Here is a 144,179-nt window from a genome sequence, read left to right as displayed (position 1 = left end):
CTCAGAAAGTTGTTTCAGTGGTGAAGGAGCAAGATCTCATTATAAAGGAGACTTGCTCGGATGCAATCCTCTCAAATAACGTATAACACTATAATCAACCTGTTTGTAAATACTAATATTGCATTACACGCCTTATACTGTATATAGGGGAAGCATTTCTATGTGTATTACTAACCAGTAACCCGAGTGTCATTAAAATTGCCGCTAAAACGCGGGATTCTTACTGTGCATGCGTCTACTGCATCTACGTAGTATGACGTTTTCTATGCTTGGAGGGAAAACTTTGCAGCTGCGCAATAGCTTCTAAAATGGCCACTTAAAACTCACATGTTAATGTGCATGGTTTGCTTAAACTAAACCTTATAAGTTCTACTAAATTGCTAATGCGAAAGATATATTTAAGTAAATTGAATTGGAGTAGTGGTAAGTGGTATACAGTGAATTCATTTATTTTCGTTTTCTAACATGTCTTTTTCTGACTTTATTATTAGTTCGTATTTGGGCCTCGGAGGGTGATTGAAATCCCTACCCCACCTGACCTATGCGCAAGCACACTCAAACCTGCCCGGAACTATGATGACATCGTTGAAACTCAGCCAAGGTCGCACTGGCAAGAATCTCTTGGGAACTTAACCCATCGACCCGGACAGAGGAAGAAAAGGATATGCAAAATATATGCAATTTATTGATCATAATGTGAAATGCGGGTGGGAATAAAGCTTGAGAAATTAAATTAAGGGGTGGGAACATTGAATAATGAACCGAAAGTAAATTATTACATTTAAGATGGTGTGAGGACCCTTTTGCCTTGCCTTGCCCAATCAGAAGTAGGGGTTTTCACGATATTGAAACATTTGGGGGTGGTACATAAACATAGAATAGTATAACTGAGGAAGTTTAGTTAGATAGATGTTACAGACCCTACGCAGACTGCAGATGCCAGAGACCCTGCTCTAAAGACCGAAATACTGATCGAAGAATCTAATCATCTAGAAGGGGATCGCGGCAGAACACATCAAGGAGGCACATACAAGAAGGGATTTGCAGAAGAATAATCGAGGAGAGTAGTGCCAGAGAGGGGTGCGAAGCAGGCGTTGCACTTAGAAGAGGTCACCTACCCAGTCCTGAACCTGTCCTGATCCTTTATCTTCCGACCTGTTCTGGAGAACTTCACCTGACTCCTTGGCCAGGGGTTTGGTCTTCACACCATAGGTAATTATAATTCTGTGTAGTATGTCCTTGTGCTGCTCTCTGTTTTCTCCCTCTTCAGGTACTATCATCATGATATTCTAAATTGAGACTTATATTGAACCTGACTTGATTTCTTCCTGAAAGAAAACGGTGTAACATGTATTTGATCTTTAACTCACAAAATTATTGATTAGATAAAACTCTTAAAACTCTTTGAGACTGTACTTATTTACAAATTAAACTTTAATGTCATTTCTACTTAATATAACTTAGCAACTAGATTCATTGACCAGAGGAAATTTATTATCAAGGAGGTCGAGTTGGTAAGAATTTGTTAAAGGTAAACAATCTCGCAGGTAGATCAAAATTGACCCCAGCGGTACTACTAGCTTATTGTATGAATGTTTATGGTAACACAAGCTGGTAACTCGCTGGATCAGTGGGACTTTCATATTTAGAAATGTATTGTGATAGACATGTTTTTTTATAAAAAAGAATTCTGTTTTAGCCAAAATATATTTTGATGTTTTGAGCCATGCAGATGATGAGAGAGCTTCTATGGTGTGCCAGGTCTGTGCCATCATTGTGCGGGCAAACAACCTAAATAGGTACATTTTATTTTGTTTCACTTCGGCTGCTGGATCACCTAGATATCCCAGCAAGTCATTACATTGATCAGGCAATATTTGTTTTTTTTTATATTTTGCCTAATTGTTTGAGTATAACTATCCAGTTGTATTCCAACTCTGTAGATGATCAGAATGTGAGTGCCCAAACCCCAATTCCTGCTAAGTGCCTGTCCGTTGGATTGTCTATCTGTAAATGTTTGCGATTAGCACAATTAGTAGAAACTGAGTATCCAGATCAGATAAAATAACACATTAAAAAGCTGGGATAACTTGTGCCATGTAATAATGTTAGAAATAGGTTAGTGTCCATCCTCCATCTTCCAACTTAGCACAAAGTTTGATCCTGTCGAAATTAGAGCTATTCCTGCACAAAATACCTACTGATTGGAGTTCAATTGCAAAACAAATCCTATCAAGAAAACAAGGGAGGGACTGAAACAGAAACAGAAATAAGCTCTGGGCAAGTATATTCATTTTATTTTCATGTGCCCCACAAAGGGCAATGAGGCTGTGTCCCAGTGCTGTATGTCCACTTTCTGACTGTTTGAATCCATTATGTTGCTCAGATCCCTAATTATCTGACACGCTCGTGAGTTAAGACATTATCGCTGGTCTAAATCAGATTTTTGTACTCTTATTAGTATTTATACATTAACAAGATAATATAGCAAATTCCACAATAAGTTTGAATGTAACATGGATGTTTTATTAATTGCATTGTTTATATTGATTAGGTGCTCAGTAAAAAGCCATATTATCTGCATACAGCAGAGCTCTCTGGCAAGCTAGAGCTAAGGTAGATAGCTTTTCCTAATTGATGCAGCAAGAGGAACCTCAACAAGACAAACAGCTGTGCTGGTAACAGGCAGCCTGGATGAGTGCCACTTTCTATGGGTACAGAACCTGATGGTGCCATATTGACAAATAGTTCTATGGAAGTCCTCTAATGAAGATGCAGTATCAATCTGGTGAAAGGATGCAGGGCACTTATTGCAACTAATGCTGCTTGTAAAAATTTTAAGTTCACTGGAACAGAAGCGTTTTTTACTTCAAGCTGTTACAACTGCTCTGCACCCGATCATGTATGCAGATGGGATGGAGCAAACCTAGCATAAATGCAACCATCATGGGTGGAAGAGCGCTTCTCATTCAAGCTCAGGTGAGAACTGCAGATTGGAAGCCCACGTTTACTTTCCGCCTGGGCGAGATGGAAAAACACCAGAAAACTCTGGCAGATTTAGACTATATGATAGGGAACTTGCAAAATTTAACCCAAGCTCTTTCACTTAGACACTTTACACCAAGGCTCTATATCTGATACTACAGCAGGAGTTATTATGGGGCGACTGGCAATTTGTTCTCTCCTGCTCCTTCCTCATCTAGTGCAAGTCATCTTGTATCTTATATAACCATTCCTTCCCCTTTGCCTTTAGCTCCTCCTGAACGGTTTATGGGAGATCCTTCCAAATTTGCTACATTCATAAATCAGTGTCAGTTGCATTTCATGTGCAAGGACTCATGCTTTCGTACTTAACAAGCTAAAGTACCCTTTTTTGTCGTATCTAGGCAGAACTCCTACCACTTGGTCTATTCCATTAGTAGAACTTAAAGACCCTTTACTTTACAACTATGCTGATTTCACAGATGAGCTACGTTGATTGCTGGATAGACAATCCTTTATGCAATCTGTTGATACTGAGCTCTTGAATTTCAGACAAGGTACTATGGATTCATTGACCTATATGTACAGTTTCAGTAGATTATTGGCAGAGGCAAGGGTAGCCTGAGGCAAAGCGTATATCTCTCTTTTATAAAGGACTCAAAATGAGTTAAAAGACATATTAGCCGAGGTAGTGGATCGTCCAGAATTGTGCAATGCACTTATTGACATTGTAGTCAAATTAGACCATTGATTACATGAGAGGCATCAAGAAAAAGCGCACCTTGACACTGTAATTGTGATGTACAAAGACAAAAGTAGAGTCTGAAAGATCTGCAGAAGAACCTGAGCCTATAGAAATAGAAAGTATTGGGGCGCTCTTAGGGAAGAAGAGAGACAACGGCACAGAGATAAGCTATGTCTCTACTGTGGACAACAAGGTGTTTTCTTTTGGGATTGACTAGTAAAACCTCAGAGATGTAGTGCGTCAGGCAACTACTGAGCCCAAAGTCTATGGAGACTAGTACTTCGGTAGATCAGGATTAAGTTTCTCCCAAATCATAGCTCAGAACAATTCCCTGTCCTCTCACCATCATTTCTTTGTAAAGACCCAGCATCAATAGGGAAATCAGTCAATCGAAGTTCAAATAATTATAGATTCTGGCGCTAAAGGGAATTTCATGGACATTCAAACAGAGCTCCATTTAGTGCCTAAAACAATTATAGACAAGGTCAAATCCATTGACGGGAGCAATATAAAATCTGGCCCTACAACTCCTGCTACTGATGAACTGTATCTCATGATACACGATCGAACATAAGGAAACTGTGCAGTTTGATCTCATTCAACACTCCAGTTCCAAGCTAGTTTGGGCCTGCCTTGATTAGTTCAACACAATCTGGACTTAGATTGGAAAAAACATTCCTTGTCATTTCAGTCTGAGTTTTGTAGGACCCATTGCATTCCAGAACAGGGAATTCAGAAAGAAATAGCGGTGGTCACAGATTCCATTATACCTGAATTGCCCCACTGTTGCCATGATTTGGTGGATGTTTTTAATAAAAAAAGGCTTATACCCTCCCGCCACATAGACCCTACAACTACCATATTGATTTAATTAGAGGAGCACAAATACCCTGTAGTAGAATCTATGCATTAACTGAAAAGGAAAACATTTATCTGAGAGTATATTTGGCCGAAATGCTCCATGTTGGGTATATCAGACCTTCTCGTTCACCGGCTTCTGCTATTCTTTTCTTTATCTCAAAATGGGAGGGAGGTCTCAGATGCTGCATTGATTATAGCTCTCTCAATGATATCATTTAAAAAAAATTGTACCCTGTATTGTTTATTTTTTACGGAGTTTTATATAGCGCGAACTTGACCTGGTATCGGGTATCAGAGCGCTTTCCATTGCACTAGTTGCGTTACATGAGAACACATTCATTTTTGTTAGGCACGGGGAGATTAAGTGAATTTCCCAGAATCACAGGATGTTCAGTGCCATTGCCGATACTTGAAGCCGGTTCCCCAGATTCGAGGTCGACCGCCCTAGTCGTTAGGCCAACTTCTCTCCCCTAATGTAATCCTTGCTTGATCAGGTTAGGAATTAAAGAAAATTCACTAAGCTTGACATGAGAGGGTCGTATCATTTGGTGAGGGTTCAAGAATGCAATGAATGGAAAACTTTCATAAATTAAGCCTTGAGAGACATGCTGGACATATATGCTTTCATATATAGATTACATTCTGGTTTACTCCTCTTCTACAGCAGAGCATATTGGACATGTGAGGGCTGTTTTGGACAGATTAGGAGAGAACCAACTATACATAAAAATAGAGAAATGTGAGTTCAACATGTCAAAAGTCACCTTTTTGGGGTTTGTGTTATTCCAGGACAGGGTGTGCATGGATCCTCAAAAAATAAATGCGATAAGATGTTGGAAGTCACCTCATTCAGTAAAAGTAGTACTGAGTTTTTTAGGATTTTTCAATTTTTGCAGACGTTTCATTGATAACTTCTCAGTCTTGGCATTTCCCATCACTAAATTGTTTTAAAAAAAGGTTACATGCTGTTGGACTTCAGCTGCTGGAGAAGCATTTATGAAACTGAAAGACGCTTTTGTCACTGTCCGCATATTAAAGCATCATGACTCATCCCAACCCTTCACAGTCTTCGCTAATGCATTCCAAGGAGCTTTTGGGGCAGTTTTATCCCGATATTTGCATCCTGTTGCCTTTTATTCTCATAAATTGAATCCCACAAAACAAAAACTATTCTGTTGGAGATAGAGAACTCCTTGCAATAAAGCATGTATTTGAAATATGGCGCCAGTATCTGTTGGGTGCTCTACATAACGTCACAGTCCTTACAGATCATAGTAACTCACAACTTTTAAAATCAGCCCAAGCTCCGTCCATGAGACAATTGCGCTGGACCTAATTCTTCAGTGTTTTTGATTTTGTGATACAATTCCAAGCAGTTAAAAAGCATGGGAAATCTGATGCCTTATCTCAATTTGGCTATGACGAGGTGGAAACAAGTATTGATCATCCTCCTATTATAGCCAGATAACCTATATTGGGAGCCTTATGTTCTGAAGACAACTTTATTAATGAGTTGTTAAAAGCACATCACTTTCAGAAGGTAAAGAACTAGAACAGAAACATAATGGTGTGAAAGTATGAAGTCTTTATACATAGGGGGGTTTAGTTATCCCCACACCACCTTTACAACAAAAGCTTCAGAATGGTGCCACACACACACACTCGCTGGGCATCCATGCCACAAGAAACCTTAGAAATGCTTAAAAGATCTTTTTAGTGGCCTACCATGGCTGATGACACAACATGGTACATTCAAAGATGTCACAGTTGTACTTAAAGTAAAACCTACCACCAAGCTTCAGCTAGTCAATTAACTCCAATCCAACCCCCTAGCCCATGGCATTCTATTTCTGTGGATTTTATTGTAGAGCTACCAAAGACCACCCAAGGTTCCTCAGTAATTTTAGTCATGGAAGACATGTTAACTAAGATGCCACATTTCCTTCCCATGAAAGCTATACCTACTTCGAAAGACTTAGCCGCTGTATTCTTTCAACTTGTAGTGAGATTGCATGGAATCCATTTTTTGATTGTTTCAGATCGAGGTCCCCAGTTTGTATCCAAATTTTATAGGGGGTTGGGTACCTTGTTACAGATTGATGTTTGTCTTTCATCTGGCCATCATCCCCTGACAGATGGTCAGGGTGAGAGAGTGAACCAATGACTAGAGTAATACTTACGGTGCCAATTGCTACAGTCATCCTCAGATTGGGACAGTGCTTTTTCTTTTTAAAGGAAAAGCACTCTTAATACACACATGCTAATAAATTCTATTAACTAAATTACAAATATGTATTCGTAGGAGGTAGGTGGAAATACCTTTGGTGACACACTTTTATCGCATTTCACCTCCAGTGAGTCCTGAACCTCATAATCTCAATGTCCCTCTACCTATACCTGATGCAACATCACACTGCAAGGGCTGTAATTTTAAATAAGGCAGGCCTACTGGCTTTCTCAGGGATTCAGTACATTAATAAAACAGTAATCACATGTTATGTCTCACTATCAAAGCCAACAGAAACAATAAGCATATTCAAATGCATACATTATTAACACAATCATCACAATGTTCATTATTAATCATTGTTATTAAAGAGTTTGCATTCAAAACAACCACATCCATGTGTAAGACTCTTTCTTTTACTCTCTTCAGGCCACATAATGTATCCATTAGACCAACCTCAAGAGTTCCCTCCATTTTAGAGCGTAAAAACAAAAGCACCACCTCTGAGAGTGCTTTAAAATGAATGAAACCCTGTATAAGGGGGCACTTGCCCTTTTGTTGCCCCCCCAAACAATTTATGGTAAATGCGGTGGGTTCCTTGCACCTTTTGGGGCACAATGAGGAACAAAATATGCAATTTACAGCTCTCGTGTGACATTATGGGGTGTTCCAGGCTTGATTTTATGAATACACAATCAGATGCTTTGCCTGCTCTCAAGGCATCATGCATATGTCTTTCTTTTTTTTAAAACAAACTTTATTGAGCTTTTGTGGTACGTTGCAGTTAGAGCCTGTTGCATATATTTCAGATACAATACATTGCAGGGTAGTACCCATATATCCAAACAACAATACATCTTGTGAACATACAGACTAGCCAAAAACTTGCACAAACTACATAGTGTTCCCCCATGCAAGAAGTATCTGCTAGGCGTGTGTATGCGGCCAGGATGTCTCGCCTTGTGATTATGTATCATAGCACTGACGATATTGCCAGACTATGGAGAGTTCGGAGATGAAAGGGGGGCAGATCAATCCCTCTGTATGTCGCCCAGCGAGACCATACCTTCCCATGTTTTTGCGGACAACCTCGTGCCCAATATATGGGCCACTTCTGCCGCCATGCAGTCATCCATGGCCCTCTTCCACCAACTTATTGGCAGCGGGGGCGTCACCTTCCAAGATTGGGAAATATCCTGCTTAGCCAATGTGGGGCCCCAGAATAATAACTGCTGCTTATAATGATTCCTCCTGACCCCTTCTGTGCTGTTAGAAGGAATAACTTGGGTTCATGTGCCAACTTCCAGGACAAGACTCGCTCTAGACAGGAGGATACCTAACTTCAGAGCAGCTGCAGTGCCCCGCAGCTCCAGACTGTGTGCAAGAAGGTCCCATCTGTATCGCCATATCTCAAACAGGTGGGGAATGGAATGACACCCATTGCCGTAGGCAGGAGCGTGTATAATACGCCTATCGTAGGAATTTAAATTGGATGAGGTGGTATCGTGTGGCAATGGTGGCCCCCTGGGGACTGGCTAAAGCCTCGGTCCAATCGTCATCGGTGAGATCTGGGATATCGGCTTCACATGCAGCACATGTGGTATGTAGTGTAGTTTGGTTGTGGGTGATAGATTTGCCGGGTTTTGTGGGCACCGAGGTCCCACATCAGTACGCATCCCTCGAGAGGGTGACATTCTGGAAAGCTCTCCAGCGAGTGAATCAAGGGGGTCAAAGCGTGTCTTAGCTGAATATATATATGGAATTGTGTACGATGAAGACTATGTTCCGTTTGCAATTGTCGAAGGATTTGTGTCAACCCATGCATTAGGTCACCTAAAGTTCAGAACAACGATTTGCGGAGGGGGGGAGGTGTTGCATTTAAAATCCATCACCTTCCCTATTGTCCGTACAGACTGGAGTTGGAATAGTAAATTATACTATTCCAACATCCAGCAAGTCATTGTACCGACTTGTGGAGTAATGGTATGCGGAATTACAATGCGGTCATTGTAACGACCGTGTTGTGATTCCCTGCGGGGAAAAACACTGTGGGATAAGAACGTACATTCATCCCATGCCCAGTAACCTGGGAGAAACCGCAACTGGTCGTAGATACGTTCCCTGCCACAGAGGCGTTGTCTGAGTCAGGTGACCCTAAGAAGCCATCCTCTTTATTGTGTGGTGCCAAAGTTGTATGACGGTTCTATAGGCTAGGGGTAGATGTTTAAGGTTGGAGTGGCTATAAAGAAATCCCAGGAGGGAGGTATTGCCCATCGTAAGTCTTTCTACTGTGTACGCTGGATCTGAATGTGAGCCGTACCACCACTAGCTTATATTCAGCAGGTGGGATGCAGCATAATACGCATATATATCAGCTGCTGCTATCCCGCCACAATATGTCGATTTAGGAGAAGTTCTAATGTGACTCGAACTGCCCCTCCCCCATAGGAACCCATTCATGAGTGTGTTTATCTAGGTAAACCAAGTCCATGGGATGGCGTATGGAAAATTTGGTGCCCATACAGAACACGTGGAAGGGAGACCATTTTAAAAATTGCTGACCGCCCAAACTGAGACAGCGGCAGGGGCGACCATCCCCTGTCTCTTCCTGTTACCGGGACAGGAGAGGGCTGATATTCCTTGACCAGGATTTCGTTGGATGAGGTGAGATGTAAACCCCTAGATATTGGAAGCCCTCATTTGCATGGGACAGTTGTGATGCCCATTTTGCATGCCCCTGATTGCCGCCCACTGGGTTAGCTCCAAGGCCCGAGCTTTCCCCAAATACGTGGAGTATCTGAAGTATTTGTGGGCCAGAAAATCCTGGGTCCATCAAGAAGTAGAGCACACCATCCTTGTATAAAGCGATCCTGTCGGATGTGTCTGCTGACCAGTCAAATCCCCTTATCAAAAGGTCACGCCTCACCCATGCCGCCAGGGGCTCTATTGTCAGCACAAGTAATAGTGGGGAAAGTGGACACTCCTGCTTTATTATTTTACCCTTCTTTCTGAACAGGTCACCAATAACCAGCACATCAAACACTTCTATTTGTGCATTTTTAGAAGAACTTTTAATGTTTTTATTGTCTTTATGTTGCATAATATTCTATTAGTTATTTAGATGGTAAAGTTTTATATATTGGTAAAGATGGGACTGAGACGTGTTTTCTTTCCATTTACTTGGGTGCTTCAGCTCAAGATGAGGTGCAGTTATTTCACTTGTTTTTAAAGATAAATTGCCTCATGTTACTTTTTAAACTTTAAACTACCCAGATACACCTCTGTGTTTTCTTTTTGCCAACATCTCAGTTTTTCTGGTTGTGTTATGGTATTTATTTGGTCAATTTTTAAAAAGAACTGTTGAGAAAATGCCTTTGAAATGTTGTTAATAGGTTTTCATTTTTTCAAAAGTATTGAAATTGATCCAAAGTTACATGTGTATTTGTGACAGCCGTCCTTTGCAGTATTAAGTTGTCATCGCTGGCAACCTTGGTACATCATTTCAGGAGTTGTACTAACTAGCTAAAAATATAATAAGACATATTGCATTTCGTTCATTTCCAGCCACAGCAGTAGCAAATGTATCTGTGGTTGATCGTGTCAATGCTGAAGAGGTTACAGAAAGAAACCCTTTTTACCCGATTGTGAGGAAACTACTTTCCCACTGAGCTAGTCTATTTCACCCTATACATGAATGAACTGTAGAGTGCAGATTTCTTTGTTATATGGAGCAGAGGCATGTGATGACCTCTCATGGAGAGGAGACCTCTCTGGCTTTCTCAGGTACATGGATGCGGTCGCTCTAAACCCTTCATCAGTGGATCTTAGCAAGTACCAATACTGTCCCGGATATGCACCAACCAAGATCAAACCTGCAAAGCGTGATGTACCCCTGAGAAATGTATCAATAATCACCACCAGTGGAGCAATGCTAATCGTCATTATCAATTTGTGGTGACATTGGCCTGCTGGCAAAAGTCTCCATCTATCTCTACTAGGTGGGTTACTGTCAATACAAGATAAGTGGGTTACCCAAAAAGCAGACCAGAGAGTGAGGAGACGCATCAAGTTTATTCCATATATCTCAGCGACATCCTACCAACCACCAATTCTGGAGCGTGTAGGCTCCTCACTCTACATTCTAGAACTTTGTGACCAAAAGGCTCCACTGTTATAGTTAATTCTATAATGTTCTTGTATTTTCTACAGAGCAATCAACAAGGGTGATGGACAAATAACACAGTTATGTACTTGGATTTAATATCCAACTATTTCTGCTATCTGTCGGGTAAAAAATGCTGAAAGGTTCTGTAATGTGTACCATGACTTAGAATTACAATTTGGTTTTCGACCTAACAAAGTCCAATGCGTGTCACTCTTTGGAGACTGTCTACTTCTGTACTTTGCCACATTATTGTGTAGGAATATTTATATAATGGAGTAAATACATATGGTGGCTAAATATTATAGTATCCTCTGCATGCACAAGATGTTTACATTACTTGTTGGCCACATTAATACAGAATTGATTCATTCTTCTTATTTTATTTCAGCAAGAACTTCTGATCATAGTTTGAAAAACAGTGGAAAGTTTTGTGGGAGCAATGCTATTTAAACTTAGACCTTTAACCTAGGGACTATAGAAGACATGGTTGCATGTCAGAGGCGGTGGGAGCTTTGAAGCTTACCTCCTCGATGTGACATTTCACGAGCCAGCCTGTCAGGGAGGAAGATAACACCTTCAGCCCAGGCCGGCCCTTGTTTCTGGCTACTGGGGGTATCCACACCTCCTGGCAAGGGGTCAGATTCATGTCTTGGAGGCAGCAGCTGCAGGCTGAGAGCCAGTGCACAGGAAAGGCTGGGGCAACCAGGTGGACATCCATTAAGGTTGCCACTTGGCTGCGTGTCACATTAAGTCTGACTTTGATTTAGATGAGACATGTTGTTTGATACCAAACATGACAGTTTTCAGAAGGACCATAATGGAGCCGGCAACCTCGGGGTGCCTGGATGCCAGTCCATGTTATCCGTTATCCCCCTGAACAATTACAGTAGCCCCTAATAGAAGGAGACTGCTATGGAAACATTTTTGTTTGCACGCATATGTCCACACCTTTAATAAAATACACCCTGTCTTTTGGGCTCAGGTGACTTATCTTTGGGGTGACTGAAAAACATTGAAAATAGTGCTGTGAAATTGCCACTCATGGTGAGGGAAAGTCTAGTTTGAGCAGTTTGCACTGCTCCTGCAGTCTGGTATGGCAGGCATGCTGTCATTTCTTTACGTGGGTTACTCAGGGTGGCATAATCAGTGCTGCAGGCCCTGGCGACCCCTTTAACTCCCATGCCCTGGGCATCACTGATGCCACTTACCAGGGACTTATAAGGGGGTTAAAGTCCTTGACAATTGGGATTATCAATTAACATACATCATATTTCAGCGGAGAGAGCACTGGCACCGGTGCCTGGTCAGCAGACTCCAGTGCACTTTTAGAGTCAAACCTATCAACATTGGAGAAAAAAGTGTGGGGGTGACCATAAAAAAAAGTCACTTTCCTAAATGTTGCTTGAAGAGATAGATCTTTAATAGTTTTGCCAGTGACGAAGAGATGATTCCAGCTGGATATAGACGGGGATGGAGCACTGTACTCTTGGAGCATATTGAGAGAAGGAATGACATCTACCCTTCTCCTTCCTGCATATCCTGGTTTCCAATCTGACAGTGATGTTGCTGTGTGTCCTGTATATGCCCCAAGTAGTAGCAATCTTAGTTGGAATGCAGCATGATGTGATAATGTGTGCTGCTTTGTAGAAAATGTAGCAGATTTTGAAGATGAGGAAGGTGGGAAGGAGGAGCCAGCAGCATTCTTTGATGCCTGGAGTTAATCTAACATGTTTTTGAAGAACATTTAAAGCCACAGTCATTGGGTAGACACAGGTTGGCTGAAACATGTTGACCCACGAGGGCGCGGCCCTATAACGTTTGTGGACGCGCTCCCCTCATAATTTCTGCTGTTTTTAGTTTGGTGTCATTGGATACAGAATAAAATTTATTTTCCAATGATGATCAATTTTAAACCACTTTTCTATTCCACACACTGCATCTAGATTCACCACACTTATGACAGTCTTCCTCATTCTGAGATAATCCGTCCTCCCAACCACAGGAATCAAAACATCCCTGAGCTCCTCCTTGTTATAGTAATCGAAGGAGTCGTAGCTCTATAACTACACCAGGTGTAGTTATGGGAGGTCCCAGATGATGAAGCATGCCACCTCGGTGGGTGATGGGACTTGGCCCTCTTTATGAGGACTTCTTTCGTGTTTGAACGTGCTGACATGTCGCTTCTTTTCTTTTGAGAGATTGGTTTAGACCCGCAGACTCTACTTGTTGTGTTTGTTCAGGATCTTAAATAGACAAAATTTCAATCTTACCTCCCTGGTGCATCTGTCCAGGGCTTCCAGGAGCTATGCCCATTCGTCCTCCTCATAGGAAACCGATAGTTGGGCGGGAAACCGATAGCCGGGAAGGAAACCGATAGTCAGGCAATGCAGTCTTAAAGAATTTAAACTCACTGATTTTGGACATGTCACCTGGTGACTTGAGCTGCTGGCTTTGGTAAATATAGAAACAGGGTTCTATAATTTGGGGCAAATCACTTAATCTCCCTGTGCCTAAAAAAAGTGTAACATTTTCTGGTTCTTTAGAGCTAGAATCAGATACTGGTGAACCTTTATATAGCCAGACTGCCATCGATACTAGATTCAGCACTAGTATACATCCATCTATGCCCTATCATCAAATATACCACTTCAGGCCATTGAAAACTTTCTGTCACTACTGGAGAACTTAAGGCAGATGCAGATGAGTTAGATGGAGGTGTTACAATGAAAGAAATAAGAGCTGCCATCCATAGTATATGGCTGGGTCTAAACTGGGGTGGTATGGTGAGCAAAAGAACGATGGATTTAGCACCATCCATAGTATATCATGGAGTAAAGTCCTAGGAGCTGACGGCCTACCTATGGAGATCTTTGCCACATATAGCGACTCCTTGGCTCTGAAATTTGTAGAAGTTTACTCTGCAGCCCGAACACCTGGCCATCTTCCTGTATCCACATGGGAAGCTTTTCTTATCCCATTATTGAAAAAAGGTTACAATCCCATGGAGGTCAGAGCTTATTGGCCTTTGCCCATGCTTAATTTGGATTTTAAAATTCTTAGTAGAATCCTAGCTACCCATCTCCTGCCCCACATGCCCACTTTAATTCACATAGATCAAATGGGATTTATTCTGGGATGCAAAACTGAGCTTATTATCCGTAGACTCCTTTCACTCATGAATGAAGATTTCTTAAATAAACAGACAGAAGCTATTATGGTGATAGATATAGAGCAGGCCTTTGACAGTCTGAATCGGGTAATGGGTCATATGGGGTTGGGTCCTGGGTTTATACGCTGCAGCAGAATTCGCTACACAGATCCCATGGTGCAGGTTTGCTATGGCAGAAATGTATCTGATCCATGTGACGTGGGACAAGGAACTAGGCAAGTGTGTCCACTCTACCCCTTATTATTTGCCATTGCAATGGAGCTGTTGGCCAGCAGCAGTGGCAGAGGGGAATTTTACCATGGGTTAGAGGTTTGTGGGCAAAATCATTATGCAGCATTATATGCTGATGATCTACTGCTGTTTTTCCAAGATGTGGGAGTGGACTTACTTGGTTCAAGACATTTATTGAAGCCCTTTGGTGCAATCTCGGGCCTACACACTAATTGGTAGAAATCCCATCTGTTTCCTTTATGTGGGGATACTGCCCATCCTCAGATCTGGCATGGACTTGCCTGGAACCCTGTATGAAATATTTGGGAGCTAACATATATCATAGCCACCAAGATTGATTAAATGGTAATGTTGGGACGGCAGATGGAGCGCTTTAAACTAGTGTGAACTTTTGGACGACTTTGCCATTATCTGTGGCTGGTAGATAGCGGTGGCTAAGATGGTGGTGATTCTGAGATTGCTTTATTTTTTCTCTACTCTGCCAATTTTGGTGCCTTGCTGGCTGTACCAAACCTGGAATCACTACTGGTGGAACTGATCTGGGGGACTAGTAGTCGTAGGGTGTTGCTAGCTAAGTTGCAGCATCCTGTGACGGAAGGCAGGTTGGCTGCTCCAGACTTTGAGTCTTATTGCTTATCGGCACAGCTGCAATGGTTCAACCAGTGGATGTATTGTAGGTTGCATCCTGAGGAGGGTTTTAGTGGTTTGCCTTCTGACTTGAGGGACTTATCACAGGTCCTCTTGGTTCTCTGGAGGCAACTACATGCTGTCTCTCAGGAGCTTCTCATGATACAGCAGTGATGTTGCCTTTGTCTGCAGTGAACTCACTTCTCCGAGCTCTATTTGCCAGACCTGCCATTAAGGTAGTTGAAGATGGTGGGCCACAAAGGGGCATTGGGGGGAATTGCGGGGTGGCATCCACAGGGATACATCGCGTAGGAGCTCTGTATCATGATGGAGAATTGTGCTTATTTGAAGACTTGGTGAAGGATTTCAGTATTCCTGGCGGCCACTTCTTGTTGCACTGGGCAATGGTAGTCACAATTAGGAATCATTGGGGAAATGGTGACTTGGAACCTGCAAGGCACAAAGTCTGTCAACTTCTCTGTACATTGACGGGTTGTGTTAAAAAAGGGTCTCATGTCACGCATGTCATACATGCTAACATTCTAATTACTCTCCCAGATTTGAAAGTGAACTGGGAGACGGATTTAGAGCTACAGATAACTGATATGGAAAGGGAGATGATCCTAGCATACATACCCACTGTCTCTCATAATGCCAGATTCAAATTGATTAATTTCTATTTTCTGCAAAGTGCTTACCTCACACATGTTAGGATCAATATATTCTATGCGAGTGCTACTGCAACATATCCAAAATGCGGAGAATTTGGGATAGAAATGTTTCACATGGTATGATCCTGTCCCTCTTTAGCGGGGTACTGAGAGGCGGTAGTGGACAGTGTTAATGATGTCACACAACAGGTGATCCCTTGTACGCCCCTGGCTTGCCTCATTGGGGATTACACATGCCCTAAACAGTGAAAAAAACTACTACTAGATTTATTGATTTGTTATTGATGCTTGCAAAACGTAAATTGACAATACATTGGAAATCTGCTGGGGGACCACGATTTCTTAAATGGTGAAATGAGCTGATTACATGGGCAGGACTTGAGAGTGTTGTATTGTTTTGTGAATTGAAGAGAGGGCAGGGAACAATTGAAGGGCTCGAGCATGGTAACATTTAGTAGATAAACTACGGGCTCCTGAAGTTGGCTCAGATACATCTGACAGCTCTCATATTTTACTGACGGATTCCGAGGATGGAAGTAATTGATTTCACCAGGAAGGATTTGGGTGGGATTTGGAACTACAGTGGTGAGCTGAACTTGGTAGGGCATTATTGAACTCTATATCTGACAGCTTAGTAAGGCATAACTAAAAGTGGGGTTTTGAGTGTTGTTATTTGTTAGTAGCTAGCTGAAGAGGTTAAATGGCATGTTTTAATATGCTATGCACTCGGGACGCTCGAGTTTGAAAGACGTTCATATCTTTAACCTGTTTTCCTCTGTACAACTAAGTATAGATCATTGTCTGTTTCTGATGTGCTATGCCCTGGACCTGTGTTGCTCTGTACTACCACAGTGCATAGATCATTGTCTCTTTCTCATGTGCTAAGTCCTAGGACCTTATGTCTTTTGTTTTTTTATATTAAAATATCATTTTTTTAAAAATAAATAAGTGTTCATGTTCCATTGTGCCTAGTTAGCGTTAAAAAAGCTGCAAAAAATAATAATAATCATTTGTGAGGTCATCAGGCTCCCTTCAACAAAAAGTAAAGATAAGAACATGCGGTCTTAAGGAAGAATTCGAATTTACAAATTGAAATATTGGATATTAATCGAAGACACAGGGGCATATTTATGAGAATTGTCATGAAGTGCAGAGAATGACATGGAAAGGGAAGAAAGGTGTCATATTTAAAAGAATATGGTGCATTCCTGCCTTTTACCTGGTCCTGGCACCATTTTGGCTGCCTAGAGCCAACACAGGCACCGTTGCATCATGGCTCAAGGGTGCTTGTGTTACATGCTGGATTGATTTTGTGTAGGAAGTAACGAGGCAAAATGAAGATATTGCTCCCCGTTACGCCTCACCTGAGAAGGCCTATCTTTTTGGCGCATTCCCAGGTTTACCAGTTCTGGTAAATCTGGGAATTTGTCAAAAACCATGGGAGTTGTGTTGGAACAGCCGCGCAATGCCCATGGAATGCCTTCCTAGCACAGAGTAAGGCAACAAAGCGATTTGCACTTCATTTCTTTACTCGAGATTTATGAAGTCACTCAGGGACACATAAAGTGGCCTTGCGTGGTTTCATAAATCTCATTTTTCAGTTGCGTTGCACATGTACTACATTTCTTGGTGCAAGCGCGACACAACTGGGACCATAAATATGGGTGAAAAAGAGAGAATACACTAACGTGTGCAAATTGTCATCCTGGTGTGGAGAAACCGGAACAGCGAAGCTGTGAAGAATGCTACAGGATGGACTGATAGTGTGTAAGGTGAAAAAGTTGGGTATTAATGATGGCTGTCAGAAGCTGCAGAACACCTTCTACTTGAAATCGAACCCAGAGTTATGTTGCATGGAACAGAAACTAATAGATCATTTAAAAGTATTACCATTCATGTGTTATCTTGATATGACATTTTTTTTACTTCATATAGCATGGTGATCGAGGAAATATGCACAAACAGTGAGTGCAATAGAAGTAAGCATTGACAGTGAGAACAAACAAAGGTTGAGGGATGCATAATGCGTAATGGATGCATAGAAAAAAAAGATAATATTTAAAGAATGTACTGGGTTGATTCCCCTGACATGCATAAAATGCAAAGTAAAAATAGGTTATTTGAAAAAGTAGTAATACTTTATAAAGACCGGCCTCTCCAAACAGATGTAAAAGATTACACAAATACATCGGAGTTCTGCTGCCAATGGGGGTGCCAGTTAGGAAGCACCAAACAATGCGATGTCTAATATCCTACTGTGTATAAAGATAATTAAAGAGCAATTTGTGCATTTTTTAACTCGTTGTACCCCTGCCAAGTGCAATAATAAAAATAAGGCCAGCCCTCGGATTTAATTATCTATATGTTTATTCATTTAAAGGTGTCAATGTTCATTCCGAGGACCGGGAATGCAACAAATAAAATGAGAACTCACAACTTCAGCTGTGGAAACAGTGACAACTTTTCACACCCAAAATTAAAAACAAAACCCAGCAAATGACCCTTGATAATCATTTCTGCAGCTAAACTTGCCTCATTAGGAAGTGGAACTGTGGTGGCTGACATATTAATTTATATCTAATCAACCATGTGCTCCTTGATTAAGTCAGCTAATTACCCAATAAAGTCATTATGTTTCCTAATCTTCAAGCACAATATAATTACGATCATTATAATTAATGCAACAACATTTTTTTCTAATCTTCGCGTATTGCAAGTCTCACTGCTGAAGACAGGTGTGCAGTAAGTAGTACGGCCCCTAATTTCTGATAATGTCCGCCCTCGTGTTGTAAGCACAGTTACTGGCGGTGCTAAACTATCTTGATTGGCAAGCACTTGAAATTGAATTTTTTCAGAAGTAAGCATAGTAACTGCGTATACATACCATTACTGTCAAGAGAGCACCCCCATACCTGCAATGGAAAATGCCTGTCTCAAAATGATAAGTATCTCTGAGCATAATGATACACATCCTTTTTGACAACAGTGAGCATTTTCCCTCTCACTGGACATGTTATCTTATGTTATATGGATTCGTAGTGCTCACATATCATCCCAGGGGGGTACCTTGGCACCATGGAGGAAGAAGGTGCTAATCCCAACCAGAAGAGAGTCTCTTGGAAAAAGCAGGTCTACAGCCTTTTCTGGACCTTAAGAAGGGAGTAGGCGGGTCTAATGTTGGGGGGGGGGGATGATTCCAAGTTTTGGGGGCGGTGTAAGGGAAGGTGGGCCGCCATCTTTGGTTCAATTGATGCAAGCTGTCAACTGGATATTGCTCCGTTTAATTGTGAAGGTGTCTACAAATAAACATAAAATATTAAAACAGTAGAATTATCAGCTAGGTGTAAGGTGACATTTAAAAAGACAAAATGTTTATGAAAACTGAAACAGAATTACTAGAATTTGGGTGGGTACACCTGCCATCTACTGCCATCTTCAAAAGTTAGGAACTTGTTTTCCAAAGTAAAGAAATCTTTACTTTCTTCTATTGCCAAAAGAATGAGTTCATTTGAAATGAACAGAGATGTTGCGAGAGTAATGAAGAAGAGGAAGCCCAATATAAGGAAAATAGACAATTTGAAATTATGTTGGATAATATAATGACGTAATATTAGCATTGGCTTATGTAAAAAAGAACACTTGCAAGAACATGGCTACTTTGAGCTAAAAGAGAGGTGCTGTTTAAGATTCAAGCAAACTCAAAGAGATGATGGATGGAGCACTAAATTGTTCAGACACTCACCCCCATGTCACAGATCTGGGTTGAATCCATCATCGTTCTTTAGCTCAATTCGCCACCCCAGTTCAGACTCAGCTATATACAAAGCAGTATTAACCCTGTTCCTTATGGGAACAGTCCAACCTGAACTGCCAAGCCAGGTCATCCCTGGACTGGAAACAAACATCCTGGGACTGGTTTCGGGGTATCACCCCTGATCAGCCAGGCTAGCTTGAATCCAGTGGAAAAGTGAGCAAGGGACCCACGTCAGGGCATACCCTGCCAATTTAGGATGAACAGAGCAAACACAAAATGATTGACGGAGGGTTGAAATTTTTCAGACCCTCACTCCCAGTCACAGATCTGGGTTGAATCCATCATCGTTCTTTCGCTCATTTCACTACCCCAGTTCAGACCCAGCCATATGTAAATCAGTCTTGACCCTATTCCTTACGGGAACAGTCCAGCCTGAACTGCTAAGCTAGATCATCCCTGGACCAGAAACAAACATCCTGGGATGCTCTCCATGTCTCTGGAGTCAAGCTATCCTGGCTGATGAGGGGTGAAACCCTGAAACTGGTTCTAGGATGCTAGTTTCCAGTCCAGGGAGGACCTGGCCTGGCAGTTCGGACTGGACTGTTCCCATTGGGTGCAGGGTCAAGACTGATTTGCATATGGCTGAGTTCAAACTGGAATGGCATGGGTAGCAAAAAAACAATGGATTTAGGCCCAGATCTCTGTACTGGGGTGAATGTATGACATTGTTCTGCATTCTGTCATTCAATTGTTCTTTTTGCATTTAAGATTCAAGGAAAACAATCTATCAAGAATTCTACGAAGGATAAATCGAATAGGAAATTCAGGAAGAGTTTTCACAAGCCTTTCGAGTAGATGTTTGTTTAATTTGGCATGCCCCATCAGCTTAAACTCTCACCTTATAGCTGTTTAATTGGTATTTTGGGGAAATCTAAGGACCAACAACTCCCTGCTTTACCTAGATTGGAGTATTCAAGTTACTAACCAGGCAGAATAACATTTTTTGAAACATGATGGGAAATTTGCAACTATAGGTTTTTTTAGCAACCATATTTACTCAACGATTTGTAAGTGAATACATTTTTTTCTAAAGCTAATTGCAATTTTTCCATTTACATTTTAAGAACTATTCCAACATGTTGGACTTGGCCCTTTTTGCAGGGTGCGCTGTAGGTAAAAGGTAGGACATGTGCCTTTACTGTGCGGCATGTCCTGGTAGTGACAAACAGCTATTTTGGTTTCTTACTACTGTCAGGCTGCCCTCTCATAAGAATGCATTGGGGATTCCCTGATATGTGTTTCAGTGGTAATTCCTGACATGAGAGGAGTAGCGTGATCAAGTTTGATATGTTTGGAATAGTGGTAATAAATGCTGAGTAATGGTGTTCGCAGATATATTATTACTATTTTAGAAATGCCACTTTTAGAAGTGGGCATTTCTGTGTGCATTGTGTCTTTGTGCCTGCCTTGTTTTGTATTGCATGTCAGGCTCTGGAGTAACAGAAACTGGGGAGGTCAAGTGGCTTGAAAGGGGCTGGGTGAGTCAGCGCTAGGCTGAATAGGCCAATCTGCATTTGGAGTAGTGGGAGGAGTAGCACCTGGGCCTGAATAGGACTGTGCCTGCCTTCCACAATGTTAGCGCCGCCCCCTGTGGTGTGTCTGGGGCCAGAGCCTACACTAACAAAGGAGGCTGTTGTGCACTGTTAATAGAATGTTTAAGTGCCCCCCAGAACTGGTTTGGACTGGGCACAGAGCCCTATGCCAGGGGGAGAACAAAGACTTGAGGTGGTATAAGTATTGGGGCTGTGACCCCATGAAAGGTAGTACCTGCTGGGAGCTGTGCTGCTGACGGACTGGTGGGCACCAGGAGGAACCACCACAATGGAACTCCCCTCTGCTGGAGGGCCCTGTGAGCTGGCCTGTCTGGGCCCAGCTCTGCCCTGTGGGACTTTGGGAACTGAGCATGTGTGAGTGCTTAAATTTCCCTAGCGAGCCATCAGCGCGCTGGAAGTGCCCTGCTGTCCTTTGCAAGCAGAGTGTGGTGAGCTCAGTGCATCCAGTCGCCGAAGGAACCGTTTGACCACTTATTTTCCCCACAGCAGGGAGGGGCCTGGCCAATGCTGTTCTAGGAGCCTGAGAAGTGGGCTCAACATTCCTAGATGCCGCGGGCGCAGTGAGTGTTCACGCCGTGAGGAGATCGCATGGTCTTCCCCTTGATTTGTGCCCGGAGCAGTGTGTGGCCATGCTGTGGGCATGGGGCTGCGTTCCACAAACCAAGAAGTGGAGGCTGCGCTCCGTATTCGGAGGCAGAGGAAGTGCGCCGCCAGGATGGGACACGGAGACGGGATGGGAAGCCAGGCCAAGGAGGAGGAGAGCCCCGCGGGTCTGCTGAAATTGTTGGAGGCGGGGCCGGAAGGTGGTTCACAGCCTCTGGGGATGACGACAACTGGAGCTACAGCGAGCTCCAAACCCTGAGTGCCCCCGACGTGTGGAGGAGTCCCAGGGGGTGAGACTCAGCAGGAGCCGTGCTGGTCACAGATACAGCCGTGACCGCAGGTGAGTGCCTTGGGGACTGGAATTTCCCTGGTCCAGTGCCGTGCTGTCCTTTTCCGGCCATCAGGGCCAATAGCAAATCTCACAAGGGTGCATAGAGAGCACTGAGGTTATTCCTGCATTTGCTCCCTTAAGTGCAGCTGTGCCGCAGGGTCGCAGGCAACTGCTCATTTCTGAGGTATCAGGTCCAACTTGATCTTTGGTGGCATTGTGGGGCAAGCCCAGGAAGTGGGCTCGAGGACCACGTGAGACTGCCGGACGTTCACCTATATGCCCGAGGTGGGCATAATGAAATTGTGTGATGAGGTGTACCCAATAAGTGTGGTATTACTGTGCCCGGCTGGCAAGGTACAGGCTTAAGGGGGGCCTGATGTGATTATTATGTTCTGCATAACATGCTGTCCTGGGTAATGCTGTGATATACGCCTAAAATGTTCATGTGAGATTACCTCTACCAGTAGTTACTGGTTGTTCTTACGATACCCTGGTGTGTTGGTGATATGTATCATATTATGCCATTTGATCCCAAAGGGGGGGAGGGGCATTATAGGCTTATGAAATATGAAATATGCAGTGATACTGATAGGGTGCACTGCTCATGATTTATGTGTAATATGTTTATGCTACCTACAGTGCCCTATTTCCAGTAGTTACTAGTTGTTTCCGCTAAGTGTGATATGTTGGTTATGACAGTGGCCCGATTGGCCCTGTAGTGTATATAATCCCCTGTAAGTAATACCTAGTGCCAGGTGCCACAGTGTGTATATGTGATTACGTTCTAATGTGTTTTATCTATAATACAAAGGCTATTTGTTACATAACCATGTGTGGTTTATTTTGTGGTGTGCCTAGTGTGTCACTGCTGTGTGTGAGTGTGTTGCACAAACGCTTTATACATTGCCTCTGGGATGAGGCTGACTGCTCTGCCAAGCTACCAAGGGGGTGAGCAGGGATTATCTTCAGCGTGTAACTCCCTTGCCCTGACTGGAGTGGTGGTTTCTGCCTGGGTTAGGCGCATGCCCTAGCCAATCCGAAATCCCATTTCTAACACAACGGTTTGCAAAAATCACAGACTATTTTTAAGGCAAACACTAAGGGACATATTTACAAGCCCTCAGTGCCAACAGAGCATCACTTTTGTCATATTCCAGTGGCACAGCGCCATTTTCCATATTTACAAGGTGGCACTAAGCCACTTTGCGCAACTTAATGCCACCTTGCATATATGCCCCTTTCCACCGCAGTCCTCTGCAATGGGTGTTGCTGTTTGTGTTCCACTGCAACACCTATTGGTTTTTGATGCTGCCCGAGATTTATAAGGCTGAGGTAACACCAAAAACGAACGCCATGGAATACCTGGCATTAGAATGGCACAACAAGGAGAAATTATTAATTTCTCCTTATTTTTTGCTCTTTCCATGTGAGCTGCATTCTGCAACACACATAGAAGGTGAAAATCACCATTATTGAGTAATTATGTGCAGGAAGGTGACCCTTCTTGCACATAGACAATCATCCCTGCAGCACAGGAGTCCTTGCAACGTGGCAGCAGGGTGCCTGCACTGGCGCTAGGTAGCTTTTCTTGCACCAGTGCCCGGTGAAACACAGGGTTGCACCATATTCTTGTGACTGTGGCACATTCCTGCATGTTCAAAAAGGTTGCAACGTGGCACTGCCAAATATGGCGGAACTTCGTGCTCTGACATTTTCTTGTGAAGATGTCCCTAAGACTGCTCTCCACAAGTTGATAACAATTACCTGAACAGCTGTCTGTAGGGTGCCTCCATATTTGCTCACTGACTTTCCATGATTTATGGAGACTTTCTTTAAATCATGAAAAAACTAACAGCAATACACATGAAAGCTAAAGTTACACATTTGTTGGTGCCATTTAGCAAACTGCATTTCAAAACCTACTGGAAGGCACGATGTTACAGCTATAAGTTACAGTCTAGTTCAATTAGAATATTTACTTTTATTAGTGGTGGCTGGAACATTGTGTAAATGGTGAGCTGTAATACTTGCCTTGAGTTACAGAAGCAAGTCTCACTTCTTCTAATGGGGTTCGTGGGGCTTTAACTCACAGAAGAAATTTGATAAAAATGGTGACAAATGGTGCATTTTAAAGAACAATTTTCACATAAATTTGCTTAAATGCATTAGACTCTGAAAGTTAACAAACAAGTGATGAATTACTTTCAGTCACAGGTAATTACTCTGGCTGCATCTCAGTCCACCATTATTTTGTACACCATGCCACCTCAGTGTGTACCCAAACATATGCAAGTCAGTCTTGACTCTGCACAAATAGCATCACCAGACTCTTTATTTTGGTAAATTACCATAAAAGAGATACAAAGTAAATAAAACATTAAACATAGAATCATAAAATCTTTAAAAAAAACATTCAATGTCTAAAACAGACCTAAACATAGGCATGAATCTTGAGTAAAAGAAAATGTCACAACATCTTGAATCTAATGCAATAAAATACCAGCTAATTTTTCTTTCCATAACTATAGAGTCATACATTTTAAGTCATAAATATGTTTTAGCTGTTATTATCTGTTGAAATAGAAACCATCTTATTCCTAATAAGCCAAGAGGTCAATAAATATCTTGAAGCAGCAAAAACCAAATGTGGGGCTGGATCTGTTTATAAGATTCCACGTGCCAACTCGCTCTTAGTGGTGCCAAGGTTCCTGCATATAGGAATCAATAATTTTAACCTTACCCTCCTATACGCATGGCAAAAAAACAACATGTAGGCAACTGTCTCCTTCTCATGTTCACATAATGGACAGTCCAACTCAATAGGAATTGAGGATCCCACTCAAACTGAAGTGAATGCACGAAGTGGCAGTGTTCCATATCTAAACTGTACATACAGTTTCTTTGCCAAGCTAGGTAAATTTCATTTAAGAAAGATTTATCATAAGTATTCTTGACCATTAAAAAAGAAGTTGTGAAAGTGCCCTGTGGATATGTTTTTAAGAGAATGTTTAGCTCATAGGAATTGCACTGATGTTTTATGTCCTTCACATTAATACCTGGGCAAGACCCCCCAGGGTTGTACCACAGATTGGCTAGACCCAGGGGTTTTTAAGTATTTCCTCCGAACCACTGCAATAGAGTGACAGTTCATGTGTGGCCTGGAGTCTCTTCCCAAAAATTAGGGGTTGAACTCCTATTTTTGCCAAGATCGGTCTATTCCCTATGTCCAAAATCAAGGGAGTCAGAGGAGTGCTGACTGGGAGGCACAAAAATTGTCCCAAAAAACGATTCTCAACCAATGCCATGGTTTTTGGATTTAAGTGCCCCTAGATCTCTGCACCATATAGAGCTGCTCTCAATGCCTCTGAAGAATACGACCAGAGGACCGGAGAAATACATTTGCAGTGAGACTCCTTTTGTAACTTCTGGAGCCCCTCAGGATGCAGTTCCAATTTAAGTCTCCATCAAGTATGAATCCCAAATAATCGAATAAGTGAACTTTATCAAACAGGATACCATCCAATGTGGGTTTTGGGTGTGTTGTGTGACATGGGTTAGCAACCATATACTTGGATTTGCTAATATTAATTTCTACCCCTCTTCATGCAGAAAACCAGCTAAATCGGTCCGATATTTTCTGGATCTTCTTCGAAGATTTTGCTAACAGAAGAATATCATCAGCAAACATGAGGACTAGAACCCTAATTTTTGCTAATTTGGGGGGCATCATTTTCACAACCAGTGAGGTATTCAACCAAATCATTATAAAGCAAAAAGGGTCAGGGGTAACTCACAGCCCTGTCTTACATTTTTTCTCACAGGATGGGGTTCTGTCACTTCTCCCAATTTCCCACTCCGGACTTGTGCATTTTTATTTTCATGTAGTTTCTATGATCCTGCACAGGTATACTGGTACACCCATCTCTACAAGCGCCTGCCACAGTAAGGTTCTTGGGACCAAATCAAAAGCTGCTCAGTCTAAGGTCCTCAAAAATGGTGAATAGCTTTCCCTTTTGAATAGTGACATGTTTCCTATATATCCTGTGAAGCCTGAATACCTAGTCCACCATTGAGGTATTGGAACGAACACTTGCTTGCATATGACAGAGTGCAACATACTGATTTAGCTATTACTGAAGCCTTGTAAAAATGACCCTGATAAGAAACTGTTGGGTGGTATCAATCAGGCTGATGGGCCTGTAATTGGTAGCCCTTCTTGTATACTCAAAATATGTTGGCCCCTGCTCAAGATGGAGGAATGCTTAGCCCATTTAGAATGGCATTGAACTCCATGGTAAGATAGGGACCCCAGATACCAATCTCAGCTAGAATTAAATTACCTGGGATCTTATCAATGCCTGGAGCATTATCTGGTACAATCTTCCCAATGGCCTGTTCCACTTTTGCACATGTTATGACATGAAAATTTCTAGTGATCCCATCCAAATTTTACATAGATAAGGTCCAAGGGCGATTCCTTTCCTGACGATTATGAAGAATGATTGGAAAAGTGTGGTATCCGTGCCTCAGCTGCTACTTTATTTTCAATCTTAGCAGCGCCCTCAGTATTCCTTGTTGCTATTAAGTTCAAAAAGAGAATTTTATTGTTATGCCTAGCGGCCTCAAGCAAGAGCTCCCAGTTCTTGTTATCTCATTTCCTTTAAAGCCTTATTGAGGGTACATGTATAGACAGCTCTTCTAATTTCGATCTTGCCCCTTACATTGTTCTTAAAAAACCCTATCATCATTCAATAACCTGATCAATCAATCAATCAAAACATTTATATAGCGCACTACTCACCTGGAGGGTCTCAAGGCGCTGGGGATGGGGGGTCCGCTACTGTTAGAACAGCCAGGTCTTGAGCTGCTTCCTGAAGGCGAGGTGGTCCTGGGTCAGGCGGAGGTGGGTCGGGAGGGAATTCCAAGTCTTGGCGGCCAGGCAGGAGAAGGACCTTCCTCCTGTTGTGGCTCTTTGGATGCGGGGGACGGTGGCGAGGGCGTGGCTGGTCGACCGAAGCTGGCGGATGGGAGAGTAGAAGTTGAGGCGGCTGTTGAGGTATCTTGGGCCTTGGTTGTGTAGGGCTTTGTGAGCGTGGGTGAGGAGACGGAAGGTGATTCTCTTGTTGACCGGGAGCCAGTGCAGGTCTCTCAAGTGTCCGGAGATATGGCTGTGTCGGGTGATGTCGAGGATGAGTCTTGCTGAGGCGTTCTGGATCCGCTGGAGTCTCTTCTGGAGCTTGGCGGTGGTTCCGGCGTAGAGGGCGTTGCCGTAGTCAAGTCGGCTGGTGACGAGGGCCTGGGTGACTGTCTTCCTGGTCTTGGTGGGGATCCACCGGAAGATCTTACGTAGCATGCGCAGGATATTGAAGCAAGACGAGGAGACGGCGTTGACTTGTCTGGTCATGGAGAGGGAGGAGTCCAGGATGAAGCCCAGGTTGCGTGCGAGGTCTGTTGGTTTGGGTGCGCTGCCCAGGGCGGGGGGCCACCAGGAGTCGTCCCAGGCGGAGGGTGAGGAGCCCAGGATGAGAACTTCCATCTTGTCTGAGTTCAGTTTCAAGCGGCTGGTCGTCATCCACTCGGCTACGTCTGTCATCCCTTCGTGTAGGTTGGCTCTGGCGGTGGCGGGGTCCTTGGTGAGGGAGAGGATCAGCTGAGTGTCGACGGCGTAGGAGATGATGTTGAGGTTGTGTTGGCGTGCGATGGCCGCGAGGGGGCTCATGTAGACATTGAAGAGGGTGGGGCTGAGCGAGGAGCCCTGAGGAACGCCGCAGATGACTTCGGTGGCTTCTGATCTGAACGGGGGTAGGCGGACTCTCTGTGTCCTCCCGGCGAGGAAGGAGATGATCCAATCCAGTGCCTTCTCCTGGATTCCGACGTTGCTGAGACGCTGCACTAGGGTGCGGTGGCAGACAGTGTCGAATGCCGCGGAGAGGTCCAGGAGGATGGTTATAGAATGGCAATCTTCCCTCACACATGACAGGTTGAGGACTGGCAGCAGTAGCAGAAGTGTTAGAAATTGGATTGCTGGTTAAGGGGGAGTTAACCCTCCTCAAGCAGTAGCTGCAATCCCTGTCAGGGGGAACCACAAACAGTCATTAAATTTACCTGTGCCTAACCCTCTGGTAGCTTTGCACAAAATCAGTCAGGCTTACCTTCCAGGCAATGAGTAAACTATACATGCAGTACTCAAACAGCAGTAAAGTGAAAACACAACAGAGGAAAAAATCCCACACCAATTTAGACAAACTGAGTAACATTTAATAAATGATATGACACCAAAATGGCAAAAATCAAATCAGTAGAACCCGAGATTGGCAAATTTAAAGATTTTAGGTTTGTATAGAACATAAAAGCCCGAAGAGCCACCTGCTGTTATCTGGTTATGCGAGACTGGGTGAAAGTCACAAGTTCAGGGTGACCGTGATAGACATACAGGAACCAGGTTAGTCCCACTCAAAGAGTTACCTTCTAAAGTCTAGAACGAAGAGTCCAGTTCACAGTAGAGGAGGCTGGAAGGAGCAGTGAGAGCGTTGCAAATGATCATTACTGTAGCACAAAGACCAGGCCAGGTGTCCCAGATGGTCATCTCAGTGTAGCGCAAAGATCCTGTCAGGTATCACGGCAGTCGTTTCTGGAGATCTGCATTGGTGGTCTCTGTGGGCTGTCAATGATATAGTGCAAAGTGCAGATCTCGTGTTGCCAGTCGTTGTAACATGAAGAGTCAGGTTCACCGGGGCTTTGCGTTGGTGGTTGGCGCGAGTCACAAAACCTTGTCATGAACAATCATGCACACGGTCACAAAGAGGACGAAAATTAGGATTTCTCTTTTTTTGAAGGAGGAACTCAACTAATGCCAGACCAAATTTCGAGGACCTCAGGGGCATCTCTTGGGGATCAGGGCATCACTCCAGCAGAGGCCAGCAGGGCTCAGGCAGTTTCAGTAGCAGGCACAGTTGTAGGTACAGGCAGCAAGTCAGCTGGCGGATGCAGGGAGGCTTCTGGAGCTTGTTATGTCCATGTAGCTCAAAACAGGAGATCAGTCAGCTGACTCTTGGAGTCACTTCAGCCTGGGATAAAGAGAACAGGTCCAGTCTTCCTTCTCAGCAAGCAGGGTAAGCTTCAAGCAGCAGGGCAGATGAGTGTCCTTCTTCTGTAGTATCCACAGGCCCAGGGGGGTACTGAAGAACAGATCTAAGAGTCCCTTTTTTATACCTGGTGCCCACATTAAAGTGAGAGAAGCTTCTGGAGTGTATCCATAAGGAGTTGTCTGGAATTTCCTGCCTCTCTGTGCTGGTCCCAGTCTGTGGAGGCACAAAAAGCAAGAGTAAAGTCCTTTGTGTGTCAGCTGAACCAATGTTTTTGAAGTGCAAGTGTGATGGGTGAAAGCTACGTACCCCATCCTGCCAGAGATGGCTTATCCTGCCAACCTCAAGACCCTCCATTGTGATGCTGTCTGGGAGGAATACACAAAGGCCCGATGCCAATTACACCTAGTCATGTGACCCAGAAACAGTCTGCAGCCAGGACAAGAAACAGCCAACGTTTTAAAAGTGGAGGTTTCAGAAATGTGACTTAAAATTCATCTTTACCAGTAATGAGAATTTTAAATTACAATTCCTCAGACACCAAGCATGACTTTGCTATCAGCTCCAATTAAAAAGTTATCACTTATTAAATGTAATAAGATAACCCAATGTTATCCTATGGGGAGGTAGGCCTTGTAGAAGTGAGGGATGAATTATGAGTTTTTTACTACCGGGACATGTAAAATAAAAAATTACATGTCCAACTTTTCAATGCACCCTGCCCAATGGCTGTTTAGGGACTTCCCTAGATGCAACTTATATGTATTAAAAAGAAAGATTTGGATCTGGCAAAAAGCTTTATTTTGACATTGCGAAATGTCAATTTAAAACTCCAAACCCAGGCTGAAATGCTAGGCCTGAGGCATGTTCAAAAAGTCTACTCAAGTGGGTGGCCAAATGAGTGCTTCACACCAACTAATAACATTTAAGTTACAGGCCCTAGATACCTGTAGTATTACTTCACTATGGACTTGCAAGCAAAGTAATGTGCCAAATGAGTGTAAGCCAATTTCACTATGTTTAAAAGAGAGTGGACAAGCATGTTAGCAGTGGTTATCAGCCGCAAAGTGCTCAGAGTTCTAAAACCAATGAAAACAAATTCAGCAATCAAGTAGTGAAGGCAAAAGCTTTGGGGGAAGACCACACCAAGAAGGTCATTTTCTATCATTTGGAAGAAATTATCTTGAGGAGACTTGGGTTTAGGTCTCCACAGTGCAAGTTGCCACAGCATGAGGGTGTTATCAGACCCAAGTCTAAATAAGGACAGTAACACCAACCCCCTCACACACATACACACACACACACACACCCACACACACAATCTATACTATACATGTGCAAATATCCCCCTATGTACAGACAATACAGAAATAAGATGGGAATAGAAAGGGTAGCTGAAGCACAATCTTTCCCCCCCCACACACACACACACTGGTGCACAGGCATAAAACCACATGCAATCAAATCATCACAGATAGCAACACTGTGGAATTTGACAACACTCACAAAACTGATATAGCACAGACATCAGCAATACATGTTTCTGCTACAAACCATAGCATGAGGCAAAGCACAAGCTTAAGTGTTTCAAAAATAATGATGTCATCAAATTTTATTCCAGAAATAGTGAGAGGATAAATGGTCATGATTTCTGGCTACTTCCTCACTGTAAGTAATTATTACTCATGGAGCAGACGAACTTGGAATAACGTCTGTTGTCTGTATCCTTTTTTGTTTAGTCACTTGAGCACACAAGCAGCAGCATCAATATAGGTCCTGATGAAAGCCTCGCCCAAACGAAAGGGCTTGTTGACTGAAACATGTTGACCATCGCTTTCCACTACACCTAAGCAGTTTAAATCCATTCCGCTGGTGCACTGTTTTTTAATCCTGACAGTGGGTGTACCAGAATTAATAATACTTTTTACGCTCACTAGCCAGTTTTAGTCTCACCTTCCTCACATTACATTTTTTTCTTTGCGCTGTGCCCTCACTCACACTATTTCTCTTCATATGTGGATTTAGAATATCCTATCAGAGTAGATACCTAAAACATCCCTGAGCTCCTCCCTCTCAGAGAGGGGGTTGTAGCCCTCAAAGTAACTAAGGGGTTCCTTTGGGAGGAGAATCCCATATGATGAAGCATGTCCCTTTGGTGAGTGAGGGATTTCGTCCTGTAAAGGGAATTGCCCACAGTTAGGTCTGTGCGCTATAGCCATTGGTTCTGTGTTGATTTATCTCAGTAACTATATAGTAGTGGCTTGCCACGCATATTTTCTTTTTACCTGAACTCAGTTTAGACCCAAGGATTTCAGATTGGGGATATAATCCTGTGCAGGTCTTTAAATTTCCCTAGGACCCTCCTGCCATTAACTTGTTTGTTAGTAAGCTGCAGTGATGCAAACTGGAGCTGGCCCGAATGGAGAGGATCGGAACAGCCGCCTGCCCAACCCTCATTCTCTTTTCTCATGGCTGCTTCCTCCTCCTCTACTGCTGGGGTGAGGGTGAATGGCCCAGCGGTGTCTATGACCTGGCTGCCTCACCCACCGTTAGGTCAAGGCTGGAGACTCAGTGTTCCCCATGGACCACTGTGAAAGGGTAGGGCTAAGAGCCCAGTAGAGGAAACAATATTCAGGTGAGCTGGCTCTGAACTGACACAGACTGCCACTTGTGTTCTGCCAGTCATCACCTCCCTAGCTTGTCTGCAGATGGACACTGCACTGCATCCTGCATTATCTGCTACCTCATCCTTCACCTCGTCTTTGAACTCTGGCAGTGTCACAAGAAGAGCTGATCTGCACGGACCACACTAACTCTGGAGCCATTCCCTCTTGATGAGGCCAGCCGGAGTCACCAACTAGTTTCACCCTCATGTACCAGGAGTCATACCTGCACTGGAAGCTCTTGATGTTCACCTGCATCCACTTATGTGCGGGTCTTGTCTGCCCTCTCTCACCCTAGAGTGCCCCCTCATAAATGGGCACATACTCACCTCTCAGTGTCCTGGCAGTGGGAGCTTGCTGCCTGTAGTCTATCCTGCGACCAAAGGAAAATTCATAGTGGTTCCCTCCCTCATCCCAGCCTCACCTCCACAGTCATGCATGTTGAACAGTCTTCCACCTACCCTCCAGCTACTTTCTTCTCAGGCCGTGCACCACCCTCAACAGATGCTAAACATGTCTTACTCAATGTCTCCTGTAGCAGATATGGAGCTACTCCTCAAGTAAATAATGTCTATAGTGGCCATCCTTGCCACAATGGACACAAAGATGACTGATCTGACCTTGGAGGCCAAATCCATCCAGCAGGATATGTCAGCCATACATGCCCAGTTGGATAAAGTGGACCAACGACTCAACATGGTTAAGACCTAATATGACTGTCTACCAGACTGAGGATGTGATATTGAGTTTCTGCTCTGGAAAGACAAAGACCTAGAAGACAGGGCATGAAGGGTCAATTTTATGGTGTACAGAGTTTGAGAGGGGGCAGAGAAGTCAGACATGATCCCCTACTCGACATCCCTGCTCCATCTTCAACTTCTGGAGCTGCTGGAACTTCATAGAGTGCATGGAGTCTGGACGTTCCCTGCAACAGATACCAATACTTCTCACCCTTTCATAGTGTGAACGCCATGCCACCACCACACAAGGGCCATCCTGCAGGCTGTTTGGAAGGTGGCATCTCCTCTCCTCATCGAAGGCAACCTGATTACCTTCTGATTTCTCTACAAATTTGAAGCTAGAAGATGGAGGTTCCTGGCACTCCACCTCTGGATTAAACACAGAGACATTTAATGTGGTTTTCTGTAACAAGCCAGGACGATGGTGACAGTTGACAGTCGGACCAGGGAATTCACAGACCCAGGTGATCTGAAAAAGGTCCTGGGCTCACTTGGGGACCCCAATGGAGATGACCTCTCTGGCCTCCAGTGACCATACCAACTGGATGATTCCCAGTCCCCTTGCAATTCCCCAAGGTATCATCCTAGACATTGATGGCAGGATGGGGACCCCTTGTGAGAATGAGAGTGAGCCAGTCAGCATCAGGTATTGGAGGTTATGTACAAATACAAGAAGAGAAACAAGACTCGCTCCTCACAGAAACAGCAGTTTGGGGCAGCTGTAGAGAATGCCGGGGACTGATCATACTCTTTACGTATGATTGTTGTTGATGTGTGTTCAATATTTCCTGCACTTTACCTAGTGTGTGTAGCTGTTCCCTGACATATTCACTATTACCATCCTCTTATTAGCTCCATTAGGGTATTCTTCCCATGTTCATCTGTCCTGCAATCTATGGATGCGGCAAGGGACTGCTAGCAAACTTTTCTGCCCTCACACACAAGTCCTATGGCCTGTTTCCTCCATTAGCCCACTTGGATCTCTCGTACTCTGTATGACCAGTTGGTTGGGGTTATGGCACAGCGCTACTCTGCACAGGTTGTAGCTTGAGACTCAGAGTCTAACAGTTTGGTTTATTCCCCTCCTCCTTGTCCCTTGAGCACATTGGGGTGTTTCCTTCCTCACTCCCTTCCCTTTCTCCTTTACTTCACCGGGCTGCATTTCCTGCCTGCTGTGGACCCCCCTTCAGTAGGGATGCTTCCTTCAAGGTGTTCTGTCACTATGAGAACATCGTACTCCTCCTATTACTCCTAGGGTTGTTCATGCCCTTGATGATAGTGCCCCTGAATGTCGATGGATTGGCTTACTATGTTAAGTGCAAGTAGATTTTTATTACCTTGAGACAAAACACATTGATATGGCATTACTTCAGCAGACGCACCTATCCTCAACAGAGTAATCCAAACTTAGGCAGGAATGGATGGGCATAGTTAGCAGCAGCAGGTCTTTTGCAGATTCCGGTGAGCCTTCAAGTTCACACATTTCAGTGGTGATCCTGATTGGGAAGCGGTTGCCATGCAGAGTCCTTAAGACTTGGATGGAGAAGGAGGGCAGCTGGGTGTTAGCAAAATTAAACATGCAGGAGAGGTACATAGTAGTGGGGTCCGTATATGCTCTCACCACAGACAAAACCGCTTTTATAGCCCACTTGTCGAGACTGCTGTCTTTGTTCAAGAAGAAGCCAGTCCAGATGGGGATGCTTGGAATCTGACACCAAACTCAACTCTAGACAGACCTAGTTGAGTGAATTCCCTTTATTGTGTTGATAGAGCCCTGCAACAGGATCTATTGGATGATCATCCTCTCCATGATATCTGGTGCTTGCTCCATCCATCGGACAGGGACTTTAATTTCTTCTCTTGTGGTCACGGGACACAGTTCTGTATTGACTACGTTCTGGTTCATGGAGGCGTACTCCATCACATTATTCACTGCAACATCCTGGAGAGAGGCATTGCTGATCATTGCCCAGTCAGGCCTGGTTTGGACCTGAGAGTGATCATCCCGCCCCCTTATCGGTGTTGAATGAGGGTATACCTACAAGTTGGAGGATCAAGTTCCATAACTTGTGTCCTGCCCTGCCCCTACATTGCTTTGGATCCAAAAATGTAGCCAGATCCATCTTGTTCCCTCGCATCAGCTTGCCCTTTTATGTGATAATTCTGCCCTGCCCGACACAACTTTTTTTATGAACGCCGAAGGCTGACAATCTCGATGGCCTCTGCCAAGTTATGCATCCTCCTACATTAGTGACAGCCAACAGTACCCAAGCTCATTTTTCTTTTAACAAAGGCATTGGTTTTCACATTCTCCTCTAATTTTGCAGTCAGAGAAATAAACATAAAGTGAATTTTGTGACAATCTTGCTGGGCTACAGGTAAAGTGAAAAGAAAGGTTGTAGGATGTCATTTTTTGTATCACACAGCAAAATGTAATTATCTTTAAATGAACTGTCTACATTCAGCACTTAGGAAAGCAAACATGAAGCACATTTTTTGTAATTCTGGAGTGTGATGGAAACAACGATTTTAATAACATCAACACTAAAGGTGCCGATTACGATCCGGTAAAAACCGGGTACGAACCGTCGGTCGGAGCGTATTCTCCGTCCGACTCGTACCCGGTTGTAAAACATTACAAACATGGAATTACGATTCGCACGGAAACACCATTTCCGTACGAATCGTAAAAAACACCGACCGACGAAAAAATGCATACGAATGTGATCCGGGAATGCTGCGACGTGACGTCGGGACGCTTCTAGGCAGCGTTTCACGACCCAGGAATTACGATTCGAACCGACAGCAGTCCGGACGGCAATATTTTCACGGCACCCAAAAAGTGCCGCAAATGCGAAGTACGGCGCGAAACGACCAGAGTAGGTGGCCCGGTAAGCGCCGTACCCCCCCCCCAGCCCCCGCATGTACGCGCCGTACCCCCCCCCAGCCCCCGCATGTACGTGTCGAACCCCCCCGTGTATGTACACCCGAGTACGTGTCGAACCCCCCGTGTATGTACACCCGAGTACGTGTCGAACCCCCCGTGTATGTGGGGGTACGACTCGAACGTACTCGGGTGTACATACACGGGGGTTCGACACGTACTCGGGTGTACATACACGGGGGGGTTCGACACGTACTCGGGTGTACATACACGGGGGTTCAACACGTACTCGGGTGTACATACACGGGTGGGGGTACGACTCGAACGTACTCGGGTATACATACACGGGTGGGGGTACGACTCGAACATACTCGGGTGTACATACACGGGGGTTCGACACGTACTCAGGTGTACATACACGGGGTTGTTCGACACGTACTCGGGTGTACATACACGGGGGGTTCGACACGTACTCGGGTGTACATACACGGGTGGGGGTACGACTCGAACGTACTCGGGTATACATACACGGGTGGGGGTACGACTCGAACGTACTCGGGTGTACATACACGGGGGGGTTCGACACGTAGTCGGGTGTACATACACGGGGGGGTTCAACACGTACTCGGGTGTACATACACGGGGGGTTCGACATGTACATGCGGGGGCTGGGGGGTACGGTGCGTACATGCGGGGGCTGGCGGGGGTACGGCGCGTACATGCGGGGGGGGTACGGCACGTACATGCGGGGGCTGGGGGGGTACGGCACGTACCGGGCACCTGTTTGGACGTCTCCATGGTTGTTATAGGAGTTCGGTCTTTTAACCATACGGTTGTACATTCGGACGCCCGGGGCGGATCGTGATTCCCCGGTCGGACTTCGCTTTTCACGTTTGTACGGTAAATCGTACGAGGACGTGTCGGACACTTTTTCCGACCCGAGGACGTGTGGGGAATTATTCCCAATGCGATTCGTATGGTCTTTTTCCCATGCGAATCGTGATTGCCAGTTCGTACGGCACTTGTACGATTCGTACGGTAAAAAGACCGGATACGAGTCGCACGGGGAATTTTTTTACCGGATCGTGATCGGCACCAAAGCGAGACACTTTACTTGGTGATGTACAAATGATACATTTTCACTGAAACCCGATTTTGACACATTATAATACGTGTGCAAAATAGTTTTATCAGTAAAAATGTAAATCTGTGCAAATTTAGTGCCCAATTCAATGGAAAATGTGTTGTCTGCAAATGACAGTACATTACCGCACAAAGCTTTAATACATTAAAAAATCGCCCATTACAGCTAGGTAGGCCATGAAAGACTGTTGCTTTAAAAATTAGAACATGATTCTAAAAGGTTTGGAAAGCACTTATCCAAATTCACTCTTCGGGACAGTGGCGGCTGGAAGATTAATACTAATAAATGCAATGTCAGCATGTGCCATCACCTGAGTCCACACAACTGTGCTGATACCAACAGTAACTGGTCTCTTGGAAGTCCACTTCCAAGAGACCAGGACTGGAGTAGCACTATGTGGCAGGGTAGACTCTCAGATGTTACAGTGTAGGTGCAGGCACAAGGTTGAAGAAAGACTATTGTGTTCCTGAAGCTTCAGATGAAGAGGTCAATCAACTAGCCTTTGGAGTCACTCTAGGGTTCTGGGTTCAAAAGATGTAGGTACAATGCTTTTCACAAGGACAGAGGGCAGCATGCAGCAGGTCAGCACAATAGGGAAGTAGTCGTTCAGAGGAGAAATCCAGTAGAGTGGCAGTCTTTTCACAAGCACAGCAGTCCTTCTTCCTGGCAGAGTAACCACGGGTTCAGAAGCATGCTGAAGAGTTAGGTGGTGACTGAGGTCCAGTATTTATCCCCAGTTGTGCCTTTGAAGAGGGAAGAAGCCCCTAGAGGCATGCCTTTGAAGTGCACAGATGCCCTAACGTCCTGCCTCTAGCTCCAGACTAACCACAGGGGGTATGCAGCCCTTCATGTGGAGGCAGGACACAGTCTATTCAAGTGTAAGTTGGGCTGGGCCCAGCTACTCCCGCCCATCCTGCCAGTGATGGCCCACCCAGTCATACCTAAGCTCCCTATAGTGTGTGGCTGTCTAGGAGGAAATCCAATCAATATACAAAGCCTAACTGTCAACTACACCCAGTCATGTGGCCTAGAGACAGGCTGCAGTCACCAAAAGGCTAGGTCAAGAAAGTGTCAACTATCTAAAAGTGAGAACAAAGAAGGCTTGTGTCCTAAAACCTCCTGGACTGGACCACTGTAAATACAAGAGAAAAGAGTGTGTCCAGAAGGACTAGTTTGCATACTTTAAAGAGAAATCCCTAGACCATCAATTCTAGGGTTCTTATTGCTTTATTTAGCTTATTTTAAATTATTTTGATTAGCGAAGCAAATAAATATTTTTCATGTCTTAGAAAAGAAATCTTCCATTTACAGAACACCACATTTACAAAAACACATTGATACACAATGTTATATTCCACTTAAAAACAAAAAAATTCAAAGACAAAAATGACAAGTGAAACAAACTTAGACAATCATGTGAAATAACATTAACATTGAAAGTACAACACCAGTCCTAGTATTTACATAAGGCACCAAGCGGACGTTAGATTCTTAACTAGACGTTGTTAATTGTTCTGCCTAGGCCAAGAGACCGGGGGTTATATCTTCAAACCAATGTTGCCTACACAAGAGGAAAAAATTATTACTACATTCCTTAAGGCACAATATATACACAATCCCCCGGGCTCACAAGAGCCAACGTGTTTTGAATCCACACAATTCATGGATTCTCCTCAGGACTTGGGCAAGGTTGATATCTTAAAAGCGGTGCAATGTGCGTCCGCCTTGTGTGTAGAGGAATAGTTGAAAGCTCTTGTAAGTGCCTGACGGTTCAATTTGCCATGAGATGTGACGAAAAATCTTTAGTTAGAAATCCCAGTTGTCACAGAGACTTTACAAAGTTGTACTGATGGCTTGACCGTAGTCAGTAATTGGCGCCTCACTGCCAGGGGAATCAAGTTCACTCCATGAGGCTGCTCAGGCGACGCCCATCCCAATTCCACACTTCTTTAAACTTAGTCTGGATTGAATTGTTTTAGAATATTCTCCACACACCCGCTGTCTGCCACAATTCAGCAACTGAAATGTTACTTCCACTCCAGTTTATGCAACAGTAGTGAAAGTGTAGGCTTTCATAGCTGTTAAATATACTAAAGCCACCCCAGTATTTGAATCAGCAACTGCTGAATTGAAGCAGACATCAGGTGTGTGGAGAATGTTCTAAAACAATTCAATCCAGACTAAGTTTAAAGAAGTGTGGAATCGGGATGGGCATTTTTTCGTTTTTTAGTGGAATATAACATTGTGTATAAATGTGTTTTTGTAAATGTGGTGTTCTGTAAATGGAAGGTTTCTTTTCTAAGACATGAAAACATATTTATTTGCTTTGCTAATCTAAATAATTTAAAATAAGCTTAATAAAGCAATAAGAACCCTAGAATTGATGGTCTAGGGTATTCTCTTTAAACTATCTAAAAGTGGCATTTTCAAAATTGTAATTTAGAATGTGACTTCACCATAAGTTAGGATTTTTCATTACAGTTCCAAAGTCACCAAACATGAACTGGTGAACTGTTCTCATTTGGAAATGATACTTATTAAATGTAATAGTGTAAGTCTAATATTGTCCTATGGGAGAGGTAGACCTTGGAAAAGTGAAAAACTAATTTGAGAGTTTTTCACCACCCGGATATGTAATACTTAAAAGTACATGTCCAACTTTTTAAATACACTGCGCCCTGCCATCTGGGCTGTTTGGAGACTTCCATAGGGGGGATTTATGTCTATGAAAAAGGAAGGTTTAGGCCTGGCGAAAAGGTTTTGCCAGGTTGACATGGCAGTTTAAAACTGCACACACAGACCCAATGGCAGGCCTGAGGCATGTTTAAAGTGCTACTTAAGTGGGTGGCACTATCAGTGCTGCAGGATCACTAATAGCATTTAATTTACAGGTCCTGGTTTCAGATAGTGCCACTTTACTGGGGACTTACAATGAAGTTAAATATGCCAGTTGGGCATAAGCCATTCTTACCATGTTTTAAGGAGAGAGCACAAGACCTTTAGCACTAGATAGCAGTGGTAAATGGGCAGAGTCCTAAAGCCAGAAAAAATTAAGTTAGCAAAACAGGAGGTCTCAAGGCAAAAAGCTAGATGGAAAACCATGTCATGTATATCAGGACTAGCAGTGAGTGTGAAAGAGAGTGTGGAAGAGACAAATAGTGAAGTAGAAAGAATGAGGAAAGAGTGAAAGAGAAAGTGAAATACTGGGATGGTGTGTGAGTGCTCATGGATGTGTGAGAAGGTGGGAGTGAGAGGTTTTAGACTGTGAATGCGATAGAGAGTGAAAATGACAGAGGCAGATAGTGGGAACAACAGACAGACAACAAGGGAGTAATTATGAGGGAATAACTGAGCTAAAGATTTGGAGTGAGAGCAACAGGGTGATTGAGAAAGTGAGTATGATAAAGTGACAGGTGTATAGGGTATGAGTGAGTACTTGGCAGAGTAACAAAGAATGTATGTAGCGGAGTGCGAGCAAGAATGAATAGAGTGTGACTCACTGGGATAAAGACTGATTAGGTGAATGTTTAAGTTTCACTAAGAGTATGTTAGTACAATATGTGTTAAGGAAGTCAGAGAAGGACGAATAGAAGAAATAGAGAGAGCTGGAAAGAGAAGGGGACATGGGGACAGAGGGTGGAAGACATGGAGAAGCAGAAAAGGAGGAGACACAATACAGGCAGTTCTTGGTATAGTTAGTCATCAATAGGTAATATGCACACAAACTGATGTCCGTGTGCAAGAAACATCTGTGATACACCTATAAAGTAAAGCACACTTTACTATCTTGCCATTTCCAGTCACAGAAGTGCAGACATTAATTTGCACAGTAATTGTTGCAACCATTATCTGGAAAAGAAGTGAATTGGCCAGCAAAGTAACTGCTATGCATAGTCTTTAGGGTTGACATTCTGGTGCCGGTCAGTTATGATGGACATACTCTCCTCCCACATGTATTCTGGTTGGTATTTGGGGGCTTATTTATTTGCTACTTTGTGTCACTCTTGCCCCACTCAGGGTGGTACAAGGGTGGCGCATACCTTACATGTGATTTATGAAGCCACACAAGGCTCCTTTTTCGTGACCCTGAGTGGCTCCATAAATCTGGAGAAAGGCAATGGAGTGCAAATCTCTGTGTTGCCTTACTCTGCCCTGAGAAGGTGTTCCATGGGAATTGCATGGGTGTTCCCACACAACTCCTATGGTTTTTGACACATTCCAAGATATTCCAGAAATGATAGACCTGGGAATGTGCCAATAAGATACACCTTCTCAGGTAGGCTAGTTTACAACCAACAGTCTTCTCAACAATGCACTCTGAAATCTGTGCCCACGAAGGTGATGCAGAAGGAAGTATTTCAAAAGCTCGGCAAGGGTACGGTGTGCTATGTATCATTGACACAATAGCAAAAACAAAGAATTGAGATAATGAAATATTGTGTCAAAAATATTAATTGCAAGGATATGTTCCCTGGTAAGCTTGTGAGCTTGTTGGTTCAAGGGAGCCTTTTAAACACACAGGGAAAGGGAGCACACTGCATCTCATCCAAATACACTTCACCACATTACATTCTGGTAAATGCAGTATGCTTACTTCAAAATTGTTGTCGTTTTTCACCAAAGTTGGTGCAGGTAGTGCTGTTATCTCTAGACACATGTTTCTGGGTTTAGCCCTTCATCAGTGGAGAACAGAAGTAGTAGAGAGCAGCGAAATGTCATCTGGCATTACTGAAATGCTGCCCATGTCCTCACAGTTTACAGTAACACTTCACAGGCACAAAGGGACAATCTCAGGTGAGCTTGTCAGCTCGTTGGTTCAAGGGAGCATTTTAAGCACACGGGGGAAGGAGCACACTGCCTCTCATCCAAGAACAGTTCATCACATTGCATTCTGGCAAATGCAGTATGTTTACTTCAAAGTTGCGGTAGTTTTTCACCAAATTTGGTGCAGGTGGTGCTGTTATCTCTGGGCCCTTGTTTCTGGGTTTAGCCCTTCATCAGTAGAGAAGAGAAGTAGTAAAGAGCAGAGGAAATAAATCTGGGGTTGCTGAAATGCTGTGCAAGTCTTCACAGGTCACTATATCACTCCACGTGCACACAGGTGCATCACATGTGAGCTCATCAGCTCATTGGATCAAGGGAGCCTTTCAAACAGAGGAAGGGAGGCAGTACACTGCCTCTGATCCCATCACAGTTCACCCCATTGCATTCTAGTAAATGCAGTACACTTACTCTTCAAGGATGGTGCAGACAATGGTGTTTTTTCTAGACACGTGTTTCTGGGTATAGCCCTTCATCAGTAGAGAGCAGAAGTAGTAGAGAGCACAGAAAAGTCATATGGGTTTGCTGGATATGCTGCCCAAGTATATACAAACAAATAATATATAATTAAACAATTAATAATAACAGATATATTTGAACAATATTTAGAAGACTAAAAGTCTGAAATTTATAGAAATACTACTTCCACTCCAGTTTATGCAACAGTAGTGAAAGTGTAGGCTTTCATAGGTGGTAAATATACTAAAGCCACCCCAGTATTTGAATCAGTTGGGAAAGCATTCGATTTCAGAGAGGTAAGATTTACTAATCCCACTCCAGTCTGTGCAACAGTAGGGAAAGCGTTGGACTATGGAGGGGTCAAATTTGCTTTTACCACTCCATCAGTGTAACAGTAGGACAAGCATTTGATTTTGGAGGGATTACATTTATTGTTCCTACTCCAGTCTGTTCAACAGCAGAGTAAGCATTGGACGTCAGAGGATTTTAATTTACTATACCCATTCTAGTCTGTGGAACAGTAGGAAAATTGTTAGACTATAGAGGGGTAAAGTTTACTATTCCCACTCCAGTCTGTGCACCAGTAGGTAACGTGTTGGACATCGGATGGGTTAAATTTACTATTCCCACTCCAGTCTGTGCAACAGTAGGGAAAGCGTTAGTCTTCAGAGAGTGATATTTACTATTCCCACTTGAGTCTGTGCAGCAGTAGGTAAATTATTGGACTTCGGAGGAGTTGCATTTACTATTTGCACTCCAGTCTGTGCAACAGTAGGGAAAGTGTTGGACTTAGGAGGGATTACATTTACTACTCCCAGTCCAGTCTGTGCACCAGTAGGGAAAACATTGGACTTCGGAAGGGGTAACATTTCCTATTCCCACACCATTGTGTGTGACAGTAGGGATAGCATTGGACTTTAGAGGGATTAAATATACAATTCCCACTACAGTATGTGCAAGGAGGAAAAGCGTTGGACTTTGGAGAGGTTACATTTACTGTTCCCACTCCAGTCTGTGCAACAACTGGGAAAGCGTTAGACTTTCGGAGGGGTAATATTTGCTATTCCCACTCCAGTCTGTGCAGCAGTAGGGAAAGTATTGGACTTCGAAGGAGTTAAACTTACTATTCCTACTCCATTCCGTGCAACAGTAGAGAAAGTACTTCACTTCAAACATATAACATAATGGATTAACCCTATTAATACAACAAACATAAAACTCTTAATATGAACATTATTAATTAACCACACCAAAAATATATATGTATATATTTATTATCTACTGGCTGTCGCCAGTAGATAGTTATAGTTAGGACCGTGTTTCCATAGGAAATCCGCAACATTCTATTTGGAATAACTTTGGCGCCGGTTGACGAATACTCGCAAAATTTTCAAAATAGGTGGGGTGCTCCGCTCCGCTCCTACCCTGAAAGTCTCGGGGTGATTCGTCAAGCGGGGGCCGAGAAAAAAGGGGGGTCCCAAACACGTTTTCCCCATGCATTTTTCCATAGGACCTTTAGTCGAAGGTATAGCTCGAACGGCTGAAAAGAATTACTTGAAATTTGGCAGAGAGGTAGTCCTCAGGTCAGGGAAGTGCCTTTTGCAGGTCTGGTGTCAATCTGTTCAGTAGTTCCTGAGAAAATCAAAAGTAAAATCATAAATATATGTGGGCGGAGCCTAACTACACATCTCATCCTGAGATCTGATTGGCTGTCAGCACTCCATCCAAGAAGTGTTGGCAGCCATTTTGGGACCAATATACATGATAGCACCTCATTAAAAAGCATTGCAGTTAATAGAAGGTTTTAAGACTTTAGTTACATTATAAATCATTTGTTGATGGTACCATACTCATTTTAGGAATTGTGGTATGTTCTAAGGTGATTTCACCATGTGAAAAAGCCTTCTGCTGGGATATCATGATTGAGAGAAAAATATTTTCTCATGATTTTCCCACAGAGGTTTGGAAGGTGATCTATAAGCTAAACTGAGAGCTTATTTTCTGTAAATTCACATTATCTTTCTCAGTCATGTGAGAATGAAGTCTGACATTCTCAGTAAAACATGTACATCTAACAAGGGCAGAGACTGTCAGTTGATTCCTTTGTGTTCTACTGCAGCTTCCCAGAGTGTTCCAAAGAATAACTAGAGCGCTAACAGTCCTACTTATGATAAACGTATGGCACACCTGAAGCCATCTTGCTTGGATTAAAGTGGTAACTCTTAAAACATTTAATTTAAAAAGGAACAGAATGAGGGGGTTCATTTTTCCATAAAAAGTATGATTAGTGCTGCAGAAAGAAAAATTATGGCACATTTTGAGTGACTTCTCAAATCCTCTTCTATTTCATTAAAAAATTCTGACATGCAGACTGAAACATGCACTTTCAAAACCAGCAGCAGTTTTCCCTGGTGAGCAGTAGCTTTACTACAGTGATCTAATGAGCAAAAAGAGTGCTAACATTCTGAATTTATGGCAAATGTGTGACACATCTGAATGCCTTCTTGATGGAATCAAAGTAAAAAACTGAAAGTATTTCCTACTGAGGAGACTGCAGTAAATGAGGAAATTAGGAAACTTCATAACAAATAAGTCTCCCAAGATGGCCACCAGAGACAAAACAGCCCAAATGTAGCCCAAATATCACCCAGATGTAGCCCAAGTATAGCCCAATGACAGAATGTCCCAGAGTGTTCTTAAAAACAACTAGAGCGCTTACTGTCTTCATCATGACAAAAGTATGGCACACCTGAAGCCATCTTGATTGGAATAAACTGGTAACACTTAAAACATTTAATTTAAAAAGGAACACAATGAGGGGGTTCATTTTGCCATAGAAATTATGATTAATGCTGAAGAAAGAAAATGAGGGCACATTTTGAGTGACTTCTCAAATCCTTTTCTATTTCATTAAAAAATTCCGACATGCAGACTGAAACATGCACTTTTAATACCAGGAGCAGACTTCCATGGTGAACAGTGGTTTTACTACAGTGATCTAATGAGCAACTAGAGTGCTAACATTCAGAATTTATGGCAAATGTGTGACATATCTGAATACCTTCATGATGGAATCAAAGTAAAAAACTGAAAGCATTTCCTACTGAGGAGACTGCAGTACATGAGGAAATTAGGAATCTTCATAACAAATAAATCTCCCAAGATGGCCACCGGGGACAAAAGAGCCCAAATGTAGCCCAAAATCACCCAGATGTAGCCCAAATATAGCCCAATGACAGAAGTGTGCAAAACATCGTGCCGGAGGCCACGCCCCCTCCTTGCAGCACTCTGCAAACGCGCCCCCTGGAGAGTTGTAAGTTGGGGAATTAATTCCTCTTCAATACTGAGGGTCCCTGAGGGCCAACTAGCCCAACAGGCATATCCAGTATGCGCCAGAGAGCTGCGCTGCAGACAGGTGTTCTGAGGCCAAGCCCCTTTTTACACCTCTCTGCAACGCAGCTCTGTGGCGATTACTGGAGGTACCTAGTGGTCTAGTTTGCCCCTAGGGACCCTTAGGATTCAAGGGGACTTAATCTCTCAACTTAGAACAGCCACAGGGCGCGTTTACACAGTTGTGAAGGGAGGGGACGGGGCCTGAGGTGACGTGTGCAAACACGCACTATGGCACATTTTAAATTGGGGATATAATTTCCCTTCAATACTGAGGGCCACTGGGGGCTAACTAGCCCACCAAGTGCTTCCAGTAAGCGCCACTGAGCTGCATTGCAGAGAGGTGGTCCAGGCCGTGCCACTTTTTACACCTCTCTGCAACGCAGCTCTGTGGCACTTACTGGAGGAACCTAGTGGGCTAGTTGGACCCTAGGGACCCTCAGGATTCAAATGAACTTAATCTCCCAACTAAAAATGGACACAGGGCGTGTTTACACAGTGGTGAAGGGAGGGGACGGGGCCTGAGTTAACGTGTGCAAAAACGCCCTGTGGCCTGTTTTAAGAGGTAGTTTTAATCCCCCTATCCTATTATATACTAGGGGCTTACAGAGGAGGTCATGCTAATCACAGGGGGACCCCAACGCATAATGTTCCCTAGTGTATGTAGGTGTTTTCACTGTATTCTGAGTGTCTTTTAACATAGCACTGGCTCTAGGACTGGTTAGTCAGACTCAGTTACCACCAGTATCCGTCTGAAAAAGTTGAGGGTACAGGATGATTTTGCAACAAGGCTTCTTTCTGCTCTTCTTTTTGTTCTTTCTGCACGTTATCCTTCTTCCTGCACTTTTCTTCGTCTTTGAGGACTTCTGTTGCTTCTTTCTGCACTTCTTTTTTTTCTTTCTGTGCATTTTTTCTTCTTTCTTCACATGTCCTATCTTTATAAGCATAGTTAGAAATTAGCATTTAAAAAAACCTTTGAAATTCACAGAAAAAACCATAGGTTTCAGGCACGTTATAGTTAGGAATTAGCATTTAAAAAACCTCAGAAATTCACTGAAAAAACCATAGGTTTCAGGGGTGTTATAGTTAGCTGGACTTTTCACTTGTACAAAACCATTGAAATCCCCCCGTTATAGTTAGTTCAGCTAACTATAACTTGCGCGCCCGCAATGCACTGCCGATGACGTCACATATTACATCACTCATGACATGGTCAGTGACATCACTCATGACATCACTGATGACATCTCAAATGACATCACTGATGACATCATCCTTGTGATAGAGTGGCAGACCTCCTCTCACCCTAATATAACCTTTGATACACACATTCAAAAATAGAGACTAAAATTTTCAAAACAATGGACATACCAATACCAGTTACAACAACCTCTTCAGTAATTCTAAGATCCACATACACATCCACTCATTCACCAACAGTCCTATACAGTCACTCATACATGTACTCACTCATCATATGTACTCAAACACCTATACATCCTGTTACACAATGCCACTCATCCATAGAGTTACTCACACACATAGTCACTCATGCTAATAAAGAATCAAACATACATTTACTTGCATATACAGTTATACACACACCACCACACTTACTTCTACGGAAACTTACACATACTTAGTCTTTTAAACAATCACTTATAGAAACACATACTTATTCATACAGGAACTCTTTCAATCTCTCACTCTCACATAGACTCACTTATATACACCAATAGTCACATATACTAGTTTAAAACATATGTAGTTACTCATAAAGACACTATTGAGACAGTCATTCACTCACTAACACACCCATACACACACTCATCCACCCATACAGTCCTGCACACATGCTGTCTTCAACACATACAAACAGTGAGTCACTCATTCATGCACCTATGCACTACGTAATACCCCCCACCGAACCATGCAGACACTCAGACTGATACTCAAAAAAACAACTAATAACCTATATAGACACCCATGTAGCTACTCACCAACCCATGCAGCCACTTATATACAAAGTGAGAGACTGATACAGATATTTACATATTTAAACATTACTCACTAAGCCATGTATTCACTATGATACACTTAATCAGTCAGTTACACAATCAATTTTTCAAAAACAAATCATCCATTTAGACACTTATATACCCATTTATTCTTCCATCGACCTTGAGATATACATATATAAAACATATTTAATTTTCAGAAAAACACACATTCACTGGATGATGTCATCAGTGATGTCATTTGAGATGTCATCAGTGATGTCATGAGTGATGTCACTGATCATGTCATGAGTGATGTAATATGTGACGTCATCAGCAGTGCATTGCGTGCGCGCGAGTTATAGTTAGCTGAACTAACTATAACGGGGGAATTTCAATGGTTTTGTACAAGTGAAAAGTCCAGCTAACTATAACACCCCTGAAACCTATGTTTTTTTCAGTGAATATATATATATTTATAAATTGTAAACCATTAAACAATTTATATGATTATTAAACATTTTAATAATCAATTATTATTAAAATAAATGGTATTTATTTATTGCTTAATTAACTTCCCACACTATACCCCCACAAACCTAGTGGCCCACACTTAAATTATAACTAAAATAAATATGTATAACACAATTAATCTAATTAATAATCAAATAAAGAAAGTATTAATAATTGATTGTTAAATTATTATTACTTAATTACCTTCCCAACCCCACAAACCCAGCTGCTTACAATTAATATGTAACTAAAACTTAAAATTATTACACAATTTACATAATTAATAATCAAATTATTAACTAGTTATGTTAATTAAATGTTGCTTAATTACCTTCCCCCCACATTTCCCTACAATCCCAGAAATCCGCTATGACACAATAAATTACTATTAGCAAGTAAATTAAAAATTATAAATCACACAAAATAACAAACTGTATTGAAAATTATTTTTAACAATTCTATAAACAATAACAGATATAATTAATACATGAACTAAGATACATAAAGATAATTAAAAAACAATAGTTTTTAAAAGTATATACTTGAAAAATATATGACCAGCAATGATATTTTTGACAACAATATCACTTACCTGAAAAACATTTATATTCTTGGCAACGATTTTTCTGCATCATAATATTATTGTATTATGATATATTTTTCTGATATTTTGGTAACTCGATATTTAAAACTCGATATTTTGTCCAAATACTGTGGTTTCTACGAATTATAGGCTACAATATAATTCACCTGGTTCATTGATGAAGCACAGCTTAATGTTTTGGGTGAACTTTCAAGAACTCTGACAATTTTATTAGAAACACAAACAAACATTATAAGCTCTCATTAAATCCTGAGGTTGGTATCAGTCATAGTTTTAATAGTATTGTATTTCAGTGATATTCTTTCATCCTTTTGTGCCTCAACTCATCTTCTCTCACTTACCTAGAGCAGCAGGAAGAGGCAGACCCTTTCTTACAATGTATTGTTTAGCACAACAGTAGGAAGATCTCTTGTAATAAGTTTCAGCAGAAGCATGGACATGCGGTCAAGTTCTCACCACAATGACAGGCCTTTTTCAGGTATCACCACAGACAGCTTTAGAAGCCTAGAAAGATCCTGATATCACTATTATACTCAACTTTAACAACACAGACTAAACAACATACTATAAAATGCAAAAGTCATAATGCTTTCTGCTACAAATTCATCTGTTTGGATTATAACTGCCTAGAATGCCAGCTTAAGCTGGTTTTCAAGTCTGTTTTTATCATATTGATACTGGAAAATTGTGTGCTGCTTGGCTTGGCAAAGCCACTAAGAGGTCCATTATGGTGCCATCCGGAAAGGCTCCGAATGGGATTCGGTATCTCAGAATCCGATTCAGAACCCTTGTTTCCGACTGAATTGTACACATTTCCCAATGACTGATTACGATGCCCGGAAACCATTTGGGTTGTCCGAATCGGTTCCGAAAGGCATTCGGACAGGCCGAGTTATTCGGAGCTGAATTGTACAGCTCTATGGACACGGTTTACGAGCGAGCAATTACGATGACCGATTCGGACACCAGGTCCGATTTGGTCTGCCTGACATGAACTGGCTGTCGGAATATGTCTTTGACGGGCACGTTGCCGGACCCCCTTCACACTGAGGCGTCCGGTTGTGGCCCATGGGGGTACCCAACGGACCCCTATTTCCAACCATGGACAATGTGGTAGGCACCATGGGGTGCCCGCCACAGGGTACAAGGTTTTCCCCAACCACCTCTTTTTTTCAATGGGAGCCTGTGTTCTCATTCAGAAAAGAGGCTCCCTTTGAAGTCAATGCAAGTCCAACCAATCCTATCCGGAAGCATTCGGATGCATTGTAATCGGTCGTTCGTACTCGCAGAACCCGATTAGTTCGGAAACGATTCCGAATCTGATTCGGTCGGAAGGGTTTCCTAACAAGATCATAATCAGCTTTAAGTTTGCTCATAACTGAATCTGTAAGCCAGACCTTTTAGTGTGCCAATGTTTGTTTAATTAGTGCCGACATTAATTCCAAAATTGTCTATTGCAGTAGCCTTTCAGTGCAGTGTTCTTCACTTTGGTGGGGTAGGGATGGGGAGGGGCGTCCTGGACCGCTAAACTGTATTCCGTGGTTCAAGGCTCTTACAAGTTACAACCATGAGGACTAAATGTGCTTTACTCATTTCACAAATGCCTAATACCAAAATTGTTTTCTTAAATGCACTTTGCAACCTGTGCGTGTAATTGGTAAAACAGAACATGATTGTACTGCGATGTTTGATATTTTAAATATTAAGCGATAAAAGAATGGCAGAAAAGAACAAGAGTGTACTATTATTTCCTATGACTGCCCATCCACTAAAGCCACTCAAATATAACGCTTCTCTTGCTTGCTATCAATTTAATTTTATGAACTCTGATTTTGTGAGTTAAAAAGCAGCACACTTTATATATAATCTTGCCACTTTTCTTATAAGACATGTTCTTATTAAGAAATAGGGGAACACTGCCCCAAGCTCCATTACAATGTTTGGCTTGTTTGCAGCAGTTGTGAGAAATTACTAATTCTGCTCTACTTAGGAGTTGACCTCTATATGATTTCACAAGAGGTACAGGGGTGAAAACATCTGAATATGATCATTCAAGTGAGTCTTCTGCTAGCACCAATATTCAATGGCAGAAAATGTGGACATTGGGTTGGTGGGGTAGCCTGGGAAATAGAAAACATGCCTCCACCAGGTAGTGATTGTTGCCCTTGTTGAAGTTCAAGAGTAGCATAAAGTTTAAAATGGCTGTATAACCCACACACCGTAAAAGCAGTGTTTCTTCAGTTTATCAGAGGTTCATCAACAAATATCTCAGCTGGGGCATTTTCAGCAAAGCCTTACTCTTTTAACAGCTTATAAATTCAATTTAACATTGATCAGGAAAATATATTTTTGGACCCAGACATTTGTCAACTGGGCCAATCTCACTCTAGATCTCACAGGCAATAGGATGTAACCCAAGTGATGTTCAGGAAAGAGCTCAAGTTTATTCGGTCTGCCAAGTTCAACAAAGTGTTGTCAATCTGTGGAATTACCTTTGTTTGTGGTTCAGTTTTTAGTAGTAGTGTGTCCTGGACTCGAAGATGCTCTGCAGATGTACCTACGCTCTGAAAGATTCACTAACTCACTTATAGTCACATATGTTTGGGAAGAATTGCATAGGAAAATTGGGGAGAAATGTTGGCTTATGAATTCAGATGAGTAAAGCAGAAGCAGGCATGGTGCTATGAGTGAAGTAACTAAAGAAAGAAAACAATTCTACTCGATTGGAGAAAACGATCACACAAGACAGCATTCTTCTCCTGTTGAGAGACAGCATGTGTGATTTTAGATCATTCTTTTAACCAAACCTTCACAGTATGTCTCCTCACAAATGTGAGGTCACACACTGCACTATCTTTAGTATGAGCTTCCTAAATAGTACAATGACAAGAGGTGGAGGTGAAGTAAATAAATGCACTTTAAGAGCAATTCAGAAGTGAGCCACTTGATACATCTCACTAGTGTCCACATAGCAAGAGTTGCACTTTTTTCTCAGTAGCAGGTGCTGAATGTGTATACACTCATGCACTTGTACATCTATGAATAAACATACACACACACATGCGCACACACCCAAAGAGACACACACACACACATATATATACCGACACCACAGACAAACACTTTCTCTCTGCCACTGGCCAATTCAAGGGCTATGAAAGACACCATTTCTCACACATCTGCATTAGAAAACTAAGAGTTGCTGGAAAATCACATCAATTCATTCCTCTTTCAGAGCCTCTGTTCCATAATGCATTGAAGAACCATACAAACCTTATTTATCACTCTCCTAGAGTTTAGACATTTGAACTGGTTTGATCTTCCACTTCTTGCTCCTCCAGCCGCATGAACAAATCAGATAGATGCTGGACACTGAGTCAGATTATTAACCTCAACCAAAGTTGGACATCTCAATTGTGTCTCAGACTTGTCTAGGGTTGCATCGTCAACTTCTATTATCACACCTGTAAATCATATGCCTAACATTATGATACATGATGGTATAGTCAGTCTTTCTACAGTTATGACAGGCAGAGAAGAGGTATAGGCAAAGATGTATCATGTATGCAAATGGGTCAATTCTTAGAATTGGCCCATTTTCGAATGCAAAAAATGGTTTTGGCATGAATCAAACCCTAATTTGCGATTTGGTAACCTGTTACTAAATGGAAAAATGGGTTTGCGATTCGCTATTTGGAATGGGTGTGTTTAGAGTCGTCCCTTCCAAATAGAGAATTGTAATGGTATGCATGAATGGTTTGTGACCGTGAATATGATTGCAAAGCATTCACATTTTAACACTTACTGCAAGTAGGCAGTGACCCTTTCACAAATGGGAAGGGGACTCCAAAGGACCCCTTTCCCTTTGGGAATGGCAGCCCAAAAAACATTTCAGAGCAGGCAGTGGTCCCACGGACCACTGCCTGCTCTTAGAAAATTAAAAGAAAACTTTTCACTTTTCTTTTTTAAATGCAACCTGCTTTCCTTTAAGGAAAATGGGCTCCATTTGAAAAAATGTTTGCTTTGTTTAAAAGCAATCATGGACATGGTGGTCTGCTGACCCCAGCAGGCCACCATCCCCGTGATCTTAGTGATTCCTAGGGGAGGGGTAGCAAATTGTGACCTACCTCATTAATAGTCACAAGGTAGGTCATTTGTGACACCCTAGGAATCGCAGAAAGTGTTTGACACACGTTCATAAATTCCGTTTTGCGATTTCCTAAAGGAGTCGCAATTAGGGAATCACAAAATGGTTCCTACATACATCTGGCCAATTATTGCTCTTTATGGATCATTCCTGTCTTTGCAGACAGCCTCTTTTCCTTTTACAGTCATATCTGCTTGAGAAACTTCGCAGTGGCTCGTGTGGAGCCTTGTAGTAAGGTTGTAAGTAGAAACATTTAAGGCATTAGTACCAGAACTACAGGGTGTTGGTACCCTCACATACTGAAGAAAATCCTGGCACATTGAATATAATTATGGTACTTTGAATTACACACTTGAACATGGACAAGTGGCAGATAAACTGAGGATTTCAATAATATATTGACCAGTACACTCCCGCAAGAAACAAAACTTTCACCTTGGATGCCACCATGCAGTACTAAATTGATCCCTGGCATATTTAACAAATATTGAGGGATACATTACTGCACACTGGTTGATTAATCTTTATCTTGGCACTTCTGATCAATATCCTGAAGTGTTGCTCATATGGTTATATTGAGCAGTAGTCTATTGGTACTGTCAGCTCCATGTAATAATGAACAGCATAGAGCTCTGCATGATACCAAGCAACTTCCTTGCATTTGGTGTAGAACATTGACATATTGAGTGGCAGCAAAGTCCATTGATCAGCACCCTTTCATATTGAACAGCACCCTGATATTACACACATCATCAAAGGCATATTGAGAAATGTCTTGGCAAATTCAACAACATTCTAACATACTGAGCTGACATAACCGAATATTATACAGCACAATTGATAATTAGCAATGCCCTGGTATATAGAGAAGCTCTTAGTGATGTTAAACTGAAGGCTGTCAGAATAAGACACAGATGACTCTATTGAGCAATATCCTGTTAATTTGAGGAGCAACTTTATGAAAGTTTTTATGACTATTGCAGCTAATGTAAATGATCTCTTAATAATCAGTTTTCTCAGCTGTGTGAGGCTATTCACATTCTCTGATGTTATTTGATCCACATTAGTAATTTCCATCCTACAAGTGCCTTGAACTTCTTGAGGTGTTACAGTGCAACAATGCATGATCTATCTCATAGACTAACTGCTCTTTCTTTGCTCTTTTCTTAGCATAGCAATCTCTTCACATGCCTCACGCCTTTCTCTTCCTTTACTCTCGCTCATTTTGCCACTTCATTGAGGGCATTGCCAACTAAAATACACTTGGTCACCTTTCCCATCTTGAAATCTATTGAATGTCCAATTGGAGTTTCTGAAAGCTGTGTCTTAAAAGGGGTGAGCTGTAGTAATCTCCTTTGCAAAGAAAATACAATAGTTAATAAAAGGGGGAAAAAGTGCAGAAGATTAAAGGATGTGCTCCCACCCACTAAGAACACTTATCATTTTCTTTCTTTATTCTTCCCCTGTCTGGCTTAATCTATGTTTGGTTAATTCATCAAACTCTGGGATTCCGTTGGTTCCAGTATTCTAATGAAATGTCCTTTGAGAAGAACATTTTATCTTGAAGTTCTGAATATCGGTGGCATTTACCCTATCCTAGTAGACTTTTGATGGCAATTTACAAAGCTCTATCGAGCAATATGCATTTTCATGAGGAACATATTGGTAGACCTGAGAGAAAAACACTATTGGTTTGCTAAAAACTTTTTTTAATTTGCTTTAATCAATATTTTTTCTGAATGTGAAATTCCTGGAAAAGACTGATACTGTCAGATAGTGAGGTTCTAATTTTGGCAGAAGTTTTTTGGGTTTAATGTACTTTATTTGAGATATTTTCTTCAGATTCAATCTCCGATAGGCTTTTGCATAATAATGTGGGTATAACTGCTAGAACAGGACAAACTAATGTGTCTACTACTTCTTGTAGTCCTTCGAATGTAAGGATGATTTTATATGAGTGGTTCTCTAAATCTTTGCCTTTATGCTTTGCCATTGTTAATGGTCTCTAAAATCATACAGCTTACTCTCCAGTGTGCATGTTACACACGGTGTTCCGGAGGTGCAAAGGGCACGAGTATCTGTTTTCTCCACACCTTTGGCACTTTTGTAATACAGAAAGGGCCAGAAACCCTTATGCAGCATCTTCTGTCATATTGCTAATGCCATCACACACATAGTGCCAGTGCTGTTCTTATTTGTCATTCCTTAATTTGCGTGAGGGTGTGGCCTAATGCAAATGATGGAAATACTTTGCCTCTGTGGCTGTGATGTATTATGAATGTGGGCACAGACGTAAAGAGGTTGTCTGGTGGTGCACTGACTTTAAGCCACAAAATGGCAGCCCTCTAGAAGTGGCAAGTTGTAGTCATTTACTGCCCCTGCCTGCAGACAATTCTCTGTCCTCCCTTTGAAGTGCAGGAAGGTGTTTTTTTTCATTGAAAAAAACAAAGGTTGAAGTAACGTTCTAGTTAGGTCTGATACCTATAATTTAGGTAACACTTTTTATAAACCCAAAAATTCCCTTATTAAAAAAAAAAAGTAAAGTGTCATTACAATTAGGCCTCAACATTACGTAAAAACGATTGTTTTAAAACAAAAATACTGTGAAATTCACCAGTTATAATTTACAGAGCTAACTATAACTTGTCCCCCGCCATGCACTGCTTCTTACCTCACATAATACATCACTCATGACATTGTTAAATGACATAATTTATGATATTACTGATGAAATTTCCAATGACACAACAGGATAGTCCACCTACACCAAACACATTGTAAGGTGAGACTTTCTGTTTGGAGCTCATGGGTTCAGTGTTTTGGGGCTTGCAAATGCCTACCTTGATAAAAAAAAAATTGTGTTTCCAGAAATGCTCACTGCAATTGATAAAAGCACCCTAGACATCACCTAATAGAGTAATATTAGTAGTAGCTCATGTGCTTACAGAAATGTAAATGCTGGTTTTCAGTATCATAGGTCAAGGGGCTTATAACAATGCATAAGCATGCCTCATGAATGGGATGGCCAAACGCTGCCTGCACTTCGGCCTATGAGCTGATAACAAGGTAACCAGGTTGTTGACTTTGGCCATTCATTGCAGGGGTTGAGTCCAACCTGCCACATGCTAACAACCCCTGCTGCCCTTGGTCCTCAGCCGTACACAGCGAAGGTTGCTCAAAGAGCCTGGTGAACATCCAGGACAGCAGTGTAGCTTAGAAGGTGCGATTTTTAGGGCTGGATCTCAAACTTTCCACCTAAGAAAGAAGTGGCTGAAAGTTGGAGGGGTGCAATGACAAAGGATTGGAATCGACAGTGTGCATGAGTAACGTGCTCACCGCTGATTTGCATTAGGTGAGCCTCAGTCTAGATTAGCACAGTGGGGAAAAAAGGATGCATTGGATTGCTACCTCGAGCGATTGCCACTGGTTAGACTATTTTCAAGCACTCATCCTAGCACCTTTTGTGAGTTTGATTTCCAGTAGTAAGCCTGGAATCTGAGATTGAAGCAGATCTCTAATGTTGTAAAATCTAAAAAGTAGTCAATTTTCACCCAATAAAGGTGATGATTGACTTTTTTATTGGTATAGCAGGCTCATATATTTAAGCTCCCCATCCAAAAAATGAACAAGTTAAGACCTCTTAGTGAAATGAGAACAAGAATAAAAACTTCCACAGACATGGCAGACACGATTCAGAACCCCAAGATCTAACTACCAAGCCAAAAATGCATTTTAAGAGAGTAACACCACAAATAGCCCTGCTGAAGTTACGCTCCGGCTCGTCACACCTGGACCAAGTAGTTCTCACTGGAAACTCATGGCCACGGCTACATACAATACAAAGGCCTACAGTCTCTGCCCTGGGATCACTTATTTAAACGTCTCTGCGACAACAAACCTTTATGGTAGAGTTGTCAAATTGGTGCGTGTGGGCAGTTTTCTGTGTTGCTAGTCCTTGCCATTTACAAATTATTTAATCAAGTAACTGACGACCCCATGTACTAAGCCTAAATCACAAATAGAGGAGGGTGCTCAGGCTAATTATTCGGTTGAATTGAGCCAGAGCTTGTCCCTAATAATCTGTGCACAAGCTTAACTATGAAAACGTTTGGTACATATATTGTGTGACAATCATAATATAAAAATATGAAACAATCTCTTAAAAATTAAAAAAGTGCATTTCTTTAACATTCAGAAGTGTTTAGCCTTAGTAATTCAGATTTATTTTTAGAAACACTAATTTCTAGCCCCCAACTGCAGTGTTATTAGTGAACTCAAAGGCAAGTCAGTAGCCATGTTAACCCTAAATGTAGCATAGGGTCACATGTATCAATATTTGTAATAGTGATTACCTAATTGCGAATTTCTGCGAATTGCAATTAAGTAATAGCTGTTCCAAATGTATGAAATGCATAGAGTTTCATTTAGTGATTCCAAGAGGGTCGCAAATTGTGCTACTTCGTTACTAATTATGAGGTAGATCGCAATTTGCGACTCTCTGGGAATCACTAAAATCATGGACCAAATCAAGGGACCCCCTAAACACGCCCATTCCAAATACCGACTCTCAAACCTATTTTGCAATTTGGTAACAAGTTACTGAATTGCAAAATAGGATTTGATCCATGGGAAAAACCTTTTTTGCATTTGCAAATGGGCCAATTCAGTGAATAATTCTGTTTGCGAATACAAAATAGCTACATACATGTGGCCCATAGATTCTTTTTACAAATGGAGCAATGTCAGTCTGGTTTCTTATATATAGGAGGTCTCCCCACAGTGCACATCCTGAAATCAAGTATCTAAAAGTGCGCTGATATGTGATAATGAAAATAAAGGGCTCTGTGAAATCATATATCTGTCTAGGATCCAGGGGTGGCTCCTCCACTAGGGCGGAGGAGCGCTGCCCCACTGCTTTCTCGCAGTGTGAGTAGCAGAAACATAAAATGGTAAAACTACCATTTATGTTTCTGCGTTTGGTTGGGGGGTTGGTAGGTGGGGCTGACCTAGGGCAGGGGAGTAGAGGCTTGCCCACTGCTGAGTGTGCGGACAGTTTGGTCAGCCCTCTGGGGCCGACTAAACCAGTCATGCACACTCTTCCTTTTATCTGCAGCCTACATGGAGAAAATGGCCTGTCCATAGGCGCCTGGCTGGTCGGCCTCCTGACCAATCACAATGCTGCCATTGCAGCATTGTGATTGGCTTAGGGGAGGGAAGGGAGGCTTCCTGCTTCCAGGAGAGGAGCAGGCATGAATCGGGACCAGGCCGGCGAAGGTAAGTTAACTTTTTAATTTTAAATTAACACCCTCCCGTGTGACACCGTCCCTGCGTGGCCTCCCCCCCCTACCTCCTCACCCAGAGAGATGCAGGCCGTGACTGCTAGGAACATGCAATTTGGACAAGGAGGGAAGCTGGTACTGATTCCAGGTTATCCTGTTTCAAACTTTGAAATTCAGTCACCAGATGGGCATTGCAGTCTCACTTACTCTCTCATGTTTACATCAAAGGTCACTGTTATGTTTTTCATTCTTAGCTCATGATGAGAACAACTGACACAGAGATAGCAGACCCGACTCAGTGTCCCGAGAACTATCTACAAAGTCAAGAATACATTTACTTGGGGGATGTCACACTTCAAACCCCCTCACTGTCCCCCACTATGCCTCTAGGCCAGGACCAGGATACAGCCAACCACAGGTAACCAATCCTTAGGAAGATGGGTAGGGCCACTGAGTTGTGTGAGTTCATGGGTCAAGATGTGAGTTGTTTGGGGTTCAAGCCCAAACTGGGCTCTTAAACTCAGTTTGCAAATCTGATTGTTTCAGATTGCATTTGATTTGTGTTCCCTCCCCCTTACCTGGCCCTATGTATGTTTTTCAGGACACAGGGACCAAGCCTTGTATCCTGTAATGGCAGCTTGTTGTAGCCACCAAATCAGAAAGCGCAGGTATTGTGAGCCTGTTTTTTTTGCAGGAACCTATATTGAAGCACGGGTAAAAATGTTTACTCATGCAATCGAAATTAATTTTGTTATGTTTGGGTTCATGGACAGTTAATGAGCTGAGTTCACATACTGTCCATGAATGAAAAAACTCTACATATTAAAAGAAAAATCCCAGATAACCGCTTATAGACCACTACACGTTTTTATAATTCGAATATCTTACAAACTATTGAACGAGTATACACAACACAAAAGAAAGACTCACCCCTGAGTAAATTTCTAGGTTCATGCCAAGTCTGGTGTAATTCGATTCAGTACATTTTGCTGTACCAAAGAACAGCTTTTCTTATGGAAGTTAGCATTGAAAATTGAAAAATGTTTACATCCAAACTCATGTCTTCCATAGAGGATCTGTTCAAACCTTCACACGCTTAAACTTTGTGATTTACACTATTCGAATGGATAGGTTTGTGCAGATTCACCAAGCAATATCAAAGTTATAAGAAAATCAACATAACCACAGAAAGAAACGATACCCAATTCATAGTGATGTTATCCATAATGTCCATGATAATGCGATTTGGAATGCCACTGGTGATAGCATCAAAAGCACTTGTCATTTCATCTGTCATATCATGTATGAGGTCTTGAGCAGTAAATTAGATGGGCTTCAGTCATCTGTGCAAAAATCAGTTCACCATTTTGTCTAAGGCCATTATCAAGATGCTTTGTAAATAAAGCAGTGGTATTTGAGTACCGGTAATTGATAAACAAGCATTTGCAATGCAATCAGTCTCGCCTTTGGGACCTTATATGTATTTAGCTATGCAGCACATTAGCCTGGGTGCTGAAACATCTACTGTTCTTTAACATGGAGGGAAAGTAAGCACCAAACTGCGTGACACGCCAGGTATGAGAACACATGGAGAGAAATATTGCCTTTCAGCGGGAAATGGTATAGTCCAAAGCTCTGTTTTTAATATAAAATCAGGGCCCTTGGTGATCATATGACTGAAAATACAAGATTTGAAAAAAATATTATTGTCTACAGGTGCTCGTGGAAGACAAGTTTCTATGGCCTGGAATCTAGAGAATGCTAAAATGATTCTGGTATTTTACTGACCTCTGCTGGTCGTTTTCTATAAAGAAAGTTAAATAGAGGCAGCTGCCAGAAAAATAAAAAAAGAAAGTCCCTAAGCAGAAAGCAATTCTGGTACTTTACTGACCTCTACTGGTCGTTTTCTATCAAGAAAGTTAAATAGAGGTAGTTGCCAGAATTTTTCTTTGTTTTTTTAAGGTCTCTGAGCAGAAAGCAATTCTGGTAATTTACTGACCTACACTGGTCGTTTTCTATCAAGACAGTTAAATAGAGGCAATTGAACTGAAAAAAAAGTCCCTAATGGCAGCAGACAAGTCCTAGGGCTGATCTCCAGAGCCTACAAAGTACATACACATATAAGTATATACTAAAGTATTTACAAGAGGTCTCAAATGCTTGACCTAAAAAGATTCATACATTTCAACATCAGCTACTTTCTGCAAAATATCGTTTACATCCTTTTAAAATCGCAGCAGTTATAAAGCATAAAAGCGTCCATAAAATTCATATTAGCTAGTTGGTCACTGGTCATTTCTAAGCAAACAGCCCAAAGTTAATGCACGTTATCGTTACTGTACAAGTGAGAGATGCAGCATAGGGTGTTACCAAGGCACCTTCTTCCATCTGGGGCTGGCTGAAGGCCTCCCTACAGGAGCTGTCCACGCCCACTTCTTGAGTAGATTCCAACTGGGGAAGGGACCTGAGCTCGACTACTCTCCTAGCTTGGAGGACCACAGACCTGTGCTGGCTCCTGGCTCTTGGCTCTTGTGTGGGTAAAACTCTGTTAGTCAAAGGTAGGGTTGGTAAATTAACCTTCATTAAGTGCACACAAACTGCAGTGGGTTTGGCTACTGCAGATCATACGTGCTAAGTCCAGATACTGTGCCAAGAAATTCATATGGACTGTGTCAGACTGGATGTATATGAAAAGAGATGGGCTCTGTCCCCTTCAACTCCGTGAATTTTCAAACATGTTACCAGCGCTGAATATCTGCAAAATAACTCGAATAATTCGAACTTAATCATCTGCACTCCAACACCCCTTTGATAGGCCTCAGACACGGGGGTGGGAGCAGATTTGGCTGTTTAATCGCCTCGCACTTCGTGGCGCTCAAGATAAATGACACCCACTGTCTGAAATTTACATTCTTGCTTCTGATGCAAAACTGTAATTAATTTTGTGCAGTGTTTCAGAATTGATCGCGGTCACTTGAATTTCTAATTTTTCACTCACTTCAAAGGCCTGCCGCCTTTGAAGGATGTGCTCCGAGGGCCGGTGCTAGTGCACTAAATGACTGCTTTACGCCTCCTTTTCAATGAGGTGAAGCAGAGGTCAAGGCGCGAGACTCGTGTTTTTCCCTGTCGGAGCCCGCTTCCGGATATATATTCCGACTTGTAGGAAATACTCGGGGTCTATTAAATCTATTAAATGGCGGCTAATGAGCTAAGACGCAGTCGACTCCCTCCTGTGTATTGTAGCAATGCGGGGAAGGCTTCATTTGCACACCCTATTCAGTATAAAACAATTAAGCACAATTTAAGCTATAATTAGCCTAATTAACTGCACTGTAATGTTTGTATTCAGGATCAAAGAAACATTGTACCAGTTATCTAATTCAAGAAAGAATCCTCGCAGGTTGATCGCTGTTCGACGCCTCTCTTTGTTTAGTGTGTTTGGCTGTAAAAACACTTGTCAGCGAAAGATTGAACAATATGAACGATTTTGATTATGCCATTGTCAAAGTCCCTCATACATCACAATTTCCCATTTTTAATCACTACCGTAAACCTCATAGCCGGAGGGCATGGTTTTAATTTGGGGCCTTCCTAATGAAAAGAGAAAAATAATTGTTTTGCCAGGATTTAATACTGAGTAATAAAATCAGCCAACCAGATTTTACCTCTGCATTCAATCTCTTTTTTATTATAAAACATTTTTGTGCGTTTTTTTTTAGATTACAGGCGCAGATAGCGAGCATTTTACTAATAAATATTTCAGTTTGCTTATGAAGGCTAATGCTGTCATCTGAATCTGGAATTATATTTCTTTCATGCTTCATTATCATTTCATGGTAGTAATGACAGAGAGGCGATGGAATATTTACAGGCTTTTCAGAATGCATTTATCCAATACATTTCCCTGAAGGGCACCGAGACTTAAAGATACATTATCCCTTTTTACGGAAAGCTGTCCATAATCCGAATATTTGAGCCACCCAACCAGATCTCCTCCAGCAAGGCTTACATCGCCTGTTGAAGTCTGAATTCTGATTATTTTTTATTTTCAAAATGTATCAACCCTTCTTTTTATGAATCCCACTTGCATGACAAATAATTATCAGCCCTTACCTTATACCAAATATTACTACTGTCCATCATACATGGCGTTCAACATCACGATCCGATGGGACGTATTACCGCGTTCAAGGGTCAACGCTGCAGAAAGGTAGGCGGCACGCGCTATTCACCGCTAGACTGGACATATCTATGTGATGTGCATGTTTATAATTTATAGCATCAATAACACGGTGAGTGCACAGGCCACAGAGCAGCTCTGGACAAAGATTGTATTTGCATCGCAGTTCTTAGTAATAAACGCCACGGGGACATGCACAGAGACGCGTCTGACGCAACACCTGGCTGTAGGGCCCTCCACCGGGCGCCCGGCCTGTAAAGGAATCCATTTAGCATCCCTACCTGCGATTTACATAAACTGAAGTCACTTAACCAGAGAAGGACAAATGACACAAGCATTTCGCTCCTTTGCTATATACCGGTTGGCCGTGATCCGAAAATTACATTATTGCATTTTTTTCAAGGTAAGCAAAACAACTGAAGAAAAAATAACGAGTTTCAAAATAAAATGGAAGAAGCAAAACCATCTCACGGAGACAAAATGTAAGCCGGTGATAGAAATGATAACGTTAATACACTTAAAAATGTCAAACAGCAATGAACGTTATTTGCATTTGTTTACATGCATTATGCTTAACCATAAAACATTTCTATTCATTTACTGGCACATGTCCAAATACGGGCAGTTCCTCTGTTTTCAAAAAGCTAAAAAGCATTCTATCTGCAGAGTCCCAAAGCACAAACTCTTAAGGTTTCTCAAGGAGAAATGACTCCCCTTCGGATCCCAATAAGGAAAATATTTCCATACAAAACAAAATAAGCAAAACGACACTACTAGAAAAGTATAAAGTAAGATAGATCTATGTTATAGGTACCCGGGGCAACCACAGCATCATTTGACCTCCATAACTCAATCGGTTCTCAATCCAGGCCCAAAAGGTTTCCAAATGTGCAAAAAGAACAAAGAGTCAAACCCTTCAAATTCATCATGGACAAAACTGTTCTTTTAATATTAAAAATCCACATTCAAATGATGCTGGGAAAGTAAATCTAACAAAGTCGGATGTGGATTGTGGAGCACAAAGATAAAGAAAAAAAGGTTCGGAAGAATTAGTATTGAAAAGCAGTAGGACAGTGACCCTCTTTTCTACAGCAGGGGAGGCAAGAAAGAGAGAGGATTGGGTAATCATGTAAGAATTGATGACCATACTGCTTATATCCTGAATCTGTGGTTGAAATCGAATTATAGAAGTGTAGGTACACACTGTCCGAAAGTAGCCGCGCATTAGTGAGAAAGTGCTGGTGCTCTCTCATTAAAAGTATCAAACCCCTCGGAGAAGTGCAGGCACTTTCGTTTTCAAATTAATAAGTGCAGGTACTCAGAACTTGTGAGTACCTGCCAATTTAAAGTACGGCCCTAAATGGTGTGAGTGCCTCAGCCAGTCCTAGAAACAATGTCGCACTTGTAAGTTTTTTTTGTGGAAAACTAGAAGTATCAGAAGGCAGATAAGGATAAGGTGGGAGTGAGCAATTAATGAGTTACATGGGGCAAACTTAGCAGTGCAAGTACTTCCTGCATTGGGAATGGGTGGAAACCAATAGCATTACCAGGGCGTTTCATCCCCTCAGGGTCCTGTTACCCATGATAGATTGCATGGACCCAGCAGCTTCATCTAAAGGCAGACAGTGTGCATTCACATTATAGTTAGTTGCACACCCCAGCTGCTAATACTGTGTTACTAATGGGTTGTTTACCCTGTCTTTCGCAGTATTTGTTTTAACGTTACGTTATATTTATTGTTACTTGCTTAGCCCACAGCTGCCATTAAAAAGTGGTCCAGATGTGTTAAGGGTGTACCGTGCATTGATCTGAAATTAATCATCTTATTACCATCCGCCAGCCTGACGTCAGGCATAGAAATTGGAAAATGGCATTCTAGGAAGCCTCTTTGCTGCGCTTGCTAGGGGCTACCAGACAGACACATGTAGGATGTTGGGTAGGTTATTGCACAGGAACAGGAAATAAAAGAGAAATTAAACATGTTCTTGTGCATATTGCAGGGATTAAGGATGGCAAAATTTGGCATGCGCACCTGGAAAACATGGACATTCAATTAAATAGCTTGCTTCTTAACTCGCCATTCAAAGGTCACTCAGCTGCAAATGTTAACTCCAGACTTTTCCCCATTAATCCGTCCCCATCACTCTGGTTGGTGAGTACCTGCACATATTTTTACCTATTTAATGCAAAAATTGTGTAATATTTACTACATCCTTTTCAGGTGAAGCAAAATCTACCAATACATTCAAAGCAGTATTGTTTAAATTTCAATTTGGAACAGACTGTCATTGTAATATTCTTTCCAACAAAAGTGATGTGTCAGAGAGTTGTATTTTAAAGTATAGTTAAGTGTGAAATGTAATCCCTTCCAAAACGGATATCACTTAACATCAGGAATTGTCAAACTACCCTTGACATCTTGAGCTTTAAGCTCTTTTCTCTTGGGCCACTAGGGTTATAATAGATTTTAATTTAATCTCTGAAGCACTAATGGACAAAAGCACTAATCTGCTATATAGGAACACGATGGACAGGGAAAAACGCATGCATTTCTTTTGTCTTGTAGTTCCTATAGTACCCATACAGAACCTGTGCGTTTGGATAACATAAACTGTGGGATTGGTGGCAGACTGGTTCCGTGCACCCCCACCGAGAATGTTAGCCTGTTTGCATTAGCTAGATCACAGTGCCACTAGTGTCTCCTCTTATCGGGGAGAGAATAGTTTCTGGCAACCTCAGAACATGACAACACTGATCTCTCAGGATCGTGGAAACAATGTGCTACTTTTCGCTTAGTCACTCGTGCTTACTTAGTTTGTCTCAGAGATACACAGAATAAACAGTCTGGGCGATTCAATAAGGATTTAGTGAACAGTTATTATTCCAGTGTAGAATAAATGAGCTGCAACAACCACTAGACAGTAGCAGAGATATATGATTAGCAGTACAGTGAATATCAAAGGATAGCACAGTTCTACCATCTTCCAATAAGCATGAATAAATACATGAATATAAAATGCAGGATAAAAGTGCACATACTCCTACAATGCCTATCTAGATGTACCTAAGTGTACTTAGCATGTGAGTAGGTGTGAAGCCAAGAATCCCTCTAGGATTTAGTCGAACCCCATTACCTGAAGTGTGAGAATGTAGGAGCCCGTCCTGGTCTCGAGTTGGACACCCAGCGAGGGATGTTCAGACCACTGTCAGCTGGAGCGTCTGCATGCAGGAGCCTCAGCGTCTCTGGTCAGTGTGTCGGCCTGAAATCTCGGTTCCCTCTGCCTAATTCTGGCAAGATGTGCTGTATTTATGCAGAAAGTATCTAGGGCTCCTTTGTCCCATGTCTCATGTATTAGCCATTGTTGGATTTGTGGATGACATATGGGATGAGCCTTATGCGAAGATATGGTGGGGTAGGTGGTGTAGTCCCTGCCTGGTTTCCAAGAACCCTTATGAATATTAATTCATACTGTGTGAGTGTATTGATGAAGTTATAGGACTCTATTGTTCAGGAGAAACCGTCCTTCTGCATCCAGGACTGCAACTAGGTAAAGGTTCAATCCTAAAGGCTTGTTACTGTGTAGTATAAGGGGGATAATGTAGGTGACGGTGTATGATATTACCCGGGCCTATATTAGGGTACCTATATGACACATAACACTTTAAAACACTAAATTGGGCAGTGCTTCATGAGTGCCTGTTCAGCCACTAGTAAACCTAGGGATACATTTAGTAACAGTCCATCACCTCAAGAATCTCACTGCTATGTCCTTCACCTTTTACTCAAATACTCACAAGTAATACATTAGACTTGAATTGCTTTTCTCAGACAGAACAGTTTCTCAAACATGTATTAGTGTGAGAATTAACAACAAGTTCTTTCGGATCATGCCCCTATGGAATTACTGTTTACCACTTCATCCCCTAGTAAAAGATAATCTATTGGGAGACTGACGCCTTATATTTTCGAAAATAAAGAGGTTGAACTTAAAATAAGAACTAAAAATTGTAAACTCCATTGTCCATAAAATATTGAGATTTCCTTCGTAACATCAACTTTGGAAAAGTCTAAAGTACTGTATGAGTGATCTATTTACCACAGAAATGTCTAAGATCAAAAATCTAGGCATTAGCAAAAAAAACGTAAGGTACCTAAGCGAAAATAAAATAACTACTGAACTAAGGAAAAAAGTAGAAGCAATTTAGCCTGAAATAAATAAAATATATACCATAGGATCAGAACTTGTATTACTCAGAGCAAGCAGAAATATTGGGAAGGGAGATAATGAAGTGGGAAACATTTGCTTCCTTCTTCATATTACTATTACCTTTCCTTTTATGTTTCCTCTTGCACATGCTATCCCTTGTCTGCTATTTGTCAGGATACTGTTTTGACTTAACTTTTGCTCTGAAAACCCTCACACTTTGGCCCTTTTCAGTTCCACTGTCAAGCCACAGAATCTTATTACCAAAATCTGGTCAGTTCTCTTTCTCCTCACCCACAATGCCTCTTTCCTCCTGTTAATCATCAAGTTGCATCCCCCTACTTGATCTTTCTTTCCAGTCATCTCTCGCTTCTTCTAAAATTACAAATCATTTCTCTTCAAAAATCAATCTTCTACAAGTCATCTTATCTTCTGTTCTGTTGCCCTGTTTTAGTACCCATGGAAACAAATCCCTTGTTATCTCCTATTTCTCTACATTTCTGACTGAGAACCCCATTTATTTCTCAAATGAGGCAGCCCAACAATGGCCACTTCTGACCTTTTACCTGCCTTTCTTATCTCCCAGCTCTATACTGTTTTTTGCATTTTTTTTTGCTTTCCAAAATTTCTTTCCTATGTGATTACAGTTCACTCTTTCCTTCAAACATGTAGGTAACTTAACTCTTTGAAAAAAATCACTCTCAATCCTTTGGTTTCCTTCACAGTTTTGTCCTATAGCCCTTCTCCTTCTACATTCTAAATTACATAAATGCACTGTATACCACCAACTCTCATTTTCATCTTATTTCAGGTTTCATTCTAACCCACCAAAAAAACTGTGCTTCTCACTATCTCAAATTGTTAGAATAGAAAAATGTTTATGCATTATACTATGTATGTTAGCATTTGCGGCGCCATTTTCTTTTGTTGACGCCATTTTGAGTTACAATCAAAATGTATTCTTTGATATTTCCGAGAAAAAGCCTTTCTTGAGTTATGTTTCTCCAAGGCAAAGTTTTGCTTCACTAATGAATAGACTGTTCTTATTAACGGATACCTTTCCCTCTAAATAAAGGCCTTCTCCCCCTTGTCTAGTGGCACGGGCACGGGCAGAATGGCCTTGACTGATAGATAGTGTGTGCCTGGCTGCAGAATCGAAACTTATTTTTTGTATTCCACTGTTCTGCTGCATCTGCTTGGAAAATTCCAATGTGGGCGCGCCTTCATTGGTTCTGAAATGTACATAATGCATCTCTTTGCTTGCTGATGCCAGTCCGTCTGCAGCACTCCTAAGTGACTGGGCAGACTGGGCTCCATTCTGAGTGTACCTGAAAACACAGATATTGGTTTGTATTCTCTACTGTCTGACTGACTCTTCATTTGGTATGGAAGGCTGAGAGGTGGTCGTGAGCGACCCGGGTGACCCTAATCGGGTCACTTCCTTCAAAATCACCTTCACTCTGCTCACAACTTATAATAGCTTACATTTCTATAGTTGTACATCTGTCTGCTGCTAGTACACATGATGACTGAATGCTAGACCATTGTATGAATGACACGGTCAAAAGTTGTCAAAAGCAATAATAGGTGGCACAGGGAATGAGTGTGCTCACAAGTCAGGTTCACCCTTCAGCATGTAGATGTTGTTTCTTGATACATCCCTCTTTTGATCACTGTTGAATGGAAAAGTGGTCTTCTTTGCTTGTGTATTTGAACTCTTTTGGACTGACACGCAAGAAGGTCTATCAGTAACAGATGGGCAGGCTAAGAACCTCAGCAGGACCTAGAAGAATTTTTCTATCAAAAACAAAATTGGAAATATAGTTCCACATTCTGGAAGAATGACAAGACGTGCCAAACAGGTGTGTTCCATGTTGGTATTCTTTTCCTAGCTGCACTGGAGCTCCAACTTAAATGTCATGTCCCTGCTAGTTGGACAGCAGCCCACTGACAATCCATGCCAGTGCATCTCTATATTTCATAAATTCAATCAACCACGATGAGATAGGATTTCCATCCATAGAGGGGTTTCTTAGAGGGGCACACTTTGCTCTTCTCCCAGAATTCACTGTAGTGGTCAGTGCCTATAGGCCACTGGTGATGTTTAATATAAAGGGGCTGTGTATGAAAAGACTGTCTTTGCTTCTCTTTGAGGACAACCCATGCTCATCTTCCCTTTTGCATGCACTGTTTCATACCCAAAGTATGTTTGCAATAACCAAAGATAGCTTTGTTGACAGATGCATCAAAGACAAACACAAACTCTCCTCAGTGCACACATACTGAAGGGTTGATAGGCCATATTGCAAATCCTACACAAGAAAACCGGTTCTGTAGGAAACTTCAATCAACCCCCATATTATCTTCTCACTTATTTTACCATGAAGAGCTTACTTAAAGGACTGTATCAGCATGACCAGCATTATTGCGGTTGGCAATTTGGAGCAATGAGGAAGCCTGTCTGTCAAGAGATATCATTTTGGATTGCTTTGCATGTGATAGAGGTCACCGTGTTACTTTGTTAGCATATGTCAAATCCTCATATTTAAAGATTTGCTTGTAGTGCGCTTTTATGGACCCAGGAACTAGTAATAATTTAAAAAAAAAACAAGTCAAACAAGCATTATATGACTGTGAGAATTCCCTAAGATTTATCAAGGAAGCTGCTTATCTGAGGTTGACTCTTCTAAATTGCCCCATTAATTATCTTTGGTCCACACAGGAGTGTTGCCATTGCTCCTTATTATTTTGCTTTAGAGCAGACACAGTAAAATACCTGTTATGTTTCCCGTTGGGCTTTACAAAGACTTTAGATGTTAGCTCATGCCCCTGTGATAGCAAATCTGGGCAATCTTTGTTGCACGTTGCATTTTGTTTGTAAATTGTATGTAAAGTATACCACGAAGTTTGTAATCACACTTTTAAGAAAGAGATGCCATAATATCAGGCAATTCAGGCTAGCTTTTATTTTTTAGGTCGAGCCTAGCATCTCCGAGAATGCTGTCGTAGAGGATGGGAGAGAAGCAGCACCAACTCTCCTCCCATATTTTTCATTGGCTCGTGTAATTGTCTTTCAAAAATGCTGTCTTCGGATTCGTTAATAGGCTTGTTAGTCCCTCCTTAGTATGGTCTTGTCTTCATTTGTACACTCCCATGGCGACTGGCCCCTCTGGCCTTACTTCAGTTGTTTCACGGGATCTGTTATTCAGTCTGTAAGCACTATTTACTTTATTGAGTTTCTCTAACTGCAGGTGCGCTGCTGCAGCTGAAACCGCTTGTATTTTTTTAAGTTGCACAACCGCCCCGTAACACTGGTGCCTGCTTTCAATCACTTTAACCCAGTATTATCTTGTGTCCATTTCAACCCCCAAGCAAAATGGATTTAGACATGATTAGCGAATTAAGTCATGTGAATACCAGGTAGCACATAATCATGTGCTAATGGGCTAAAGCTGACAACAGCACATCTGTGTTACATGCCATCTGTACTAAAGCCACCTGACAGGTTGTTTTCAAAAGCCTGTTTTTCTAACAACACCACCACCAATACCACGACCACCACCAATGCCACCACCAACAATACCACCACCACCAATGGCACCAATACCACCAGCAATACCACCATCAATACCACCACCAACACCACCACCACCAATTCCACCACCACCAATACCACCACCACCACCAATACCAACTACCACCAATACCACTACCACCACCACCAATACCACCAATATCACCACCACCAATATCACCACCACCAATACCACCACCACCAATATCACTACCACCAATACCACCACCACCAATACCACCACCAATACCACCACCACCACCAATGCCACCACCAACAATACCACCACCACCAATGTCACCACCTCCAATACCACCAGCAATTCCACCACCACCACCATCAATACCACCACCAACACCACCACCACCAATACCACCACCACGAATACCACCACCATCACCAATACCACCTACCACCAATACCACTACCACCACCACCAATACCACCACTAAAACCAATATCACCACCACCAATATCACCATCACCAATAACACCACCACCAATATCACTACCACCAATACCACCACCACCAATACCACCACCACCACCAATACCTCCACCATCATCAATACCACCACCTCCTCCACCACCAATACCACCACAAATACCACTACCAATACCACCAGCATCAATATCACCACCACCAATACCACCACCAATACCACCACCACTACCAATCGCACCACCACCAATATCACCACCAATACCAACACCAATACCAACACCACCAATGCCAATACCACCACCACCAATACTGCCACCAATACCACCACCACCAATACCACCACCACCACCACCACCAATACCACCATCACCACCAATACCACCACCACTGATACCACCAATACCACCACCACCACCAATATCACCACCACCAATACCACCACCACCAATACCACTAATACCACCATCTTCAAAACCACCACCACCACTACTACCACCACCAATACCTCCACCACCGATACCACCATGAATAACACCACCACTGATACCACCACCAAAACCACCACCACCAATACCGCCACCACCATCAATACCACCAATACCACCACCACCAATACCACCACCACCATCAATACCACCACCACCTATACTACCATTAACAATACCCCACCACCAATACCATCACCACCAATACCACCATTACCACCACCACCAATACCACCACCACCAATACCAATATCACCCCTACGGCACCTCTCTTTCGCTAGTAATAGCAAGGACACTGTAGAAGGTCAGAGCTGCAGTCAAGACCATCCCTCCCTCCTTCCATGCCTGCCATAAATCACAGCCCGCCCTGCACCAGGAGATGAAGCCAGGGCCCTACTACAGCTTGAGTGTTTTTTTTAGGCCAAAGATAGCAATGACATTACGCAATGCCCCACTGCACACTCAAATCATAGAGAGGGTAGGAAAAAGCTGCCCCTCCCGCTCTTCCTCCTGAGCCGCGACAGTGTAGTCACAGAGTGAAAGGTGTTGGAGCACTTTGTTAGTGTTTATAGCTCAGATCATATGTAACTCACTTCACACTTTGTGTCCCTGTAATTGACAACATTTACACTTTTTCTTCACTGCACTATTTATCATTATTTTGAAGACGTCGCAGGCCGGTTTCTTCCTCTGATATTTACAATCTAACAAGCGGTAGAGAAGGCCCTTTATTGCAATGCAATAGGTCTTGCATTTGCGAGAGTTTAAGCTATTAGTATTGTAAATGACAATGCCTTTTATTTATGTTTTAAAAACCAAAACATAAATAAAATCCTTTGTCATTTACAATGCCAATACCTCAAACTCACGTGAATGCGAGACCTATTGCATTTAAATGCTTGTTTATTACAACTGCCAGATGATGAAACGGTATTGCACCTTGGCTCCTTTTTTAGATCTGCTGTGAGAGCTCATAGTAATATTCTCCCATAACCATGCTGCTATTATTGCTTCATTGTGTGAATGTAACCCAATTGCTGCTATATGTATCACTTTGATTCATCTAGCTGCTTTTATGTCATGTGATTTTAATTGTTTAGGAATTGTTGTGTTACTTTTATGCATGTTCATTACATCTGAATAAAAGTTTTCTGATTCTGATTCCTATGCATGCAATGTTCATGAACATATACATTAATTAACATAAAAATAAGCATGTAGCTGCCCTGCTTGCACTACTTGCCTGAAACCACCAGATTTAATTCTGAAGGGAATTCCACTAGGCATCATTACTGAATGCCTGTGTGGCCTTGTACCTGGACTTGTGTAGAAGTCGATGGCGGTTCTACTCCAAAGCCTAAAGGGTGGAAAAACCAACAAAGAGCCCTACCCTCTCAGGGCCAATAGTGTCCCAGTGTAGCCTCAGATCTTTGGTTTGAGGTGTCCCTTATGATAAAGGTCTTCTTAAACTACATCAAAAAATAGGAAAATGCCAGGGAACTGCAGGATAAAGGAACAAAATTGCAGGGGTTGAAGATCTTGTTTGGTATGAAAAGGTGTGGTATCCTGTGCCAGCTAACCTTTTCTGGAATGCCTATTATGTATCCTCCATGAAAAGCAGTAAATCTAATATGGTGCACTATATTTTTCATGTTTCAATAGCAGATGTCAAAGCTATGCTTGTCTAAGGTGCACACAAGCAATGTATCTTTCCACTGAAGTGAGTAGCTTCTTCAACATCAATTGAGACTATAATGAGGTTAATTGTTGCTAACAGCTGTATGTACAGCTATACTGTTTCACCTGTACCATGTGTAGTAATGAGGATTATGCAAAGTCCCTCGTAAAACCAACTCATTCTCCAAAACTGGGTTTCTTCACTGAGATCTTAGGGCAGTTGATAATTGTGCACATAATGCATTCTATATGCTTTGTGTAGGTCTGTTCTATGTTGATGTTCTCCCCTTCAATGTCAAAGTAAATGCTAACAAAATGGAGGTTCATTCTCCAAATGACCTCCCCCAGCTGACCTGTCATCTAACTGTGCAAATATAGAAACTTACTTTTACTCAAACCACATTATACAGCTTAGACAAATAACTGAAAATAACTTAATTTGCTACTTCAGGCAATTTGGGACCTATGTATAAACTGTACAATGATACTACTCAAAAATGATAAAATTCTATTCACTAACCTACATATGAAGGACTATGAATCCACATATTCTACCATTTCTATGTGGAGATCTCTGGGACTTCCGTGGATATCTCTACACATGTACACCTACACATTAGTACATCCAAGTAAGTGGAAGGGGATTCATGAGGAGTTAGGAGGGGTTAAGGGAAATTAAGGGAGGAGTTTAGGGAGGGCCATGCATCCACCTATGAACTCTTTTGTACAGCGAAAACTTACATAAACAGTTGTAAATGTACTCCATTTCAGACCTTGAATAGTCCAGCACTGCACATGGCCACTCACAGGTATTCCAACACCCCATAGGGATTTATAATAATACCAGCCAGGAAATAAGGTTAAAGTAAATTAATCCATCTCAAACCATTAAAAGTATGCATGAATTTTTCAATGCTAAAAATAGTATACAATTAAAACATATTTATGTCCTTATAAAATATTGTAAAACATTTTAAATTTGAAAATTAATGTAACTCAAATTTTAACTAATTAAAATAAATTCTGTACATAACTTTTAGTAATTTTTATGCATGACAAATAACTATAAACAGTTCAATTTAGATTTTTTTTATAATTCTTTACAATAATTTACATTATATTTCATATATAATATATTTGTGAATTACATATTAATTTCAAAATTATATTAGTGCAGTAACATTTTCATTTTGTTATTAATTAAAATGCATATTTAAAATGAACTAAAATTAATATTTATCATAAAATAGTTTTACTAATCTTTCCTAAAGTTTAATATTTTTTTAAACATTTCTCTATATATTAAAATAGACAGACAAGAGACCAACAAAAACATTCTAGTAATAGACTGTGAATCCGCATTTTGCACACAGTCCAATCAAATACAAAAGATCATACTCAAATACTGGCACTGAATCAACATGGTAAATTTCAAATAGAAAAACCTATGATTGCCTTTAAAATGGGTCCATTTTTATGAGATATGCTCAATAGTGTTTACTTTGATTCCCCAACGTCCACCCACTTTGAGCCAACAGTTTAGATTTATTCACAACATTGGTCATACTCTGCTTTAAACATAACTTGCATGACAAAATCTTTTGTTCTAAATGATCAGATATGGCATATCAAACATTCCTTGTAAGTGGATGACTAAAAATGTAATCCATTGTATTGAGTGCCACTGCGGTCTATCCCCTGGCAGCATATTTTGTCCTTGTTGTTTGCATATACCATTAACAAGACAGTGCACTCTTTTTAACTTTTACTCCTCCACATTGCATCTAACTAATTGCTTCATTCCTCCGTTTTTGTATATCCTCTTATTTGATCCATTGTGTACACCTTCCAAAATGGCTGTCTCCAATCCCTTCGGTTTACGTTCCCTTGACAGCATATTCCTGATTGCTGGCCAAGCACTGCATAATGAAGCCCCTGCTTGCCTCCCCAAGCATTCACTGCCCAACTTACCGCCGACTTAACTGCAGTTCCTTTTTTAGGTTTCGCCTGCAAAGCTCTTGCGGTGTGCTTGTGAAATCTCTTGGATTTAATATATCTTAAAAGGGGGCTCTTATCAGCTCCTAATGCCAAATTATTGTGTTCATTTGCTTCTGTGTGGAACTGTTTTTTTTTGCTAACTTCCCCTGGCTGCATGCATTTACGATACTTCTAATAAAGCGATTCACACTGTTTAAGCTCCATTCATTGTCAAGATAAGATCTCTTCCCATGGAAAAGGCAGACAGATTCTAACAGTATGCTGGAATGCTTGCTTTTTATTGCTTCGCTGTGTAAAGCAGATGCTTTAGCCTTAGAAAGTTTGTGGCATTTCTTATTCATGCCTCAGTACCTTTACTGCACTTTGTAGGCATTATCGGATTGTTTTTTTCAACTTAATCTATTTGATCATTAAGATCAAATTCTAAATGTTGTAGTACACATTGCACTTTAAAAACAAAGTTAATATACAAGAGCTATGCTATATTTTACTACTAAACAGGCAGACACAGGTGCAGTTATCTTGCAGACGACAGGGTCATAATTTGAATAGTGCAGCAGGTGCAGTAGCACAGGGCCCAACAGTTGTCAGAACTCCCCTAAATACCTAATATTGCTATATTTGACTTCTAAACACTCAGTCACAATTTCAGTTACCTTGCAGACAACAGGGTCATGATTTGAATGGTGTAGCAGGTGCAGTGGATTCGGGCCCAAAAGTTATCAGAACTCCGCAAAACACCACATATTGCTATATTTTACTACTATACAGGTAGTTACAATTGCAGTTATCTTGCAGTTGAAAGGGGCTTGATTTAAATGGTGTAGCAGGTGCAGTGGCACCGGGGCCAAAAGTTGTCATAACTCCACTAAACAGCAAATATTGCTATATTTTACCACGGATCATGCAGTCACAAGTGCAGTTATCTTGCAGGCAACAGGGTCATTATTTGAATGGTGCAGCAGGTGCAGTAGCACAGGGCCCAAAAGTTGTCAGAACCCCTCTAAACACATAATATTGCTATATTTGACTGCTAAAAAAGCAGTCACAATTGCAGTTATCTTGCAGTTAAAAAGGACGTGATTTAAATGGTGAAGCCAAACGTTCTAGGGACCTCACTAAACCCAGCTTATTGTTAAATTTGACTTCTAAACAAGACAGTTACAAGTGAATTTATCTAGCAGGCAATAGGGTCATGATTTGAATGGTGTAATATGTGCAGTAGCACCAGGACCAAAAGCTCCACCTACCCCACTAAACACCTTATATTGCTATCATTTAGTACTAAACACGCAGTCACAAGTTCAGTTACCTTGCGGTCAACAGGGTCATGATTTGAATGGTGCAGGAGATGCAGTGGCACTGGACCCAAAATTTGTCATGACTTCTTCAAATCACTTCACAGTGCTATATTGTTCTGCTCTACAGGCAGACACAATTGCAGTTATCTTGCAGTTAAAAGGGGCTTGATTTGTATGGTGCAGCAGATGCAGTGGCACTGGGGTGAAAATATCTAGGGACCCCAATAAAGGCATAATATTGCTAAACTTTACTACTAAACAGGCAGTCACAAGTGCAGTTATCTGGCAGGCACTAGGCCATGATTTCAATAGTACTGCAAGCGCAGTGGCGTCAGGGCCAAAAGTTGTCAGAAATCCTCTAAACACCAAATATTGCTATATTTAACTACTAAGTAAGCAGTCACAAGTGTTGTTACCTTGCAGGCACTAGGGTCATGATTTCAATAGTGAAGCAGGTGCAGTGAAATCGGGGCCAAAGCTCCAGGAACCCCTCTAAACAGCAAATATTGCAACCGTTTACTACTAAACGGGCAGGAACAAGTGCATCTACCTTACAGGCAATAGGGTCATGATTTGAATGGTGCAGCAGGTGTAGTGGCAACAGGCCCAAAAGTTGTCAGAACTCCTCTAAACACATCATATTGCTGATACATCAATTAATTGTAATATTTTCCTCTTTCATATAATTTTCTAAACTTTGCTATTACTTACCCGCACTATACCGCTAATAACAGCACAATATATTGCCTTTTTGTACATAAACAAGACATAACACTTTAACAGACTTTCTGTATCTTATATTGTACAACTACTCATCAAGCTACAACTTACAACAAAAAACTACTTATTATTAATCACATAGGTGAAAACTAATGCATTTACCATTGCTTGTTTTTCCTGGTAATACTTTGCTGTTAGCACATTGCTGCTATTGTTTTTCACTGATGGATGGATGTTACTTTTAATATATTCTTTTCACCCTGTAAGAGAGTTTCGTTGTTTTGTGTTTGAATGCGTAATTAGTGCCTTTTGTTTCTTGGTCTACCTGACTCTTGTTGGCTTTGGGACTAGTCTACAGTATTAACATTTACCCTAGTTCACAGTGTTTGTGTGTCCTGAATTGGTTTTTGATGTTTAATAACCAGCCATTTGTCCTTTTCATTATTTTATGTAATTATTTTTTCTTACAGTACAATTGCTTAATTTTATTTTTATTCAGACACTGGCGTTGGCTATTTTGTTTGTTTCTGTTCATTCAATGCGGAGGATGGGCTCACCTATTCACTAAATCATAGACTTAAACGTTGATGCACTCTTTTACATCTTGCTAAACAAACTAAGGAGTGCCAGCAACTATCGCTGCTATTTTTTAGCCCATATGAAAACTAAACTCATCAAGAGCTTATGTAACTATGCATGTTTTTAAGACAATATCCATTTTTGCTGCTGGACATGGGTGTGCTGATGCTAGTATATGAACCCTATTTGTTCATACATATTAAAGTAACATATTAAAACTTCCACAAAACGATAATTGCTCATGCGCCAATCAAAATATTTACTGATTCAGTCTACATTCAAAGTTTATACATGTTTGCATAAGTATTTGGTTGTTTGAATCTTCATTTATTGAGCGAGGTTGGGTGATATATCACTCTACATCTTAATTCAATTTCCTATTTAAAAAACATGTTAAGCATTCAGATTTCTTTGAGTGCACTTCGTTTGTTACTGACAAATGAAGGCAGGGATCTGCCAACAACTTTGCAAAGTTACTCATCATTACTGCACTTTGCGTGACAAGATGAACATAATTTTCCATGCCAACTGGTTGTTCAGAATCTCTATCTATATAGGTTGCAGGATGGCATGATAAATAGCTAGCAGGAGTATCTGATCAAGGTATGTACACTACTGAGTACCTGTTTTTTGGAAGAGCCCATTTGACTATTATCAGCCATATAAATACAAGAAAAGTCATTGTAACACCACTTTATGGCTCGAGATTCTCTATCTCCATTAGAAAGTAATTTTTATCTGGTGCTGTCAGTGCTCTTCTCACAATTGCAACAGGGCCCTATTGGTCTTTTGGAAACTCTTGCCAAACACACCACCCAAACCCACTGGGTGGATGCCTACCCCTAGATCAGTAGCAGCTTTCATATCAAAATGCCTCATCATGGTCTTTTGCAAAATGGTGGATTTCATAATTTAAAACTATTTTTCATGTTCCTTGAACCAATTCCACTTGAACCTTGTCTTATAAAGTTGCAAAGAATATTAGGGTGGTCACCTTATTTATGTATCACCCTCAAAAGTCCTCCATTCCTAAGAAACTGTGCACTTCTGTCACACTTTGTGGTGATGTAGCACATCCGATGCCTTCCAATTTTAATGGCTAATGTTTTGGCAGGAGTACATGTATCAGAAGACGTTTATACACTCTTTTAAAAATACATGTTTAACCTAGCGGAGGATGAGACTTGTCTGAGCTATTCACTGCAGCTTGGCTTTAAATTATTAATGATGCAGGGGGCATGGCTTGGGGCATCAAGATGGAGGTCACACTATAAGAGTGCTCCGGACCCCTCTGTCATCTGCCGTCATTCTCCTTTCATTTGAAGCATTCCCTGCAGTTACGGCTGGCTAGCCAAAAGCCCATAATCATCCTCTCATGAATGATGTGCCAGGAGTCCATTGGACGCTCTTGGGAGAGCCACACCAGCAGGTCTGCCACAACCAGGCTCAAAATGGTGACCATGTGTGAGCGGCTTCTCCGAGGTTTGCCCTCAACCACTGCAGACTCGGTGAAGTGAATGGAGCCGATCAGGTGACTGAGGTGGGGGCTGATTGATCAGTGCAGCAGCTGTTGGTGAGGAGCTCGAGCAGAGGTGGGAAAGATCAGGCCTGTCAGTGCTGTAGCTGCATGTTGCTGAGCGGCCTAGTGGCTTGCAGGTGGGCTGACTGAGGTGCATGTTGCTGGTGCCCATAGCCTGACACCCCCTCCTGCTTAGATGACCAGTGACATTTGGGCCTGATTCTCCCCACCCCTTCCAGTTTGGGATGTACCGGGCTATGGCCGGCTGGGGTGTGAGGTGGCCCCCACCAATCATAGTCCCTTATTGGCATGAGAGAGCTGGAGTGGACTATGCATTCCTCTCTCTGGGGTGCATTGAGGGCCCACTGGCACCTGAACCTCACAGGGCCATGCTCTCCTCTTCTCCTGCCATAACAACTGCATCACATTGTGTGCTACCGTAGGGGGTGAGACTCTTGGGCTATTGTCATACTGCAAGTTAGTCCTAGAGCTGGCATCAATCTGCTTGTATGAGCGGACTGTGAATTAGAGTACTGCATTCCTTCACTGAGAGAAGAAGGAGATGCCATGATTGGCTATAAGAGAGGTACAGCAACTATGCCAGTACCTGGTGGATTTCATGAGGTGCTGAAACCTCTTGGCGAGGCCTATTGGTGCCCTTTCTCCTTTGATCTGCTGGCTCTCCCATCCGGCTCTTTGATTACCTCCAGAGGCTCTTGGTGAACTCCTATGACACCCCACTGTTTGTGCGGCCATGGGCATGTGGCAAGTGGGCCAGGGACAGGCATACTACCATGGTGCACCCCTGCTGTGATCATGGGGAAGGACAAAATGCAGAAGCCTCATCATTCCCAGACCCGCAATGACCAGTACACCACTGGCTCTAGAGTGAGTCGGTCTGGAGCAATGGACAAAGAAGCTCAGCCAGCATGAGACCTGGCCACTATACTACAAGCCACGCAAACTTCACAGGCCACAGTAGAATCCAAAATAGGGGAGGTGCGGGTTGACTTGGCGCTTCTCCACCAGGACCTGCAAAATGCTATGAAAAGAATCATGGAGGCAGAGGGACAGATATCCTCAGTTGAAGACGATATGTCGGACCTCAAGGTCAAAGTCACTTGCCTGCTCTCCCAAATGGCTGAATTGCATTGTCGAGCAGAGGATGCGGAAAACCACTCCTGGTGCAATAACCTCAGGTTTGTGGGATTTCGTGAGGGAGTGAAGTCAACTCTACCGGCCTAACTTTATGGAGCATTGGATCAAGTCATGGATGCCCATTGAGAAACTTTCACCATGGTTCGCGGTGGAATGAGCTCATGGAGCACTCACCCCTAGGCCTCTCACTAGAGAACTGTACTAACCCACTGTAGCCCGATTCCTCAATTTCAAAGACAGAGACAGTATTCTAAGAGCCACAAGTGCGCTCTGAACTCAGTTGCCAAAATGCCAAAATCCTCTTCTTTCCGGATTACTCCAGGGAAGTTCCAACGAGATGGCGATCTGTGAACCGCTGAAGCAGACACTCAGAACTCTTAATCTGTCCTACATGCTCATGTTTCTGGTTCAGCACAAAGTCATCCACGAATACAAAATCCACTTCTTTGAGGCACCCGAAGGAACTTGGCAGTGGCTCATGGAAGAAAAGCGACTGAGGGAACTCACATGGCTCAGCACACCTCCCGGCTGGGAAATCGGCAACTGTAAATGCTGAGGCACACTGCCGCAGGTGGACGGCCCACACCCACTCCCGCCAAGGTAAGGGCCAGCACGGGTCACTTTGCCTTCCCCTGGTTCATCTGTGCCATCACCTGAGCAGCCGTCAAGACTCGACCCTGTTAAATACCAAGCTGACATCTTCCCCACGGGGGGCAGCCCGGTGGAATCACCACCCCTTCCTGCACTAAGTGCCACCCCTAAAAGTACCTGAAGCCTGTCTGAACACACTGAAAGACCCACACTGGTCGGGAGAACCCAACAGGAACCAGTTGATTTGCCCACATACGGAAGCTAATTAAGCTAATAATACCACAGTTCTATGTTTTGTTAGCAGTTTTGGGCGCTACAGATGCTTCTGGGGATGTTAGGTGAATGGGATGTTTCTTTTTATGGTGTTACTTGGTTAGTGTCTGTCTTCTATGATTGCAAACACTTAGTACATCCCATCATGATGTCGCAGTTGCACTTGATGACCTGCAGCTACAGCACTCGATTGAGAGGTGCTGACCCCATCAGGAACTCCCCTTTGTATGTATTCCAGCATGTCACCTGCTTCTTTAGACATATCTTGTATTGGTATGGCATTTCTATACATTATGGCGTGGAAGTTAAATGGTCTCCTGGACCACATAAAAAGTTCCGCTGTGTAGTGTTATGCCCACAGTTTCCTACTCTTGATTCTAATGTTACAAGAAACTCATTTGATGGGAGGGGGCATTGCCTGTTCCTGGCTTGACAGAGATTTTACAGAGTTTATCATGCTGGCCCCATCCAGTGCCCCTGGGGAGTGGTGATCCTTTTGCGGAGTGGGTTCCCTATGATGGTCACCCAGACGTTGCTGGATCCCTAACCGTGACACTGGAGGCATGACCACTGAGCCTCCTATGCATCTATGCTCCACCTACAGCATTCAACCCCATACTAGATGCTCTCACACTGATACTATCCAAACTCCCAAGTGGCCCCACGTATGTAGGAGTTGACTTCAACATGGTCCTTGACCCTGTACCTGACTCCACTGGTACTCTATCAGAGCACCGACACAGCGGTGCCTGACATATTTTCAATTGGGTCAGTGTGCTGGGCCTCTGCGATGTTTGGTGACTGTGGAACCCGAGCGGGATACTTCGGCCGCATACCACACACATGCCCATATTGACAGACTAGCTTTCCATTTCTCAGGTGAAAATCTTGGCACAAGTGATTTCCGATCATGCTCCAGCAATCCTCTAGATGATGGTGAAAAATGCTGCTCCACTCCTTGTGTGGAGAACTAACACATGGTATTTCCAAGACAATAAGTATGCTCACACAGTGGGAGATTAAATAAAAGCGTACTTCCAAGCTTATGAAGGGTCTGTGAGTTGGATGGGTACCCTCTGGTTGAACTGCAAGGGCACTATCATAGGCCATGCCAAAAGTCTAATCAGATGACAGGAGAAAACCACACACCATCACATCACTCAGTTAGAAGCCAAAGCCCTCCAATTGGAGGCACCGCTGCCTTCAAATCCCCAGGGGGAAGTAAACCGGCACTTGGCGCTGATTAGTGAAGAGATATGAGTGGTGTCTCTTTAGGCAGAGAAGTAGGTCTGGAGAGCGGCTACTGCCTGAAATACATTTGGGCGATAAGACAGCAAATTGCTGTACTGGCTTGCTTCCTGTCCTTTAGCAGGCAGGGTCATACCAGAGATCAAGGCTCATCATGGCACGGTGCATCATAGCTCACAACCTATAGCCCAGGCATTTGACACTTACTACACTCAATTATATACTGCAATCCTGCGTCCACCAGTTGAGAGAGCCTCCCCTCTGTTGGATGAGGTGCCCCTTCCCAAACTCTCTCTCATTCTGTTGGATGAGGTGCCCCTTCCCAAACTCTCTCCCATTGAAAGGCGGGATTTGGACCTGCCTGTCACAATTGTGGAAATAACAGGGGCTATTACATCAATGGCGTCTGGGAAGACCCGGATGGCTACCCAACAGAGTTTTACACTAAATATAGGGAACTCCTTGTTCCGGACTTGTTAAATCTTTACAAAAAGCAAGGAAGGTTGGCTATTTCCTGGAAAAGATTGATCAGACCACCACAGTGGTAATACCTAAAACCCAGCCCCCCTCTGTCTTCTGTACAGAGTATTGTCACCTTACTTTTCTCAATGGAGAAGTTAAAATCCTGGTGACTATCCAAGCCACGTGACTCAAACATGTCCTTCAGGTCCTCAAACACACAGACCAGTGTGGTTTTATGCCAGCACGAAGCACACAGCACTGCCTACGTTTATCAGCACTTATTGTCACATCCACTGGCCCTGCTACTTATAGACTTCGAGACGGTCCTTCATACAGTGGGTTAGGCCTCTCTTACCTAGGTCTTGAGGAGAGCAGGGATTGAGCCCTATTTTCAGCAACTCGTTCAGGTACTCTACTATAACCCATCAGCTTGAGTACAAATCAATGGGTGGTATCAGACATCTTCCACATCTGCCAGGGTACCAGGCAGGGTTGTCTCCTGTCCCCACTTCTCTTTGCACTTGCAATCGAGCTGTTATCTTGACTTATTAGATGTGATGCACAAATTAGCGGATGGGCCTGGGACACGGACCACAAGGACCGTATTGCATTATATGCAGACAATGTCCTTTTATAACTCTCCAGTCCTGAGAATAGTACCCCCCTGTCTTTGGATCCTTCAGCGTTTGCTGAAGTGCCTGGACTTCATGTTAATCATAGCTCATCAATATTAGTGCCACTGTCACCCTCGTGAGGTTGCATAGTCTGGCAAACTAGTATCCTGATATGCCGGCTGAGCGTCCATTATATGGGCAGACAGATGGTGCTCCATTTGGCGCTGACTTGGTCATTTAACATGACACTTTTGGTACAGAGAGTCAAGACAGATCTCAGAAAATGGCAGTCCCTTCCACTGAATGTCATGGGCAGGGTAGCCATATACAAAATTATGGTCCTTTCAAGATTCCTTAATCTTTTTCAGTACTTTCCACAACTGAAACCCCAACACTGGTTTCAGGAGATGGACTCCCTGGCCTTAGCATGTTTATGGCAAATCTCGAGACCCAGATTGGCAGAAGTCTAGTGTCAATGTGCCCCTTATGATGGCAGTCTTGGCATGTCAAACATATATCTTTACTATTTAGCATCACAGCTATTAGTCATAAATGACTAGCTTACCGGGGGATGGTCTGACGCAGCCTACCGGGTTGAGTTTACTTCTATGGGCTTTCCCAAATTAATGACTATGCCTCATGGAGATACGGTCCCCACCACATTGTTGGAAGTGACTCGCATTTGTGTCTTGATTGGCGGACGGGACTGCTCACATGGGATGGGCAACCACACTCATGCAACAAACTCCCCTGTGGCATGGCAAATAGCTGAGAGAGCTGTTGGCACTGGAGAGCTTCTGTCACTGGAATGCAATAAGTATTACCCAATTGGGGGATGTGTGGTCTGGGGCACATGCACTCTTTTCAGGACCTCCAATCCACATGCACACTGTCCAAGACCCAATTCCACAAATAGCTACAAAAGCGCCACACGCCGCATACTCACATAACACAGAGCACGTCCCTCCCAGAATTCAGCCCGTCTGAGGCCAAGATCATGATAGGTACCCTCGGAAATGATGGTGTCTCTCAAATATATCGCACACTTATCATCAATGCCCCCAATACTATCAGATCTCTTCAGGAGTGATGGAAGGAGTGGATAGGGCCTCTGGAAAATGAAGACTGGAGAGACACCGTGATAGCCCACAGGGTCATTATGATATCCTCTAGGCTACGACTGATCCAAATGTATTATCGCCATTGTAGATATCTCACTTCAGACCATCAACATAAAGCAAGACACCTTGCACATTCCAGATGTTCCAGTTGCTCCCAAACCACCACAGACTTCTACCACATGTTCTGGGGCAGCCCATTCATACAAAGATTATGGAAGGCAATGGTTGTGGAACTCTCAACGATACTAGGTTGGGAAGTAGACCTTTTACCACTACTAATAATGGTGAGGGTGTTTGAGGGTACTGGGTGCATGAGGGCAGACTGGTCCTTCATGATAGACAAGAGGGACATATCAACTCACTGAAAATATGCTCCTCTTGCATCAATCACTCAATGGTAGCAAGGGGTGGATTGGTGCATCCAGCGAAAGAAGCTGGAGTACGAGGCCAGGAGTTGCCCTGCCAAGTATCATAAGATATGGGCAAATGGTGGGGTGATGCGGATTTGGATTGGATGTCTTAATGCTAATGTGGTTACTGCCTGATTGGCTGGCCTTCTGGTCCTGTAGAGGGCCTGTGCTACTTGAACAGATGCATCTATTTATTAAGGATGGTGATGTGTTGATTGATATGATTTTCTGACTTGTAATGCTGTTACAAAACTCGATGAAGTTGTTTATCAAAAACAAATTATCAATGATGCTCCACAATGGTTGTTGCATATTTTAGTAAGTCATTATTTATATTTAGGACACCATCCATCCCAGGTGATGCCTGGCAATTTCCATTTTGGAACACCTTGGCTGCTGATGACAATCCAAACCACATAATTTTAAAGTGCTACAACCCAACATGGACGGCAGACATTTGGATGTATCAGCTTGACTCATCAATCAGCTGTTTGTGGCATATCAACATTAGGTTCATTTTTTAGAACCATTCAGTGCAGCCGAAATATACTAATATACTATTGATCGTAGCGGTATTGTGACATTCACTACTGATGGTAACAATCAGAAACACATGCAAATACAAATCTTAATATCATTCAGTTACTTAGATTTCATTGCTACTATCATAGGTGACACCCATGGTGTAGGCCATCAAAACCCTTGAGGCCTGAAAACTCTTTAAATATACCCTCAACTGATACCACCACCTCTTTATGAAAACTAGGAAGACTGGCCTAGCCACCCGCATTAAGGACAGCTCCAACAACAGAACTCTTCAACATAGTCAAGGAGTTCCCAAACCTCTTGGCAATGGAAAACAACATCACACCCTCACAAGCTCTCTGCGACACCCTCTTGGACTTTTTTTCACAACAAAATCAACACCATCTACAATGACTTCTCACCCCAACCCCCCCCCCACCAAGGACAGCATCAACCGCATCTCGCTGGCCTACGCACACCCACACCAGCTCACCTTGTGGAACACCCTCACGAGAAAGAGACAGCATCCATAATGAAATCCATTCACTTCAGAGCCCCAGCAGACCCCTGTCCACACCATATTTTCAACCTCGGCAATCAAACCATCAGCAAAGAACAAACCAAGGTCCTCAACTCCTCGGCCCACCTACCCCAGAAATGGAAACATGCTAACATAAAGCCGCTGCTGAAGAAGCCATCCGCAGATCTAGAAGAACCTAAGAACTACCGGCCCATCTCTCTGCTTCCTTTTCCAGCCAAGGTCATCAAGAACCCCATCAACATCCTGCTCACTAGACATCTGGAGAACCATAACCTTCTGCACACTTCCCAATCTGTCTTCAGAGCTAACCACAGCACCAAGACAGTCCTAGTCCCAGCCACAGATGACATCAGATTGGTGATAGATCACAGAGAAAGAGCAGCCCTCATCCTCTTTGACCACTTAGCAGCTTTTGACACCATATCTCACCACATACTAATCAACAGACTCCACTAGATCGAAATCCCAAGGAGCATTCCTGAAGTGGATAATTTTAATGCATTTCTTGTTGAGACTCCAGCCAACACGTGTTTCGTCGCTTGGGACAAGACACCCGCGACTTCCTCAGGGCTGGAAAACATATCAAAAACATAATGTAAGCCCACCACATTCGGTACTTCAATGGTACAATACATCTCATGTGAATTAATAGTGATCCCAACTCATTTCCTCTACACATACCATAAGTCCTGCATCTATTTTGCAGGTCTTCGTGTTTTCGACGGTTCCGGATTCGTGGGCAGCGTAGACGGACACCCGACTCGGACGAGGACCAAGCGAGACAGCTGTGAGGCGTTTTTTCCTTGCTGCGTGGGCAGCGACTGCGTGCAGGAGAATCGTGAGCAAGGGAGCTGCTCGGAGCAGCAATTTAGCGGATCACCGGCCAGTGAGCCCCGGGGGTTTTGGTTTAAGGCGCGCACATGCGCCGATAAGGTATTTCAGGAGGAGAGGCCCGGGGCATGTATCGAGAGGCACTCCTAACACTTAAGGTCTGAGACTCTAACTCGCAAGTTTACTGGTTCAATTCTCATTGATTCTGTTCAGCTAGAGCCCTGGGGGTTTAGGAACTGCAAAGAAGTGTTTGGTGATTTAATAGAGAGTCACAATGGCCTAATGGTAAAGGTCTGAGGCTCTTATTCTCAAGCTTATCGGTTCAATTCCCCTTGATACTGTTCAGGAGATCGTTTCTGAAGAGGGTGCATGTGAAACTCAGCTAGAGCATACATAATAGTGAGTCACTGTAGCATAAAGATTAAGGTGTGAGACTCTTATTGGCAAGGATACACGTTCAATTTATTGATTCTGTTCAGTGTGATCTCTTTTTAGGTGTGCAAAAATCGTCACTTGGGAATAATAGATAAAGTGTGGGGATTCAGGGTTCTTGTCCCTCTGTGGCCAGCAGCCCCTCTAGTCCAGGGGGGCACTGTAAGTTATTCGCAACGCCAAAAAGAATAGAGGGTATTAAAGTTAAAACTGTGGTTTAATACTTGAGAAAAAGACATATGCTAACTTGATTTTCACCGTAGGAATACTGAGGGGGTGCGCATCACGCCAGACAAGGAGGTGTGACTGACGGCGTCGCAGCGAGGGTACACAGGCAGGCCAGCACTTCACTGCTTCTGTGGGCCACAGGGCTAAGAGTTTGCTCGCCTTACTGCCCAGGTTAGCTGGTGTGGTGCGGTCCCAGTTGCGTGGTGCTTGTGGCCAGTTTGTGTACTCCCAATGTAAGGTAAGGGCCTGTTGGGTCCCGGTAAAGTGACGAAGAGCACTGTACTTGCAGGGTATTTATCGATCAGTGTGTGGGCTATCGGACATTTTAGGGCTCAGAAAAAAAAAACATGTCTGGTAAACAGGGGGCCAAGCGTTCCCGCATGGAGCATATGCTGGAGGCCATGATGCGCAGGATGGCGACAATGGATAGGAGATGGGGAAAGGTAGAACAAATGGGGCACAGCTTAGCGGAGCTCAGGCAGAAAGTGGAGGATCAGGGTGGGCCTTCAGGCAGGCCCAAGCGGACAATAGTGCCCCCAAAGCCCAGGGGGGAATAAGAAGCACTCCCCAAGTGGGTTAGAAGCAAGAAAGGGAAGAATCAGGACCCAAAAACAGGGCAACCTTTAGAGACACCTGATGGGGGCGGTCCCTCCGGTCTTCCGGTTACACCTGAGAGCCCTATAGTAATTCCTGATATAGCGCCAAATGTCCCAGTGACCCCTGTGTCAGTACCTGCACCAATTCCGGTGCCTCCAGCAGCCGACCCGGTGGTACCAAGTGTCATACCAGTGTTGCCCACATCATGCCCAAGTGTCCCGGTCCTGAACCCTGGGGTCCCGGTTTTAGCACCAGCAGGGGGTGGGCAAGTCCCGCCGGAATTAGCTTCACAGATAGCGGCAGTCCTTCCTTGGTTAGGAAAGGGGGGATGTTACCACTTTCCGTGGGCACCAAAGAAGTAGGGGAGGACCCACTGGCAGAGGCACAACGAATGGTGGCAAGGATTATGGCTGCCCCGAGCGGGGAGCCGAACCTTGGCGCGAATAAGGCCAGTCAACCCCAACCAGCGCTTCAGGAGAGCGACAGTGGAAAAGACAAGACAGCGGAGCCAGCGGGAGTTGGGGCAATAGGTAAGGAGCTGGCATTGCCATTGTTGGGCGCAGGGGTGCTACCCTCCAGGAGGGTACATTTAGCACGACATGTAACACGCGAAGTGAGGGAATTGATTTCGTCTGGTGCGTATGTCAATATGTTTTCTTTACTGGTTGACAAAAGGGAAATGGAGTATGCTAAGAGGCAAACAGATTGGATGCTTCCCAGTGAGTGGCGGGTAGAAATGTCAAGATTCAGGGTAGAGGAGACATTGACCAATTGGATAAGGGCTTTTTCAGTGTTTATGGCCATAATAGCTGAACGTTCACCTAATCTGCAAGCAGAAATGGCGTGTTACCAGAGCAGGGTACCGATGACACATGATAAATATGGTGGCGTAGGTTGGAAAGAATACGACATGAATTTCAGGAAGGCAAAAGAATTTGATCCTTCACTCACATGGGACCGGGTGGACTCTATCTCATGGTTTGACCAGTTTGGCCCAGGACAGCCGGGCAATACAGGCCAAAATTGGGGCAAGGGTCACACTTCTCAGCCACCTCAGCCCTTTCGGCCAACACAAACCGGGGACAAACCGGGTACAGGAAATGGGGGAGGGCGAAAAGGAGTATGCTGGGATTTCAATAGAAACTCATGCACCAGAGCCCAAGGCACTTGTAAGTTCAGGCACGCATGCTCCATATGTAACCACCCCTCTCACCCAGAGTCAAAATGCCTTAAAAAAGGGAATGCCTTTTCAGGAAACAGAGGGAGGAAGAAGCAAGAATAAAGAAAAAGGAGAAAAGTTAACGCATTCACCCATTGACGTATTTGCCATGACTCCCTGGTTAAATAGGTACCCAGATCATACCACAGCTAGGATATTACAGGAGGGGTTTTTGTATGGTTTCAGGATTCCAATTGGGAATTACACAGGGTCACCAGAGTGCAAAAATCAGCTGTCGGTAAGATCAAACCCGGGGGTGGCAGCACAAAAAACTTAATAAGGAATTGCGCCTGGGTAGAATAGCGGGTCCATTTGACTTCGTCCCTGTGCCAAATTTTGTCTGCTCCCCCCTGGGGGTGTTCCCAAAGAAGGAAGAGGGGGAGTTCAGGTTGATTCATAATCTATCAGCCCCTAGAGGCAATTCATTGAATGACGCCGTCAATGAGGAACTCTGCAGTGTGAAATATGCTTCCTTTGATCAGGCGGTGGAGATGTTAAGGGTTTTGGGACCAGGGGCCTTGCTGGCCAAATCGGATGTCGAATCTGCATTCCGGCTGCTGCCAGTTCATCCTTTGGATCATCACCTATTAGGTTTTTTCATTTCAAGGGAAATTCTACTTGGATAGGTGCATGCCCATGGGTTGTTCTGTTTCCTGTGCTTACTTTGAAAAATGAAGTTCATTTTTGGAATGGGTTTTCAGGGAGGCGACTGGACACCAATTTGTCATGCATTATCATGATGACTTTCTCTTTCTGGGGTAGGCGGGCTCCCAGGAATGCGCAGGGGCATTGGAGGAATGTTATGTGCTCATGGGTACATTTGGGGTCCCTCTGGCATCAGGGAAGACAGTAGGGCCAGCAACCACAATTGAATTTTTAGGCATTGAATTGGACTCAGTAAAAGGGTGTTTTAGTTTACCTGAACAAAAGACAATGAAATTTCGTGCAGCTTTGCAACAGTGTCTGTCAAAGGATAAAGTGACCTTACATCAGCTGCAGCAGGCAGTGGGACAGTTGAACTTTGCGCTACGGGTAATACCTATGGCACGACCATTCTCACGTTCCATCTCACAGGCCATGACAGGCCTGCACGAAAAACATCATCACACAAGACTTTCATCTGAGGTTCGCCAGGACATGCGGATTTGGATCGCATTTCTGGAGGGTTTCAATGGCAGGGTAGTGTGGCCCGGTCCCCCCACTACTTCTGCTGAGTTATGTTTATGGACTGACGCAGCGGGCAGTGTGGGATTTGGTGCCATACTCGGGAACCAGTGGGTGGCCCAACAGTGGCCGTGCTTGGTGGGTCGAGAGTGGTTTAACAGCCAACATAGGTTTCTTGGAACTGTTCCCCATTTGGGTGGCATTGACGGTTTGGCCCCATCATCTGCAAAATCAGTCGGTGACTTTTTGGTCGGATAACATGACAGTGGTCGAATCCATCAATCAACAGGCGGCAAGGTACAAAATGATTCTCCGCCTGTTGAAAGAGATAGTGCTGTTCTGTATGAATCTGAACATACAGTTTAAGGCTAAACATGTCCCGGGGGTGCTGAATAATGCTGCTGATGCACTCTCTTGCTTCAAGATGCAGGTTTTCAGGGAACATCTACCATCTGCAGAGACAGCACCAGCACACTTCCCGGAAGTACTTTGGCAGATTGGTGCCCCCAACTACAGAACCTTGTGGCTGCTAGCCTAGCACCCAGGACCAGGAGAGCTTACGAAGGGGCGTTTTGGTCTTCCTGCACTTTTTTAGGGCAGGACTGGGAGGATATCTGTCATACGTCGAGTGCATTCCTCTTGTTTTTAGACAACTTGCATAGGGAGAGGCGCTCCGCGGAGGCAGCCAGGCGACATGTAGTAGCGGTTTCTTTCTTTGCACAGATCAGGGACACAAAAGACCCCACGAACAGTTTCATTGTAAGGAAGGCATTGAAGGGGTGGCGACGCATCCAGGGGGCGGCTCCTGACACCAGGCAGCCGATTGGTTTGGAGCGGCTAAGTGCTTTGCTGACGGCATTGGGCACCATCTGCAGTTCAATAGGGGAGACATTACTATTCAGAGCTGCCTTTGCAATAGCTTTCTACGGGGCATTCAGAGTAGGGGAATTGGTGGCACGCAACAAGTTGGATGTGCAGGGTGGGCTCCTACTGGAGCACGTGAAGATACAGGGTGACGCTTTGCTACTAACCATTAAAAAATCAAAAACCGATCAGGAAGCTCGGGGTGAAGGGGTGGTACTTTACAGGGCACAAAACAATCCATGTTGCCCGGTGATGCACCTAGAAACTTACCTCAGACAGAGGAGCCGTGCGGTAGGTGGACATTGTTACTACACGCGGATGGTACCCCACTTACCATGTTCCAGTTTAAAAAGGTATTGGCAATGGCGATAAGCAAGGCGGGTCTGAATCCAAAGGATTTGGGGATGCATTCATTCAGGATAGGGGCTGCCACAGCGGCAACGGCTAGGGGGTTGCATAGCAGTAGTGTAAAGAAGATTGGACGATGGGCTTCCAATAGTTATAAGTGTTATGTGCGGCTGCACATGTTGTAAATGCACAATACAATTGTGGACTGATGCCTGTCTTGTTTTGTTTGTTTGCTTTCAGTTTCTCAAACTTGTCACGCAGGGGGGAAACTGCCGTCGCCACAACAGCAAGATTCTTCTCAATGGAGGTCAAAACTGCAGGGCAAAGGAACACAGAATGTGTGGGTCGTTGGTCATTCTTACATACGGCGCATGAAATCTGTTCAAAGCGCTGAGCAGGATGGTTTCAAAGTATCTTTTCATGGAAAAGGGGGCCTTTGCATTAGTCAGTTTAGGGGTTTTATGACGGGTCTTTTGAATAGACACAGTCCTCCTCCCACAATAGTTATTTTGCATTTGGGTGGGAATGACTTGGTAACATTAGGCAGAAGGGTCTTGATAGAGGACATAATCTCCGAAGTCGGCTGGTTAGCTAAGGCGGGCCAGGGCTTCACCATAGTTTGGTCGCAGATGATACCCTGATTTAAATGGAGGGGGGGAATTCTGTGAAAGCGTTGAATCACTTGGTAAGGAGGGTCAACAATAAAATAGGAAAACTATTCAGATCCCCTCAACTACAGAACATTGCACATGGGTGTGTCAGGGGAGAACCGTGCTTCTTAAAAGACAGGGTCCATTTGACTAGGTTAGGTAATGAAATAATGTTAGAAAATTCCATAGCTTGGCTAGGGAGTGTAAGGGCGGGGCATGACCTTTCAGGGCAACAGGAGGGGGGGCCAGATAGTCGGGCAACTACGCTGGCCTGTGGCGGTAAGGTCATGACTGGAGAGCAGTAAATTTAAGGTCCTTAGGGGGCGGCGGCATTCTCGGATGGGGTCACCCAGGGGGAGGGACAAAGGGTCTCTCCTATAACTCCAGGGGCGGTATATCCGGTCGGCTGGATGGGTGTGGGGAAAGTGGGGAGTCACCCTTTCTTTAGGCTGGTTGGCCACCCCGCACTGGCATGGACGCCACTAAATGGCGCAGAGTGCAAGAGCCCCCAAATTTAATGGAGTTCAGGGAACGTATGGGGTAACCGGGGGGGAAGTATCCTCTCAGTAAGCGGGCCCTCTGCGCATGCGCAACTCCTACGGGAGGGCGTGGCTAATTGATAAGGATCTGACACCGGTTAGCGACCTTGCCGTAGGCCCAAATAGGATACGCAGAAAGTAATTAATGTATGATTATGATCCAGAAGTTAGATTCGGATAGGAAAACTATGTATTAGAATTATGTTAAGGTTAGCCATCTGATATCTGTGCATATGAATTGTAATCAAATATCGTGCTATGTTTCTGCGTAAATTGTGTAAATATTGTTTATTTCAATTATAATTTTGTTTTCATATTTTAATAAATACTGCCAGGGGTTGTACGACCCCCGCCTCCAAAGAAACTCCCTTCTCATGTCCATCATTAGAAAATGTGGTTATGCGCAGGGCGGGGGAGGGGGAAGTTCGGTAGTCCCAGACCGTATCCACTGTACTAGGGACTTTCAAGTAAATTAAATATGCTGATTGGGTGTAAGACAACTCTACCATGTTTTCAGGAGCGGGCACAAGAACTTTAGCACTGGTTAGCAGTGGTAAAGTGCAGTGAGTACTAAGGCCAGAAAAACTAATTCAGCAAAAAGTTTAGGATGGAAGCAAAATGTTTGGGGGTGACCCTGTAAAGAGGGACGGATCCAAAACGTTTTATTGTTAGGTAGTTGATCATTTGCAAAACGTCAATATGCAGGCAGTAAATACTACTATATCTTCTTACTGGGGAGTACTTTAATATGGGGGTTGTCCAATTCCAGGGATAGCCATACATCTCTTTATTCATCACATGAGCACGTATGCTGATATTACATTCTTGGGACAGATAGGCCTGACATTGTAGAGGTGAGGTGCAATTTTGGAAACATATTTGCACCAGAGAGCTGATCCAAAAATGCAAACTTCATCAACTTACCAGTGAAAAAATTGTATTCAAGGCTCTCTCTGTGGAAGTCAGTTTTTTTCATTGGTTGTTGCTGTTAACGCTTATGTAGAATTGCACTGCACAGAGCAAAATGTAATGAAAACTTTGTAAAATATTGCATTTTATATAGACACTACTACAATTTGCCTGCCGGCAGGTACCATATTGAATACCTGCCTTCAAAGAGGCACCGATCAGTGAGCATTAGCTTAAGTGTCAACAAAACGGTCATTTGCCCTAGGGGAACAAATGGGACGATTCCAGAGCATTGAGCAGTGGATCCTTAAGGTAAACAAAATAGCTGATGCTTTCCTTGTCTGCTCAGCCGATTTCAACCTCACATAGCTGTACACATTGCCCAGCACAACTCCTCCTCCGGCAACCACGCGCCCACTCTCGAATTCCTGACGGAGCCAATAAACTCCCCCTGCCTAGTTTCGGTATCAACATTTTGACATAGGACTTCAATTGAAAAAAAAAAAAACGTTGATGACCATTGCAAATGTATTGATTTGTGTGTGTTTTTTTTTATTTCTCGGTAGACTGTGGTTTTTTGTTTGTTGCAAGTGAAGAAAAAAAGGGAGCCAGTGAGACTGGGGGGCTGGGAAAGGGGATGGGGTGGGGGGAGTGCTTCTTGGAAGCCTGGGTTATCAAACTCATTAATCTACATGTCAAGAGGCGAGCGATGAATAATTGTGTGTAGAATTTATCTGCCAACATGATAGCTACTTTTCAGAGCTCTCTTCAGAGCCCTTTCATTGCTGGGCTTTATTATATGCTTTGTCTTTCCTCTCTCTAGTCTGCTGGGGAGCAGCAGAAATATGTACCTCAGCACTACTGAGCACAGTTGCTTTGAAACATGACACCGGCTGTGTCACTGCAGACCGAACACATTTATTCTTACTTAAGAAATGATATAGCATTTGCTCACCAACAAAATGAATCATGTCATCCATTTCTTCATTTTTAGAAAAATATTTGGCTAAATAAATAATATCACATTTTTGAGCCAGAACTAAACAATTGTGCGCATAATTTGGCTCCTGTTTCTGATACCCCTTGGGGTTGTTTATAAAGATGTGGTGAATCAACCTCATTAGATTCGTGGGCAGCGTTACAAGGTAGTAAGTCTAATAGTTAACGCGGAGGAGTGCGTGTGACTGTGGTAAAATTCCACGTTATAGTCCCTGTTTTCAAAAAATTGTATACTTAATTTTTCTACAAAAATTCCTGTGTTTTTTTTTTTTTTGGCCAAGTGTGAATTAATCCCCAGTTGACCGCTCGAAATTGTCTTAATGATTGCATTTTCATGTGCTTTGTACTGCTAGAGTGCTAAATCGGTACCACAGGGCACACTTTATTTTTATGATATATGAATGCGTTCACATTACTCGTGAGATTGAGTTCCGAATTTCACTGTAAAGTGTACAATAATTATTGAAAACCTCATCACCGTAAAGAAGCATTTCATGCATTGCTTCCTTTTGACCCATGTCTGTGAGTGGTGTGCACCAGCACTCAATTTTAGGGATGGGGACTAATTGTCATCATCAATGTCTGATCCAGAACAAGAGAAAAAAAGCTGAAATGGGAGAAAGAAGGACGACGAGAAAGAGGGAAAGAAATTGTCAAAGTGAGAAAGTCAGGAAGAAAAGGAACTTGCAAGAGTAAGATAAGGAAACACGAAGTGTAGGGTGGTTGAAGAAAAGTGCTTTAAGTGAAATTCAACCCTAGGCAGCCGTGAGGATTGGCTACTCCCAAATTTGGCACTGCGAGTGATGGCTTATATCAAAAACTTTGGGCCCCTGAACTTACTATTTTACAAATTAGGCTCTGCTTTCATGAAATATTTTTTATTTTGTAATGGATGCACTTTTTTCCAGGAACTGGTTCAAAACATATGCGAAACAAAGCTTTTGGGCAACAAAGAGTTTTAGGAAAATGTATTATATATGGGTTGTCTGCAAATTTGTTATGCTGTATTGTGTTCTATCTATATTCTAATTACATATGCCACAATGAAGTGTAATCAAAGTACTTCCTCGTGAAATGGTGAGGCATGATCATAGTGTTATGTGCCTGGAAGCAAGTACGCAGGACTTGTAATGAAAGCATATTCATAGATGGCAGTAAGACACATTTGTTCAACTCAATCAACTAAACATTGGCAATATAAATATTTGATAGGGCAAAAAGCAAAACATTGCGTTATAGAAAGGTAATGGCAGTCAACATATTGATAGGCTCTATATCAAACTACACACTTGGTAACAGAATGCGAATAGCCTTAGTTTGCAGAAATAAACTGTAAGTTTCAACCAACATTTTCTCTGACAAACGTGTTCCCATCAAAAGGCATTATCATAACTTTTGATTGCACTCAAGGTCTAAAGCTGGATGTCTTGTACCAAGCACAGAGACCCAACTGCAAATTGTTAGTAATCCAAATTCTTTTTCCAAAATCTCCAGTTTACAATTGCCTTTCCTCTGAGAGAAAGGTCATTAAACTTGCTATAATGTCCTACAAAATAAAGTCTATTCAGCCATAAGGCATCCTCCTGAGGGAAGGTGCAAGAGACGCATCACATGGTAACGACTCAGAACTGCATCAGTTTTATCAAGTGCAGGTGTAGAAGTAACTCATCCATGCCATATTTTCGGGACTTCTATGTTATTTAAATGTACATACCATCCATTTACAGCAAAATCATTACATTTAATTATGTAATTAACCAGTGGTTATCTTGAAAATCTTCATCTTGGATATGCATGTTTCCCAACGTTCCTATTTACCATTCTTCTGAATTATTCTGTTCGCCAACATTTTTGTAGAGGTGCAATGTGATCAAGGGTGGAATTAATCCAGTTAAAATAGACAGCATGCTCAGAAATTACTCAACATTTTTGTACAATTCCAGCCATGTTCGAATTAAATATCTGTCAGGAGACTAACGGCCAAAAATGGGACAGATATCCTGTTCATCATATTTCAAATGCGTGTACCCTTTAGCACTTGTAATATGGAAGATGGAATATCTGTCACATTTGTGATGGACTATCCGGTCCACTAAACTCTAAATTATGTGTGAAGTGCCTGACTTCAGCATCTGTGATAAAGGAAACTCTTTTCTGCAGGAAGTGCCGGATCAATTGAAGATTACACCAGCAGAAGTAACTCAACCACAGGTATAGTTTGGTGGTTGAAGCTTCATCGATGGACTCTTTAGTAGATGTAGCAATTCCTTTTAAAAGCAGCAGTCTATTCTTTACCACCAAATTCTAAATTAGTCTTCAAATCTTCTACCACTATAATTCTCCAATCAAGTATAAGTATATTTTGGATGCTATGTCTCCTCTACGGCATAAGGTCTATCTGAAAATGATAGCAAATTCCTTCATGATCAGACCAACTGCATTATGTCAATACTTATTCTGAATCCTTATGCACTGTGAAATCAGTTGTACTTCAAAATCATGCCTCCACTTCAAGCAAAGTAAGAGTTTGCATTTGAGTTTGTTAGATTCTGGAGGTATATCAACCATTTTCAAAGCACTAGAATTCTTTAAAAGGCCATACATGCAACAAACTTGTTGACCATCAACAGATATATGATCTTCCACCTCTTTTAACAACTTGATAATACTTGATTTGTGTGAGTTGTAATCAACGTTAATGCCTGTCTTGTGCTATCCATGTCATTGGAATCATGTTAGCCTGGCTGATGAGGGGTGATACCCCAAAACCGGTCTCAGGATGCTTTTTTCTGGTTCAGGGAGGACATAGCCTGGCAGTTCTGCCTGGACCGTTCCCATGGGGAGCAGGGTCAAGACTGATTTGCATATGGCTTGGTTTAAACCGGAATGGCATGTGGAGCAAAACAAGGCCAAATTTAGGCCCTGATCTCTGTACTAGGGAGAATGTTTAACATTGTTCGGCATTCTGTACATCAATTTTTCTTTTTGCATTTGTCACCACTAGTAGAAGGGGAAACCCAGATGTGGATCGTGTGATCTCCATGCCACTGGAATCAAGCTAGACTGGCTGATGTGGGGTGATACCCCAAAACTGGTCCCAGGATGTTCTGGTCCATGGACTTGAGGACTTAGCCTGGCAGTTCGAGCTGGACTGTTCCCATGCAGAGCAGGTTCAAGTCTGATTTGCATATGGCTGGGTTTAAACTGGAATGGCATAGGCAGCAAAACACGATGGATTTAGGCCCAGATCTCTGTAGTGGGGTGAATGTTTGATATTGTTCAGCATTCTGTCCATCAATTGTACTTTTTGCATATGCGTGTGCCATTAGCACCAGGTGCTCAGTGCATTATCTATGTGTGGTTAAACACACCACCTGGCTGTATGGAGGACACAAACAGGAGAATTCCAACATTCTGGCATCAAAATGCCCCTCATCGTGGCTGGAATATCAAGCAGAAGAAAAAATTAGGACAAACCTTTATAATTACAGTTCTTTAAAACACTGTTATATAGTATAGTGCAGTTGTACTGGTAATTTAAGGAACACAGGAAAATGTGCATAATGTCTACTGAAAAAGCAAAAGTACATTAAAGAAGGAAGGAAAATGGCAGGGGAGGAAGCACTGAGCCATTGTTAGCGGAAGCACTAAAACGTTAGCAAATAAGCAAAGACAATTTTCATTGTTGAGGGATATCAATTTCAGTATAAAATATTACTCCTGCATAGATATGCTCTTCCCTTGGCTATGCGGGTAGCTGTATGAGGGTGATGCAGAGAAGCTATCATCAACAAGCACCACTCCTGACCCTCTTCACAAACCGAAGACAACAGTGAAGAAAGACTTTAACAGAGCTACATCTTAGAATTGTGAGTGCAGAATTATCAATAATCATTGTTTTGTATTTAGGTTAGCATAAGTAGCCCGCAAAAACAAATTCTCTGGGATTGATCTTGGTTGCACTGAAAGCGGAAAGTGTGGCTTTTAAAAGTTGCACCACATGCATGTTTTCATTAATTCTGAGTTTTTCCTTTCTTCATAAAATAGACATAATTGTGCTCTTTCCATGATACAATTAACGTGCTTCAGGGGAAGTGTGCCTGCTGAAGAAACACACATAATGCTTCAATTCTCAAGGCTGACATGCAACAAGTAGCTGAACAGTGCTTAATTCAGTTTCTCAAGCAGTTATTAATCAGTAGCACAATGTCATTTTCTCTTTTATGTAGGTAAAAAGCCCTTTTTGTTTATTCGTTTTTGGAGGGTTTCTGCAGTAGCCTGCATTGCGTAATATAATTTCAGAAATATTGATTGTTTTCTGTCAATGTAATTTTATTAGTACACCCCATGGTGCCACTTCATTGAATGCAAAGTGTATGATTCTTCAGTGCTGGGCAATGATAAAATATCTTTTTTTGAGATGGGTGCCAGAGTTTTATGAGACTCTTATAAAGAATATGCTTATGACAGACTGTTCTTTTGCTTTGTACTTATTTTTCAGACTTTAACCTGCTCTTTCCAGAGTCAGACACCATGTCAGTCTTCTTTTTGCTCTTTACATAGATATTTTACAGAGTGCTTTCCTTGAGCAGTCCGAATGTCAATTTGCAATTTGTCTCAATACTTTGAATATTTTTGGAGGTTGACTTTATGTTATCCCCTTAATAGAGAAATTAGAGGCTCTAGGAAAACACCTACTCTGAAGCAGTTTATGTTACATAGGGGGATTCTGACACACATGATTTCTTGATTGTTGCGAGGAATTTGAATACAACAATTGATCCACTAGACATCAATGGTGAGTACCCTACTGAGGCTGAGGATGAAGAATGGGAAATCCCTGCTTTAGCAATCCATCTGGTGAAGCGGTGCACAGATGCTACTTTTTAACTGATGTCCTTGGCTTTGCTTTATAGCCTCTGGGCTTGTAATCATCACATGAGTTCTGATCCTCAAGCCCTGCACACATATTCCCACCAAGGCCTCTCCAGCAGAATAGATTATGTCTTCATTTCCCTGCCCCTGTGGAAGTTTGTAAAAGATGTGGCATGGGTTCCAAGGCAGGATTGTGATCATAATGCCTTATATTGTTTTTTTATTTTATAGGCCACTTGGAAGATGTCCTGAAATCACTATCTAGGAAAATAAAGCCAGCAAACAACAGGTGCTCTATGAAATGGTTGAGAGTGGCTATTAAATTTGAAACCCTGGATTTGATCACAAAGGATGCTTAACACTGCGCTAGAGAATATAGATTAGATTCCACTGAGGTCAGGAACCTTGTCATTGCTGATAGTCACAGGGATCTCTTTTCTTAAGTGGATGATTGTTTTCGCCAAGATGACAGGACTGCCCATGTTCTCCATAAACAAAGCTCCTCCTGGCTTAACAAAGAATGTAGGTCTGCAAAAACTGAATTGCTCCATGCACTGAAGGCTGGTAAAGATGATCTTTTAAGGACCAAGAGGGCATAATTGTATAAAGCTCATTGAGCTTGGGGCACCAATCTTTGGGATCAAATATATGATGACACAAAATCAAAGGATGGGAACAAGTTTTGGGGTTAGTGGCCAATAGGGGTCAGCATAGAAGCTCAACGCTAAATAACTTTATTCAGACCCAGGTATGATGGAAGCACTTCTCTGAGCTATATGACATAGCAAGAGAGGATTCTTATGTTATTTGTCACTTGTCTGAGGCAAGGTGCCCTATAACTAAATCTGAACTACTCATAGAGTTTGTAGCTACTAGGAGTGCCATTAATAGTATTTTGCCCGGTAAAGTGACAGGACCTGATGGGATACCACAGGATTGTTACAAAGTTGATATAGGGAGCTGGACTTTATACTGTAACAAACTTGCAAATGCAGTTAAAGAAGGAGCTCAGATCTCCCCCTCTTGGAAAGTAGTTGAAATTGTACCCATCCATAAAAAGGGACCTAAGTATTTACCGCTGAACTACATACCGATCAGTTTAATAGACGTATCCCAAAATATATTTTTTAGGCATATTTTGAGCACCCTTGGGTCTTGGATTGAAGATGCAGCAACTTTGTCAAATCTGCAAGCCTGTTTCAGAAAATGTGTCAGCACCATAAATCAGGTGTTCAGATTTCTGACTATAATTTGGAAACATTGGGCATGCAGAAAGTCCATTTACACATATTTTTTGTGGATTTACAATTAGCTTCTGATTTAGCTCCCTGTCACATGCTTTGAGAGATGTTAAGGCAAATGGGGATTTCTTTTCTACTACCTGAATTCTAAATTCGTTTATACTCTGACACATAAGCACAGGTGCGATGGGGCTAGCAAGGTGAACTCACAGATCATATCAAAGATGAGAGAGGTGCAAAGCAGGTGTGTGTGTTATCCCCAACTGACCCTCTTCTCCCTGTACCTAAATGATGTAGTGGCACAGATGGAACAGTGTAGGAGTGATGCTCCAATGATTGCTGGCCGCAAAATACAATACTCCTTTTTGCGGATAACACTCTGTTGGTGTTCAAGACAATGTCAGGCCTTCAGACCACGACAGATAACTTTGCTGCTTTTTGTTTAGACCAGGGCCTGGAAATACGTTTGAGTAAAACAAAGTTTATATGCATAAATCCACACAAAACATTCAGGGGGTCCATTAAAGTTAGTTGCTGTTGCCTGGATAGGGTGTACGATTTTTATTATCTGGGCATCAGGATGACCTCTAATATGTCATGGTCTCTCCAAATCAGAAGGAGTGGCCTAAACCTATGTCATTATGCATCTGGTGTGTCAAGGTTGTTTAACTCATCATATATGAGACATATATCCCCAGACATTAATATTTACCAGACAAAGGCAATAGTAAGTGTCTTCAATGGAGCCAAGCTGTGGGGCCATGCTGGGCTAACACCACTGACAACTGCTGAAAATAAATTCTTAAGATCTCTAGTGAAGTTACCCCAGAGTACCCCTATGCTGCCTTTGCTGGGGGATATGGGCATTAACCCAATTATGAATAAGGCCAAGTCATGCCCCATCTTTTTTTGGTTGAGACTGAGGAACACCCCAGCAACGGAAAAATATTTATGTGCTTTTAAAGAAATTATCAATTTAGGCAAAGGTAGGAAAATCAAGTGGGTAGCGAACCTAAAGACCTCTCTTATATACTTGGCACTTGGGGTACTGAGACTCAATCGATCCCCTTAACTAGATTCTACTTGAAGTAAGTTTATTGGAAGAATATTTGGACCTCGGAAGTTAGGAGATTCAATTTAGGCACCATTACCTTAGACTTTATGAATATTAAAAATCGTGGTGGGTTTGGGGATTTTTTTTATTACATCCTGGTCTCATTACCTAGGCATCTATAAATTAAATGTTGCTATGGCACTCTTCCTGTGGAGAGCTTTAAGAAAAAGTGGAGGGATACTTATGATTCAAATATTGTACGTCCATTCTGCCTTAAAGCTGATAAAACACTTGTACATTTCTTCTTTTTCTGCCCGGACAATGAGAGACTGAGTAAACATTGGATTGTTCCAGCTTGCAGGCAACTTAGAATCAGACAATGTGTCAGGGCACTTAGACTGCTGTGTGCAGATACTACTGAGATGTATGTTTGTGCTGTTGCTAAATGCTGACATCAAAGTCACTGCATAAGAGCAAATACTATGAGCCAATCATAACAAGCCCTAATGTACTGTGACCTACCCTGCGCACATATTTACAGAGGCATTTTTGCCTCCTCCCTTGCCATCTTGATCACTACAAGGGAAAGTCACTCTTGAAGGAGCCAATTGGTTATGTATGGAACAATCAGGGGTAGATTTTACTTTTTATTTTCTTCTATATATTTTTCTGATGGAATCCAAATGCAGTTGGGCTATCAGAAAACTAACCAGTTGGGGTAAAGTTCAGTCCTATTTGAAGTGATTTATGACTTTGGCACTTGGGCTGCAAATATGGTTTTAATATTGTGTGTGTATTACGGAATTCTAATGTGTTTCATCATTTGCTGTAAGATGTGCCTTGCATATCAATTCTTTCCTCTCTCTCTCATGTATTATGCATTGGATTTTTAAACCTTACGGGTTTTATTTTTTACGCTTAAGGTTTTAACCAAAATAAAGTTTAAGATTATATGTTAGCCTCTTACTGGGAATGAATTATTGAATTGCATGACTAACTGATCTTTTTTACTTTCTTTAATGATTCTTAATTTTTAAATCAACCTTCATGGTTTGGACTTTGAATCTTGCCCTGGATGAGTTTTCCTGTATGGACTTTCCTGTGTAGATGTCCCTTACTTGCACGGGCCCTCCTACTTTGGGACTCACAGGCCCAATATGTACAACTGGCCCTATAGTGTAAATTGCGGAAGAGTCCAATCACCTCCAGACAGAAAACTGCCATTTAGGAATAGAAAACATCAAAGTCCTAAGCAATCCTATTGAGTACACAAATCAAAAGAAAGTGACTAATTAACGATAAGCACAAACATATATATTCTATGTAAGCCACTGAGAGTACTCACATAAATGAGCTGTTGTCAGAGGTGAATACTAAAATGCACACCAATACATTCTACATCACAATGGGGGCTTCAATGTACAGAGTCATTTGAGCAGAATGTTGTTCATTGTCATTGGCTGATAAAAACAAAGGGGAAAGAGAGCTTAGCAGTAGATACAGAACTCGCTTTGACCAATGTCAGGGAAGGGGTGAGTAGAATGATTTATGAGGCCAATCAATTGACTAGAGAGTGTAAGCACATACAGGCACAAAATCCTGAAAAGGTAGAGAAAAAGTTCACTTTAGACTTATATTTGTCTTCTTGAAATTCCAAAATGTAAGTATATTTCTAATTGAGTATTTTCTTTAGTGTCTTCATAATGGGAGTTTTGAGTTAAGTGGTGAAGGCTTCTCTTGCAGTGAATTTATGAAGATGAAAGATCACAAATAACTCCTATCTTCCAGAAAATTATCCTTTGCCGAGTTAACTTTTCAGTGGTAAGCTAATCTTGTGATCAAGTGGGGGAGAGAGAAGCTGAGATTCATTTTGCTTCCGTCCAATATAGGTATAATCAAGGTGAAATGAATCACTAGTCCTGTGTGTTCTCAGGGTCTTGGGTTCTAGTCGTCTTAAAAACTCTCATTCACGAATTAACCATAGGTGTGGTATATCTTGATTCTCTGCTTAGTAGGTTACGTGAAAAGCATCATCATCGGGTCTTTGCTATGCTTTCCTCAACCTGGAGGAAGACCGACTGGTATTTACAGGAGTGATTAGAAAAAGTGAGGGTGAAAGTGCAGTGTAATTAAAATTACCTCCATCTATCAATCTTGATTTTATTATGTTGAGGATGGGCTAAGGGTAAAATCAAGAGGGTGGTGCAGAAATAGAAAAGCTACTGTTCCAAAGCACCTACTTACAATTGTGGCTGGTGGACATGTTTCAGCCCATGGGTGTCCAATCAGGTCAGCTGGCTTTCTTCAGGACCAAGAGAATTCACGCTATTCTGTGGTAACATGCAGGGGTAAGTTGTGCACTTACCCTTTTTCTTAATTGCGCCTGCTCGCACACCTGCAGGTTATAGATGAATTTGTGTCTATAACTTATTCTGGAGATTTTTGTGCTCCTTCGGGGGACGGGCAGTCAGACTCTCTCTCTCTGTGAGGTCCTGTAAGCAACTTGTGCTGACTCCGTCTTCTGTGCCTGAATAATCATTGAGAGATGTTCTCAATGTTCTCTCAATGATTATTCATGCACATTGCTCACGTTTATTTTACTTTTGGTAGTAATGGTTTTGATCCGGCCAGTTTGACTAGTTATTTTCTTAGCATCTCCTTTCTTTTTTGCCTTTCTAAGATAGCTGACACGGGCGTCCACAATCGGGTATGATTCACATCCTGTCCTTTTGTAATTTTTTCACTTTGATTATACAATGCGGCTTATATGAATGTGAGACTAACTGACTCACTTTCAACTATGCATGAACATTCCTAATATGCCGGTTGAACGATAAGCGACTACGCGGTCTTGAGCTCCTTCGCTCCAGGCTTTTTAAGATGGCGGTCACAGGTTTCTACACTTGTGTATGGCTTCGGTGTAGGCCTTTTTTACTTCCTTTAACCACATTGTAAATACGGCAGTGAATCTAACTTACTTGCATGCCACTGCCTACGGGCACATTTAATCAGCCGATTTGTAATGGAATGGTAAGAGACAATGCGGTTTGTTTCTTTAGTTTACCTTAACCCAATACTGACACGTTCCAAGCTCTTCAGCTCTGTGCAGTTTGATTTTCATTTTTACCACAAACACAAAATGCTTAGCTCCCTCACTTTGGTTCCACACTTCATTTTGAGCTCATATTTCTATGCTCCTGAATACCTTTGCTCTGGGCTGTTTTTGAGTAGGTTCACAATTTCACCTCTACTCGCTCTTGAATAATGGTGTTACTCCTTTTTACCTCGAACTCACGGGACACTTCCAATTTGAATAGGCAACACTGCGGTGGATGTTTTTCTTCTTGTCTTTATCTGAATCTTCCGTTTGGATCTTTGAATACATGTTTTTCTTTTATCTATAGGAAAACCCCCTGATGAAGGGCTGTGTCCCTAAATGCAATGGAATTGATTTAATCAATGAAAAAGTGATTTACGTCTTGAAGTGTGATCATTGAACAGGATGAACATGATATCAATACAATGAGACAATAAAGTATTTTATACAAGCATCTACAAACTATGAAAGAGTGTAATAAGTTATTTACATGTTTCATGGTTTGCTTAGTGGGGATGCTGATCTAGTCGTAGACAGCGCATTCATTCAAACAGCCTGTATGCCACTCATGTTTCATGGATATAGGGAAAAACTGTTGTAGGTGAGTGATGTAAGAATGGACAAGGATCATCACTTAGGGCCATATGTAGGTAGCATCACATTTACCGATTCATAAATACCGAATTTTACCGATTCGGTATTTATGAATCGGTAAATGTGATGTAGGTAATGATTCGGTAAATTTTACCGAATCGGAAAAATTCGGTAAATATGAATCGGTATTTACCGATTCGGTAATGGGGCATACCTTCCCATTGATTCCTATAGGCCTGGAGGCCCATAGGAATCAATGGGAAGCCAGTCACCATTACCGATTCGGTAAATACCGATTCGGTAATGGGGGGAGCATATACAAGGGTGGCAGGGTGTCACATTGACACCCTGTTGCACCCCTGATTATTGCATGTGTGCACATGTGGCGCACATGCATGCCCTAAGGGCAGGTATGTCTGCCACATGGCACTCTTACATCTGCAAAATATTGCGTTTTGCAAGGTATTCGTTATTTATCACCAACCTGTATTTGGTGGTAAATAACGAATTCTTAATACTAATTTGCACTCTTTAGAGTGCTCCCTACATTAAGGATTCGGTATTTACCGATTCGGTATTTTACCGATTCGATAATTTACCGAATCCTGAATTATGTCTCCTACATCTCAAATAGCTAAATACCGGTCGGTAACGGGATATTTACCGAATTTCGGCCGTTACCGACCGGTATTTAGCTACCTACATGAGGCCCTTAGTTCCCCTGCAATATGATCCAGAGCACCCATGGCCTTTAGTCTGCTGAATGATCCCCACAGCCAGAGCAAGCCATTGAGCACCCGCTGACTTACTGACGGCACAAGCAGTCTGTGTCACACCAGACACATCAGAGACAACTTGCTTTTGTGATGGAGTGGGTCAGAGACTAACAGTCAATGTCACTAAATTCTCCAACCGCAGAATCCATGCTTCCCATGTACTCTAGTTTCTCTAGAAATCCTGAGTGGTGCACAAGGACAGAAGGATCACAACATAGTAACCTGGGCAAAATGTTGCTACTAAAGGAATCTGCTTAGGTTTCACCTGGACACAGTATGGCTTGTCACAAAAACTAAAAAAATGATGTGTTTCAGAAAAAAGAGCAAGGCACTCCATATCCCTTTAACATACTATAGTTAACAAATATGGTTCCCTAAATATGCATTTTCAGCAAATTATCATTATCAGGATGTGCAATATTTTACTATAATCTAGTTAACGGGGACTGAATGGAAATTCACCCTATCTGACATTTTCATGTTGGGTTGCAAGGTAGCATGATGCTTTCAGAGATGATGACCTGCAATGACCAAACCATTAAATACCTCATGGTCCCTTTTTAGTCATGGTCCTTACGGAGTGTGCCTGGTTTGAACCTTTTTGCAATGGCTAATTTCACTTGCCAATCTCCTTTGTCTTCACGTACAGTTTTGAAAGTTCTAATTTTTCTTTAATTTGTTGTTTGCAATACCCCACAACACGTATTGCATTCTTAAGCCCCATGCTTCTACAAGCTTCCTAAAACTGAGCGAATGATTCATAAGAGAGCCATTGTCCTGTCTTCTTCTGAAAAGTCGAGGGTAGGTTTTGTGGAGGCTTGGGTAAAGTACATGTGCTATAACTATTCTCACTCAGATGATACACATGCAAGACTATCTCATGGAAGATATCTAAAGGTAACCCTGTGATGCTCATCTGTGTCAACGGTTGAGGATTGACTTACTGATGAGCTTTTCCTTAACCAGAGGAGAAGAAGCCAAGTACTGACTTACTGTGTGGGAAATGCTGGTGAGGGAAACTTTCTGCTCACTATGAACTTTGCTGTGGTACTGAGTGCTCTGTGAGGACATTCATAGTTTCCGTCATTGTTCTTACTTGCGGGGCTTGGGGATTCCTCTAGGAGGAGTCCCTCTGCATTCATTGCCCTCACAGCACCACCGTTTGCTGAAAGGAAGGAGTTTCACACATTAGAAGGAGATATGTGTGTGTCTGTCTTTGTCTGTGTGTGCTCTTCTAGGCCAAGATTTGTGTAATAAGATACCTGTCCCTTAACAGAGCTAGGAATTCAGTCTTTCACCTGGATCTTGTGATTGCATTCCTGATGTGATGATGTAACCCTGAATTATTTCTTATTTTTATTTTCTGCACTGGAACCAATCGTTAACAGGAATCAAGAAATGTCTCTAAATATCACACCGATCATATATGTATTGCTCTGAAAAACACCCAGGCGAGCAGCATGCCTAATGGCACTAGTGATACAGTCTTGTGTGCAAAGCTAAATGCAACTCATAAGTGAGAGTTACATTTTGCACTACTGTATGTATAAAATCAAATTCAAATGCACCCCGCTGAGAAATTTACTTTTTATCAGCATTAAAAAGATCACCGTTTTGTTCCATTTGGTGTGGTTTAATTCCTTCTGTTATAGTGCACATAGATGGATAATTTGCATTATGTCCACTTACTTTCATGGGGTGAATAATCGGGTTTTGGGTCTAGGTTTGTCAAAAATATCAAAGGCAGTGCTTTGCGCATCCTGCAGTCTCTATATCTCGATTTGTAAAAGAAAGTACTGCACGTCCGAGTTGTTTCAACAGTAGTTGCTTCGTCCCAGGAGTGCCCGAGCCCAGCTTCTGCCTTGTCAGCCACATTTATGATGTGTTCATAATTAAATGTCCACGGAGCTCACAGCATGCTGACCACAGAGGGGCCATAAGCGCCAAAGATAAATGAGATCGAGAGATGTAATATTGCTTCACTTTTGGGCTTTATCTGATGTGGAACATTTTCAGTGATAATTATTAATGGGAGGCCGGCCTCAGTCGTTCTTCGAGCGCCGGCCATTGTAATAAAATGCCAAAGTAGTCCATCCTCTCCCATTATCCATCTTCATTCAACGTTGCAGCTGATGTTGTTTCACAAAAGTTGATTTCATTTCTGATCAGTCCAATTTTGTAGGGACGATGCAAGTCTGTATCTACACTGGGCGCACAAGTGCATCGTTTATTCTATTAATGTTACAACAAAATTGTGATGTATTAAGATCATCTAGATAGTTTGTGAGGTGCGGATAGAGTAATATTTGTTTAAAAAACCTCATACATCTTTTTTAATGAAATATTTTGAATCGCAAGTAATACAAAAATAGTATATGTTGCCTACTGTTCTAACTGGGAAAGTATTGAATGGGGGATCAGTTTAAGGGAAATGTGTTAGGTATGTAGTGTTCACTATCCATATTTTTCTCTCTCCTTAATCTCCAAAGCATTTAAAAGTCCAGCTCTAAATATCTCTTAAATGTGCAAGAATGTGTTGGTTTCTTAGTTGCAAGTGTATGTATGATAAAGAAAACGAAAAAAAGATATGTAAAAACTCAGGGTTGAAAGTAAATGTGTAACAACCCACAGCACAAAACAGCTGTAAACATCAGTTCCATTTCTAAACGACTGAGAGAAGCATGAGGGTCCATTCTATTATTAGATTTGCCAGATTCCTGTCGCTGTTTATGATAATTATTTAGCATATCATTGAATTCAGAAGATTTGTTGTTTTCAGGTTTACAAAATCATAACGCACGACTTATATAAAGTAATCAACAGTTTCAAAACACAGCTTTATAACCTAAACAAATATTATACAATATACTAAAACATGTCATCCGAATACGGGTTCATATAGGCATAATTTAAGAACACATGAAGAATCTTTTAGATGTTCAATGTCTGCACCAATCAGATTACGACTTTGGCGCTCTTGCGCCAGCTCACCTCCGGCATAGCTGCGCCAAAGCCGTGCAAGAACTGCTGACCTGATTACAAGTTCAACTCGTGCAGGTGGAGTCATTTTGCCTTTCCCAAGGCGGTGCCAGAAAAACAGGCACCGCAATGGGAACGGTAAAAATGTTCCAGCACGGCAAAGACAGTGATGTTCTTGCCAAGCTGGAACTGGGGGTGCAAGCAGACAGGGGGGCACATGTTGTGCCAATGCATCCACCTGTTGGGGGGCATGGGGGCCCTATAGGGCCCCTTTGTTCCTCCATTGCCAGACTTTTCATGGCGGGGAGCCTGCTTTGAAATGGCTGTCATTGGAGGAACTAGTAATAGCGTGTCAGTGAAAAATAAGAGGTCGTATTCAGGCCAGTGTTATGTGGCCTGTAGCATGTGTCGACACGAACCGCGGCAAATTAACAGCTAGGTTCGCAAACACAACGCCATTAGGGCCGACACACTGGGCCCCATCAAATTAACACCCGTTTTAAAACAGAGACAAGGAATTCCTGAGTGTAGCGCATTCCCGAAACTTAATGGATATTAGGACAAAAAAGGGCTCAAAAACATAAAGTTCAAATGCATACTAGCGGGGATATTAATAACTCACTAAATAGACCACCTCCAGGCATTACAATGGCAAGTGTTCTGGTTAGAGGGCCGGGTGAATGTTGTGGACCTTGTAAGGATAAGAAGCTGTACTGCACCTCTGGAATTCTAACCTTCCCCGTAGATCTGAGGGAACCTCTGCCAATTACAGGGCCCTACCACTCAATAATGTCACTGAACGTCACACACAGTTATTCTCAACAACAACAGTTCAAATCTGGGGTGCGTGCTGCACACTTAACAGTGCGGGGGGCAGACTTGTGGAGAATTAAGTCACAGCTGCAACAGTACTGCACAGCAGCCTGTAAATTCGTTTTTCATGTAATTAAATTGCACCAGGCACCTGCAGGGTATGCGCATTTACATTTGAATGAATATGGAACTAAAGAAATTCGCGCAAAATCACACGGATTCTTGGTTAAGTGGGTAGCTGTGATTAGCTCACATCTCCAATTTGAAAGTTAGAAGGTAAGCCACCAGGCCACATTTCCGGGTTTTCGTCGAGTGTGTGTATGTGACTGAAGTGTCAGCAGTAGTGCTCAGAAGGAACACCATTTGTAAGCACCCCCCCCACACACACACACATGTGAGTGTCACGCACGATCTAAGAAACGGACACTGGTTTTGAACACGTTGCCTACAGAGTGCCTAATGTTCTATAGAAATTGGAAAGAAACATTTGCTATCCGGTGACACGGGCTATTGAGGAACACACAGGAGCATCTACCACGTTTTTCATATTTATCAGTAATTCAAGATTACAAATCCACTGAAATGCCGAATAGCTCCCATCACATGGATTGAAAGTGCTTTAGAAACAGTGCTGGCCTCGTAAACGAACAATAAATGCTTCAAAACTTTTATATGTAACAACACAATAGGGGGAATATGTGTTGGCTGGGTTGTCAGCAATGGGAACCAGAAGCCTGTGTTTTGGTCCCAGCTTCTCTGCATACACTAACGGTGTGATCCTGTGCATATGCTGCCCGCCCAGTGCCCCAGTTGTTTATTTACTTGAAAAAACAAGCATTAAAAATGCAATAGGTCTCGCCTTTCATTAAGTTAAAGCCATTTGCTTTGCTATACAATACCATTAGTATTCTACTTTCAACAATGTTGGACACCACTAATAAATCCTGAGTATTTGAACACAAGGCTATCCGTTATCCAAAGCTATGGCTAGGCTTTCTCATATGTGGATGACAATATGATCCCCTTAATGGATTCCTCATTCATCCCGGTTAGAGCCACAGTTGTATAAGAAGTGAGGCCAAGTACCCCAAAGTGATTGTCTGTGTATGTGAACAGATGTCCCTTCCAGCTATTGTGCAGATGGTAAAATACAATGGAAAATCGTTGTTTACCTGAATGATTATTTGCCTTGCATTTGTGCTTTGACAATGAGCACTGCTGTGCATAATGGTTCCACAGGCCAGCATGCTATTTAACCAGTGGCATATCGAACGTTGAGGGCCCCCCGCAAGGTACATGATGGGGGCCCTGGTCCAGATTTAATAAGGAGCTCTCGGGCCCGAGGACTGTACTGAGGGGGCCCCCTGCAACTCAGCCCCCCCGCACCACTGGGGCTGCGTGTGCCTGTGTTACCCCACTGTATTTAACGTATCCACTGAATAAGGAGCAAGACTATTCAGATATGGGGCAGTTTTAAGATGTAACAAGTTATGAGTATAAAACACCAAGAGAACCCTCTGGGGATTTTATGGACAGGGCCGACCAATAAGTGGGGCTCGTGATATGTTAATGAATCCAAGTGAAAAAAGTTGTTGTTTTTGGAGGAACTAGAAAAAGACAACTGTAGACAAGCACAGTAAGTATCACCATTTCGTCATCTCATTGGCAATTGTGCATGTTTTTGATCTAGCAGAATAGGACAGGAAACACAATCTTAAAAGGTGAAGTCACAAGCTAATGTTTTATTTTGAAGGGAGGGTGGCATGTAAGCTCACAAGCCCCACAGCTTTTAAATCTGTCATAGAAAGGTGAATGACAGTTTAGGAATGGTAACATTCTAGTGCACATAATCATGAAACTAAACTAGTGGGTAATCTGGCTTATCAATACAAATAAGCAGCGGTGTGATACCAAATTATGGAGTGTTTTTGTAGTGAGATTTGCAGCTCTAACCCTCAGGATATGAAGCAGAAGGGTTTTACATATTGCACCAACTGTGTCCTTTGATGGAGAAGCCTGCCTACCAGAGCTGGAGAAGCAAGCTTCTTAGTATCCTCCAATAAACAGTTGGGTATTGTGTTAGCTTTGATTGCATTTCGTGCCTGCTACTTGGAACCTCAAGTTTCAAGAAGTCTAGGTACTTGAATCTGTCGAATGCAGCAGGATATAAAGTAGCACCGTGATGGTGAGAGCCTGACTGCTCGCAGCTTTGTTCCCAGCTGGTTCAACGTGGGTGCAACACTGTCTCACATTTACTGAGACTTAGTTATAGGCAACTCATCTGAAGATTTCCTAGGTACAATTAATCTCCTAGACTGCTTAACCTGGTTTGCTGATCATAACTCAGTAAAATCCTAAACGCAGTATTTTGGCTTTTCTTGATTTAACCTTGATACCACTCAAAGAGGCCAATGAATAGTATGACTTTTTACGCCTTCACTTTCAATAGATTGAACTTTCTCCTTTTTTGTTTCTATAAACTCTCCAGACTGTGGGAACATTAAATTTCAGTTTGTGAATAGGGATCTCGATTTGGCCTCAAATAGCAACGATTTCCTGCTGAAGAGAAACAAGGGCTCAACAAATCAATAAGAGAGGGGACTAGGAGCTTGAGGATTGAAAGAGGTCCTGAACCAGTGCTCCTAAAAGTCATATACTATCCCAATGGATGGTTACAGTTCCTACAAAAAGAAAGAAAGTGATAGCCAAAGGATAAGCTATAGAAAGCAGGGGATGTCTCCAAATGCAAGGTGAGTGTGCAGAGTGAGGTGAGGGTACTCCTTGGTGTGGTACTTGGTGCCCTCACACACCCTTACGGATGTTTGGCATCATCATTGGGCACAGTTGCTCCTCGTGGGGGTGGCGCTGCAGTCCCTCACGGGCCCTTGGTTAGGGGCTCTCTGGCGGAGTTCTTTTAGGAGTTGCCGCATTTGTGAGTGTGGGTGTGTGGGTAATAGTGTGCTAGTGAGTGCAGGTAATAAAATTGAAACAGGGTCCAAACGAAGTTTAATTGGGAGGTCCCTGGTTCAAATTAAAACATGGACGGGGATGGAGATGCACGGTAGTGCTAATATGAGAGGGGAAACTGAACCAAATAAAGTCCCACTTCTCTCAACCCGTGTAGTGTATTAACAAAAAGTGCTCTAAAAAAAGTCAGGTCAACATGTTTCGCGCTATCTGATGGTCCCTATTGGATCCAGGAGCGCTTCGTCAGGACCAAAAGAAGAAGAATATAAGAAACAAGGGTTCGGGAAAAGACAACCCGTAATCCCTTTCGTTACCTAGGTCTGGTATGCTTGACAGATCGTGTCCAGAATCTGTTTTTATACGAAAATCCTGTATCACAGCCTGAAAGGAGACATAACAAAAAAAGGGGGGAGCGAGGAAGGGGGGAGGGGGGGAAAAGGAAAAACATATCAAGGGTGCCGTAATAATGTGGACACTTTTGCACAGTCTGTGCTAAGGTGCCCAGTGCATGTAGACCACCGGTGATTGATACGTGGTGATCATGCTTACTACGCGGCAGGGTACCGGGATACTACCCAGCATAAACAGAAAAGGTGTGAGGGTGATGATTAATAATAGGAATTACGTGTGACACACGAGACGTTCGTGACTGAATGGAATGCAACACTGCAATGGTGCTGAGAAGACATCGGTATATTGGTGTTTCATAGCGACCCCTAAGAGTTGGTGCTGTGAAGGCTCTCCACATCAAAAGAGTACGAGATAAAACTGATAACAAGCCTGTATCTCCGCTGAATATGGTGGGGAGTGACTACCCATAGCAGGGCGGTGCAAGTGCCGGTCGTATAGTAACTATGGTGTCCTCTCCTGTGAATAAACTAGCACGGTATAATCTTAGTGCTAAGTACACGTGAGGAGGTCACGTGCAAAACAACAGTGCATATCAAATTAAGCAGACACAAAAAATGGGAGCACACGCCTACCCTCTCCAACTTGGTGATTGGCTCCGTCAGCTAGAGCCGCGTTGTAAGGCTGTAAATAGTAGAGGTATTAATAGGTAAGAGAGACTTGACAATACCTGAATCGAGGATACTGCTCGGGCGTCCCGTGATAAGGTGCCGGTACTTACTGGACATGTGGCCTTACGTTGCGGGGTGACCTACCCGAGCGTTGCTCTGCCGGTGACATCAGGGTGCATAAACCAGTAGGTTATGTAGTGCTGCCGGGCAGGAAGCAGGCTCCGACTAATGACGTCCTATCGGAATGTGCCCGTCAGTCAACATGTACGACGGAGGACAGTAAAGGGCTGGGTTGTTGGCTCTAGCGGCCATGTTGGAGTGGTAAAACGGTCCATAGGGGACTCAGTGAATGGAGCTGGTTACGGATACCGTGGGGTCAGGGGGTGGGAGGTATAGAGCAATACCTCAACACACAAATCACTATGGTAAATGTGTGTACACTGGAAAATAACATCAATAAGTGGAGTTAGCGGAAATTATAATTAATAACTGTTAAAGATGGTATTCTCAGATAAGAAAAATAGACGTATTAAAAACGATCATGTTCCCACTCGGGGGTAGGATCACAGCGTTATAAGCCTCGAAAGGAATGTCACATGATGTGCCTATGGCGGTTCAGTAAGTGTGGCAATAATGGTAATACATACTGGGGCTAAGTAATATAAGCAGCAGAGGTATGTTGGAATAATATTGCGCTTGCTTTTCAGGGGATTATACCAAGTTATATCATAATTGTATCCGTAGCTGGATGGTGCCTCAAAACAATGTTAGTGATAATAAGCAGCACCCCAGGCTACAGATACAGCAGTGGTCATTACGAGAAATGTCATTACGGGAAATGTCAGCGGGGACCTGCCAGATTCATGTGTTATTATCCCAACTATCCCTGATTGTTTGGTAGTGTAATCGGGCTGGTGGCCTAAAGTGAAGTATCTAGCTGGGTTGCAAAATAGTGGTGCTTGTTGTAACAAACTACCTGATATCATCTCGTCATCTACCATTAATAAGATAATTCAACCCAGGGGATATCTTCATTCAGTCCCCCTTTGTTGCTTCTCAATCTAAACACCCATCGTTGTTCTTGCCTAAACAGAGTGGATGCCGACCATTGGGGATTAGATTCGATGATGGTCCACCGTAAGCTTTCTGGGGAGTGATTTTTATCCAAGAAATGACTTTGTAGTCTGGTTGCTGTACGTTTGCACCGAATCGTGCTCTTATGCTCCCCAATTCGTGTTTTGATTGGTCTCATAGTCATGCCAATGTATCGTGAACCACAAGGGCAGGTGATCATGTACACACAATTTTTTGTGTTACAGTTGGTATGGCGTATTTGTTTCCAAGGTTTTGCAAGTCCTAGATCAAGTTCCTTAGTGCTGCTAGTCAGTGTGCATACTGAGCACGATCCGCATGGGTAATGGCCAGTTACCGGGGGAAGATTCCATAAAGTTGGTTGTGTCTTGATAATGTTCCTAGGGCGTGTGTGGACTAGCATGTCTCTCAGATTTTGTGTTCTCTTGAGTGCAAAGAGAGGTTTGGGTCCTGGTTGGAACTCTCCCATCTCCAAGATCTTCCAGTGTTTCATGATTATTCTCTGGATTTTGTTGGAGTTCGGGGTAAAAGATGTCACACATGTTAGTATATCTGAGGTAGTTTTTTCTTTGATTTCCAATAGGGCCTCTCTGTGGTTATTTCTTGCTCTTTTACGTGCCTGCTTTATGATTTTCTTTGGGTATTCTCTTTGTATCAAGTTCTCTGTTAGAGTGTCTGCCTCTTTTTCGAATTCAATGATCGTATTACAGTTGCGGCGTAGGCGGAGGAATTGCCCAACCGGTAAGTTGTTTCTTAGTGCCTTCGGGTGGTGACTTTGGAATAGGAGTAAACTGTTCCTATCTGTGGGCTTTTTATAGTTGGTGGTCATCAGACGTCCTTCTTCCAGGGATATCAGAAGGTCAAGAAATGGTACTGCATCAGATGACAGTGTGCCTGCAAATTTAGGGTATGGATTTAGTGTATTCATCCACGTAAAAAATGACTGGCATGTCTCTTTATCCCCTTTCCAGAAGATGATTATGTCGTCGATGTACCTGCGCCATAACAAGATATTGTTGTTATATGGGTTGGTGTCTGAGAGAATGTGTTCTTCTTCGAAGTTCGCCATGTATAGACAGGCCAGACTCGGCGCAAAGGTGCTCCCCATGCTGGTGCCCTGTGTTTGGTGATAGAGGTTGTTCTCAAAGGCGAAGAAGTTCTCTTTGAGTGCTATCGCCGCACAGTCACAGATGAAGGTAATCGGGGTAGGTGACGTCCATGGGTCGATATTGCGGAGGGCTCGTTCAAGGACCGCCAACGTGGCATCTTGAGGAATATTAGTGTACAACGATTCCACGTCTAAGGTGACCAACAAGTTAATGGACTCTGGTGCGGCGAATCCCTCAATGAGGTTGAGTACCTCTGTGGTGTCTCTCAGGTACGTCGGGGTCTCGGTCACCAGGGGGCGTAGGAACACATCACAGAATTTACTCAGGGGTTCCAAAAGGGAGTTGATCCCGGACACAATCGGTCTACCTGGTGGGGGGGAGACACCCTTATGAATTTTAGGGAGGCAGTAGAAGTAGGGTGTGCGTGGCTTGCTGTTCAGAAGGAATAGAGCCTCTTCCCTGGTAATCCATCCCTTTGCCTCTGCTTCAGACGTCAAGTGTTGTATCATGGTCGAGAGGCGTGTGGTGGGATCTTCATTGATGGATTCGTAGTATCTGTTGTTAGATAACTGTCGTATGCATTCATCATCATAGACACATTTATCCTGGATGACGATGGCCCCTCCTTTGTCTGAAGGTTTCAATATGATGGTGTCATCCTCTGTAAGGTGTCTGAGCAGTGATCTTTCTTCATTAGAGAGATTATCAAACGGACGATCAGTGGTGATGTTATTGACCTCCTTCAAAACCGCTTGTTCAAATGTCAGTACCTCGTTTAAGGTCATGGCTGAAGTGGGTGTGAATTTTGATTTATTCCTCAGGCCTGACCCGCTGAGTGGAGACTCAGGTTTATTTTGGAAAAATGCTCTTAGGCGGATTTTTCGAAAAAACTGATGTAGTTCTTGGTGCAGGGTGAAATCATCTCCCTTTGGTGTAGGGACAAATCCTAGGCCTTTTTCCAACAGTCTATTTTCTCCTTCAGTGAGGGACCTCGAGGATAGGTTAACCACTAAGGTCTTGTGGTCTTGCTTCGTAGGACCATCGGTTCGGGGTCCTGCCAGTGGACGGTCTTGGTCGTTCCTCTTCTTTTTCCTCTTCCTCTGCCCCTCCCTCTGTTTAGAAAAGGTGGGATCTGATACTGGTGGTAATTGGGTATCGGATTCTGTCCCATGGGGCCGTTCCATATAGGTTGGGGACCCATCCATGGTCCTTGGTACATGGGTGTCTGGAAAGGGTGCGGGGGAAAACCCTGGAATAACGCTGGTGGAGGTGGTTGATGTCTATACCCACCTCTTGCTCTTGATTGTCTGGTCTCGTAGTTGGATTCACTCCCAGTGGAATCCGACCTCCCGGAGCTGCGGCTGCTGACATCGTCAGAGGAGGTGTCTACGTTGGGGAACACATAATCATCTTTAGTATAAGGATAGATTTTCTCCTTATCGAACCGTTTTACGTCTTTTTGCAATTGGTTGATCTTTTGTTTAGTTAAATATTCTTTGTGTTCATTCATTTCAAGATTAATCTCTGAGAGTTTTGATTTAAATGCAGTGATAGAAATCCCAGTTTTAAGTCTGTTCTCAGACAGGTTGATTTGGATGAGTAGGTCATCTGATAGACGTTTTGCTGTATTTATAATTAATATCAGCCAATCACGTGTACATTTCCAGGATATTCTTGACCATTCACGGCGGAACGTCAGATCTTCCAAGAATATCCTGGGTGCCAGAGTTATCAATAGGCCGTTGGGAGCTATGTTTGCTCTCAAATATTCAGTCATAATAGTCCCATGTAGGGCTGTTTTAATCTGCAGTTTACGTAGAGTTTGGAGTGACCTCCAGTCATCGTTACCGCTCCCTGATGGTGCATTGCCATCTTCTGAGAGTAATGATGGAGCTCTCAAAATCTCTGCTACCATATCATCATCGAAGCTTAGACCAGGGTTGTCCATCGTGTCAGTTGGATGTTAGCTCTTTCCAGTTAGGATCTCGACCACATGTGTCTAATGGGAAGTGAGGAGAGTGAGAAAAGAGAGGAAAAAAGAAGGCTACAGATGTCCCACAGCCAATGGCCGTTCTGAAATTCAACAAATCAATAAGAGAGGGGACTAGGAGCTTGAGGATTGAAAGAGGTCCTGAACCAGTGCTCCTAAAAGTCATATACTATCCCAATGGATGGTTACAGTTCCTACAAAAAGAAAGAAAGTGATAGCCAAAGGATAAGCTATAGAAAGCAGGGGATGTCTCCAAATGCAAGGTGAGTGTGCAGAGTGAGGTGAGGGTACTCCTTGGTGTGGTACTTGGTGCCCTCACACACCCTTACGGATGTTTGGCATCATCATTGGGCACAGTTGCTCCTCGTGGGGGTGGCGCTGCAGTCCCTCACGGGCCCTTGGTTAGGGGCTCTCTGGCGGAGTTCTTTTAGGAGTTGCCGCATTTGTGAGTGTGGGTGTGTGGGTAATAGTGTGCTAGTGAGTGCAGGTAATAAAATTGAAACAGGGTCCAAACGAAGTTTAATTGGGAGGTCCCTGGTTCAAATTAAAACATGGACGGGGATGGAGATGCACGGTAGTGCTAATATGAGAGGGGAAACTGAACCAAATAAAGTCCCACTTCTCTCAACCCGTGTAGTGTATTAACAAAAAGTGCTCTAAAAAAAGTCAGGTCAACATGTTTCGCGCTATCTGATGGTCCCTATTGGATCCAGGAGCGCTTCGTCAGGACCAAAAGAAGAAGAATATAAGAAACAAGGGTTCGGGAAAAGACAACCCGTAATCCCTTTCGTTACCTAGGTCTGGTATGCTTGACAGACCGTGTCCAGAATCTGTTTTTATACGAAAATCCTGTATCACAGCCTGAAAGGAGACATAACAAAAAAAGGGGGGAGCGAGGAAGGGGGGAGGGGGGGAAAAGGAAAAACATATCAAGGGTGCCGTAATAATGTGGACACTTTTGCACAGTCTGTGCTAAGGTGCCCAGTGCATGTAGACCACCGGTGATTGATACGTGGTGATCATGCTTACTACGCGGCAGGGTACCGGGATACTACCCAGCATAAACAGAAAAGGTGTGAGGGTGATGATTAATAATAGGAATTACGTGTGACACACGAGACGTTCGTGACTGAATGGAATGCAACACTGCAATGGTGCTGAGAAGACATCGGTATATTGGTGTTTCATAGCGACCCCTAAGAGTTGGTGCTGTGAAGGCTCTCCACATCAAAAGAGTACGAGATAAAACTGATAACAAGCCTGTATCTCCGCTGAATATGGTGGGGAGTGACTACCCATAGCAGGGCGGTGCAAGTGCCGGTCGTATAGTAACTATGGTGTCCTCTCCTGTGAATAAACTAGCACGGTATAATCTTAGTGCTAAGTACACGTGAGGAGGTCACGTGCAAAACAACAGTGCATATCAAATTAAGCAGACACAAAAAATGGGAGCACACGCCTACCCTCTCCATCTTGGTGATTGGCTCCGTCAGCTAGAGCCGCGTTGTAAGGCTGTAAATAGTAGAGGTATTAATAGGTAAGACAGACTTGACAATACCTGAATCGAGGATACTGCTCGGGCGTCCCGTGATAAGGTGCCGGTACTTACTGGACATGTGGCCTTACGTTGCGGGGTGACCTACCCGAGCGTTGCTCTGCCGGTGACATCAGGGTGCATAAACCAGTAGGTTATGTAGTGCTGCCGGGCAGGAAGCAGGCTCCGACTAATGACGTCCTATCGGAATGTGCCCGTCAGTCAACATGTACGACGGAGGACAGTAAAGGGCTGGGTTGTTGGCTCTAGCGGCCATGTTGGAGTGGTAAAACGGTCCATAGGGGACTCAGTGAATGGAGCTGGTTACGGATACCGTGGGGTCAGGGGGTGGGAGGTATAGAGCAATACCTCAACACACAAATCACTATGGTAAATGTGTGTACACTGGAAAATAACATCAATAAGTGGAGTTAGCGGAAATTATAATTAATAACTGTTAAAGATGGTATTCTCAGATAAGAAAAATAGACGTATTAAAAACGATCATGTTCCCACTCGGGGGTAGGATCACAGCGTTATAAGCCTCGAAAGGAATGTCACATGATGTGCCTATGGCGGTTCAGTAAGTGTGGCAATAATGGTAATACATACTGGGGCTAAGTAATATAAGCAGCAGAGGTATGTTGGAATAATATTGCGCTTGCTTTTCAGGGGATTATACCAAGTTATATCATAATTGTATCCGTAGCTGGATGGTGCCTCAAAACAATGTTAGTGATAATAAGCAGCACCCCAGGCTACAGATACAGCAGTGGTCATTACGAGAAATGTCATTACGGGAAATGTCAGCGGGGACCTGCCAGATTCATGTGTTATTATCCCAACTATCCCTGATTGTTTGGTAGTGTAATCGGGCTGGTGGCCTAAAGTGAAGTATCTAGCTGGGTTGCAAAATAGTGGTGCTTGTTGTAACAAACTACCTGATATCATCTCGTCATCTACCATTAATAAGATAATTCAACCCAGGGGAGCACTACATAACCTACTGGTTTATGCACCCTGATGTCACCGGCAGAGCAACGCTCGGGTAGGTCACCCCGCAACGTAAGGCCACATGTCCAGTAAGTACCGGCACCTTATCACGGGACGCCCGAGCAGTATCCTCGATTCAGGTATTGTCAAGTCTCTCTTACCTATTAATACCTCTACTATTTACAGCCTTACAACGCGGCTCTAGCTGACGGAGCCAATCACCAAGTTGGAGAGGGTAGGCGTGTGCTCCCATTTTTTGTGTCTGCTTAATTTGATATGCACTGTTGTTTTGCACGTGACCTCCTCACGTGTACTTAGCACTAAGATTATACCGTGCTAGTTTATTCACAGGAGAGGACACCATAGTTACTATACGACCGGCACTTGCACCGCCCTGCTATGGGTAGTCACTCCCCACCATATTCAGCGGAGATACAGGCTTGTTATCAGTTTTATCTCGTACTCTTTTGATGTGGAGAGCCTTCACAGCACCAACTCTTAGGGGTCGCTATGAAACACCAATATACCGATGTCTTCTCAGCACCATTGCAGTGTTGCATTCCATTCAGTCACGAACGTCTCGTGTGTCACACGTAATTCCTATTATTAATCATCACCCTCACACCTTTTCTGTTTATGCTGGGTAGTATCCCGGTACCCTGCCGCGTAGTAAGCATGATCACCACGTATCAATCACCGGTGGTCTACATGCACTGGGCACCTTAGCACAGACTGTGCAAAAGTGTCCACATTATTACGGCACCCTTGATATGTTTTTCCTTTTCCCCACCTCCCCCCTTCCTCGCTCCCCCCTTTTTTTGTTATGTCTCCTTTCAGGCTGTGATACAGGATTTTCGTATAAAAACAGATTCTGGACACGATCTGTCAAGCATACCAGACCTAGGTAACGAAAGGGATTACGGGTTGTCTTTTCCCGAACCCTTGTTTCTTATATTCTTCTTCTTTTGGTCCTGACGAAGCGCTCCTGGATCCAATAGGGACCATCAGATAGCGCGAAACATGTTGACCTGACTTTTTTTAGAGCACTTTTTGTTAATACACTACACGGGTTGAGAGAAGTGGGACTTTATTTGGTTCAGTTTCCCCTCTCATATTAGCACTACCGTGCATCTCCATCCCCGTCCATGTTTTAATTTGAACCAGGGACCTCCCAATTAAACTTTGTTTGGACCCTGTTTCAATTTTATTACCTGCACTCACTAGCACACTATTACCCACACACCCACACTCACAAATGCGGCAACTCCTAAAAGAACTCCGCCAGAGAGCCCCTAACCAAGGGCCCGTGAGGGACTGCAGCGCCACCCCCACGAGGAGCAACTGTGCCCAATGATGATGCCAAACATCCGTAAGGGTGTGTGAGGGCACCAAGTACCACACCAAGGAGTACCCTCACCTCACTCTGCACACTCACCTTGCATTTGGAGACATCCCCTGCTTTCTATAGCTTATCCTTTGGCTATCACTTTCTTTCTTTTTGTAGGAACTGTAACCATCCATTGGGATAGAGAAACAAGGGCTGTCAAACCTGCAGCAGGAGTGCTGACCACAGGAAACTGCCACTGTACCAGACCTCCTAGCTTGAAGCCTTCTTTTCAGTTTTATTTTTTTAAAGTTCATTATCCTATACCACCACTTCATACTTAGTTAAAGGAACCTGCTGGTGCAAGAGCTGATAGGATTTTAATCTCTGTGGCACTGTACCACTGGTTATAAATTCATTGTGAACTGGACACTGCATGCTGTACTGACAACAACACATGTACTAAGGTATTATTCTTTGTGAGCCCCCATCTCACTCTGTTCAACTTCATGAAGACCCCAATAGATATCAACTTCAGACAATTATAGTTAGAGTGGACTGAGCCCTAGGAGAATTGGAAGTAATTTTTCCACTGGGCCAAAACTTCAAGTCTGATGTCTTCCACTCTTGAGATGGCATAACCTTTCACTCTGGTCCTGCTAAAAGAAAGGCTAAAAAATGACATTTTGAAGTTTTGTTTGACCTCTCTGCTCTGTCCCAAAGTCATGACTTTTTTAAATCAATTTCTAAGTCAGTGGATCAATCCAATGACTTCCATCAATGATAGCCATATGTTTATATCAATTTTGGACTGTTTTATCCTACTTAACTGTTTACTGTTAGTTCGAAAAATAGTTTTTTTGATTTTTTGTATATTTGTTATGACATTGTGTTGATTATTATTTTAATAGTACTGCTTTTGAATTGCTGGTCATCACATCCGGCAGCACCTCCCAATGAATACATTCTGACCTCTAGTGTAAGACAGTATTACTTAAGTTATACCTTTAACTTGCCTCGGGGGAGGTTTCTGTCAATAGTGCTGTAGAAGCCCAGACAGAACAGACATATAACAAGTTTTAGTCAGCATTAATCTCCTAGAATATTAGTGAAATGTAAACAAAAAATATAGCAAAGTAGTGTGAATAATGCTCACATGCTCTGACAGTACCAATGGGGCCAAATGTTATTGAGGAGAGAGAGGGAAAGAAACTGTGCAGAGAGTGTATGGTGGTTGTAGGAAAGTGCATCTTTTTACTTGGTCACCCCCTTTTTTATGGACTGATGCTGCTGTGTTTTTTAACTCTGTGCTCTGAGAGTCTGCTTACCAGGCTCCGGTGCATGTGCTGTGACCCCTAGAATAAGCCAAAATTTATTATACTCCAAATTGGCATATTTAACTTTCCTGTAAGTCTCTAGTATACGACACAAGGTGTACCCAGCGCCTGTAAGTTAATTGTCTCTAGTTTCAGGTCTACCATTGTAGCCTGACAGTAGCAGTTTAAACCTGCAACCCAATCTGGCAAAATAAACCCCTTTGGCCGGACTAAACCTTCCTTTTAAACATTACTAAGTCACCACTAAGTAGGCCTTATTGCCCGTAAGGCGGGGCACATTGTAATTAAAAGTAGGAAATGAGGAAAGTTAATATTAAACATGTTTTTACAGTGACTAGCACAAAACAACTATTTTTACTATAGCCCTAAAGATACACTGGGATGCAAAATTACATGTAATTATGCCATCTCCACTAGGAAATTTCATTTTGGACTCTTTGCTATAGTTATTAAAAGCACAATTTACTGGCAAAGTTGGATTTTTAGTAAATATTGTGGAAAAGGTACTTTTAGAAGGTTACCTTTTCCGTACCTAAAGCCCCAGCTGCAGCACAATGAGTGCTGAACCCTAAACGAGGTGTAAAAGCTGCTCCTAGTTTAGAGACAAAGGCCTGGGTGTTGGAAGGTGTTACTGTTCCTCAGGCATGATGAACATTTGTGCAGACCCAAGGAACTTGATTAACTTCAAAATGGCCTCCCTTTTCACAAGCACATGTCATCTGACACCTTGGTAGGCTCCTTTCTTTCTTCCTAGTTATATAGGCTCCCCAGAACTGGCTTTGAGTAACCACAGAGAAGGGGTTGCTCATCTACCTGGTCAACCCTCTGGGGTGGGGACACAAGCTCTGCACAATGTGAATAGGGTTTAAGGATCCTGAATTTAGACAGAGAAGGTCACTCTGGGATTGTTTGCAGTAGGGCACACAGGAAAAGCTGCAAATGTGTGTAGCGTAACGCCTGGGAACCTTTACCTAATTTTATTGAAAACAAAAAAAGGTTAAAGTGACATTATAGTTATGTATGGTAATAATGTCTTACTTTGCACAAAAAAACCTCAGAAATTCACTGAAAATCAAGTTTAAAGTAACTTTATAGGTATAAATATCTGTTTGAACATAACATATTAAACTAAAAAAAACACTGAAATTCTCCAGTTATAGTTATTTCAAGTAATTAACTTGCATCCTTGCCATGCACTGTTTATGACCTCACATATTACATCACTCATGACATGTTCTATGACATCATTGATAACATCACTGATGACATCTGAAATGACATAATTGATAACAACACTGTTAATGGTGAGGTGCAGTTTATAGTATGCAATGAATTGAGGAAAGTTTTAACGCAGGTAGTAAATTTATGTATTTAAAGATGTATTTATTATCTGACCATACCAGGGTAGCATAGGCACCAGGGTAGAAAAGTTCTGTGCATAGAAATATGAAAATCAAAGGTCAGATGCAATGTAATAGTAATTGGACAAGGGAAAAGTTCATAATGAATATTGGACATTTGTAACACATTCAGTCAGTTTGGGATAGGAAACTGAAAGCATAGAGTTTTGGAATCTGGTATGTGAGAGGGAAGTCAATAGTTAAGTTGAAGGTTCACACGAAAAGGCTGGGGTATATCATATATTAAAACTGAGAAAAACAAAAAGAGGGTCATTTGGAGTGAGAGCACGTGGAGAACACATTTGGCGCCAACTATATTTACTGGTGGACTCTTGTTGGATTTGGAGGAAAAGAATGCATGGCATTCTGATACTCTTGCAAATCTTAAAGCTTACTAAGTGACCAGTATTGCTTGGAAGAAGAATTGACAAATAGAACTTTGAGCCATTTATTGAAAGTGACCAGGGATTGGTTGAAAGAACGGAAGAAAAACAGCCATGAAGAAAGCATATATGGGAAGAACACCATATAAGTGAATTAGAATCTTTTTTATGGGTAGGAAATAGCACCAACATTAGCAAACTGAAATACAATGCAGAGTGAGAGAGACTGAGTGAATGAAAACACAGCGCAAGCAGAGAGTGGGAGAGAAAGACTGTGCTGTGGTAGTATTATTAGTTACAGTTGACATTTTTGTTTTCTGCATATCAATAACAGTGTAAATAAAACTTAAAACTGCATTGTAACCAAAATAAAAAGTATTGATCATCATACGTCTATTAAAAAATATAACAAAACATGGCAAATAAAAATGTCATTCGCATACTCTAGATAAAAAATAATTTTGTATTTAAATACATATGGTTTTCCATACAATTGCAATTATAAGGAGCAAAAGTACACATAACAAAGCAATCATCATTATACTGCATGACAATCATTTCTGGATTTGACATTCTTAAACCTGCCTGTTAGCAACCAACCTTGACAAATATATGTAGCCTATTAAAAATATATTAATGCTTCATCCATTCTTTAACAAAGTGCTAGTGGCTCTTTGGGGCTTGAGGTATCATCCATGTGCTACATATTATGACTGATTTGGTGCAAAAAAAGGCGTAAAATGCAGAATTGATTACATTGGTCCTAGACTACAATCAAAACTTTTCCTTGGTGCTTTAATAGATCCCATTTAGACTAGAAAGCTCTAGTGGGAGGAACGCAAGCCTGAGTTTAATGTTCATGGTACAATGTGCTTCATGTTGTATCCAATTCAAATACATTTCGGGGCCAAAGACGTTTTGGTGAAACAGATCGTTATAACTCAAAGAGCCATTTTTAGCCCTGTGGAGTGTTTCTTGTACTTAAATCAACAATATTAACCTTAACCATCAAGGGATTTTTACAAAGGTGTTAAAACCTAACTCTTTGAGGGTGTGACTCCTGAAAATCAAGTTCATGATATTGCAGTACCTTAATATCATGGGCAAAATGTTGAAAGGTAAGTGTGAATAGATTTTTCATATCTAACTCCACATATTTGTACCTCTATGATATTGTTAGCCACTGAGATGGGGAGTCACCCAAGGAAAAGACTAGAAGGGTTGAGGTTATGCTTTGTCTCTTTATTTCACCAAACAAAACATAGATAAATCATTTCTTTTAGAAGTAAACAAAGTTGTCCATAGAAGGGAGATCAAAACAGGAATTAATGTCGTCTTTTTTCTTTTCAGGGCTTCCGGAGTTCCTGTCTGGCAATACCCTCAACAGGAACGCAGGTAAGAACTTGTTCTTATGAAAGCTCAAGCTCCTCGTGTATTAGTAAAGGGATCTGAGGGGGTGTGGATTACCTTCCTTCGTTGTAGGATATGGTAAGTGATGGTTAGTGGTAGGGAGTGAAAACCAAGAAAGTGTTTGGGTGGTAGAGAAGTAAAGTAGATGGTGATTTTACCTACTTTTTCCCCTTCAAAATATGAGAATTTCCCAAAACAAGGATTCATAGTTTGACTCTCCTTCTGTCTATGTTGCATAATTTCAATATTTATAGCAGGTTTACTTCACCAACCTATATGTAGCATATTTGATTTTTTTATTGTTCTATAGCCCTTTTCCACCCCCTCACCCGACGCACCTGATGCAGCTACGTCCCTCTAGGGGCGTGGTGTGGTCTGTGTAGCTCCCAGCAGACAGGAGGATTCTCTCCTCTTCTTGAGGCCCGGACTGTTACCTGTGGTAGCACTGCTGTGCCAGTCACTCTCCCTGATGACGCTGCTTCCTCCTGGCATGATTTGCTTGGGGCTTTGTTCCTCTTCACCTCTCTCGCTGCTACTTCCACGTCGCCCGTCAATTCTCTCTCTCGCGTTCTAGTTTCTTCTTGTCGCACGCCTTTTTCCGGTCTCCTCCCTTCTGCCTGACTTCTGGGGTGGGCAAGGAGGATCGAGTCTATTCCTGTCTCTGGACTGCTGGATACGTCCTGGTAGGTGACAGATATATTTGATTTGATTTATAAATTTGTTAAGTGCACAAATCATCCCTGAGGGAATCTCTCAGCTCTTGAGCGGCCCGCACAGGTCACAGTTTGATGATAAAACTAAAGATTAAACAACCATGTTTTCAGAGATTTCTTAAATGAAGGTACGTCTGAACAAGAACGTAGGTGTAGGAGTAACTGGTTCCAGTGTTTGGGGGCCAAAAAAGAAAAAGAGTGGCCTCATACCTAGCTGTATGAATACGACTAGGACGTAACAGTAGTAACTCGCTAAATCTAAGTTGGCGAGCCTGGATATATGGCTGCAGCCTGTTTTTGAGATAACATGAACCATTCCCATGCAAAGATATGAAAACCAAGAAAAGAAGTTTAAAAAGCACACGCTTTTTTTATAGGAAGCCAATGAAGGGAATGTATTAAAGGTTCAGAAGGAGACCAAGGCAGAAGGTTGCAGACTAGGCAGGCAGCCATGTTCTGCACCACCTAGAGTTATAGATATATATAGATATATATTCACTCACAAGATTGTAGAGTTATAAATGTTGTTCTAATCTATTGTACAGAGATCTTTTTTCATGTGGTCAGTTATTATTGAATGCTAATCTTTAATAGCAAAATTAGTACATTATGTATATTGAATGAATTATTTTGATTACAAACTTACAGCTATTGAAAGACAATTGCGGGAGTCGAACACACAATCCCCTGCATAGACTGTGAGGGGGCTGTTCTTCCTGTTCAGATCTCGCAATCTGCAAACAAGATGGTACATTTGGAATTAAGCCCGTAACAGTGTATTTTTGTCATTTTGAAGAAAGTAAGACATGGTAAGTGTTGCTTGAAGTAGAAAAAACAGTGGATGTATTTGTACATTTGAGATATTAAGAAAGTTCTCTGTTTTTATGATCATGTGGGCCTCTCATGAGACACCCTCAAAATGCCCAGGAGAGGAACAACCTCCCAAGAAAAGACTGTGAGTGGTTTATATAGATGTCTTTATTTAACAAAGATAGACTCCTCCTTTGTTGCTTTATTTATATCGGGTTTGGCTGTGGTTAGAACTTTTTGGCTAGCTCTGTGATATTGCTGATTTTCTGTCACCAGAATGTTATCTTCTAATTAAGATGAAACCCTTATGCTGTTCCTGCAGCTCAGCCACCTCATTCACCCAATGAGACCTTGGTATGGGACTTTAGCCAAATGAGGCCAGGTGGGGAAATAGGTATCTGAGAAAAATGTGATCTGCTAAATATGCAGAAAGGTAGGAGCATCTGGAACAAGTCATACAGCATGAGCACTAATGGGATGTGGTGACATTTGAGGGTTATATACCCTCAATTACTTGCTCAGGCTGATTTAGCCCATGCTGCAGTTTGATAACTCATCAGGGGCATCCACATCTTTTCAAATAGGTGGTACTGCGCCTGCCCAGGTCCCTTGATTTGAAGGAGATGTTTTTTGTTTATGACCAACTTCTTGTTTTTTTTATACCCTTTTTTAAAAAAAAATGCAAAAACGTTAAAGAAACACAAAAAATACAGTTGTTAAAAAAGTTAATTTAAAAACTCTTTTCAGAGCTACCCTATACTTTTATTATGTATGTTGTTTCTACAAATACCCTTTTTTTCCTTCTTGATGACTCTCGGGAGACACTCCTGAGAGCAATGCGGCTCTCATATATAGTGTGCTTGCCTCTCACTGGCCTTTTGCAAGAGCATACATTTCTAATGGGATTTGCATTTTCACTGAACATATCCTGTTGCAATAGACATAATTTATATGCACCAGATTTTCGCTACCCCTTTTTTTATAATATACCACAAGACTCTTGTGCGATTATAAAAAATACTTTATAGGGACAATTTAAACTTTCCTTCATTACAATACTTCTCTTACAATACCAACTACTAGATTACAGAGAGAGACTAGCCTCTCCACTGTGACCTTGTATGAAGATAGCTAGGTTATTGAGTAGGGTGTAAAGAGACACTGCCTCTCCATTCACACCTTTCCCAGGCTCAGTAGTACACATCATAGAGTTGGGATGGTACTCACCTCACATGTAAGTTCTCATGATTCCATATTAAGTATAACAAATACTACCTTGGCCTAACGGCTAGGGCGGTTGACCTCAAATCTAGGGAACCGGGTTCAAGTCTCGGCAAGGACGTGCGACATCCTGTGATTATGGGCAAACCACGTAATCTCCCCATGCCTAACAAAAATAAATGTGTCCTCATGTAACGTAACTGGTGCTCATGTAAAGTGCTCTGATACCTTCGGGTCAAGTTTGCGCTATATAAAACTCTGTAAAAAAAAAGAATTGACACCTCTTCTCAGGGAAATCACCATATTTATTAGTTTGTGAGAATGATTTCTCTGTCGACTCACAGCTCTTCCCAGGACCACAGATATATATAGTAGTATATATGGAAACATTGTCTTCTGCACTAACACTTATCTCCTGGGCAAATTGGATGCACAGTACAGTGTATTGAACCAGTGGTCTCTGCTCTCACACCTCTCCATTGAACAATAGTGATATGCAGTGCTGTCCGGGAAGGGACTCATTTCTCTGCTGACACATCTTACCAGGGTAAGAGGTGTCTCTAAAAGAGTTTGAGGAAATGTATCTCTCTACTCATACCTCTTCTGGTGCTGTTAGGGATGCATAAAAGACTATGGGGAGAAATTGCTCTGTTTCCTGACACAAGTCTCTTGCATGATAACTCGGCATAGTATAGTGTATGCAGAGACTGGCCTGTGAGAAGGTGGCCTGGTATATGGTGTCCAGTAATTAAAGTGGGCACCTTGCACCAGTCCGAACTACCCTTATGATGTATGAGGTCAAAGATAACCTTTAGAAAGGTATCCTAGTGGTAGCTCTGGAGAGCAGCCTTCAGGCTTAATCTTGAAGAAATGTAAAGCATCTTGTTTAACCAGAATATCACCTCCTATATTGATCAAATGAAAGGCGAACCACACAGTAGTTATATACAAATATGTATTTATTAATATAACACTCTCGAGTATCCTCAACACTAGGATAGAACACAAAGCACACAATACAAGATCCATTGAACAGTTGTAAGTAGCACAATACACAGTGGGCTCCAGGGGAGACCAAACCATATGCTAAAATAGTGGTACAACAATCACGACTTGGGTTAAGACACAGTCTAGAGCACGTAGAATCGCTGGGACCCCAAGGAACCATGCAAGGTGGGTAGATAGGGACCCCACGGAGGACAGGTGCAGTGTGCTAACACGACCCCCGGCTCCGTACAAATCTATGGGAAAGTTGTGGTTACAGTTTAAAGTTTAAGGACCCTTCTAGGAGGACTTGGAACTTAAGAGGTTGGAGAGCCACCCCACCCGTGGATACCGTAGTACCCGAGTTACCTATCTCAGAGGAACCAGATGCATAGGTCTGGAGTGGTGTTGGAAGCCGCCGTCCTTCTCAATGGAGGGCTGTGAAGAAGTACTGCTGCCATGAAGGTGAAAAGGGTCCAGAGAAATCCAAGCCTGGATTCTGGAAGGAAGGAACCTGAAAGCAGAAGGGACAAAGTCTGGGCCACTTCATATTGACCAGGGGCTCGGTAGACGAATGCCATCTGATGTCGGGTGGTTCAGGTACAAAGAAGGGATGTTTGACTCTGGAGCCATGAGGACCAGGAGATGTCAATGATGACCAGGAGCTGAGGGTGAGCTGTGCCACGAAGGATGTCGAGTGCTGAGGGGTCGCTATCCGGCGGGAGCACCAACAAGTATTGGCAAAAGCAACCCATTCAGGAAGGTCAAGCAGGTTATGGTGTGGACCAGCAAGGTCCAGGGGACTCATCAGGCAATGGGGAGTCAGGGCACATCGGGAGCAACCAAAAACAGCCCAACAGAAATCAAGATGACCCTCAGGGGGACCCACAGGCCAAAGGACCAGGAGTCGCAAGCGGACTTCAAGCATGATTTCAAAGTACCAGCCCACGGAGCACTCGGTGTGAGGAGGCTGGAGTTCATTGGTGCAAATACTGCGCTGGGTGAGGACTACATAGATTCCAATGCACAAGCTCGGGAATCTTTAACAAGCATGTGCAATTGCAAATGGACGTGTTGCACAGGAGTTTCAGGTTATACAGCCCCCATGAGGGATATTGGCCTCAGACTTTCTGCGAGGGCAGAACAACCTCAGGTACCTTCGAAAACCCACCTCCTGTGTAGTTGAAATATTTGGAGTCTGCAGGAGCTCAGGAGCAGCAGACCGGTCAGTTGCTTTAAGGTGTCTGCAGTTGCAGGGGAGTTACTCCTTCACTCCAAGGGAGATTCTACAGTTGTCCTTAGTGCACCACAGGTCCTGCACGGGGCCTGTATGGAGCAAGGGCACAGACAAAGCTTTGGACGGAAGGGAGACAAAGTGGGGCCCAGTCGAAGTCCAGCTAAGTCCAGCGTGTCCAGGCGGTCGAAGGTCAGTGTTTTCTTCTTGTAGAAACTTGTCCACATAAAATCTAAAGTCTTGCAGCCAGGTAAGCTCTTTTGTACCCACGGGAGAGGGTTGGACAGATTCGGAGGACCCTCCTAGGGGAGGGTCAGGACAGAGGGATGGTTACACGCATGTCCTTTGTCCAGTTTTGCGCCAGGGCAGGAGCCAATGGCTCCCATAACTGGTTTGAGCTGGACTATGCACAGGGACACCAAATGTGTCCCCAGTGCAGACTTTCCGGCACTTTCGGAGTGCACCTACCCAGCCTCAATACAATAAATCCTGTCTGGGAGGTGGTCACACCTCCCTGTGACAGGATGCCTATTGTGCTGCCTTCCTCTGCTCGAGCTTGGCTCAGCAGCAGGAGGACAGAAATGTGTCTCTGGTTGGCAGCATCCATTTTGTGCTGTCCGGGTCGAGAAGGCAGGCACCGTATAGACCAGTGACCCCACGAAACTCACTTCTAAAGGGTGGAATCATACCTCCCACATCAGTTACTGGTGTGGAGATATGATTCCAAAGTGTTTGATGCCAAACACAATATGTTTCTATGCAGCCGTTTTTGAGATAGCATTTTCCACGAGGTTATAATGCACCTCTACCTATATGTCCGGCTGAGTCACAGACAACCCGGGAGAATGGTCTCCAAAGGCTGCAGTTGGGCTCTGCTCACGCAGGGGCAGCCTCTCACTAAAAACCCAGCACCCTGCCTTCGGGATTGATAAGGCCTGCTATAGGGGTGACTTATAAGTTTGAAGTGTAGTGACCTATAGACATGGTGAACCTATATCTAACATAAGTGGTGCAAGCACCATCTTACACAGGTTGCAGTAGGAGACCTGTAGTTCCATTTTGCATTGTCTCTCAAGTGGGGCATAATACATGCTTCATGGGAGGCCTCTGGGGTACCTATGCCCTGGGTACATGGGTACCATATACTAGGGACCATATAAGGGTACCTCAGTATCCAATCTGGAGTGTACCAAAGTGCATGTGTAACAATTTAAGGGAGAAAGCAGATAGACTGGGGTCCTGATTAGCAGGATCCCAGTCAGACTAGTCAAAAACAGTGAAACATCAAGCACAAAATGGGGGTAACCATAAGAATCAGATCCTACTTTACTACACAACCCCCCCAAACGAAAGGACATGAGACTAACCTTGACCAGTTGAGCCTTCATTTTCTAAGTGGAAATATCTGGAGAGCCCATCTGCATTGGCATGGCTACTCCCAGGTCAATGTTCCACTGAAAAGTCCATCCCCTGTAGGGAAATGGACCACCTCAAAAGTTTGGGGTTTTCACCCTTCATCTGTTTTAGCCATAAGAGGGGCTTGTGTTTTGTCTGAACAATGAAGTGAGTGCCAAACAAGTATGGCCTCAGCTTCTTCAGAGCCCAATCCACAGTAAAGGCTTTCCTCTGGGGGTCAGCCTTCTGCTTATAAAAGCTGCTGGCTGATCCTGACCCTCTTCATTCAGTTGTGATAACACAGCCCCTACACCCCAACTCCGATGCATCAGTTTAAACAATGAATTGTTTGGAAGAGTCAGGACTTTGCAGAATGAGAGCAGTGCACATGGCCTGCTTCAGGTCATCAAATGCCATTTGACAGCTGTCTACTGAACTTTCTTATGCATTCTTTTAGTGGTATGATCATGAAAGGGGGTCAGTATAGAGCCATAACCCTTGACAAACCTCCGGTAGTACCCAGTCAGGTCCAAGAAAGCTCTGACCTGAGTCTGGGTAGTTGGAGCAACCCAGTCCATGATGGTCTGGATCTTGCTCTGCAATGGTTGAACCTGGCCTCCACTCACACGGTGACCCAGGTACACAACCTTACTCTGTCCTATCTGGCACGTGGTGGCCTTGATAGTGAGGCCTGCTTTTTGCAGGGCCTCCAGAACATTTCTTAGATGGACCAGGTGATCCTCCTATGTGGAACTAAAGACAGCAATATCATCAAGATAAGCTGCACTATAGTCTTACAGGCCTGTGAGAACCTTATTCACCAACCTTTGAAATGTGCCAGTTGCATTCTTCAAACTAAAGGGCATCACAATAAATTGATAATGCCTACCAGGGGTTGAAAATGTTGTTTTTGGTTTCGCATCCTCAGTTAGTCTGATTTGCCAATATCCAGCAGTGAGGTCAAATGTACTCAAGAACTTGGCTGAGGACAAGGAATAAATAAGTTCATCTGCCCTAGGAATAAGTTGAGCATCAGTCCTAGTGACTGCATTGAGTCCCCTGTAGTCTACACAAAACCTTATTTCTCTTTTATCACCCTGGGTATGAGGCTTGGGTACCAGGACTACTGGGTTAGCCCAAGGGCTATCTGAGGTCTCAATGACTCCCAATTCCAGCATCGTTTGGACCTCAGTCCTGATGCAGTCCCTGACATGGTCAGGTTGCCTGTAAATCTTATTTTTAACAGGCAGACTTTCGCCTGTGTCCAGTTCATGGGTACACCAAGTGGTCTGACTAGACGTCAGGGAAAACATATGTCTGTACTGATTGAGGACCTTCCTGCAATCAGTCTGTTGCTGCTCAGTGAGGCTGCTTGCCAAGGCTTTACCATCAACTGAGCCATCATCAGTGTTCTGAGAGAGGAGGTCAGGAAGTGGGTTACTCTCTTCCTCCTGTTTCTCGTCAGTAGCCATGAGCAAGCCCATGTCTGCCCTGTCGACATATGGCTTGAGCCTGTTCACATGGAGCACCCTGTGGGGGCTCCTGGGAGTACCAAGGTCCACCAGGTAGGTAACCTCTCCCTTTGCTCAAGAATGGGATGGGGTCCACTCCACTTGTCCTGCAGAGCTGCTGGGGCCACAGGCTACAACACCCATACCCTCTGTCCTGGCTGGTAGACAGTCAGCGAAGTCTTTTGGTCATGCCAAGCTTTCTGTAATTCTTGGCTATCCTCAAGGTTTTTACTTGCCTCCTTCATATACTCAGCCATCCTGGAGTGGAGACCAAGTACATAGTCCACTATGTCTTGCTTAGGTGGTTTGAGAGGTAATTTCCAAACCTCCTTCACCAAACACTAGGTACCCCTAACTGGATGCCAAACAGAAGTTCAAAAGGGCTATAGCCAACCCCCTTCTGAGGAACCACTCTGTAGGCAAAGATTAGGCAGGGCAACAGGACATCCCATTTTTGCCTAAGCTTTTCTGGGAGGCCAATGATCATGCCCTTCAGGGTTTTGTTGAACCGTTCAACTAACCCATTGCATTGTGGGTGATAGGGTGTGATAAATTTGTAATTTACTCCACACTCCTTCCACATAGCAGTGATATAATTGGATATGAAGTTTGCACCTCTGTCAGTTAAGACCTCCTTAGGGAAACCCACCATGGAAGAAATTCCCAGGAGGGCCCTGGCCATCAAAGGAGCTGTGGTGGTTCTAAGGGGTATTGCTTCTGGGTACCTAGTAGCATTGTCCACCACCACTATAATATATCTGTGCCCAGATGCAGTTGGAGGATCCATGGGACAAATTAATCAATCCAAACCCTCTCAAAGGGAACTCCCACCACAAGTAGTGGTATCAGGGGGGGGCTTTGTGGTACCACCAGTCTTACCATTGGCTTGACAGGGGGTACAGGAGCGACAAAACTCCTTTGTGTCCTCTGACATATGAGGCCAGTGAATGTGAGGGACAAGACTGTCCCCATTCTTACTTTGACCTAGGTGTCCTGCTAAAGGGATATCATGTGCCAGTGTCAGAAGATGCCCCTAAACTTCAGAGGTATGACAAACCTCCTGGTAGCACCAGGCTTTGGGTCTCTACCCTCTGAGTAAAGGAGTCCTTCATCCAAGTAGATCCTGTGGGACCTACTGGTACTCCCAGCAGCCTCAGCAGCAGCTTGCTGTCTGAGGGGTTCAAGAGGGGGGCAGTTGTGCTGCTCCTGACTCATATCTGCCCTGGAAGGGCCCCCTGTCCCCAAGAACTCAACCTGATCAGGTTCACGTTCCTCTGCGACAGTTCCTTCATAGGGACTGCGATCATCTTCCTCAGTAGACTGATCCTCACTCTGAATCTGGGGGGGAAGACACTGCCTTACCTCTACTGCTCCTTTTCTTGGAAGGCACCTGTTCCACTTTTCCAGGATCCAGGGCCTGTTCAGTGGAAGACAGTTTGGCCTGTTACCTAGTCACAGCAAACACATCTGTATAGATGCCCAACATTGCTGCATGTGTCCTGAGTTCCACTTCAGCCCAGGCTGACGTTTTTGAATCATTTCCCAACAAGCATTCCACAGGAAGGTCTGAGATAACCACAACCTTCTTAGGGCCAGTTGCCCCTCCCCAATTGAAATTCACAACAATGGTCTGTTCTGACATTGTTAGCATTGGTCACTTAGCACATCTCACCAAGTATGATCTTGTTAGGGTCCACAAGGTCTTTTGTCACCATTGTGACACTTGCTCCTATGTCCCTTTGTGCCATGGCCTCCTTACCATTGATTAAAGGCAGTTGTCTGTATTTTCCCAGATTACTGGGACTTACAAATAGGTAGGCAATATCCATGCCTCCACCACTGACTAGGCCAGAACCCATTTCAGGACCCAGGGTTAACCCTACTATACCCTTGTTCCCTGTACCACTTCTTTGAACTGAACTAGGGGGAACAGTTGCCTTAGGGACAGTGGTGGTGGTTGGAGGATCTTTGGCCCTTGGACAACTGGCATCTTTTTTCCAATGTGTTTTTTCCTTACACTGGAAGCACCAAGGTTTATTTCTGCCTTTACCTTTGTTAGACTGTGACTCCCCCCCCCCGATACAGGGTTTTGGGGCCCTGATGAAGACTTCTGGTCTTTACCCTTCTCCCCACCCTTATCTGTAGGATTAGAATCTTGCTTCTTCTGGTCACGACCTTCAGTCTGGTTTTTCTGCTTCACCCTGGTTCTGACCCACCTATCTACCTTCTTTCCCAATTCTTGGGGAGAAGTCAGATCAGAGTCAACCAGGTATTGATGCAGCAACTGATTTTGGCAATTATTAAGGATCTACTCCCTCATAATCAAATTGTAAAATCCCTTGAAATCATTCACTTTGCTGCCAAGTAACCAGCCTTCCAGAGCCTTAGTAGCCCAATCTACAAAGTCTACCCAGTCCTGAGTCTGTGTCTTCTGGGTGTCTCTGAACTTAATCCTGTACTGTTCAGTGGTTAAGCCAAACCCATCAATGGAAGCCTTCTTCAGGACTAAATTGTTGTCAGCATCCTCTTCTCTAACAGTGAGGAGCTTATCAATACCTTTGTCAGCAAAGGAGAGACACAAGATAGCTGCACACTGCGCTTGAGGGACCCGCTTTACTTTACAGGCCCTCTCTAAAGCAGTTATCCATTTGTGGATGTCATGCCCACCATGGTAGGGAGGGACTATCTTGCTCAGGTTCCTATGGTCATAAGTATACTCCTTAACCCTAGGGACACTGTTGCTGCCACCATGGGACTCTAGTCCCAATTTCTTTCTAGACTTCTGGAATTTTAAAGATTCCTTATCTAGGGCCAATTGCTCTTGCCTGAGCCTAAGCTTGACTTTCTCAAGCTCTAGAAATTGGCACTGTCTTTCATAAGAGTTATTTCTCTTAAGAAATATGGTGTTCCCTATAGAATGTCCTCCATAGTCAGATTCTGCAGAGGGTGATCTAGATCTCCTGGGTACACTCTGCACATTTCGAAGAGGAGTAAAGAGAGGGCCACTGGGGCCTCTCCACCCTCTTCCTGAAGGTCTAAGTTGTCCAGGTTGGAATCTTTTTGATCCTCCTGGCCAGGATTTGAGTCTAGGTCATAAAAGGTGACACCTCCTGAACCTGTCTTCATTCCCTGCCCCACACATCCTTTCTACCTCATCTGAACCAGGGGTCTTTCTAAGGTCATCCAAGATTAACACCTCTATGAGACGTTGAGTGTTGGCATTTCTCCCTGTCTTCAGCTTCCTAGAACCACACATGGCTTTCAACTCCTGAAATGTAAGACCATTGTCCCTAGAAGCCAGAGAGCCACTGGCATCTCCTTTAGAAGACATACTAGTGTGGTGTGGTGTATGCGCCTACTTAACCTAGTGGAAACTAAACTCTCTTAGGTTGGCGAAAGGGTGTGCTATACCCTTAACTACCCAACCCTAAGTTCAGTAGAACTTACTTACTCTAATCTTTAAGTATTATATGTGCCTGAAAACTTTAGTGGTTTTCAGTTAATCAATACAAAGCGATTTATCTGGTAAACCAATGCAGGCTTGAATCCCAACCGCTGCACACAAATTTGAGAAGTTGGCCTGGTATATGCTGTCCACTAATTAAAGTGGGCACCTTGCACCAGTCCAAATGACCCTTATGATGTTTGAGGTCAAAGATAACCGTTAGAAAGCTATTCTAGTGATAGCTCTGGAGAGCAGACTTCAGGCTTAATCTTGAAGGAATGTAAAGCAGCTTGTTTTACCAGAATTTCACCTCCTATATTGATCAAATGAAAGGAGAAACACAGTAGTTATATAAAAATATGTGTTTATTAATATAACACTCTCTAGTATCTTCTACACAAGGATATAATACAAAGCACAGAATACGAGATCCATAGAACAGTTGTAAGTAGCACAATACACAGTGGGCTCTAAGGGGAGACCAAACCATACACTAAAATAGTGGTATAACAATCATGACTTGGAGGGAGGAGCCTAGCGCGCAACCAAGATGGCCGCGTAGGTGCGAGGCTCCCGAGGACCTCCGCAACCTCCTACATCTATCCTGTATTCATCCTGCCTCGGTTGAGGGGACTGTGTTGGTGAGCCTGAGCTGAGGTGGTACCCGTTTCCCGTTCTCAAATCGGACCTCGGGTGCCGGAGTGAGCACCGATTGAAGTTTGCGGCCTTCTCCTCGCCGGACCCCGGATTTGCGCTGGGGGGTGACCTGGTGGCAAAGTGAACAACAACGGCGGGCTGGGCCTGGCGAGTCGCGTACCCCGCACTTTCGCTTTCACTTTCGCACCCCCTCGCCTTCTCTGCGAGTGAGATCGCGGAGCTCTTTGTGTTGGTGTGGCCTCGCTGGGGGACCCTGCCTGCCTGCCGGCTGTGACCCACCCCGCCGATCTGGGGTGGCCCCCCCGGAGCTCGTGGCCCCGATTGCCTGCCCTCTACGGCGTCGCTGGTGCGAGTGTGAGAACTGTGGCGATGGCCACGAAACAAGATGGAGATCGATCAAAGACCAAGTCGACCTGGCGTGGCGCCGTACATCAGGCCAACATCATGGACCGCTATACCCTCCAGAGGGGATCTCCTGGCGGACCACACAAGTCCTCTGAGGGCCCTTCTGATGCCCCGGACTTGCCCACGGATCTGACTCTGCAAGACGTCATGGGCGCCATTGCCGAGATGAAGGCCTCGGTGGGCCAGCGGTTCGATACCCTGGCACATAAGATCGACGTGGTCCTCGTGGATGTTGGCCTGGTGAGGGCTGATCTCTCCAAGACCAACGACCGGGTTGATTCTTTGGCCCAAACCGCATTGGGCCTCACGACTGAGGTGGCGGCCCTACAAACGGAGGTGCGCCGACTTCGTCAGGCGAGTGCACTTATGGATCGGCGCCTTGAGGATTCCGAGAGTCGGGCCCGGAGGAACAACATCCGCATCATCGGGGTACCCGAGGGACGGGAGGAAGCGGCGGCGGATCTATTTGTGGAAGACCTGATCGCTACCCATCTCCAGCCTCGGGGACTGAGTAAATTTTTTGCCGTGGAGAGGGCCCACAGAGTTCCCGGGGGAAGGCCGAAGGTCGGAGCCCCTCCGCGACCTCTCATTGCCCGGATTTTTAACTTTCGGGACAGGGACGCGATCTTGCAAGCCTCCAGACTGCAAGGGCCGATTAAGCTGGAAAATATGGAGGTGAACTTTTACCCTGATTTTACCCAAGCGGTCCAAAAGCAGAGACTGAGCTTCCTGGGCGTCAAGCGCCGACTTCGGGACATGAACCTAAAATATGCCATGCTCTTCCCGGCCAAGCTGCGAGTGGAGGTGGATGGTCGCACGCACTTTTTTGATCGTCCCGAAGCGGCCGGGGACTGGCTGGATACTCTGTCTGGGGATCGTGATCGAGATGGCGGGGGGGGGCGGCGGGAGGAGACGGCCCACTGGATCAGGACTGAGGGGTTGATATTGGTCCTCACTCTGGACGACTATGATGCCACTTTCGACCAAGCTTCTGTCTTTGTTCTTTCCTCTCCCATGGAGGTTGGGTGGGGTCTGGAAGGGGTACTCTTTCCTCCTCTAGGGGGTCTAGCTAGTTTCATTATATAGGGGCGACAGGCACACTGCAAGTTGGGGGGGCTGTCCGGGCTCATGCAGGGGTGCAGGGAGGGGGGAGTTTTGTTGGGGCGGGTGGGTTGGGGTGGGGTGTTGTTCGTTTACACCACAAGGCAAATGTATCATTGTGTTATCTCTAAAGTGCTCTCTGGGGGACGAGTGATGGCTTCTGTTTATGATGGGGGGTAGGGGACTGAGTTTGTTGTCCTGGAATGTTAATGGACTGGGGGACAGGATAAAACGAGGTGTGGTCCTGCAGTTCTTGAAGCGAATTTCGCCCGATATAGTTTTTCTGCAGGAGACACACCTCATTGGCAACTCCTTTCGTGCCATGAATCGACGGGGCTACCGCCTTGTGGCCCATTCGGGCTTCACGTCTGGTTCAAGGGGTGTGGGCATTATGGTTAAGAACTCGCTCCCGTTGGAGATTGATGAGGTGCTCCATGACGACAGGGGACGTTACACGGTTTTGGTGGGCAGAATGGAGGGCAGAGTGATTGTTTTTGTTTCTGTCTATGTCCCGCCGGGGCTGCAGACGACCACCTTTGCGGACCTGGGGCGCCTCCTCCTTGGCCTTCCGGAGGGGATTCTAGTGGTGGGGGGGGATTTTAATGCTGTGGTTTCCGGAACGGTGGACCGTCACCCCCCTAGGGATCTCCCCCGGGCCCAGGCGTGGTTGCCTGGCCTCTTGAATACCTTGGGGCTGGTGGATTGTTGGCGTTTGAAACATCCCACGCAGCTACAGTACACCTTCCATTCCGGGGCTCATGGTAGTCTCTCACGGCTAGATTATGTCCTGGTTCCGGCGGCTCATGTGGGGAGGGTGGGAGAGGTGAGCCATTTGGCACGTGGTATCTCGGACCACTCCCCGCTCTTGTTGCGCTTTGATATTCTTCCGAGGGGAGAGGGTAGGGTGGCCCCGATTAATCCCTGGTACCTGCGTGACCCCACCATTCGCGCAGAGCTGGTTAAAGCCCTTAAGCGCTACTTTGACGAGAATGTGGGGTCTGTGTCATCGGCGGTCTCACTGTGGGAGGCGTTCAAAACGGTACTCCGGGGAGAGGCCCTGTCCCTTATTTCCCACTCCCGGAGGCGCGAGCAGGAGGAGGTGACCCGTGTTGAAGCTGAGATAACCGAGTTGGAGGGTGATCTAGAATATGGGGTGACGGATGATAAATTACATGTTCTCCGACTCAAGCAAGCGGCCTATAAGGCCCTCGTCACGGAGGCGGCCAGGGGCCTCAGTAGAGAGCAACAGGCGAGACTGTATGATGTGGGTGATAAGGCTGGTAAATTGATTGCGTGGCTGGACAAAAAGGAGAGAGCGAGTCGAGTTGTCCCTTTGATTGAGAAACAGAATGGTGTGTGTGTCACTGAACCGGAAGAAATTGTTTCTTGCTTTGCAGACTATTTCCGTGGGGTGTATTCCCCGGTGTCCTCCCGCTCTGAAGAGGATTCCCATGCCCTGCTCAGAGATATCGCGCTGCCTTCCCTTTCGGAGGAGGACAGAGTGTCGTTGGACGCCGCTCCAACTTCTGAAGAAATTGCCCTCGCCATACGCTCGGTCGCTTCCGGCAAGGCCATGGGTCCTAATTGTCTTCCCATCGAGTTGTATAAACTGCGACCAGATACGCTGGCACCACATCTCCGTGCTATGTTCCTTGCGGCCCACTCGACGGGTTCCCTCCCGCTAGACCAGCGTCTGGCTACAATTGTGGTTATCCACAAGGAGGGGAGGCCGCGGGACCGAGTCACATCCTATCGGCCCATTTCGTTATTGAATGCGGAGCCCAAAATTCTTGCCAAAGTGTTGGGCAATCGGCTGGTCGGCGTAGTGTGTGACTTGATTCACCAGGATCAGTCCGGCTTCATCCCCCATCGCAACACGGTGCTTAACCTGCGGCGTTTGCATGGGGTGCTCGCACATGTCCCGTACATACAGGAGCCGGCCATCTTGGCGTCCTTGGACGCCACTATGGCGTTTGACACACTGGAATGGCCATATATTTGGGCGACGCTCGCGAAATTTGGGTTTGGCCCTGGGTTTATCAGTTGGGTTAAATTGTTGTACTCTGGCCCGCTGGCACAGGTGGTCGTGAACGGTAGAGTATCGGCTCCGTTCGAGCTGGGCAGAGGCACGCGGCAAGGCTGCCCGTTATCGCCGCTCCTTTTCGCGCTCGCCTTGGAGCCCCTGGCGGAGTGGCTGCGGTGGCATCCTTCTATCCGTGGTCTCCGCTGGACCCCCGAGTATGAGGACCGCGTATCCCTATACGCTGATGACATTCTCCTGTACCTGGCTTCCCCACGTAAATCACTGATAGTACTGGTTGATGTACTGCATTCATTTGGCCATAACTCCGGCCTTGTCATCAACTGGGCTAAATCGTGCGTGTATGTTCTCTCCGGTGAGGCTCCTATCCTTCCGCGGGGCTGTCCTATCCAGATCGCCCCGCGGGGATTTAGGTACCTGGGTGTCTTCATTACCCTGGATGCGGAGGCCCGATATAGTCAGAACTTGCTTCCCCCCCTCCAGCGCCTGAAGGAGGATGTCGCACGTTGGAGGCGCTTGCCGCTCTCGCCGCTCGGCCGGGCGGCATTGTTTAAGATGATGTCGCTGCCGCGTTTCCTGTACGCTGTGCAGAACACAATGGACGTCGTCCCGGCGCGCTACTTCCGCGAAGTGGAGAGTTTGCAACGCCGCCTGTTCTGGGAAGGGAGACCGCGTATCGCCCTGGCGAAGCTGACGCTCCCGTGGTATGACGGGGGGATTGCCCTCCCGGATATCAAACGGTATTATTGGGCCTCCCAGCTGGCTGCGATTAATCACGGCCTGTACGGGCCCGCTCTAAACCCGGCCTTTGAAATGGATAAGATGTTTCTGCCGGGTGGTGATTATAACCGAGCGCTTTACTCCAGCTCGCTCGACGCACGTCTGACGGGCCCCACGTGTGTCATGGTACGTGTGTGGCACGCGGCTAATGTAGCGATGGGGTGGAAAGATCGTTTGACCCGGGCGTCGCCACTATACGCATCTGAGCAGTTGGGCACCCTGTGGACTTCGAAGGGCTTCGAGAGGTGGGACATGATAGGCATCAGCAGGGTGGGTGATCTCTGGACTAGGGGGGGATTCAAAACGTTCGAGATGCTGCAGACGGAATTCCAGTTGCAGGACAGGGAGTACTTTCGGTATATGCAGATCCGTCATGCGCTATGCTCCGTCTTCCCGGATGTTGCCTCCATCCCGGAGTATTCCCCTCTGGAGGACAGAGTGCTAGATGGACATGTACCGGAAAGCACGATTTCACTAATCTATAAAAAACTTATTAATGACCGCGCGGGATTGCTAACTAGCCTTCGTGAGGCATGGGTTGCCGATGGATTGGAGCTGGACGACGAGGACTGGGTCTCTGCGGTGGCCTCCCCGAAAGAGGTGGCCATACCGGCCCGCCTTTGCTTCGTCCAGCTCAAGATACTCCATAGGGTCTACGTCACGGGGCCAAGGCTATTGCGTATGGGCTATGCTGTGGACGGGCTGTGTAAGCGTGGGTGTGGTTCTTTGGGGACCTTTCTTCATATTTTGTGGGACTGCCCGGAGGTGGAGCGATTCTGGCGTGGTGTGCATGAGGTCCTGCGGGTGGTTACGCGTGTGTCGCTGCTGCCTGAAGCGAGGAGATGCCTTCTGAATGTGTGGGAACCAACCGACTACTCGGCGCCACAGACATGGTGGGTGACTCTGGGATATATGGTGGCCAAACGCGACATTGCCCAACTGTGGGGTTCCCAGAGGTCGCCGACCGTCTCGGCCTGGAAGGACAACATGGACTGGTGCATGTTTCGGGAAAAGGTGGTGTATGTTGCGAGAGGTAAGCCTGGGACATGGGTGAAAGTATGGGGCCCCTGGAACGCCTACCGCGGGGGAATCTGTACCCCGCCGTTATTGCCCGATCCGTCTCCGGCCCCGTCCCCTTAGCCGGTTTATCGCCCCGGTACCGGGCACTGAGTCCACCTAGTCCCTGCCCTGACCTTTTCCCCCCCTTGATACTCCTATGGATTGGTAGGGTCCCCCTTCTAGGGGAGCACATGTTGCTGTTTCCGATTGTGGGTTGCCTTGTGGATTTGTTTCCTGTTGTTATTTATATCAAAAAGAAACCGTTATGTGGGGTCCGGATGGTGTGGCTATCAACGCTGCTAACTCCTGTGCATTTCCCTTTGCCGCAGCATGCGCGCTATTGTTTGTACCATATGCTCCTTCTGTTTGCTAGCGGCCGGCCTGAAGGTTGTAGGCCCATCCTTGTATATTTTTTGAATTTTGTAATAAACGGTTTAAAAAAAAAAACAAAAAAAAAACAATCATGACTTGGGTCAAGACACAGTCTAGAGCACGTAGAATTGCTGGGACTCCAAGGAACCATCCAAGGGGAGTAGATAGGGACCCCATGGAGGACGGGTGCAGTGTGCTAACACGACCACGGGCTCCGTGCAACTCCATGGGAAAGTCGCGGTTACAGTTTTAAAGTTTAAGGACCCTTCTCGGAGGACTTCGTGCAAACCTTTTGGAACTTAAGAGGTTGGAGAGCCACCCCACCCGTGGATACCATAGTACCAGAGTTACCA

The sequence above is a fragment of the Triturus cristatus genome, chromosome 12, assembly GCF_964204655.1.
Source record: "Triturus cristatus chromosome 12, aTriCri1.1, whole genome shotgun sequence".
Taxonomy (NCBI): domain Eukaryota; kingdom Metazoa; phylum Chordata; class Amphibia; order Caudata; family Salamandridae; genus Triturus; species Triturus cristatus.
Note: the sequence above shows the minus strand (reverse complement) of the source record.